The 144179-nt window shown below is 36.9% G+C and overlaps 1 protein-coding gene and 1 long non-coding RNA gene across 2 annotated transcripts; one reads left to right on the top strand and one right to left on the bottom strand.

Moving 5' to 3' along the window:
* Positions 1-43523: 43523 nt before the first annotated feature.
* On the bottom strand, positions 43524-85946 carry MMADHC (metabolism of cobalamin associated D). The gene is made up of 8 exons (XM_039244562.1): positions 85808-85946; positions 85280-85339; positions 80601-80745; positions 51002-51219; positions 48617-48722; positions 47931-48061; positions 44385-44471; positions 43524-43793 (listed from the first exon to the last, which is right to left on the bottom strand). The coding sequence occupies exons 2-8, from the start codon at positions 85286-85288 to the stop codon at positions 43599-43601; spliced, it is 891 nt and encodes a 296-aa protein (XP_039100493.1). The 5' UTR covers positions 85289-85339; positions 85808-85946; the 3' UTR covers positions 43524-43598.
* Positions 85947-86062: 116 nt separating this feature from the next.
* Positions 86063-91046, top strand: LOC120240002. Its single transcript, XR_005530555.1, has 3 exons — positions 86063-86108; positions 88378-88601; positions 90869-91046. It is a non-coding gene; the product is annotated as an uncharacterized LOC120240002 (long non-coding RNA).
* The last annotated feature ends 53133 nt before the right edge of the window (positions 91047-144179 follow it).

Here is a 144179-nt window from a genome sequence, read left to right as displayed (position 1 = left end):
CACGCATGTGCACCTCTGACCAGATTGCAAGCCAGCTTGAAGAGTAGGTAGTACTTAGATGACTGAGCTCTGTATCCTGAGCACTGTCACAAGGTCCTCAACATGGGGACATTAATACATGTGTGATGAATGAATGAATAAATAATTGATACTGACCCCGAAATCTTGACTGATCTCTGAGATGACAGTGTGCAAAATCCAGTGTGTGGCTCCATGTCTCTTTCCCATCTGAGATGCAGGCCAGGCCACGTGGCAAAATCAGTTACCCATCACGGATTGCCTTTAGACAGCCACCCAGCCAGCTTCACATAGGGCAGGTCTTGGCAGCAACCTTTGACCATGAGTTCATGCACCATCATTATAGCACTTTGGTCACCTTCAAGTCCTTGCTTGAATATCCCCTTCTCTACAAGGCCTTTGTCATTCTATTTATAGTTGCCCCTGTCACCAGGACTCCTGATTCCTCTTACCCTGCCCTCCATTTTCTTCTGTAGCTCTTATCTCCTCCTAATGTTGAGTTATTTATTTATTCGTTCTGTTTATTGTTCACTGTTGCTTTATTGTATTTATGTGACAGTAATATATTTATTTACAATAATATAAAAATTATTTTATCTGTATTACTATAATTATGTTACATTAGAATGTAACTCCCACTATGTGCCTCGCATATAGTAGGTACAAAATAAATGTGTGCTAAATGAAGGAATATTACCTTATGGTATTGGTTAGGAGATCTAAAAAGCAGCCTAAAGCAATGAGGTGTTTTTGTCTGTGTCCTTTGGAAAAATAGAGTTCCACCGAGATATTTGTGGCTGAGGAAAGCCGAAAGAGGCTAGGTGGGCAGGATTTAGGGGATGCCCCTTGATGCAACCACTTTTCTCTATTTTAGACATTGAAGTTTTATAAAATATTTCTTTTGACAAAGAAGATCTATTGCTTTTAAGAAAACGTGCTTTACTCTTTTCCCCTCAGCAGGAAGCTGAGAGCTGGGATTTTTTTTGTCCACTTGCTCTGTGCTGAGTAGGGACAGGATCAGTGGTATCTCCCAGCCCGAGGCACTGTCTCCATCTTCCTTCGGGCACATAGACTGTTGACCCCATCAGAGCTCTGGGGCTCGTGAGACAGGCCAGTCCTCTGGAGAGCCCCTCAGGAAAGCTGAAGCACTAGACACATGTATGGACATCTTCTTCCCACAGTGGGAGTGATATATACAAACAATGGGGTACTATTCAGTCTTTAAAAAGAAGGATTTTTTTTCCCCTTTAAAAAAAAAATGTATCTTACTGTGATAGGAACACTTAACATGAGAGCTACTCTCGTATCAAAATTTTAAGTGTACAATACAGTATTGTTGCTAGAGGCACAATGTGTCTGGCAGCTCTCTAGAACTTACTCATTATATTACTTAACCAAAACTTTATGCCCATTGGTTAGTGAGGGGTGCCCGGGTGGCTCAGTCGGTTAAGTGTCTGACTCTTGATTTCAGCTCAGGTCATGATCACAGTTTAGTGATTTCGAACCCCCATCAGGCTGTGTGCTGAGTGTGGAGCCTGCTTAGGATTCTCTCTCTCTGCCCCTCCCTCACTAACACTGTCTCTCTTTCCGTCTCAACATAAATAAACTTTAAAACAAAAAGACACATGTTTTAAACCCACTGATTTATACATATTTTTGTATTTAAATAAAAATGCACTGTGGAGGACTTTAATTACCTATATACCCTGAACCTTATGTAAAAGTAGAATGGGTTTTATTTATTGGTTATCAAGGTCTCCACCTATTTTTCTAAGCTTTTTCTGCTCAAAGTGTGTGGGACCCACAACAATAACACTGCACGGGAACTTGTTAGAAATGCACACTCTCAGGCCCCATCCCAGACCTACTAAGTCAAAGCCTGCATTTTAACAAGACTCCCAAGTGATTTGAGCCACCTCGAAGGACCGCGTTCAGCGCTGCATTTCCTCACTTTTCCCGGAGTGCTGTGAATGCAGTGGGCATCTACACTTGGCCTCTGTGGTCTTCAGGCGGAGTGGGTAATGCATTAGACTGATGACATAGCTGGGTAGATGGAACAGGCAAAGAGGTGGGGAGCAGGGCATGTGGACACCCCACACTTGAGATCATTAGACTCAACTAGCTAACTGCATGCCCAGGACTGGATTGTTTGGCTGAAGACAGAGTGAGGGCACAAGTAATTGAAATATACCATATTCCCTGAACTTCATTCCAGCCAATACCTTCAACCTCTTCCTGTAATAAATCTTCCACCATTGCTGCTAGCAAGAGGTAAAATGAATGGAATTAAGTTTCAGCTCCTTTCTCTGCTCCCTTGCTAGGTGGAATTAATAACAAGCAAGGACATATCTAGAAACTAGGCAACAGAAGAAAAAAAAAGAAGAAGAAGAAGAAGAAGAGAAATGAGAAAGAGAAGCAGAGGACCAGTATAATCCAAAAACTTGATAACCAAGTTATGGCTTCTGACAAAGGAAAAGCTGACTACACATTCATTTGAAACACGCACACCCTGAAAGTCAAGCTTTATTAATTACACTTGGTAAAAGAAGTTTAAAGGCAGCCAGCTTTTACCCACAGTATATTTTTAAGCTGCGTGCAAATAGGAAGATGCTTTCGTATTTCTTCAGCAATTGCAAGAGACCCCATAAATACCTTCCAGCTCCATTTTATCTTTCCTGTAACTTAGGGTTGTGGTTCTTAATGAATGATCTGTCACCTTCCTATAAGATTTTGATCATATCGTCTAGCAGTGCTGTAGGAGGCACTTCAGTGGTTTAGCTCTGAAACTAACCATTAAGAGATGAATAAAAAAATCAACAACATTATCCACATCATTAGCTTATGTAATAAAAAGTGATTAAATACAGCTAGCTTTCAAATACATGTAAAATAGATCTAGCTGAAAGTATAAATTTTTATAATGTTTATGTTCTGCCTGGGTTGAATTACCTTAAATAACAGAAAATCGCCATCCTACCTCACTTGGTAACTGTCAACCCTGAAGTCATCGGATTGTGAAAATTTTGCAAAAAAGATTGGACAATGCCATAGTTTACATTGCCAGCATCGTTACACATCTCTTTGGATAAAGCCCCCATAGCAGACCAGTTGTATCTTCATCCACCGGAAATTAGAGCATGTGCTTTTAGGCTACTGGAGCTGGAAGTAGAGTGTGTGAGAGAGGGAAAGATAGACTTATCATTTAAGAAACACATAGGTTTGGGGCGCCTGGGTGGCTTAGTTGGTTAAGCGTCCGACTTTCGCTTAGGTCATGATCTCGCGGTTCGCGGGTTCGAGCCCCGCGTCGGGCTCTGTGCTGACTGCCAGCTCAGAGCCTGGAGCCTGTTTCAGAGTCTCTGACTCCCTCTCTCTCTGACCCTCCCCTGCTCACGCTGTCTCTCTCTCTCTCCTAGAAATAAATAAAACATTAAAAAAAAAAAAAAAGAAACACATAGGTTTTTCGATTACCACAATATGCAGTGAGTCAGATGTGGCTGTTTTCCCTCTCTGATTTTAGTGACTATGAAAAATTGTGTGGAATTCTCATCTTTCTCCCATATTCCTGGCCTTCTTTGAGTGGAGGTTCTGGAGAGGGAGGGCCCAGAGGACTTTGGGTTTCGAAACCCCATGTCTGGAACCTCCTTCAGGTGGTTGAGTCATACGTCATTACTGAAGCCATTTGGAAGGCCACCAAATCTCAGTTCCCTAATCATCATCAGGAGCTCCTTTTAACATGTATGAACCATGTTCAAACAACAATCAACACTGGCCACACCTCCTCATTCAAAGGTTGTATCTAGATTTGAATTTTTCAAATTTATCCCAATTATGGTACATTTTCACCATGGAATTATATTAAATTCTCACAACCAACAGTTTTCAGTTTTTATCCTCATTGACTCCTTAGCATCATCCAAACCATCTATTCCTGCCAATCACCACTTCTTCTTTGAAACGCTCTCTTTCTTTGGTTTCCATGGCAGGGGATTATGCTGGTGTTCCTTTTGTCTCTCTGACCAAATGAACTTCTCACTCTTCTTCTCTTTTAGGGGCTCATTCTCCTCAATTTGACTGTTAAACATTGGTGTTCTACAGATTCACTGAGGTCATCAGTCTCATAGTCCTAGAATGGTTCTTAGTCTTTTTTGCTTCTTAGTTAATTCCTTAGCTTAGTTTGCTTCTTAGTCTGTTCTTTCTGCCTAATCAATCTCGTTCATTGCATGACTTCAATAACTGTCTACTGATAATGACCCCTAAGTTATTATGTCCGGCTCAGAGCTATTTAATGGGCCACACAGTCTTGTATATATGTACACTTGTCTTCTTATTTGCTTTGCTGGGATTTTGACAAACAACATTTCCCCCCGCTTCTAACCCACTTAAAGGCACCACAATTCAATAAAAGTGACCAGAAAATGAAGCATATCACTTGACACCTGCCTCTCTGTCACTACCCATTTTTGATCATCACCCAGTTATCACTTTATCACTAAAATCTCTCTCATATGTCTCCAACTACACTCTTACCATTCTAGTCCAAGTTTTTCTTTCCCACCAGGATTATTCTGATTGAACACTCTCCACATCATTTTCCATACTATAGCTAGAGTGATCTTTTAGAAATTCAAATCTTCATATTTGAAAATCAAATAGCTTCATATTATTCTTGGGTTAAGGACCAAGCATCCCAGCTGCACCTACAAGGTTTATTCAAACTCATCTCTTAGGACTCAGCCAGTCTTGTCCTTTCCTGGATTTAACCCAAAGTTCTGTCACCCTGGTCTCAGGTCCTCACCTGTTCCAGACTTCTTCTTTCCTCAGGACTTTTTCCAGTTTTTCTTTCTGGAATTCAGTTCTCTCCCTTACTGCCTTCCTGTGACATTTCTTAAGATTCTGTCTGAGACTTGGTCTCTTCTCTTTTCACTTTCTTACTCAGTATGTACTCACTCCTAAAGGGTTCCAGTAATCATTTCTATTCAGACAATACACAAATGTATGTCTTTTAAGGCTCCAAATGGGCATTTACAATATTGGATATTTATATTTAGATATTTTATTAGTGTCTTCACTTTAATATGTCCCAAATTCATCTTCTTCCTATATCTGTTCCTCATTATGTCCTCTATACCCCAGTAATAATATCATTGGTCTTAAAGCCACTCACTTTTTAAAATAACATCTTTATTGAGATGTAATTCACATATCATAAAATCCACCCTTTTGAAATGTGCAATTCAGTGATTTTTGGTACATTCACAGAGTTATGCAATCATCACTGCTATCTAATTTTAGAACAATGTCATCACCCCCAAAACAAACCCCAAACCTATTAACAGTCACTCCCCCACTCTGCGTTCCCCTCTACTCCACTTTCTGTATTAGTGGATTTGCCTATTCTAGACGGTCAAATAAGCAGAATTTTATGATTTGTAGTACTTTGTGTCTGGCTTCTTTCATTTAGCATAATATTTTCAAGGCTCATCCATGTTGTAGCATGAATTAGTACTTTGTTGTTTTTTACAGATGATTAATATTCCAATATATTTATATACTACATTTCTTTTCCTTTTTAAAAAATTTTTAAAGATGTTTATTTATTTTTGAGAGGGAAAGAGAAACAGAGTGTGAGCTGGGGAGGGGCAGAGAGAGAGGGAGGCACAGAAACTGAAGCAGGCTCCAGGCTCTGAGCTGTCAGCACAGAGCCTGACTTGGGGCTCAAACTCACAGACTTGAGATCATGACTTGAGCCAAAATTGGACACTTAGCCGACTGAGCCACTCAGGTGCCCCTGTACCACATTACTTTATCCATTCATCAACTGATGGATATTTGCATTGCTTCCACTCTGGGCTATTATGAGTGATGCTACTGTAAACACTCTTGTACGGGTGTTTACACGCATATGTCGTTTTTTCAGTTGTTTTGAGTATATTCCTAGGAGTGGAATCGCTGAATCTTTCAAAACTTCTCCTTCTTTCCCTGTTTCTCCTAAATCTATCTCTGCCTGCATCAAATTAATAAAAACCAAATTTTTTAAAAAAGCCAAATTAAAACTCTGATTTTTGTCACTCAAGTGGTCAAAAATCCCTCAATGATTTTATAGTCCCAACTGAATTAAGCCAAACTCCTGGGATGGACATTAGATGCCCCTCATACCATGGTCCTTGTCTAATATTTTGGTTTCAATGCCAACTACTATATCATAAAATTAGACTTATTTGTAAAGTCTTTTCTGAACAATCTCAACCATAACCCAATTTAAAACTTTCCTGATCCTTTTCTAGAACTTCCATAAAAACATCTGTTTGTAGTAGGCTGTAAGTCCTAGTACAATGTGCAAGTCCTAGGATGATAAATGTATATTGAATGAATGAAAAAAATGTGTGAATGTAAAGTATTTGTTATCACACCTCTTTCCTACGTGTTCATTGAATTCATTTAACCCCACGTATTGGGCAGTAAACCTCCTGAGAGAAAGGGCTGTACCTCAGCCATCTTTGAGCCTCAGCTGGTATTAGTAGTTGGCATACACTAAGTTTTTAATAAATACTTGTTGAATAACTGAATCAATCAATCCACCAATCAGTCAAAAGCCTGTACTATTCCCTAGTTTTAGGACATGCTTTGAACTTCTCTACTCCCTTGTCTTTGAGAACACATTTCCTTCTGTCTGAAATGCCGCCTCTCTCCTAAAAGGTCCATGTCACATAAAGCTTCCTCATTATATCTTTTCTTCCCTTAGTCCAGTAAGAAATAATCCCACAACACTTGTGGAGCACTTTATTAGTAGCTCTGTCACAGAAAATCCTATCCTGTTTTTCCTCACAGAAGTCTTTGACCTCCTCTTATCTAATTCCTCTCAGCTAGCACTTCCCTCAGTTATAAGCTACATAAGAGAAGGGAATGTGTATTATTTCCAGAAGAATTCTTTATACATAAATAGATACTCAAGGATGGAATCAGGAAATAGTTTACTGTTTGGTTGAGCTTTAAAGGATACAGTAGAATTCCTGCTTCCCCCCCGCCCCCACCACCACCTTGAGCTTTCCCATTTCAGTATTTGATACCATTAAACCAAATCCTGAGAATAACCCTTGATTCCTCTCCATTTCTTTTCCAGATATGCAAACTATCAGCAAGTTCTGTTGTTTACATTTCCAGAGTAGATCCTGAACCCTTCCATTTTTCTTTATCACCTTGGCTACTATCCTCATTCATACTGCCACCATCCCCTAACTACTGCAGCAACGTTAAACTGGTCTCTTTTCTTTAACTCTTGTATCTCTGTAAGACTATATTTGCATATTCATATTATTCAGTGTATGTTAAATTTAAATTTTTAAAATATACATCAGGTGTATGGCTTTCTTTTATGGCACTTAAGATTAAATACAAACTTCTATGTGTGGCTGGACCCCAGCACCCTCTCAAGGTTTTTATGTCCTTATATTCTCCCCCTTGCTCACCATCCGCCAGTGACCCTGGCCTGCAGGACGAGGTGGGAATTGGATTTTACTTCCTATTCTGCTAAAAATGGTGCAATCTGGCCTAAGTCTCTTTACCTATGGGACTCAATCACTCAATCACTTATTTCTAGAGTGAAGGGAGTAAACTTCCTCTGGTCGTTAATGACTCTGGTCATTAATTATCATCAGAGTTCCTAAGTCACTTGTTTCTATAGCCAGGATAGGTTATTAATAGGAATCATTAAAAAATTATCTGTTGAATAAATATGATGTATAACATTGTGCAAATTTAAGGTGTACAGTGTGTTAATTGATTCATTTATATATTGCAATAGAATTTTCAATGTGGTGATATTTGTCACATTACATAATTATATCACATTATTGTCTATATTAATTATAATGTACATTAGCTCTCTATGGCTTATTTATTACTTGTTACAAGTTTGTATCCTTAAACACCATTATCTTATCACAAACCCCCCTACACCCTCCATTTCTTCATATTCACCATTGTACTCTGTTTTTCACATGTTTAACTTTTTTAGATTCCAGATGTAAATGACATCATACGGTACTTGTCTTTCTCTGACTTATCTTGCTTAGCATAATATGCTTAAGTCTACCAAATGGGAGGATATCTTCATTTCTCGTGCTGATTAATATTGCACTGTGTATATGTATTGCATCTTTTTTCTCCTATCATCCATTGATGGGCATTTGGGTTGTTGCCATAGTTTGGTAATTATTAATAATGTTGAAATAATACGGGAGGGCAGATATATGGTCGAAATTTCCTTCAGGTAAATACCCAGAAGTGGGATTGCTGGGCCATATGGTAAATCTATTTTTTAAGTTTATTTATTTATGTTGACAGAGACAGCATGAGTAGGGGAGAGGCAGAGAGAGGGAGAGAAAGAGAAGCCCAATTTTTACTAATACGGGGTTTGAACGCACAAAGCTGTGAAATCATGACCTGAGCCAAAACCCAAGAGCTGGACACTTAAACCACGGAACCACCCAGGTGCCCAATGGTAAATCTATTTTTAATTTTTTGAGGAATTTCTACATTGTTTTCCAGAGAGGTTGCAACACTTTACATTCCCACCAACAATGTATAAGGGCTCCTTTCCCACCACATCCTTGCCAGCAGCTGTCACCTCTAGTCTTCCTGAGAATAACCATTCTAACAGGTGGGAGGTGATTTCTCATTGCAGTTCTGATTTACATTTCCCTAAGGATTAGTAATATTGAATATTTTTTCATGTGCCTATTCATCATTTTTCTAAATTAGGAAAATGCAGTTTTTATATTTTTAACATGTATTAGTGAAGTGTAGTTGAAAAACAGTGTTCTATTAGTTTCATGTGTACAACATACTGATTCAACAATTCTATACATTACACAATGATCACCACTATAAATGTAGTTACATCTGTCACCATACAACCTTATTACCGTATTATTGACCATGTGCCCCATGCTATACTTTTAAAAAAATGTTTATTTATGTTTGAGAGAAAGAGAGGGTGCGGTGGGGCAGGGAGGGAGGGAGGCAGGCTCTACGCTGACAGCAGAGAGCCCAATGAGGGGCTCAAACTCACAAACCATGAGATCATGACCTGAGCCAAAGTCAGACTTTAACTGACTGAGCCACCCAGGGTACCCCCACCCCCCGCCTGTGTTGTAATTTTAATCCCTGTTATTTATTTTATAACTGAAAGTTTGTACCTTTTAAACCACTTCACTCTTTAGCCCATCTCTCCACTCCCCTTCCTTCTGGCAACTACCAGTTTGTTCTTTGTATTTATGAATCTGTTTTGGCTTTTTGCTTGGATATTTGTTTGTTCATTTGTTTGTATGTACATACAAGTGAAATTATTTGGTATTTGTTCTTTATTGTCTGACATATTTCACTAAGCATGATATCCTCCAGATCCATCTATGATATCAGAAATGGCAAGATTCATTCTTTTTTATGGTTGAGTAATTTTCCATTGTATGTGTACATATACATGCACACACATGCTTTTTATTCATTCTTCTATAGATAGACACTTAGGTCACTTCCATATCTTGACGATTGGAAATAATATTGCAATAAGCATGGGGTACTTTTTGATTATGTCTTTCAGTTTCTTTGAGTAAATACCCAGCAGTGAAATCTCTGTAGTGTCTGATATTTATATTTATAATTTTTTGAGAAACTTAGATACTGTTTTTCACAGTGGCTGTGCCAATTTATATTCACAACTAACAGAGCACAAGGGTTCACTTTTCTTTCCATCCTCGCCAACACTTATTTCTTATCTTTTTGATTCTAGTCATTTTGACTGACGTGACAATGCTGTAGTATCAATATCAGAGCTAAGGAATGCTTGCTTCGTCATTTTTGTGATGATTTTAAATTTTTCTCCAGCAAAAGTAAAATATTTTGCAATGAGAAAATTAAAAAGGATCCTGACTTGACAAAATCACATACACAAATGCAAGCACAGAGGTGAAACTATATATTATTTAACCAACACCAAAATTGAAGTTGTACACTATTTATATATTTATCAAAGTATTCATATTGAGAAATGAAGATGGAGACAGTAGATACTGTATGCTTCAGGGAAGATTTTCTGAGAAAGCTCAACCCGTGCCTCCTCAGCTCATGACATCACTCTGGAGTCCTCCTTGGTATTGAATGTTGTACTCACAGCATGGAGATTGTTAGGGTCTGGAAAAATGATCTGCACGTAGTGATGATTTGTGACTATGAATATACCTGACAAAGTGGAGAAGCAGTCCAAGTAAAGGGGAGCTCATATGCCAAGGAAAAGCTTTGAGGTTATGAATAATTAAATTGGGAATGCTAGCATGCAGGGTGACCTGAAGGCTATTAGAAGATTAAATGGAAGAGGGAGGCACTAGGCAGATGATAGAGGGCCTTATGCACCACGGTGATGAGTTTGGATGTCATCCTTTATGATGGTGATGTCCAAAGGTCCTATGGTGCTCTGGACATTCCCCCGCGGAGGGGAAACTGCAGGGCACTGAGTGCATAGAAGGGGCTCCAACGCTCTGTCACTGTTCAGCCAAGGCTTACAATAAGAATCATAGTTAATTTGCTTTTGTCCATACATAAGTATGCGAATAAAAGTTGGCAAGGCTAAAAAGATTAAAAAACTACTGGAGATAAAAGTATGTGCACGTATGTGCGCGCGCGCGCGCGCACACACACACACACACACACACACACACACACATACACACACAAAAGCTTACTGGAGGCCAAAGGAAACTACAGAAGGATTTTGAGTAAGACAACATATGGTGTGTTTTAGAATAATCACTCTCCGTCCAGATTAGAGTATTTGTCTCCAACCTGAAGTGTCTGTATTCCAGGTATGTTGGTTGTAGTCCATTGGCACCATCGCGTCTCATCTGCCCTAAGGCTGGGAAGGAGATTTCCCCTTAATGCCTTTCCAGTAGGTGTGCATTAGCTATCTGATGAGAGGCCCTTGCCGAGATTTCACAGGCACAGGTGAAGCACATCCCGTTATACGCAGGAGGCTGTGGGAGTCACAGGGGGCGGTCCCACAGGGCTGTTGCCGGAGACCTGCAGAAGCTCCCACTTCACGGTCGTCCTTGGGGTCAGACCTGTTGCTTCTCAGACTCCTGTAAACCCCAATTCTCCCACTTCGAGTTGAGGCAGTGACTGTTTCTGAGACCCTCTGACTGGCCCTGGAGACGGACTTCACTTCCCAGCCGCTCCCTCCCTCAGGTAAACTGTAATTCTTGAGTTATCCCTTCAGTCCCGTAGTATTGTAGCTTCCCTTATCCTGACGGAACCCAGACTGATACTTGTGTGTGTGAAGTAACCCACTGGATGGAGAAGATCATGTTAAAACTCTTTATGTTTTGATCTCTCCATGTTACACCATTTTATGATCTACATAAGGGTAAAAGAATAAGCACACATAACTTATAAAGAAGTCAGAGTGCATGTGTAGGATGTGTGCTCAATTTGCTCCCTTAAGGAGGTGTGAAGTTTCCAAATTTGAGAATATTGATCGAGAAAATGGCCTGAGTAGAGGGACGAAGCTGCAGGCCGAATGTTTCGTCGGAAAGCTATTTTAGAAGTCACCTGGTAGAGAATTTATGAGGGTCTGAAGTGAGGCTGTGGCAGGGGCAGTCTGGATGTAAGTAGTACTTAGGAGGTAAAATAAATAGGAAGCAGTAGCTGATAGATCACCTTTGAGGAGGAAAGAGAAGGACACTTCAAAGATGACTTTGTAGCTCAGGTGCTTCCTTCACACCGCAGGAGCTGCCAGTTGGTTTTATTTGTTTTGTCTTTCCTCTCATCCATCTCAACAATTTAGAAAAACAACCATCCACCAAAACCCAGTAGAGTTTATTCAGGAATGTGAGGGATGGTACAATATTTAAGAAAACTCTCCCCCAATTCTACCATATGAAAGTTCTAAGAGAAAACTTGATTGTGGTAGATGCAGCTCACTGTCCAGCCAAATTTCATGTTTTTCATTCCATCATGTGAAGTTATTACCAGGAAGTGATGCCCAGATGGGGCCACATGACTGATTTTTGCCAAAGAAGTGTGGGAGCTGCTGTGTGCCAGCCCTGGGCCAAAGTTTGGTAAGAAGCTGGAGTGCTTTTTTCACACCCTCTTCCACTTCATCAGCAGAATTTAAGTAACAGCGAGGCCCTAGATGCTAACGCAGACACAGATGAAAGAAATCTGGGCCCTTGAATTACCTTATGGAAGAGAGCCACCTGCCTTAGTGTCCTGACTGAGAAATAAGCCTTCCATCATGTTAGACACCAAAATGTAGATCAGCTCATTTGTTTAAAAAAAAACAAATTAAGGCTACTTTAAATATTGCAAAGATACTGTAGTAGGAGCCCCAAAGCAGGCAATAACAGTAAATAACCATTGCTGATACAAAATTTTGGAAAACATATTACAGGCTTTCTGAATGTGGGGTCCATGCATAGAATAAATTTGGATGGAAAAATTATTTTTCTTTTCAGTAACATTCAACTGAAATTTAGCATTTCTTTTCATGAGAATGTAGGCAACACATCCAGTGTGATTAGTAGTTTCTGTGATTTGTTACCAACAGAAAACACAGATCTTTTTCTCTCTCAAAAGAGATCTTTCTTGACTTATGATGGCATATGTCCAGATAAGTCCATTGTAAGTTGGGCATATCATAAATGGAAAATTCACTTAATACACTAACCTGCCAAACTTCAGTTAGCCTTGTCTACTGTGAATCGTGCTCTGCACACTTATGTTATCTGACAATTGGGCAAAATCCTTTTAACACAAAGCCTGTTGTATAATGAAGTGTTCAAATTTCAGCTGTGGTCTTTACAGAATGTGTATTGCTCTTACATCATAGTAGTATCAAAAAATCCCAAACTGAGCCATCACGAGCTAAGGAGAGTCTGTAGTTGTCAATGATATCGCAATACCATTTATAGTTTCACTAATTCAGAATTATAAATCCTGCCATATAAGCATTCATAAAACATATAGTCTATCACAAATTTCAAAAATATTTTGATAAATGTATTTAAACATAATCAGCTTTTTAATATATGTACTTTATGCATTTCAAATATTATGAGGGCGCCTTGGTTGTTCTGTCAGTTGAGCATCCAACTTTGGCTCAGGACATGAAGTCACGGTTTGGGGGGTTCAAGCCCCATGTCGGACTTTGTACTGACAGTGCTGAGCCTGCTTCGAATTCTCTGTCTCTCTCTCTTCCTCCCTCTCCCCTGCTTGCTTACTCGCTCTCAAAAGTAAATAAATATTAGAAAAAATTAAAAACATTATTCTGAAAAGAGGGCCATGGCATGAAAAAGAAAAAAAAACACCTTAATGTATTTCCTCAATGTAGCAATGAATACTTAACTTATGACAACAAGGTTTCTGCTTCCAAACTTTAAATGTCTAGTTTGAGTACTAGCTAAGATATGACAAAGAAACACAGAAAAAATTGAAGATATTGAGATTGAAAAATATCTCATGGTAACTATAACCATCAAAATATTAGTAAGTAATATATAGAAAATATCAGATATTGTTCATATTGCATGTTTGGATAATATACCTAATGTCGGTAATCTTTTTTTATTTTTTGAGGGTAACCATAGACACATAGACCTATTAAGATACCATCAATATATCTCTTTCTAACATTAACATTATCAAGTTATAAATAGTAAAATTCTGGTTAAGGTATTATAATATTCATGATCTATAGTAGCTGCCTATGTTGAACAATATATGAATTGTATGTGATAAAGATTTTCCACTTTATTTATGAATCATGCTGGGGGTTATAATATTAAGAACTTTAATTTCATCTACATTTTATTAATGATTCTGAAAATAGTGCTCTTTTCTAAAACCAGAACTCCATGGCTTCTTAAATTTCAGTTTCCAAAGGCAGCAGAACATATTCTGAACAACTTGTCATAGAATCTTGTACCATCATGTCTTTCCATTTATGACCTAAAAATACCTAAAAATAATCTTCTTTCAAACCACTTTAAATCACTTCCCCTAGAGGCTCCTGGGTGGCTCAGTCCATTGAGTGTGTCTGACTTTGGCTCAGGTCATGATCTCACAGTTTATGGATTCCAGTCCTGCATTGGGCTCTGCGCTACCTGTGCACTACTCTGTCCCTCCCCCTGCATCTCCCCCCATCACTCTCTTTCCCTCAAAAATAAACACTTAAAAAAGTAATAAATCACCTCCCCATAATCAACAGCCCAATGAAATATACAACACCTATTTCCAAAGTGAGAAGCTTCACCAATGATTTTCTTTCTAAAAGTTTTTAAGTTTATTTTATTATTTTGAGAGAGACAGAGCAAGTGAGAGAGAGGGAGAGAGAGAGAGAGAAAGAGAGGGAGGTGTAGGGAGGGAGAGGGAAAGAACATGAGTGGGGGAGGGGCAGAGAGCAAGGAGGAGAGAGAGAATCCCATGCAGCCTCCGCACTGTCAGCACAGAGCCTGATGCAGGTTCGAACTCCTGAACTCAAGATCATGACCTGAGCCAAAATCAGGAGTCAGAGGCTTAACTGAGCTACCCAGGTGCTCCTTCACCAGTGATTTTCATGCTTGTGAATTCTAACTCACCTTGTGAATTAGAGATGCCATTTTTGTAAATATTAAATGAGATACTTATTAAATTTCAACAGAAAATGTGCAAAAAACTGTTAATTCTATCCCTTACGGACTTAAAAATAGAGTCATCACAATAGCTGTAAACAGTCTCACCTTTACAATGATTTAGCGAAATCTCCACAAAGGAAACTATTTTGTGTCAGGTATGACCTTTTAAGACATGGCTACCCAAACACACAGCATCTGTCATTATAAATGTGGATGCTTATCACTATTTTTCTTACAGTGTATGTATATATCTCTCTAAATATGTGAAGTGGAATTCTGTTGGATCCAGTGTTTGTTGTGTTGGGTTTTGAAGCACTGCCTACCTTACTAAACCTATTTAAATCTATTTAAAACCCCAATAAACAATACCTGATGAAAGTCTCTGGGCATGTAGTGGCTGAATAAACCTACAGCAGTGAATGCCATGATTACCTAAGCTAATGTGCTATCTGTGTATTCACAGCTAGTGGCAGTATTTTGCTTATTTTGGATGTTATGAATCATTTGTGATGGTATTATTTTTCTTTCTTCTAAGTTGTGGCTAGATTAAGTACTAAAATGTTCTGCCAAACACATCTCTTGGAGTGGTTGTATTATATTTTTAGGTGAATACATTTGGGGGATAATTTTTACTGTTTATATGTCCACAAAATTGTACATCTTCACAGAGCAGATAATAATAGCTAAAATTCACTGACCTTTTCCATAGGAAATGGCAACAAATGACTCATATATGTCATTTCCCCTAAACCTTACAGTCTTTATTAGATGGGTGTTACCAGAGACAGCTAGTAATGTATCCAAGTTGAAAAACTTGTAAAAGGCAAAACTAAGACCCAAACCCAGGTGTGTTCCAAAGCTCTGTTGCTCTTTCTCTCCATCTTTTTTTTTTTTTTTTAAAGCCATGACGCTACACAGCTCTTTGATTCCCTGATGAGTGTCTAGATACCTGAACTCACTATATCATGGCATGTTGTAATGTTGAGTTTTTCAGAAGTCTAGAACAGGTTGCAACTTTCAAAATGAAGATGAAAGGGGCACCTAGGTGGCTCAGTCGGTTGGGCATCCCACTTCAGCTCAGGTCATGATCTCATAGCTTGTGGGTTCGAGCCACATCAGGCTCTGTGCTGACAGCTAGCTCAGACCCTGGAGCCTGCTTCAGATTCTGTGTCTCCCTCTCTCTCTGACAATCCCCTGCTCATGTTGTCTCTCTCTGTCTCTCAAAAATAAGTAAAAACATTAAAAAAATTTTTAGATGAAGATGAAAATATTGTAAGCCTCCTGATTTCCTAGAGCCAAATGGAAATGAATATAGTATTTGATCAAAGGGCAGATTATTAGAATTACAGTATGAGAGAACAAAAGATAAGCAGAAGATTACTCCTGTGCACTCTGATAAAGAAGTCAGCACTATTTCCAATAGAGCCAAAAATCTTTATTGTCTCACTACCAACCCCGCCTCCGGAGTATGGAAAATCAGTGGGCTAGATTCTAATCTCAAATTCAGTAATGGAGAGTTTCAAGGATTTAGGTTATGAAGTACACCTAGTATTCAATTCTGTACCCTCAATACTGGCTATTCCCTGAATTCTAGATTCCCATCTCCCCTCCCATCTAGATGTTTCCATTTGGATATTCACCTCCATTTCAACTTCATCACATTTAAAGTTAAGATGGCTATAATCCACAAATTAGTACTTGTTAATGAGACCATTAGGAGAGGCAGTAGACTCAGATGCCAGAGTGCTAGTGTTCTAGTCCGGGCTGATATTCATTATCGTGTGAACATAAGACATCCTCTAACCTCTCTTTGCTTCAGGCTTCCTATCTGTGCAATGGAAACAGTAATACTTGTTTCATGGGGTTATCCTGATGACTAAATGAATTGTTACATGTAGAGCGTGCAGGTGCTGGGCACATAGTAAGCACCATGGAAATGTGGCTGCTATTCTGCTTTGGCACACATATCTCATTTTTAACAGCTACTACCCTCATTCAGGTCGCTATTACCTTTGATCTTCTCCATTACAGTAGTTCTCTTGTGCTTCTCTCCTACAGTTTATGCCCTGTGCCAGCAGGTCTGCCTTTTTAAAAATTGATTTATGGAATTATTCTCCTACTCAACAACTTTCAGTGTCTAGATCTATTGCATGTAGTGCAAATGTGCCATTCTGGGACAAAAAAATCTGTCCTTCCAGCCCCAACCTATTTTTCTATCCTCTTCTCCTTTGAATGTCAGGGATGCTCTAGGCAAAGTAGTCCACTCACTGCCGTATATTCTTCACACACCTTCCTAGGGTCTGGAATATTCTCTTCTCACTATTCAAATCCTATCTGCCCCTCCTGGGCCAGCTCAAATTTTGTCTTCTCCAAAGACTAGACCTGCAGTAAGCTCTATGAATTGGAACAGACATCAAGGGCATCAGAATAAATAGACTTTATTAATTCGTCAGTGCACATATATTGGGGATGATTATTTCAAAGCAAATGAAAGGTATGGGGTTTGAGAAATAGTCCCTGAATTACAAAATTTTGAAAGTATCCAATTATTTTAGTATTTATATAGTGATAGCAAGCAATGACTATAACTAGCAAAGGGCTTGCTATCACATATTTTAATAACTAGATCTCACTGTGTATAACAGAATGCTTGAGATTACTGTACAAGATCAAATTAATAGTCCTCATGATATCAGTTGTCCCTTTTGGTATAATGTGGTAGTTGCATTCCTAAGAAAGCTTGCATGCTCACAAAGAAATGTCAGTGGAAAAACTGGGAGTCAGATCATAACATTACTGAGTAAGGAATTTCAGCAATAAAGTGGCTTTATTACGGCACTAGATCTATAATTATAAAGCCTAAACATTATTGAGTAAATCCAATGTTTTATTACATCAGAAGTATTGGCCTTTCTTTCTCTGTTGCTTCTAGCACCACCATTAGTCAGAACTTCTTACCGTTTCTATCACCACTGATACAGTCAATGAAGCAGAGCTGCTCTGATAAAGTAGGGGTACTTAGCTTCTCTCTCAAGAGGGGGAGGGTTCCGAATTAAGATTGCACTAAAAATAGATGATCCTGCAATGAAAGTTGATTTTATAAAAGCTCCTATTGTGCTTGAAAATTCTTTTTTATAGAAAACAAAATGCTAGTTTCAAAACCATCTGGCTGAGTTATCAGAAATTGGCAGTTAGAGCAATCATTCTACAGACCAGGACTCAGCAAACCTGAATTCTAGTGCAACCTTGGGCAAATCACTTAAGACTCTGAAGACTTGAGTTTTCTCATCTGAAAAATAAAAGGTAGGACTAGATGATTGCAAAGGCCCAAGGCACATCAGTATTTCTATGATTTTTTTTTCTTACCTGCAAGGCTATAAATTATTTGTGTAAGGTTCTGTTACTTGCCATGACCTTAAAGTTCAATGATTGTGTCTGTTCCCACATACCTTACTTTTCAAAGGATGAGAATATAAATTCTTAATATTAAAATAATTACAAATTTTCAGTTTTCTTTTATGATTCATAGACACTTTGGATTTTCTTTTTTTTTCAAATATTATTTTGAGGAGAATGCAAATGGGGGAGGAGCAGAGAGATGGAGGGACAGAGGTTCCCAAGTGGGCTGCACTGAGAGGCTGACAGCAGTGAGCCCTTGCGGGGCTTGAACTCAGGAACCATGAGATCATGACCTGAGCTGGAGTCAGATGTTCAAGCAACTGAGCCACTCAGAGGTGGCTTTGGATATTTAGTGTCCTGTTCCAAACATTTTCGAGTAATATAAAAAATTTCCAGTCACTTCGTTTTTAAATTTTTTTTCTATATTTCACACAGTAGTGTATATTATTAATGACCTTAAAACCATAATCCATGACTACATTTCCAAAACCCAATAGTTACCCTTAGTAGCTTTTCGCTTTCAAAATATTTCAGAGACATGGAGACATGAGGCAACAAGTGAGCATTTAACAACTGGAAATTATTTGAAACCTGAGACCATACATATATCAGATATTTTGGCTAAACCCAGCATTCCCTGACAACTCTAGGATTCTTTGGTTGTTTGTTGGTGAGGATGAATTTGACCACTTATACCAGGTCTAATTGCTGCCCCTTCCTTTAAGTATTATAGCTAGGGGTCCTCTTCCATATCATAATTTAAACCATTAGACTGATACTTTCACAGAAACTCATAATTTAAAAAATGGAAAAAAAAGATATGTGTAACTATGCACTGGAGATTCATTTCCCATTGTAAGAGTTTCATAGACCAAATAATGGCATCTGGGTAATAGCATTAGGAAACCAAAAACAAAGTCATTATTAGTGTACAAAAACCTATTTCTGAACAGAAATGTCTAAATCTGAAACTGGCAGGATTGGTAAAGTGAGATATTCTTTACAGAATCAGATGCTCCAAATTCTTTGCAAAAACTGAAGTCCCAAATTTGAGGAATTTCTAGGCAATTAGATAGTGACATCTATTGGCCAAATGTATCACTGCATCCTATCATTTTAATTATTTTTAATTTTTTTAATGTTTTATTTATTTCTGAGAGAGAGAAACACAGCGTGAGCAGGGGACGATCAGAGAGAGAAGGAGACACAGAATCAGAAGCAGGCTCCAGGCTCTGAGCTATTCGTCAGCACAGAGACCGACACAGGGCTCAAACCCACAAACTGTGAGGTCATGACCTGAGCCAAAGTCGGATGCTTAGCTGACTGAGCCACCCAGGCGCCCCTCTATCATATTAAACATCTAGGAGCAGAGGGTTGGATAAAATTGGCAAAATCCCAAATGCAAATTAAGGGTTCTTTCCCATTTGAGTTCACATAGACACATTTGAATGTAATATTTTAAATTAAGATAAATATACTTCATATATATCTCTGGTTTGTTCGTAGACATTGTTTTGTTCCAGGGTATTCACAAGGTGTGTTTCTTTCCCCACTTTTCCCTGCCCCCCATTCTCTCTCTCTCTCTCTCTCTCTCACACACACACACACACTGTATATTTGTGCATATTTGTGAAAGACAGTCATTATTAGCATTAGGTGATTCTGTGCTATGAAATGGAGGGGCATTGTGGAAAGGTCCACAGCTAAAGCAATCTTCGACGTCCAATCTTTAACTTGCCAGTGAAAAGAAACTTAATTTTAAAATGGAAAACAGGAGTAATTTGAGAAGCAGGCCAGGAGCTCTGATAGCCCATATAGTAAGTATACCACATCTTTTTCACTGTGTTGCCATACCTCTAATTTACTTGGCAGAATTTGTGTTGTTATAAACAGAACTTCTATAACAAAATCCATAAAGCTTTCAATAGTCTCAATTTTAGTATTGTTTACCTCCATTACAGACTCCTTGACCAATGTTCAGGTGTTTTGTTTTGTTTTTTTTCCAATTTGCTAAAAACAGTTTTTACCTCCTGGAGATATTGTTGTCTTGAATCAGGGTAGAGCTTATCTGCATAAAACGTCATTGAATGTTGACCTATGTTTGACATAAGGGAATTATGAATAGAGAGCAATCTAAACACCAAGTGCTCATCCACTTGAGATTAATTGCTTCTTCCAGGTCACTAATTCATACCCCAGTGTCCCAGGAGAGTTAATTTACTTCCCATGAGTGACCACTTGACTCTGCTAAGGTTCTTTAACTCACCAGGGCTTAATATAGGACGAATCTTATTACTATAACTTAGTTACTGCAAAAACAGAAAAAACAACAACAAAAAAAACCTACCATGGTTTCCCTATACATTCCCAGCTTCTTTACTCAGTGAAAAAACAGAATATTCCTTTTGACTCTACTAGTTATTTAACTCTCTTTGAATAAACTTCAGTCTGGTCTTTTACAGTTAAGATTGTCTGACATGAGACATGGAATTTGTACTATTTAAAGTAACATAGTTGGGGGCGCCTGGGTGGCTCAGTCAGTTAAGCCTCCAACTTTGGCTCAGGTCATGATCTTCAGTTTATAAGTTCGAGCTCCATGTTGGGGTCTGATAGCTTGGAGACTGGCTTCAGATTCTGTGTCTTCCTCTATCTCTGTCCCTCCCAGCTCACGCTCTGTCTCTCAAAAATAATAAACATTAAAAAAATTTAAAGTAACTTTATTATTTATGCAAGTATAATTAACATACAGTGTTCTATTAGTGTCAAATGTACACTATAATGATTCAACAATTCTCTAAATTTCTCAGTGCTCCTCAAGATAAGTGTACCCTAAAGTCCTTTTTGTTTTTCACCCAATAGCCCACCAGCCTTCCCTCTGACAATCACCAGTTTGTTCTTTGTACTTAAGAGTAAGTTTTTTGGTCATTTGTGTTGTTTCTTAAATTCCACACTTGACTGAAATCATACAGCATTTATCTTTCTCTGGCTTGTTTTGCTTAGGATTATACCATCAAGGTCAATCCAATTTGTTACAAATATTAAAAATCTCATTCTTTTTTCTGGCTAATATTCCATACACCACACCTTCTTTTATCCATTCATCTATGAGTGGACACTTGGGCTGCTTCCATATCTTGGCTATTATAGTATTACTTTTCAAATTAGTGGGGTTTTGGAGGGTAGGAGTGTTGGTTAATGCCCAGTAGTATTACCGGATTATATGGTAATTCTATTCTTCTTTTTTGAGGGATGTTTGTGCGTTATTCTGATCTTAGGGGGAAAGCTCTGTTTTTCAGCATTGAGTATGAAGTTAGCTATACATTTGTCATGTATGGCTTTTATTATGTTGAGGATTATGTTATTAATCCTACTTTGTTGAGTGTTTTTATCAAAAGTGGATGTTCTCCTTTGTCAGAGGCTATTCTTGCATCTATTGAGGTGATCATATGATTTTTTTCCCTTTTACTGTTAATGTGATGTATTATCACTTTGATTGATTTTTCAAATAGTGAACCACCTTTGCTTTCCTGGAATGAATCCCTCTTTGTCATCATGAATGATTTTTTAAATGCATTTCTGGATTCAGTTTGCTAATATTTTGTTGAGGATTTTTGCATCTTTGTTCATCAGAGTTATTGGCCTCTAGTTGGTCATTTGTTTGTATTTTGTAATGTCTTTGGTTGATGTCAGGGTAGTGCTGGCCTCATGAAGAATAGGTATTAGCTTTTTAACTCTTTCGTAGAATTCACCTGCAAAGCTATCTGCTCCTGGACTTTTATTTATTGGGAATTTTTTTTTTTTGATTAGTGAGTCAATGTGATTGCTAATAATTTGTTCAAATTTTCTATATTTTTTCCTCATTCAGTTTTGGAAGGCTGTATGTTTATAGGAATTTATCCATTTCTACTAGGTTGTCCAATATGTTGGCAATAATTTTTCATATTATTCTCTCCTAATCCTTTGTATTTCTGTTATGTCAGTTATTATTTCTCCTACTTCTTTTCTGATTTTACTTGAGTCCTTTTTTCCCACCTGTGAGTCTGGGTAAATGTTTATTTTTATTTTTTCATCTTTTCAAAGAACCCGTTCCTGTTTTCATTGATCTATTCTCTTGTTTTCCTTAGTCTCTATTTCACTTACTTCTCTTCTTATCCTTATCATTTCTTCTACCAGTTTGAGTTTTCGTCATTCTTTTTCTAGTTCCTATAGGTATAAGCTTAGGTTATTTTATTTGTTATGTTTCTTGCTTCCTGAGGTAAGATTGTATTGCTATAATCTTCCCTCCTGTAACAGTTTTTGCTGCATCCTGAAATTTTTGGACTGTTGTTTTCATTTTCTTTTGTCTCCAAGTATTTTTTGGTTTTCTCTTTGATTTATTGGTTGATGCATTGATTGTTTAATAGCATGTTATTTAGCTTCTATAAAGTTCTTCCCAGATTTTCTCTTGTGACTGATTTCTAATTTCATACCATTGTGGAAGAAAAGATGCATGCTGTTTTTAATCTTTTTGAATTTGTTGAGATTTTTTGTGTGTGGACAAACATGATCTTTTCTGAAGAATGTTTCATATGAAATTGAAATCTGAAGAATAAATTTTTATCAAAATATTATTGATTCCAATAATAAAGATGTAACTTATTCATAGTATTTAAAGAAAAATAGGAGAAAGAAAAAAATAGCAATGAACTCTAGTAACCATGATCTTTCAAGGTAATTCCTGAAATAAAAAAATGATGAGTCATGGAAGCCTTAGTCAATTCTATACATGCTAATTATTCAGGGCCATTAAACCTTGTGCCCTTTTCAACTTTAGTAGGTATTTGTATGTTAAAAAAAAACCCTTCAGTTTGCTATTCTATTAAAGTCCCTCTATAATCATGCCATTATAAGTCATTCTTATTTGGCTATTGTAAATAATGCTGCAGTGAGAATAAAGATGCAGATATCTCTTTGAGATAGTGATTTAATTTCCTTTGGATATATACCCAGAAGTAGAATTCCTGGATCATATGAAAACCCTCTATACTGTTTTCCATAGTGGCTGCACAAATTTACATTCCCATAACAGTTATCAAGGGTTCCCTTTTCTTCGAATCCTTGCTAGTGTGTGTGTGTGTGTGTGTGTGTGTGTGTGTGTGTGTGTGTGTTTATTTATTTATTTAGGACAATGGCTCTTCTAACAGGTGTGAGGTGAGATCTCATTGTGGTTTTGATTTGCATTGTCCTGAATAGTGATATTGAGCAACTTTTCATGCCTGATGGCCATTTGAATCCCTTATTTGGAAAAATGACTACTCAGGCACTATGCCTTATTTCTAAATTAGATTGTCTGAGTTTTTTGAGACTTTTTTGTTTGTTTTTGCTACTGAGTTGCATGATTTCTTATGTATTTTGGATATTAACTCCATATCAGATATGTGGTTTGCAAACATTTTCTCCCATTCTATAGGTTGCCTTTTTTACTCCATTGATTTTTTTCTTTTTGTCACCTTTAAAAAAAAGTTTTTATTTAAATTCTAGTTAACATACCATGTGATACTAGTTTCAGGTGTACAATAGAATGATTCAACACTTCATACAGTATACAGTAGCCAAGACATGAAAACTTAAATGTTCATTGGCAGATATATGGATAAAGGAAATGTGGTCTGTATATATGGAATAATATTCAGCTAGAAAACAAGAAGATCTTAACCATTTGTGACAAAAATTAATCTTGAGGGTGTAATGCTAAGTGAAATGTCAGACAGGGAAAGACAAATTCTGTATGATCTCACTAATATGCAGAATTAGAAATACTGATCTTATAGAAACAGAGAACAAACTGGTAGCTGCCAGCATTGATGGATGGGGTGAGAAAAATGCGTGAAGGCGGTGAAAATGTATGAACTTCCAGTTATAAGTTATGAGAATGTATTATACAGCATGGTGACTATAACTAACAATACTGTGTTGTATATTTGAAAGTTTCTCAGAGAGTAGACCTTAAAAGTTCCTGTTGCAAGAAAAGGTAACTATGAGGTGATAGATGTTAACCAAAGTTATTATGATAATCATTTTGCAATATATTAATATATTAAATAATTATGGTATATACCTTAAACTTATGTGACGTTATATGTCAATGATATTTTAACAAAATGGGAGAAAAGAAAAAAATCAGTAGTTTGATAGCAATGTTGTCATTCACTTAGGATCACCAGGTTTTCCAATAAAAAACAGAGTACACTCAGATACATTTGAATTTCAGATAAAAAGTGATTTTTTTTTTTTTTAGCATAAGTATGTACCATGCAATATTTCGGATATTAGGCAGTGTATTTCATTAACTGTTCCAATTGTGCTGTAATGGTAAAACATGTTGAACTAATCTGAAACTAATTGGGGATCTTTCTACATAAGACTTTTAGATTAAAACAGGATGTTAGGACAAGTTTAAGCTTGACCCCATCAAAGCTGGATTGCTTTTCTGGACCATCATTAAATTAGCATCAATTTTACAGTATCTTTTAGTGAACCTCTATGTGACAGGCATCCTTCCAGCAGCAGAACTGGACCTTTGGCAGGCACTGGTCTGTGGAGTTGTGACAAGGATGGCTTTTTTTACTGTTCAAAACTACTAAAAATTCAACTTCTAGGAAAACAGCCTAAGCTAGGAGTACAAACCACTGTTGAAAAAGTTTAATGCTTATTTTTTGTGTCATTAAATTGCCACTCCTTTTTAATACAAGAATATTGCTCTTTATACTAGAATATATCAGAAATTTTAATTTAAATATAATCTTACACAGTGCAGAATTAAAGCATGTAGAGCCTCTATTTTTTTTTTTATAGGATAATAAGATCAAAGCAGACTACAACATCACAACCTTATCTGTTTTGCCTGTTTTCCTTTTAAGGAAATAAATTTAATAACCATAGCATTTCATGTAAATACACTGAAGTAAGATTGCAAGTATAACAAAAATGAAACATTTTGTGAAATAATTAAATATGATGAAACAACTGTTAAGTCAATTAATAATTAAAGAGAGAAAATCTATCAGGATGACTCAATGTTAGAAACTCTAAAAGAGAATGATTTAAGTATCCAAAGATTAAGAGGTTCTTGGAAAACTCTTTAAGCTCTTGGCAAAATTGATCATGATTATAAAAAAATGTAAAATATGTCTAATAAAATATTGTTTAAGAAAAACAAATTAGTTTGCAAACTTATTGCTTTGTTTGATCTAAGAATTAATGGATAGTTGAACTTATACCTATTTGGAAAGAAAAAACATAATTTTGTTTCATAAATTTTTCAGTTAACTATAAATTTCAATTTCTTTTTTTAAACAAAGGTTAAAGGTCTTTTTATGGTACAGGTTATCTTTGAATAGGTTCTCCCACTATTTTAAGAGTGGATTTGGTTGTATTTCTAAAAAGTTTCTATTGAAATATATCCATACAAAAAAGTGAATACAAATGTACCACTCCAGTTTTCACAGCTAAATTACCTCAGTCAATACTCAGATTCAGAAGAGACCATTACCAACACCCTAGGAGCCTTGTCCTTCTTTCCTGTCATTCCCCTTCCCCTCCTAAGGGCAAGCATCACCCTGACTTATAATAGCAGTTTTATTTCTATACTTTATATTCATGTAATTATATAGTATGTGCTCTTTTGCATCTGGCTTCTTTTACACAGCATTGTTTATTCGTGTCATCATTTGGCTGCACTTAGTGATAAAGCATTCCTTTTCATTATTATATACTATCCTATTATGTAACTATTTCCCAACTGATATATCCATTCTAGTATTGATGGACATTTAAGCAATGTCTTTCTTTTGGTTATCATATATTGTGGTGGTATAGACTTTTGTAGGAGTATTTGTCTTTTGTTGAACAGATGTGTACATTTCTGTTGGTCTATATCTCAGAGTGTATTTGCTAGGTCTTAGGGTATATTGTGCTTTAGAACTGCCAAATTCTTTCCTGAAGTGTTTATATTATTTTCCAACTCTGTAGTTGCTATACATCTGTCATCACTTGGTATCTTCTTTTTTCATTTTAGCCATTCTGGAGACATGTGGTGGCATGGTATTGGGGATTTAATTTGCATTTCTGATTAATAAAGTAGAGCACCTTTTTATGCTTACTTGCCATTTGGCTATCTTTCCTTGTAAATGTTTAGGTCTTTTGGTTTTCTTTTTTCACTGACTTTGGAGGTTTTTATATATTTTGGGTATAAGTTCTTTGCTGGATGTGTGCGTGTGCGTGTGTGTATGTGTGTAGCTGGACTGTTGTATATGCAGATCTTCAACATTGTTCATTGCCTTCTCCTTCATGATGTCTTTTTTTTTTAATTTTTTTTAAATGTTTTATTTATTTCTAGGAGAGAGAGAGAGAGAGACAGCGTGAGCAGGGGAGGGTCAGAGAGAGAGGGACAGAGAGGGTCACAGACTGAAACAGGCTCCAGGCTCTGAGCTGGCAGTCAGCACAGAGCCCGACGCGGGGCTCGAACCCACGAACCGCGAGATCATGACCTAAGTGAAGTCGGACGCCCAACCGACTAAGCCACCCAGGCGCCCCCATGATGTCTTTTGATGAATTAAAAGTTCTTAATTTGAGGGCACCTGGATGGCTCAGTTGGTTGAGCATCTGACCTTCAGCTCAGATCATGATCTCACAGTGTGTTGGTTCGAGCCTCGCGTCGGGCTCTGTGCTCCCATCTCAGAGCCTGGAGCCTGCTTCAGATTCTGTGTCTCCCTCTGCCTCTGCCTCTGCCCCTCCCCCACGCATGAACTGTCTCTCTCTGTCTCCCAAAAATAAATAAATGTAAAAAAAATTTTTTTAAAGAGTTCTTAATTTTAATATGACACAATTAATCAATTTCTATCCTGTATGGCTAGTGTTGTGTCCTATTTAAAAAAAATCCTTGCCTACTGCAAGGTCAAAGACCTTTTTTACTATCCTTCCAAAAGCTTTAATTTTTCACATGTATTTATTCAGTTTCTGTATATTTTAGTTTTTTTGAGTATAGTTGATACATGATGTTTCATTAGTTTCAGATATACAGCACAGAGATTCAACAACTCTATTATGTTCACTGTAAGTATAGCTACCATATATCCCCATGCAGTGCTATTACAATAGCAGTGACTATATTCTCTATGATTTAGATTTACAACTCACTTGGAAATGAATTTTGAATATGGTAGAAGGTAAAAGCAACAGTATATTCCTTTCCTATATGAATATTCAGCTGAGGCAGCTGCACAGCAATATCCTGTTGGTCATAAATTAAATGACTACTTACATATAGGTCTATTTCTTAGACTTTTTCTGTTCACTGGTTAGTCTCTCCTTGTGTCAGAATCACTCTGTCCCAATTACTACAGTTTTATAGTAGCAACATCGTTTTAAGTGCTTGGAAATCATATGTTCAAAGCATGAATTTTAATCTTCTGGATAATTAAGTTATAGCTTACATGTATTGTATCGCTACAAACTGAGGAGCGTAAAGAACATTTATAAAGCAATTTTAAATATACTGGATAGTAAGAAGATGAGAGTGAAGATTATTATGGCATGTTTAGTACTGTGTTTAAAGTTACTTGGCATATGGATTCCTACTTTCCAGGTATGAGAGAAACACTTGAAGACAACAATAAATAATTTTTAAAAATGTGTACAATTATATAATAAAGTGCAAAATGGTGTGGTGTAAACCAGGTGCTATACAGAGAAGGAAAAGAAAAGGTCAGTGAGGAATGGAATAGTTAGAAAAGGCTTCATAGAGGAAGTGGGGCTTGAACAAATCTTTGAATTGATTTGGACTTGACTATGTCACTCTTGTTTTTTAAAATAGTTTATTGTCAAGTTGGTTTCCACATAACACTCAGTGCTCATCCCAACAAGCGCCTTTCCCCATGCCTATCACCCCACTTCCCCTCTCCCCCACCCCCATCAGTCCCCAGTTTGTTCTCAGCATTCAAGAGTCTCTCATGTTTTGCCTCCCTCCCGCTCCCCAACTATGTTTCCCCTTCTTCTCCCTCATGGTCCTCCATTAGCTTCCTCCTAATCCACCTATATGTGCAAACATATGGTATCTGTCCTTCTCTGCCTGACTTATTTCACTCAGCATAACACCCTCAAGTTCCATCCATGTTGCTACACATGGCCAGATTTCATTCTTTCTCATTGCCATGTAGTATTCCATTGTATAAATATACCACATCTTCTTGATCAGTTGATGGACACTCAGGCTCTTTCCATGTTTTCGCTATTGTTGAGAGTGCTGCTATGAACATTGGGGTACATGTGCCCCTATGCATCAGCACTCCTGTATCCCTTGGATAAATTCCTAGCAGTGCTACTTCTGGGTCCTAGGGGAGTTCTATTGTTATTTTTTTGAGGAACCTCCATACTGTTTTCCGGAGGTACTGCACCAGCTTACATTCCCACCAACAGTGTAGGAGGGTGCACATTTCTCCACATCCTCGCCAGCATCTAGAGTCTCCTGATTTGTTCGTTTTAGCTACTCTGACCAGCGTGATGTGGTATCTCAGTGTGGGTTTGATTTGTATTTCCCTGATGATGAGGGTCACTGAGCATCATTTCATGTGTCTGTTGGCCATCTGAATGTCCTCTTTGGAGAAGTGTCTGTTCCTGTCTTCTGCCCATTTCTTCACTGGATTATTTGTTTTTCAGGTGTGGAGTTTGGTGAGTTCCTTATAGATTTTGGATACTGGCCCTTTATCTGCTTGTCATTTGCAACTATCTTTTCCCATTCTGTTGGTTGCCTATTCGTTTTATGGATTGTTTCCTTTGCTGTGCAGAAGCTTTTTATCATGATGAGGTCCCAGTAGTTCATTTTTGCTCTTGATTCCCTTGCCTTTGGGGATGTGTCAAGTAAGAAATTGCTGCGGTTGAGGTCAAGGAGTTTTATTTCCTGCCCTCTCTTCTAGGGTTTTGATGGTTTCGTCTCACATTCAGTCCTTGATCCATTTTGAGTTTATTTTTGTGTATGATGTGGGAAAATGATCTAGTTTCATTCTTCTGCATGTTGCTGTCCAGTTCTCCCAGCACCATCTGTTAAAGAGGCTGTCTTTTTTCCATTGGATACTCTTTCTTGCTTTGGCAAAGATTAGTTGGCCATATATTTGTGGGTCCAATTCTGAGTTCTCTATACTATTCCATTAGTCAATGTGTCTGTTTTTGTGCCAATACCATACTGTCTTGATGATTATAGCTTCATAGTAGAGGCTAAAGCCTGGGATTGTGATGCCTCCCTCTTTGATTTTCTTCTTCAATATTATTTTGGCTATTTGGGGTCTTTTGTGGTTCCATATAAATTTTAGGATTGTTTTTTTCTAGCTTTGAGAAGAATGCTGGTGCAAGTTGATTGGGATTGCATTGAATGTGTTGTCATTTGCTTTGGGTAGTATTGACATTTTAACAATGTTTATTCTTTCAATCCATGAGCATGGAATGTTTTCCCATTTCTTTGTGTCTTCAATTTCTTTCATGAGCTTTCTATAGTTTTCGGCATACAAATCTTTTATATCTTTGGTTAGGTTTATTCCTAGGTATTTCATAGTTCTTGGTGCAATTGTGAATGGGATCAGTTTTTTGATTTGTTTCTGTTGCATCATTATTGGTGTATAAAAATGCAGCCAATTTCTGTATGTTGATTTTGTACCCTGCGACTTTACTGAATTCATGATCAGTTCTAGCAGACTTTTGGTGGAGCCTGTCGGATTTTCCATATAAGAGTATCATACCATGAGCAAAAAGTGAAAGTTTGATTTCTTCTTTGCCAATTTTGATGCCTCTTATTTCCTTTTGTTGTCTGATGGCTGATGCTAGGACTTCCAGCACTATGTTAAACAACAGTGGTGAGAGTGGACATCCCTGTCGTGTTCCTGATCTCAGGGGGAAAGCGCTCAGTTTTTCCCATTGAGGATGATATTAGTTGTGGGCTTTTCATAATGGCTTTTATGATGTTTAAGTATGTTCCTTCTATCCTGACTTTCTTAAGGGTTTTTATTAAGAGATGATGCTGGATTTTGTCAAATGCTTTTTCCGCATCTATTGACAGGATCATGTGGTTCTTACCCTTTCTTTTATTAATGTGATGTATCACATTGATTTGTGAATATTGAACAAGCCCTGCTGCCCAGGAACGAATCCCTCTTAATCATGGTGAATAATTCCTTTTATATGCTGTAGAATTTTATTTGCTAGTATCTTGTTGAGAATTTTTGTATCTATATTCATCAGGGATATTGGCCTGTAGTTCTTTTTTTGCTGGATCTCTGTCAGGTTTGGGAATCAAAGTGATGCTGGCTTCATAAAATGAGTCCAGAAGTTTTCCTTCGATTTCTATTTTTTGGAACAGCTGGAGAAGTATAGGTATAAATCTGTTTTAAATGTCTGGTAGAATTCCTCAGGGAAGCCATCTAGTCCAGGAGTCTTATTTGTTGGGAGATTTTTGATAACTGATTCAGTTTCTTCATTAGTTACGGGTCTGTTCAAATGTTCTATTTCCTCCCATTTGAGTTATGGTAGTGTGTGGGTGTTTAGGAATTTGTCCATTTCTTTCAAGTTGTCCTGTTTGTTGCTGTATAATTTTTCATAGTATTCCCTGATAATTGCTTGTATTTCTAAGGGATTGGTTGTAAGAAATCCATTTTCATTCATGATTTTGTCTACTTGGGTGCTCTCTTTTCTTTTTGATAAGCCTGGCTAGAGGTTTATCAATTTTATTTATTTTTGGGGCACATGGGTGGCTCAGTCAGTTAAGCCTCTGGCTTTGGCTCAGTCATGATCTCCTGGTTTGTGGGCTTTGGCCCCATGTCGGACTCTGTGCTGATAGCTAGCTCAGACCTTGGAGCCTGTCTTTGGATTCTGTGTCTCCCCCTCTTTCTTTCCCTCTCCTGCTCACACTCACTCTCTCTCAAAAATAAATAAAACAAAAAAATTTTTTTAAAAAGTTTATTTTTTCAAAAAACCAACTCGGTTAGTTGATCTGTTCAACTGTTTGTTTGATTCTATATTGTATATTTCCGCTCTGCTATTTATTATTTCTCTCCTTCTGCTGCGTTTGGGGTGTCTTTGTTGTTTTGCTTCTAGTTCCTTTACGTGTGCTGTTAGATTTTGTATTTGGGATTTTTCTTGTTACTGGAGATAGGTCTGGATTGCAATGTATTTTCCTTTTATGACTGCCTTTGCTGCATCCCCGAAAGTTTTGGATTGTTGTTTTCATTTCATTTGTCTCCAAATATTTTTTAACTTCTTTAATTGCCTGCTTGACACATTTGCTCTTTAGTAGAAAGTTCTTTAACCTCCATACATTTGTAGGTTTTCCAGACTGTTTCTTGTTGATTTTAAGTTTCATAGCATTGTGATCTGAAAGTGTGCATGGTATGATCTAAATTCTTTTATATTATTGAGGGCTGTTCTGTGACCCTGTATGCGATCCATTTAGAGAATGTTCCATGTGCATTTGAGAAAAAAGCATATTCTGCTGCTTTAAAATGAAAAGTTCTAAACATATCTGTCAAGTCCATCTGGTCCAGTGTAGCATTCAGGGACATTGTTTCTTACTGATTTTCTGTCTAGATGATCTATCTGTTGCTGTAAGTGGAGTATTAAAGTTCCCTGAAATTACCACATGCTTACCAATAAGATATCTTAGTTTTGTGATTGTTTTATATATTTGGGTGTTCCGAATTTGGTGCATAGACATTTATAATTGTTAGCTCTTCCTGATGAATAGACCCCATAATTGTTATATAATGCCCCCTTCATCTGTTGTTACAGTCTTCACTTTAAAATCTAGTTTGTCTGATATAAGTATGACTACTTCAGCTTTCTTTTGATAGATAGTTCTCCATCCCCTCACTTTAAATCTAAAGGTGTCTTCAGCTCTAAAATGGGTCTCTTGGAGACAGCAAATAGGTGGGTCTTGTTTTTCTTGTCTATTTTTTTTTTAAATGTTTTATTTATTTCTAGGAGAGAGAGAGAGAGCGTGAGCAGGGGAGGGTCAGAGAGAGAGGGAGTCACAGACTGAAACAGGCTCCAGGCTCTGAGCTGGCAGTCAGCACAGAGCCTGACGCGGGGCCCGAACCCACGAACCGCGAGATCATGACCTAAGCTAACGTCAGACGCTCAACCGACTAAGCCACCCAGGCGCCCCGATTTCTTGTCTATTTTGATATCCTATGTCTTTTGATTGGAGCATTTAGTCCATTTACATTCAGTGCTATTATTGAAAGATATGGGTTTAGGGAGTGCCTGGGTGGCTTAGTCGGTTAAGTGTCCGACTTTCGCTTAGGTCATGATCTCGCGGTTCGTGGGTTCGAGCCCCGCGTCGGGCTCTGTGCTGACTGCCGGCTCAGAGCCTGGAGCCTGTTTCAATCTGTGACTCCCTCTCTCTCTGACACTCCCCTGCTCATGCTGTCTCTCTCTCTCCTAGAAATAAATAAAACATTAAAAAAAATTAAAAAAAAAAAAAAGAAAGATATGGGTTTAGAATCATTGTGTTATCTGTAGGTTTCATGCTTATAGTGGTGTCTCTGGTACTTTGTGTTCCTTGCAATAATTCCCTCACAAAGTATCCCTTAGGATTTCTTGTAGGGCTTGATTAGTGGTGATGAATTCCTTTAGTTTTTGTTTGTTTGGAAAAACCTTTATCTCTCCTTCTATTCTGAATGGCACGCTCGCAGGATAAAGGATTCTTGGCTGCATATTTTTCCTGTTCATCACATTGAAGATTTCCTATCTTTTCCTTTCTGGCCTGCCAAGTTTCAGTAGATAGGTCTGTTACTACCCTTATGTGTTTACCTTTGTATATTAAGGCCCGTTTATCCCTAGCTGCTTTCAGAATTCTCTCTTTATCCTTGTATTTTGCCAGTTTCACTATGATAATATGCAGAAGATTGATTCAAGTTATGTCTGAATGGAGTTCTCTGTGTCTCTTGGATTTCAGTGCCTGTTTCCTTTCCCATATTGGGGAAGTTCTCAGCTATGATTTGTTCAAGTACACCTTCAGGCCCTTTCTCTCTTTTTCTTCTGGAATTCGTATGAAAAGAATATTGTTCTGTTTGATTGCATCACTTAGTTCTCTAATTCTCCCCTTGTGATCCAGGATATTTTTTTATTGCTCTTTTTCTCAGCTTCCTCTTTTTCCATAATAATATCTTCTAATTCACCAATTTTCCCCTCTGCCTCCTCAGACCACGCTGTGGCCACCTCCATTTTATTTTGCACCTCATTTATATAATTTTTTTAAATTCATCATGACTATTTTTTAGTTCCTTGATCTCTACACCAATATATTTTCTGCTGTCTTCTGTGCTTTTTTTCAAGCCCACCGATTAATCTCATGACTATTATTCTATGTTCTTGTTCAGATATATTGTTTATATCTGTTTCAATCCTTTAGCAGAATTTCTTTTGAGAAAAATTGTTCTGTTTCTTCATTCTGGCTAGTTTTCTGGCCCTTATGTGTTTTTAAAGCTTGTTATGTTCTCTGCACCTCCAAGCACTGTTATATTAAAAGGGGCTATACACTATCCAGGGCCTGGCCCTTCAGGAGGTATTTTTTGGAGAATGTTACTACCTCTTCATTGTTGTGCCTTTGGTTACTTTATTTCCCTATTTGTAGTGATGTTTTGGACCCTCCACAAGGTGTGTTTTGATTTGTTCCTTGAAGTAGCCCTGGAAAGGAAAGCAGACAAAGAAACAGAAAACACAAACATGCAAACACACAAATAAAAAAAGAAAGAAAAAAACCGAAAGGAAAATAACCCAGAAACACCAATTACAAGTAAAGAGCAAGGTGGAGGCAGTTCTGATGGAAGAGCACATACAAAGAGAGAAATGACAGGGACAGGGAAAAGGAAAAAATAAACATTGACCAGGCAGAGAGACTAAATGGCTTAATCCAGAGAGAGAGAAAGGAAAATAAAGAAGGAGGTGGGGAAATAGAAAAGAAGATAAAATTACCCAGACAGAAACTACATGGCTTAATTATTCTAGAGAGAGAGAAAAGTAAGAAGGAGCTGTAGAACATGTATCAAGAGAATAGATTAAATATGTCTGCTTAAATAAATCAACAACCAGAGTAATCAGAGTAAAGAAGAGATAAGAAGGATAATAGGAAGAATATATCTATATTACAAGAATTGTCAGATTTATCCAGGCAACGCAGCAGTGTTGTTCTAGAAGAGGGGCTGTTTGGTTCCTCAGTGCCTATAGCTCCAGAAGATATGCAGTTACCCTGCATAGAGGGGCGTGGTTTGGTGTAGGTGGGTCCCACCCCCACTATGGGCCCTACCTTGGTGGTGGTCCGGAGAAAAAATGGCAATCCCCCAGTCTCTACTCCACTGACCCAGTGTTCCAAATCACTCCGTTTAAACTGTCCCGACTGTGCCACAGGCACAGATGAGGCAGTCTGAATTGCTCCACCAACTCCCTTGCCCTAGTGCTTGGCTGGGATTCAAACTCCTGCTCCATGTGCCCCAGTACTGGGGAAGCACAGCTCTGCGCCACCCAATATGTGGTCCCTGGACAGGCTTTGTCCTATACCACAGCACTCCAGGGTGTAGATTGCTTTCTCCTACTGTGGACTGCGCCCCTGACTAGCCATCGAGCCCAGGTCTGGTGGGTGCAGCCAGGCTTTGTCCTATCCTGCAGCACTCCAGGGAAAGGATAGGTTTCTCCTACTGGGGACTACACCCCTAATCTAGCCACAGAGTCTAGGGCTGACTCCCCTCCTCCCCAGGTGCAACAGGGAAGCTGGCCCCAGTCTGGAGAAAGCCTGCAGTTAGAGATGGGATCTTTCCCTATCCCAGTTGGAGGTTTTTCTCTTGTCCAGAAAAAGTCCTATGCTTCCCCAGCTGCTCTTTCTTTTCCGTTTGTCTCTCCGCAGAAGGGGATCTCTTCCCTGCATGCCTATGTGGCCCATTTTCTCTCTCCCAGTTCTCAGTCACATACCTATGGCCCGTCAGGTTGTCCTGGTGCATCCCTCGTAGGGACTCAGTCTCTTTTCCTCCCAGACTTGGGGTTCAAAGTCCTTTGGTTTCAACCCTTCTTTGTTTTTAGAGATGTGGGCAGTTCTGATCCCCCTACTTCTTCACCATGTTGGCTCTCTTCTGGTATGGATATTTTAACAATCTTTGTTCTTCCAATCTATGAGCATAGAATATCTTTCTACTTGTTTGTGTCATCTTTGATATCTTTCATCAGTGTTTTATACTTTTTAGAGTACAGGTCTTTCATCTCCTTGGTTAAGTTTACTACTAATTATTTTATTATCTTTGGTGCAATTGTAAATGGGATTGCTTTCTTAATTTCTTTTTTTTTTGCTTTATTATTTGTACATACAAATGTCATGTATTTCTATACATTAACTTTGTATCCTGTAACCTTACTGAATTCATTTATCAGTTCTAGTAGGATTTTGGTGGAGTCTTTAGGACTTTTTTTTTAAAAAATTTTTCAATGTTTTATTAGAGAGACAGAGAGCGCAAGAGTGAGAGCGTGAGCACTGGAAGGGTCAGAGAGAGAGGGAGATAAATCTGAAACAGACTCCAGGCTCTGAGCTAGCTGTCAGAACAGAGTCCAATGCAGGGCTCGAACCCACGAACCATGAGATCATGACCTGAGCCGAAGTCGAATGCTTAACCGACTAAGGCACCCAGGCGCCCCTCTTTAGGGCTTTTTATGTACAGTAGCAAGTCATCTGCAAATAGTGAAAGTTTTACTTCTTCCTTACCAATCTTGATACCTTTTATTCCTTCTTCTTGCCTAATTGCTATGTCTAGGACTTCTGGTACTATGTTAAATAATAGTGGTGAGAGTGGATATCCTTCTTGTTCCTGACCCTTGGGGAATGAAATACTTTCTGGTTTTCACCACTGAGTATGATATTAGCTGTGGGTTTTTTATATAAGGCCTTCATGATGTTGCTATGTTTCTTCTCAACATACTTTGTTGAGGGTTTTTATCATGTTTTACCATGTTGTATCATGTTATCATAGATGTTGTACTTTGTCAAATACTTTTCCTGCTTCTATTGAAATGATCACATGGCTTTTATCCCTTTTATTGATTGACTTGGGAATATTGAACCACCTTGCATCCCAGGGATAAATATCACTTGATTATAGTGAATGATTTTTTAAATGTAACATTGGATTTAGTTGCCAGTGTTTTTTTAAGATTGTTTGCATCTATGTTCATCAGAGAGATTGGCCTGTAGTTCTTTTTGTAGTGTCTTTATCTGGTTTTGGTGTCTGGGTAATGCTGGCTTCATAGAATGAATTAGGAAGTTTCTCCTTCCTCTTCTCTTTTTGGAATAGTTTGAGAATAGGTATTAACTCTTCTTTAAATGTTCGGTAGAATTCCCCCATGAAGCTATCCGGCCCTAGACTTTTGTTTGCTGGAAGTTTTTTGTTCAATTTCATTGCAGATAATCTGTTAAAAATTTCTATTTCTTCTTGGTTCAATTTTGGAGGTTATATGTTTCTAGAAAGCTATCTATTCTATGTTGTCCAATTTGTTGGCATGTGAGTTTTCGTAATATTCTTACAATCTTTTTATTTCTGTGGTGTAGTTATTTCTCTTTCATTTCTGATTTTGAGTCCTATTTTATTTTACCTTTTTTTTATTAGTCTGGCTAAGGTTTGTCAATTTTGTTCTTTTCAGAGTACCAGCTCCTGGTTTCATTGATCTCTTCTATTGTTTTATTAATTCGTATTTTATTTCTGCTCTAATTTTAATAATTTCCTTCCTTCTACTAGTTTTGGGTTTTATAGTTCTTTTTGTAGTTCCCTCAGAAGTAAGTTTAGGTTGTTTATTTGGGATTTTTCTAGCTTCTTTAGGTAGGCCTCTATTGTGTATTGTATACACTTCCCTTTTAGAAAAGCTTTTGCTGAATCCCAAAGATTTTAGATCATGGTGTTTTCATTTTCATTCATATCCATGTATTTTTAAAACTTTCTCTTTGATTTCTTGTTTTGCATTTTTCTTTTTATTTATTTCTAGGAGAGAGAGAGAGAGAGACAGCGTGAGCAGGGGAGGGTCAGAGAGAGAGGGAGATACAGACTCTGAAATAGGCTCCAGGCTCTCAGCTGGCAGTCAGCACAGAGCCCGACGCGGGGCTCGAACCCGTGAACCGCGAGATCATGACCCAAGCGAAAGTCGGACACTTAACCGACTAAGCCACCCAGGCGCCCCTCTTGTTTTGCCTTTCATTGCTTAGTGGTATGTTATTTAAAACTTCATGTATTTGTGTTCTTTCCAGATTTTCACTTGTGGTGGATTTGTAGTTTCATTAGCATTGTGGTCAGAAAAAATATGCATGGTATGATTTCAATCTTTTTGAAATTCTTGAGACTTGTTTTGTGGGCTAAATAAGTCATCTATTCCAGAGAATGTTCCACGTGCACTTGAAAGAAATGTGTATTCTGTTTTAAGATAAAATGTTCCTAATATATGTTAGATCATTCTGGTCTAGTTTCCTTATTGATTTTCTGTTTGGACTGTGTATCCATGGATATCAGTGGGGTGTTAAAGTCCCCCTACTGTTAGTGTATTACTATTGATTACTTCCTTTATATTTATAATTCGCTGCTTTATGTATTTGGGTGCATTCATGTTGAGTGCCTGAGTATTTACATTTTTAGAAAAATTTATAATTGTATCTTGTTAGATTGTACTGTTTATGTTTATATAGTGTCCTCCTTTGTCCCTTGTTACAGCCTGTGTTTTAAAGTCTGTTTGGTCTAAGTATTGCTATTCCAGTTTTCTTTTTATATCCATTTGATGTTTACCCCATTGCTTCACATGCAAAGAAATCTGCATGTTTCTTTAGGTCTGAAATGACTCTCTTGTAGGCAACATATAGATGGGTCTTTTTTTTTTTTTTTTTAATCCATTCTGTCACTCTCTGTCTTTTGATTGGAGCAGCTAGTCCATTTACATTCAAAGTAATTATTGATATGTGTGTATTTGTTGCCATTTTATTACTTGTTTTATGGTTGTTTTTTAGTTCCTCTCTGTTCCTTTCTTCTCTTGCTCTTTTCTCATGATTAGTTGTTTTAGTGAAATACTTGAATTTCTTACTCTTTTTATTTTTTATCTATTACTGTTTTTGATTTGTGGTTACTATTTGATTTATATACAGCATCTTCTGCATATAGCAGTCTATATTAAGCTGACGACTGCTTAAGTTTGAACTCATTCTTTATTCCTCTCTCCTCCATATTTCAGATATTTGGTATCATATTTTACATTTAAAACAATTATTTTAAATGTTTATTTTCGAGAGACTGTGTGCACATACATGAGAGTGCAAGCAGGAGAGGGGCAGAAAGAGAAGGGGTATAGAGGATTTGAAGTGGGGTCTGTGCTGACAGCAAAGAGCCCAATGCAGGGCTGAAACTCACAAACCATGAGATCATTACCTAAGCCCAAGTTGGATGCTTAACCAAACAAGCCACCCACGTGCCCCTACATCTTTTTATTTTGTGCTTCGCTTGACTGATTTTAGATATATTTCTGCATTTGTACTTCCTAGGTTCTTTTTTTTTTTACTCTTAAGGGTTTTGTTTTCCACTCATAGATTTCCTACTTCCCTTTCTTAAAGGCTTGTTTAGTGGTCATGAATTCATTTAACTTTTGCTTGGGAAACTGTCTCCCCTTCTATTCTGAATGATGACCTTGCTGGTTAGAATATTCTTGGCTGCAGGTTTTTCCCTTTTTGCACTTTGCATATATCTTGCCACTCCCTCTGGCCTACATTTCTCCTGAAAATTGGCCAATAGCCTTATGGGATTTCCTTTGCATGTAACTGTCTTTTCTCCTGCAACCTTTCAAATTCTTTATTACTCCCTCCTCCTCCTGCCCAATTTACTATCTATGTGTCTTGACATGGACTTCCTTGGGTTGATTTTGTTGGGGGCTCTCTATGCCTCCTGAATCTAAATCTCTGTCCCTCTCCAGACTGGGGAAGTTTCTAGCTTTTATTTCTTCAAATTTTCTGCCTCCTCTTTCTCTTCTGGGATTCCTATAATGTGAATGTTATTAGGCTTGATCGTGTCACTGAGTTCTCTAAGTCTATTCTCAATATGCAGTATTTGTCTTTCACCTGTTCAGCTTGATTGCTTTGCATTGCTTATACATTTCTCAGCTTCCTGTAGCCTACTGTTTATTCCGTCTATTGTATTTTTATGTATTGAATTTGTTATCTCTGATATGTTTTACCTCTTTGTCAAGGGTCTTAAAGATTTCCTTCACCCTTTTCAAAAGTCCAGCGAGTATCTTTATGACCATTACTTTAAATTCTGAATCAAACATTGCTTGTTTCACTTAGATCTCCTACTGTGATTTTGTCCTTTTGTTGGGGATATATTCTTGTCTCATTTTCTCAACTTTTTCTTTGTTAGAGAAGTTAGCTCTATCTTATGCTTTTCAAAGCGGTGACTTTATGAAGTAGAGGTCCTACAGTCCTCTGCATTAGTGTCCCCATTCACCAAAACCTGGAACTCAGGTGTGTTGCTTGCATCCTGCTATTTATTGTGTCTGGGTTGCTTTTTAATCCAGACGTCTGCACTAACTCTGCCTGTTGTGGGCTCTGCTTGCTCTGTGTGGTGTGACACCCAGGCAGCAGTGTTGTCTAAATTTGTGCCGAGCTGCTAGTCCTCAGTTAGATCCCCCAAAGGGTGGTGGTCATCTGGGGCATGTTGTGTGGTGGCCGGGGGCACAAAGCATTATGTGTGTGGTGTCAACAAAACTTGCACTGAGGCCAGCAGTCTTGGAGTGGGTAGGTCCCACTCCTAACTGGTTAGGTAGCAAGAATCTGTGCAGGGCCACCTCCTGCAGGTGGCTTTGTATTTATGCTTGGGGTATGGGGGGAGGAAAAAACTGAACCTGCAGGCTACTTTGTTCCTAGAGAAGGAACATGCTCCCTCCTTCCTGTCTGCTCCACACATTGTGTAAAGTGTGAATTCTGTGGTGCTTCTCCAGGAGCTGCTGTTTTTTTAAGGGCAGAGACCCAGCTATTAGTTGCCTTCCTTGGTCCAGGGCTGAGTCAGCTGACTTTTTAAGTTCTAGGCTCCAGGTCTTGCTTATTACACAAACTCATGGTATTCAGTGCCTTTGGTTTTCAAAACCAGTCATTATGGGGATTCTTCTTCCCCATGTGGGTTCCTAGGTGTTTTCCCTGGTCTGTACCTGCAGCTCCCTCTCCTAAGGCAGCTCCTGACCACCATCTTCCTTTCCTAACCTCTCAAATGTGTCTGCCTCTCTACATTTAGTTGTGGACTTTGTTCTTCCAGTCTTCCAGTTTGCTCTCTCGTTTATTTACTCAGATGTGAATGATCTCTAGTTGTAACATGGGACACAGTGAACCTAGGAACTTCCTACTCTACGGTCATTTCTACTTAGTGATTAGGTCACTCTATGCAGAACATTAGTGTCTTCATTTTTGCTTCCTCCATTTCCTAAATACATCAAGTCTACTACCAGGCCTGCTCTATTTCCTCGGATGCCTCTTTACTACTGTTTCAAAAACTAATGGTTTTAACCCTGAATGCACATCTGAAGCACCCTGTAAAATCTGTAAATCCATATTAATATGGATGCCCAAGCCTTAGCACTAGTAATATCAGTCTTTGGGTGTGGGGGCCATATCATCAGTATGCTTACATGTCTTCCCAGGTAATTCAAATGTACAAATTGAGTTGAGTAGCACAGAAGCAGAATGTGCATTCAGTGGTTCTCAACTGGGGACAGGCTTGTTGGGATAAATTTGGGGCATCTTGTTAAATTTTTTTTTCAGATAAACATTTTGTTCCTTCCCCCATCCTTCCCCTCAATCTGGCAATGTTTTCAGATATTTCTGTCATAACCAGGAGTTGCTACTGGCATCTAGAGAGTAGAGGTCAAGGATGGTGCTAAACATCTTACAATGCACAGGACAGCTCCCACAGCAATTACCGGGTTCAAAATGTCTATAGTGTAGAAGCAGATAAAACCTGCTTTGGAGCAACATGAGAACCAGTAGTAAGAAGAGGAAATAGATTTGGAACTAAAAGCAGCATTCTGTTCAATATAATCCTTACATTTAATGTTACAAGGGACAGAAGTCCAAAAAAGAAATGGAAAGTTTTACATTTGAAGCCAGAGAACTGTTTGAAGTATAGTACCTGTAATTGAAATTTTCAGATAGGTTTCAGTACATTTTCAAAGAAATTCAGAGCATGCAGAGTTCAATAGAATGAAATTCGAAGTTTCTTTATCTATGAAATGTGGCAACAGTGTTAACCTGAAAGTCTTTCAGTTTAAATTCTGCAACTCTTTGATATTTTTAATCACTTAATAAACTTCTTGACAATGACCAAGAAGAGCCAAAACAGAAACATATATATACACATACATATATATATGTAAAACACTGGAATCACTCCAAATTCCAGTGCTGGGTTTTAATAACTAGTTGTGTAACCTGATGCATGCTCCAACAGGTTCCCATTTTGTCTATTATAAAATGAAGGATGTAGGTCAGATGATTGGAATGACCCCTTGCTACAGTTAACTTCTGTAGAAAAATTCCTATTTTTCAGCGACACGTCTAAATTTCAATGGCTCAACTTTATCCATCTTAAACATAAATTTGCTATCTTATAAAATAATTTAATGGATTTCTTTATGGGGTCCTGAATAAGTAGAAATGATCAAACTGATACCTATGTTTCCTTATTGCAGTACATATTTACCGGTAAGTCTCATGGATTATAGTTCCCCAAACTGAATCTTACCATAACATTTCAGGAAAAATATTTTAACTAGCTGTCACTGCTCCTGATGTAGTTTCTGGAAATTCTGTTACAAAGCAAGATGATAAAAGGCTCCCTGGCACTGTGTATCCTAGCCCATATACAATACAGAACCACAGCCCGAGTATCCTTTTTAAGCAGCAGATGGCACTTCATTGTGAAAGCCTGTGTTATTTCAAGGGAACATGGCTCAAACAATGGTACAAGGTGGGAAATGCCTGAATAAGCAATATGCACATTAGAAACAGAGTGCTACAAGGCCATGGACCCAATAATTTTTTTTGTGTGGGAGCGGTCCTTTGCACTGAAGGATGTTTAACAACATCCCTGGCCTCTACCTACTAGATACCTAAAGTAGTACCCCTTCCATTTTGCTAAGTTTCCTATAAGGCAAAACTGCTCCAATTCAGAACCACTGAGAAGCCAAAAGCTATGCGAACAGATTTATAATTATACACGATAAGGATTAAATCTCCTATTGCTGAGTGAAAGAAGCTAGATGTGAAAGTGAACATACTATATATGGTTTCATACGAATAAAGCAACAAAACAGACAAAACTAATTTATGCAGCAGGCAATCCAGATAGTGGTTACCCTTGGAAGGAGCAGGTGAGGGGAAGAAGAGCCAGTAAGGTTGCCTTGATCAGGGTGCTGCTTACATAGATGAAAATTTATTGAGCACTTATGATAGGTGCATTTTTTTTTTTTTTGGTATATATACCTCAGTATTTTTCACAATGAATGAAAACTTTGCAGCCATTACTATTTGAATCATTAAGCAACACTTAGTTACATGTTAACTAAGCAGAGTTCTAAATCAAGGTGTGAACTAAAGTTTATCATATCCATGTGTTCCTTTTTAAATTGAAAAATACAGGAAAAAATCCATTAATTTATTTGGTAAAAGTTACTTGGTTCTTCTGAGATTGTCTCTATTCCTATAGGCAAAAAGCCCCACAAATCTAAGATGATGCTATGTTTAAAATGCTGTAAAAACAAACTCACAAATGAGGCATTTCTGTAAAGTACCGTAGTTTCTATCTCTTGCTAAAATGGAGAAATATATTTGATTTAGCTGCTGAGGTACAATTTTGTCAAAATACGTTTGTCTGCCTCAATCCAGAAGTCAGGGATTCTTTTTCTTTAGTATTTGAGATTCATATACTACTTTTATATATAAAGATATAGTATTATCCTTATTCTTTTCCTGTACAGACAGTACCTCATAGTAATACACTGGTACCCCAACCATTACAGGTAATAAATAAAATTTAAAGCTATACTGAATCTAGAATACTCAACTGCATTTATTTAAAAAACACATCTTTTAAAAGAACTAGATCTTAAAAATATTGCAGTGAAAAAACCAGATTATCATAACCAAATGTGTGATTTATTTTTAGAGAAAAAGTTTTTTTTCCAATAAAGGGAAGAAATAACAATATGAGATCATGTCCTGATAACATGTTAATTACCACATTCCATAGAACGTGGATGTGATCAACATGTATTCAATGATATGAACATTTGAGATTTAAAAATCACAGACCACTTGCCAATGCTGTAATTTCATAAATGCTGAAATAAATACCTAGAAATAAATTTTAAAAATTCAAGCCTTTGAGTGTTTATAGATCAAACCCAATGTTATGTACAAATAGTACACCCAGTAAGTTGACATTGCTGTTAGTTTCCACCTAATTTCTTCATAATATGGCTGTCTGGTGTTGCGTTAGTGAAAATACTTCCCACAAACACATGGGTACCCCAGAGACTATGACGAATCACTTTACAGCAGCCAAGATCATCCACAGAGAATCCTAAATGTCGATAGCGTTCATCTGTTTCAAAGAGAGTGTTGTTTGTATATGGTCCAAAAAACTGGAGGAAATAAAAATCACATTCATTAGCAAGAAAGACAGTGATGTAAGTTTTCATGCAAACACGAATACATACTTATTTTAACACTCCAAATATTAAAAAAAAAAAATCAAGAAATACAAAGGGTAGTTTAGGTATTGCATGTGACCACATAAAATTAAGTCTTTCATTTCTAGTCTACATTGCATGTTACTCGACTTTGAAAGTGGTTTTATTACCTGTAACTGAAAGATACAACCAGAATTTAAAATGTGACCACAATAGTGGTTCTTATTTTTTTTAAAGTATTATTTCAGAAAAGTAACTTTTTGGAAGTTAACATTTGTAAATATTTAGTAACACCCATATTTTAATTCTAAAAAATTTTCTTCCTTAAGCTATGTTAATCTGTAACTTCCAAACAGTAAACACACTAATTCATTAATGTAAATCAAATAGTATTCATTAGGGTAAAAAATAATAAATTGTGAGGTTTAAAAAGTCTTAATCTATTTTTACTAAAGTGATACACAATTTTATATTGTAAATAATTTTATAATAAAAAACATTCCTACTTCAAATTAATCTGGCTTTCAAAATGTAATTACTCACTGCCACACCAGATGATGGGTCAATAAAGTCAGCCCAATAGCCTTCAGCTCGAAGAGCATAGCAAATTTCCTTAGCACCATTAATGAACTGCATTAAAAAAGACACAAATATGCTGAAGATAGCATCTCTACAAGTTTTATTTTTTAACAAATTTTTAAATATTTTTTGCTTCAAAGAATTAGTCATAAGATTTTTACCAGCTCAAAAGATTAATGGTTCATTTAACACTTTCGTTTCCTTCAAAAAATCTAAATTGTGTATTTTTCTTCAAAATTATTTCCTGTTTCATGAACAACTTCTAATCTGTGCTATTAACTCCCAAATTTGTGATGAATTAGAAAAGGAAAACAAAATATTCATAATGAAAAGAACTATTCATTCATGTATTTAAAAACATGTGTCTTTCAAAAACACATCTATCCATACTCATGGTCATGATACACATCATGATATATCTTTCTGTATTTTTTGTACAGGACATAACTATTACAGACCATGTGTCTGTATCTCCTATTCAAAATCCTTATCTTCCATCCTCATTTTTAATTCCTATGATGTTGTTATTAGGTTTATCAGACTAAGCAGTGAAAAAGACAGTAATAAGTATTAGGATCAGATCAGAGTACTAAGAAAAAAAAGACAAACCATAAATGTTTAAAAAGCAAGGGCACAGTTCCACTTTTGGCCATAACAAATAATAGATATCAAACGTTATCTGCTGTTTGGTAAACACCTGCTGAAAACTGTAAAACTGACTGAAACATAAGATACGACAGTTTTAAATCCTGAACAATAGTTAAAACTGTAATCTTGTGGAGAAGACCAAGAAGTTAGGTGATCCTCATATTTGTTCTAGCTCTCTGTCTGGAACACTGTTCCAGGGCAAAGGAGAATATCCCAAGCAAGTGATGGTGTCACTAAGCTAAAGAGGTAGAAAGCCAAAGTTTTGGACTGCTGAAGCATCTGGAATTTGTGGTTTTGAGCACTGGAAGGTTCTAAAGCGGTCCACAGAGCAATTCACCCTGATTCAGTAGCCAGGGGTAGAGCTGTGTACTGACAAGGTGAGATTCCTTGAGGAGTCTGTCTCATAGAGAGTGCCAGCTGGGGCCTGAGAACTCAGTGGCGGTATCAGGGGTTGTGCAGTCCTAAGTAATATGGATTTCTGGCCCACGCAGGATGATTGGACCTTGCTGAGCACATCTGGCATTCAGCTGAGATGCCCAAAAGTCTAAGCCTTAGGAAGATGGGCCGTAAGAGGTTAGCAATTTAACAGCCTGAAGGACAAATCCAGCTGGGTGCCTGTATGTGTAAGTACAGTTTCACTGGAATATGTCCATATCTGTCTGTGGTTGCTTTAACGATACAAAGGTAGAGTTGAGTAGCTGAGACACTACGACCTATGAAGCCTGAAAATAAAATTTATATGTGGCTCTTTGCAAAAAGTTTACTGATCCATGCTACAGAGGAAACAACTTAAGCTAATTACTTTCTCCTAGCAGTTTCTTATAAAATAATGAAAAACATTAAGATAAAATTGTATTCCTTAGGTTATTTTCATACTTAATATTTACACATATTGCTGCATTTCATTAATCTTCATAATTCTTACAAATAGGAAAACTACTGAATATGGTAATTAGAAAGTACATCGATTTAATGAAAAGTCCATCAATTTAATGAACAGATCTGCCATATAGAAACCCACAAGAACAAAACAATTACAAATGTTTGTAAAAGTTAACTAAAAGAATCCCAACTTATCACAAAAAGAACCAGTTTAAGTACTTCTCTTAAGATTTCTGCTCATCAATAGGAAACATTGACATCTGGTGGAAAAAAAACTACAATAGATTTTAAAGAACATAAAATATCTACTGGTCAACTACATAGTGGTTCTAAAATAATCACTAATATGAATAAAATAGAAAAATCATTTTTTTCATAGTAAATAGTTTTAATTATTATAAAATTAAACATAATATGACATTTCAAAGCCCTGAAATTGGTTACAAAAAACTCAGAACTATAGTGGAGTCAGTATCAAATGAGCCTCAGAATCTTTAACTGATTAGAAATTAGGACCAATAATTCAATGCACATGTGAGAGCTCTCTAGTGACTAAATGATAGTAATGGTAAATGTATATATTAGTAAAAACTGCCTTAATATGTAAATAGAAAATGTCTGAGTTATTGCCTATTTAAATTTCAACTCTCTAAATTCAAATCTCTTTAAAATCCAATAATGTCTTAAGGCCTGGCTTCTCGGTAACTTCCTTGTTAATTAGCATATAACTTGCTCATGATTATTACTGCATAGAATTTAATTAGCAAAGCTATATGTGGGACATTTTAATATGAAGTCATTATCCTAAAACATTCTGTTGACTATGTAAATTATAATTTACTAATGAAGAGAACCATACATCCAGTCATAAGGAAAATATAATTACTAATTTCCATGTAAGATATTAGGAAAGGGAATTTTTTCAATTATAGTTAGCTAAGGTGCCTATGTGAGTTAATCTTGACTTGTCACTCAGGCAAAGAAATGTTTTCCTATCTTGCAGAAACGGATATGACCAAACATCAAATTCTTAAGAGAATTATATAATTTTTAAATATAAGACTTTAAGTTACCATTTACCATTTCTTAGGTTGGTGAAAATGAAAAGAAATGTTAACATCCAGGGTAAGCTAGCGTGACAGGATGTACAAGGACAATCTTTTTGGTGGGCAATTTGGCAGCATCTATGAAAACTTAAATCTATAGACTCCTACATAGGGAATTACTGAATCCGGGGGTAATTTAAGTGTGTGCATAAACATGTATGCACAAATATATTCACTGCCTATAACAGAAATAGTTTTTTAAATTTATAAATTACTAAGGGAATTTTTATAGTAATTAAAAAAACTTAGTTTGCCCATGCAATAATACTATGCAGATTTTACATAGTATGAAAGCTATGTGTAATACACTGGAATGGTGTCAAAACCTCTAATAGCAAAGGACAGGAAAAAATACAGGTATATAATGTTATCACTGTACTGTATGTGGTTACTGATCACTCCTGACATGCTTTAAGGAGAGATATGAAGAATTTTACGTTTTTGCCATTTTTACTGTATTTTTCAGTTTTCCTAAAACATACAGATTTTTAAAAAATGAAAAAAGTACTGGACAGAATTTAAGTTTTTCAAAGATACTACAAAAAAGTCATGGCATTTTTATTCTCAGAAAAGATGTAAAAGTCCTTTAGTACTGAAATACATTAGCAGAGAATTAATAAAGGCTAAATAAACAAAGGCTAAAAAGACACCCACCACCTTAAAATGGGGGTTCATTTGTACTTAAATAAGATTATAAAACTGTCAGCAATTGAGAGAATTGCCTTTTTAAAAAAATTTTTTTAATGTTTATTTTTTGAGAGAGAGAAATCCCAAGCAGGCTCCATGCTCATGAACTATGAGATCATGACCTGAGCTGAAACCAAGAGTCAAGACACTTAAACAGACTGAGCCACCCAGGAGCCCCAAGAATTACCTTTTCTAAAAGCATTTCTCTTTCATTTTCTACCTCTTCACTCCAAACAGTCATATCATTCTTAGTTTTCTGTGTTATAGTCAGAATCATTAGTTTGTTGGTGGCTACTTCTGGAAACAGTGACTCAAAATCTATAAATAAGAAAAATTTCAGGGAGATTTTTTTTTTTTTTTTTAAGAAGCAGTGTATAAAAGTACTTCTTTAGAAAAATGGTGATTAGGTTAAATTATTGTGACACCAAGTTAGGTTTATAAATGCATACTATTTTTGAAAAGGATACTGAAATGAAGTTTTAGTTAACTTCAGCTCTTGTTGGATGAGCTGAAATATTACTATCAACAATTCTGAAGAGCAAGTAAGGTCATTATTGACCTTATAACCTTCAAAAAGGTTTATTATGATTTTTCTCAATATTACATATTAGCTCATGAAATTATAGCTATAATAATCAGGAGAATTACTTCAGGGAAAAAGTTATTAAAAATTCTATTCCCATCTACTGGCAGCATGAGGTCAGGGACTTTTGGAAGACCTGCCTTGGCCATGTAATCTTTTCTGGCCAGACACATTAAAGTATTAAGTTACAAAGTATTACAATCCCTACAGAATACATTAGCTAACACATTAGAAAATTAGTGACATTACCTAGTACACAGGAGTGTAAAAATGTTTAAAGCACAATATACCTCTTCGCAGCAATTCTGGACATGTTTGGATTGCACACTCTACTTTGGCATTTTCAAAGTAAGTTTCTGCACTGTTGATTTCTTGTTCAACAGGTGCATTGTTACCCTAAGAAGAATAAGAAATAGAAATAAAATCTGGAGTTTAAATAAAATATCTGCTCTATTATAAACTTCTCTGGAAAGGTTTTTAGAAATAATCCTAGTTAACTGGCATTGGGGTAATAGTGTTATATACTCAAACTTTTCTCTGTGATGAATAAAGATTTGAAAATTTAAAAATGACCATATATTAATATTCTAAGACTCAATAGAGTAGAAGTTGGCTAAGAAACTAAAATGCCACGACTATGTCTTACAAGGTTACCTTTTCTGATATTTACTTATCCTTTCTTTTGTTCTATAATCTGTAAAATGGGGAAAAGAGCACTAACTCACAAAATCACATGATTAAACATATGGCTTCTCCTACAGGATGAGGCTTTTGTTCAAGTGAAATTTACTGGGCACCTACTATACATCAGATACTATGACAAGAGCAGCGCCACAATGGTAAAAAAAAAAAAAAAAAAAAAAAAAAAAATTTAAAATCCTACCTTCACTCTTAGCTATCAAAGAGCCAGGGGAGAAGAAAACCAGCACTTATAACCAGTCAGAAAGTCTTCTGGCAGGATAAATAGGGAAGAAACTTGCTTTGCTGGGGGAAATCAGGAAAAAGTTGAAATCCTCATATTTGAGCTACAGGTTAATTAATGTGTATATGTGGTTTGTGAAGATGAGAAACTCAGGAGGAAAAAACAGTCCAGCAAGAGCTAAACAGTGCAAGCATATGCAATGGTTAAAGACAATGGTGCTTAAATATTTACTGATCACTTAGTGTATTTAAGTGTTTTATGTATATTTTCACATTTAATCCTTATAGCAACTTTGTGGGCTAGGTATTATCCCCATTTTACATATAAAAAAGTATTAGTTTTCTCAAGGTCAAAAAATAAGTGAAAGGCAGAGCTACCTTTAAGTCGAATTTATCCTATCTCCACAGTCCATCTCATTATAATGCCTCTAAGAATTGAGGAGAGATAATGCCAGAGTTCAAGTCCTCCTTATTAGTGAGAATGAAAGGACGCAAATAATTAAAAAGCTACATCAGAGATGGAAGCAATGTAATTCTGTCACTCTGTATGGAGATATGACGGAGAGGGGAGCCCAGTTTGGCAGAATTCTAATCTTGGGACAGTGGGAAAATGACTAAGTCACTTATATTACTGATAACATGGGAGGGCAAGTTCTCAGAGACAGAAAACAACCCAGTCTTAGACATATAAAATCTAGGGAATTTTAAAACGATAATGATGTTGGCAGGCAGACAGAAAAAGTGTCAGGGGAGGTCAACTGTCTTTAAATGTTAGGTTACCTGATATAAACCATAGTAATTATGAGGGGCTATTCCTTAATATTATGGCTTTGATCAAAAAGTCAGACTGAAACTATGCAGAAATTCAAAAAATAATAAGGATGAGGAGTTTGGCAGAAACTCTGAATTGCATGTAACTTTCCATTTAGGTGAGCAACAATGTAATACCAGTTTATTGTTTTCATTTTTTTTTTTTCTTTTAAAGTAAGCTCTACACCAAACATGGGACTTGAGCTCACAGATCCCCAGATCAAGAATTGCATGCTTTACCGACCGAGTCAGCCGTGCCTGCAATACCATTTTAAAAACTCATTTAAAAAACAAAAAACTCAAGTTGGTTTTTCTAAAAAAAAAAAAAAAACCCACTGATAAGTCTTTCTTTTTCAGTTTACTGTATCTGAAGGATTTCAGAGTTCTCAAGTTTTAAATGCCTAGAGGAGTATAAATCTAGTTAGAATTTGCTCCACATAAAAATTATAATTACGATTTCTAAAAATGAAAAACAGGGAATCTACACTTCTAGTAATATAGAAATAACTATATTTGAAATAAGCAGTTATTAAACACTATTTCTGAAAATTTACCTAAGAGATTTAATCTAATTTTTCTTTTTTTTTTTTTTTTAAGAGAGAGTGAGCAGGGGAGGGGCAGAGAGGGAGAATCTTAAGCAGGCTCTACATTGAGAGTAGGGCTTGAGATCATAACCCGAAATGAAATCAAGAGTCAGATGCTCAACTGACTGAGCCACCCAAGCAACCCTAAAGAGACTAATAGAAAGTAAAAAAAAATTATATAGTAAACATTATGTATGGAATACTGCCAAGTTTTTAAAAGCTATATATGTTGTTTTTGAAATTGTTGGAATTAAGCAGGTATTTTTAAAAATTTTCTTAATTCAAGTAATATGGTCACACTTATCAGAAATTAATATACTATTAATTAGAAAAACAGAATAAACGATATTAACAATTTACCTGAAATTCATTCACATACTGTGCCATCACAAACTCATGTCTTTCACTTGATAAAGGTTCTGCTAGAACATCAGGTAGAGTTTTATGAACCTGGCTTTTCTTCTGTGTCATAGTCCCATTGAGGTGACAATCAAAACCTATGTTCCCAGGAAGCTGGAATCTCTGATCCTGAGGTCCAAATGGCCCCATAGTTTCATCTGGCCATACTGTTCGAGAGCCTGAAGAGGAACAACAAAATGAATCCATTTTCTTAAGCGCACTGGTGGACTGAAAGAATAATCTTCTTTCAATTATTTTTTATAAAACCGACAGATCTTTGGAATTTGCTTCCCTGTGTGATTATAAATTAGTTGTGTGTCATTTTCAAAAAAAGTAACCAGTTTTCAGCACATAGGCAAGTCAATTCTAAGGAGAAGGATTTAATAAAGAACAGTAATCCATACTATGTAATGCCTAATAGTCAATAAAAAGAATATAGTAAATCTTTTTTTTTTTAATTTTTAAATGTCTTTATTTTGAGAGACAGAGAGCGAGCAGGGGAGGGGCAGAGAGAGGGAGACACAGAATCTGAAGCAGGCTCCGGGTTCTGAGCTGTCAGCACAGAGCCTGACACGGGGCTCAAACTCAAGAACTGTGAGATAACGACCTGAGCTGAAGTTGGATGCTTAACCGACTGAGCCACCCAGGTGCCCCAAGAATATAGTAAATCTTGGAAGGAGTCTGGGAAGACAGCAGAGTAGGAGGATCCTAAGCTCACGCCCTAACACAGAAACACCTAGGTAACAGTCATGTTGGTACAACTAAACCATGAAATAACCCAAAGACTGGCAGAACAGGCTCTGCATAGTTAATCATAGAAAAGAGGCCAATCAGAAAGGTAGTAGGGGCAGAGACTAACCACTAAGAGGAGAGACAAACACAGAGAAGGGAGATGCCCAGACCCCATACCAGGTTCCCCAGACATGGGGAACCTACACTAAGAAGACAAGTCCCTGTAACATCTGGCTTTGAAACTCAGTGCGGCTTAATTTTAAGAGTTTTTATAGTTAGTGGGTTTAGTTCTGGGAGAGCCAGAGGGTGATAGGAAACTGAGTTCCCATTCTTAAATAGAAAACATAACAAACAATCCCACTTAGATACAGCATAGAACCAGCAGTCTAAAAAGTGCGTGAGGTATACATGAAGATTTTTTTTTTTTTTTTTTTTTAAACAAATCTCAACCTGTGTTGAGGTGCTGGAGAAGCAATGATCTGTAGGAAACTTCTCTGATGCACAAGAGTTGGCAGGAGCAATTTCTCTCTCACTTCAGCCTAGATACCCAGACACTTGTAGGAACCAATGTGAACACTCTCCACAGAGCTTGCTAACACCATACGCTCACCCCTGCATTCTGATTTATTCCATTCAACCAACTCCACTGGGCAGGAGTCCCTGCAATGCAGCTCTGGTAAGGTCTCATCCTGCAAGCACCCCTGACAGTGACTATCATACTCCAAAGTGACTCTTGCCATGGGGAGTCGAGAAGATAACTACACACAACAGTGTGACAGACATCTCATCTGTTGGGTCACACCAACCAAAATAGCCTCTCAAACAAAACACAGAGAGAGTCCCCATGCAAATGGACTGAAAGTAGGCATCTGGACTGATTACTGATGCTGCCAACTATAGCTCTTCTCTGCCCCAAACAGGCTCTGAACAGGACAAGGACCAAACTCTGCTCACAACAAGCAAAATGGAAATCTGCAACCAAATGGAATGAAGGCAAATGCAGCTGAACCACAAGAGTATGGTGCACAAAACCCACATAAAAGACAATCTTAAAGTACCCAGTTCTGGAGAAGAGGGGACATTGTGCTACAAGGCACCACAAGATCTCTTCTTTATAAGGACATTACTTTCAAGTTCGAGAGATGTATCTTACTTTCCAAATACACAGGAACAAGCACAGAAAAACAAAAAGAAACAGGAATAGGTCCCAAATGAAAGAACAAGATACCAAGCAAAGAACTAAATGAAACGGAGATAAGCAATATGCCTGATAAAGATTTCAAGTGCTCATAAATATACTTACTGGACTTGAGAAAGACTGGAGCATCTCATTGAGACCTTCAACAAAGAGGCAGAAACTATATAAAGAACCAGTCAGAGATGACCCTATAACTGAAATAAAAAATACAGTATAGGGAATGAACAGCATTGTTGAGAAGGTAGAAGAATGCATCAGTGACTGAAAAGACAGGGTAATAGAAAGCAACCAAGTTGAACAAGAGATTAAAAAAAATAATAATAAATGAAGAAAACTTAGGGAACTCAATGACACCATCAAATATAATAACAGTTGTATTAACAGAGATCCTAGAAGGAGAAGAGAAAAAGGAATGGAAAATTTATCTGAAGAAATAATGGCCGATAACTTCACATATCTAGGGAAGAAAACAGAAATCTAGATCCAGGAAGCACAGAAAATACCCACAGCAAAATCAACCAAAGGAGGTCCACAACATGACATATAGTAATTAAAATGGAAAAAGGAGTGATAGAATTATTTTTTTTTAATTTTTTAATTTTTTTAAAATTTTTAATGTTTTCTTTATTTCTAGGAGAGAGAGAGAGCGCGAGCAGGGGAGGGTCATAGAGAGAGGGAGTCACAGACTCTGAAACAGGCTCCAGGCTCTGAGGTGGCAGTCAGCACAGAGCCCGACGCGGGGCTCGAACCCACGAACCGCGAGATCGTGACCTAAGCGAAAGTCGGACGCTTAACTAAGCCACCCAGGCACTCCGAATTTTTAAAGCTCCAAAGAAAATGGTTACATAAAAAAGAAATCCCATAAGGCTATCTGATTTCCAAGCAGAAACACTGCAGGTCAGAAAGGAATGGAATGATATATAAAGGGAATTCTTTGAGTGGAAAGAAACGGCCATAACATAGTGTAAGGAAATTAGAAAATAATCTTATAGGTAAATACAAACAATAAAAGTAGTAGATTACTTATAAAACCAGTATGGAGGTTAAAACACAAAAGTAGTAATATCAATTGTATCTATAAAAATCAGTCACTAAAATAAAAAATAAGTATGACATCACATACATAAAATGTGGGGGTGGGTAAAAACTTCATGCTTTTAGAATGGGTTCAAACATAAGTGACTGTCAATTTAATTTAGGTTGCTGTGCATATATGATGTCCTGTGTGAACCTAATGGTAACCACAAATCAAACACCTGTAACAGATGTGCAAAAAACAAGGAAATCCAAGCATATCACTAAAGAAAGCCAAAAGCCACGAGAGAGAAAGAGAAGAAACAGTGAAGAACTACAAAAACAACCATAAAATAACAAAATGGTAATAAGTACATACTAATTATTACTTTGAATGTAAATGGACTAAATGCTCCAATCAAACCAGTAAGGTGAGTGACTGAATAGATGAAAAAGCAAGATCAACCTATATGCTGTGTGAAAAGAGTTGGTTCAGACCTAAAGACACAGGCAGATTGAAAGTGAAGGGGTGGAAAAACATTACCATGCAAATAGAAGTGAAAAGAAAGTGGAAGAAGCAATATTTCTATCAGAAAAAAATAGACTTTAAAAGAAAGACTGTAAAGAGACAAAGGATACCACAAAGGGAACAGTCCAACAAGATGTAATAATTGTAAATATTTCTGCACCCAACATGAAAGTACCTACATACATTAAAAAAGTATTAGTGACAAAAAGGTGACAGCAATTTTAGTAGAAGACTTTAATATCCCACTTACATCAATGGACAGATCATCCAGAAAAATCACCAAGGAAACAATGGCTTTGAGTGACACACTGGGAGAGATGGACCAAATCTACATTCAGAACATCTCATCAAAAATAACAGAATACACATTCTTTTCAGATGCACATGGAATATCCTCAAATCATGTTACACTACAAAACAAATCGCAAGTTCAAAATCACTGAAATCATATAATGCATCTTTTCTCACTGCAACACTGAAAACTAGAAGCCAAGGTTAAAAAAATCTGGAAAGAATACAAATACATGGAAGCCAAATAAAATGCTACTAAACAATGAATGAATATGTCAACCAAAAAGTCAAAGAGAAAATTTAAAAAAAAAAACAAAAATGTGGAAACAAATAAATATGAAAACACCATGGTCCAAAGTCTTAAGATTCTTTAAAACCTGTTCTCAGAGGGAAGATTATAGCAATCAGGCCCACCTAAAGCAGCAAGAAAAATCTCAAATAAACAGCCTAACCTTAAACCTTAGGGAGCTAGAAAAAGGAGAGCAAGCAAAACCGAGGAAAGGAAATAATGTAGAGCAAAAATAAATAAAATGGAGACTAAAAAAACAATACATCAATGAAACCAGTAACTGGTTCTTTGAAAAGATAAAACTGATAAACCTTCAGTCAGACTCATTAAAAAAAGAAGACTCAAATAAAATCAGAAATGAAGGAGAAATAACATCTGACACCATGAAACACAACGGATTATAAGAGAATATTAGGAAAAGTTATAACATGCCAACAATTTGGACAACCTACAAGAAAGGAATAAATTCCTAAAAACATAATACCCTTCCAAAATTGAATCAGAAAGAAATAGAAAACTTGAACAGACTGATTACTAGCAATGACCTTGAATCAGCAATCCAAAAATTCCCTTTGTTCATTTGTTTCTTACATTCCACAAATGAGTGAAATCACATGGGATTTTCACTTAGCATAATCTATCTCCATCCATATCACTGCAAATGGCAAGATTTCACTTTTTTTTTTTATGGCTGAGGAGTATTCCATTGCGTGTGTGCACACATATACACATAAACACTACATCTTCCTTATCCATTTATCAGTTGACAGGTTTTGGGTTGTTTCCATAATTTGGCTATTGTAGATAATGCTATAAACATTGGTGTGAATGTATCACTTTTGATTAGTGTTTTTGGATTCTTTAGGTAAATGCCTAGTTGTGCAATTGCTGGAACATATATACACATACACACATGTATGTGATCCAACAATTTGCTCTACATCATACACACACACACAAAGTATATATATGGTTTCTACACACACAGAGATCTGCTGCAGTTTTATATATTAATAAAAGCAGAGAGAGAAATTAAGAAAACAATCCCATTTACAATTGCACCAAAAAGAATAAAATACCTGGGAATAAACTTAACCAAGAGGTAAAAGAAATCAAAGATTCCACAAACAATTTGAAAGATATGTGATGCACATGGATTGGGAGAACTAATATTGTTAAAAATGTCCATATTATCCAAAGCAATCTACAGATTTAATGCACTCCTACCAAAATTACCAACAGAAGTTTCACAGAATTGTAAGAATCCTAAAATGTGTATGGGACCACAAAAAAAAAAAAAAAAAAAAAAACAACTCTAATAGCTAAAGCAATTGTGAAAAAGAAGAGTAAAGCTGAAGGCATTATAACCAGATTTTAAGATATACTACAAAGCTGTAGTAATTAAAACAGTACGGCACTGGTACAAAAATACACACATTGATCAATACAACAGGATAGAGTCCAGAAATAAACCCACATTTTCATGGTCAATTAATTTACAACAGAGGCAACAATATGTAATAGGAAAAAGACAGTCTTCAACAAATAGTGTTGGGAAGATTGGTTAGCTGCATGCAAAAGAAATGAAACTGGACCACTTTCTTATAACATACACAAAAATACTCTCAAAATGGGTTAAAGGTCTCAATGTGACAGATGAAACCATGAAACCATAAAACTTCTAGAAGAAAACAGGCAGGAAAAAAAAAGAACAGGCAGGAATCTCTTTGACATCAGCTATAGAAACATTTTTCTAGATATCCTTTGGCATAATTTAACATCAAACTCCTGCCCCCCAATCAAATTTAAAAAATGGAGAGAAGATATGAACATTTTATCCAAAGACAATGGTCAAAAGACACATGAAAAGATCTGAACATCACTAATCATCAAGGAAATGCAAATCAAAACCATAATGAGGTATCACATTGTACCTGTCAGAATGGCTAAAGTAAAAAACTGAAGAAATAATAAATGTGGTGAGGATGTGGAGAAAAAGGTACACTTGTGCATGATGCACTGTTGGTGGTGATGGTAGCTGGTGCAGCCACTGTGGAACAGTATGGAATTTCCTCAAAAAATAAAATTACCATATGATCTAGTAATTCCAGTACTGGGTATTTAACCAAAGAAAATAAAAACACTAATTTAAAAAAAATATATGCACCCCTATGCTTATTGAAGCATTAGTTACAATAGCCAAGATATGGAAGCAACTCAGTGTCCTTCAATAGATGAATGGATAAAGAGGATGTGGTGTATATATACACAATGGAATATTACTTCACAATAAAAAGAATGAGATCTCACCATCTGCAACATATGGATGGATCTAGAGAGTATAATAATAAGCAACATAAGTCAAAGACAACCAATGTGACATAATGTTCTGTTTACCGCCAAAGGAGTTAATATGGATTAAATTCTTACAGACAATCAGACCAGATTGCTTTAATTTTGACAAATACCTTACCTTGTGAAAAATTTAAAAAGATCCAGAAAATAACACAGTAGAAAATAAAAAGAGCAGTTTTGTTTAAAGGAATAATTACTGCAGAATTAGTTGGCAATAAAAATATTTTTTAATACTTTGCTAGAACTAAATGACTAGAAATGGGTATGACAGAATGGTTGCCCCACCACTAGATCTAAGGTGCCACCATATCCCTTTTGTAGACCTATGACAGACAGCACCCATCAATCATGAAATTCTTTCATGATGAACAGACCATCTCATGATTCTCAGCCCAAATTAGTCTAATACTTCCCAAAGTTTTAAGTATTTAAGAATCACGTCAGATCTCTGTTAATATGCAGAATCTGATTCATAATGTTTGGAGTAGAGCTCAAGCTTCCTCCCTTCTAACACATTCCCAGATGATGCTGATGCTACTGGTCTGCAAATCACACTAAGCCAATTAAGGCTAGATCTAGATAGCCACCAATGACTGACTGGAGTCCGTTCACAAAGTAAAACACTGCAGGAGTGTTGACAATATGGACTCCATCTCGGGTCTTCCATTTTGTTTATGTTTGCTGAATCGCCTCTCTTAGGATTACATGTTCCAGATTCTTCGGAGATTAAAATACATATAGTAGAAATGCCTGCCAAGGCTGGGATGAGGGAAGGCTTGTTCTGGCCTCCCACAAATCTGTTAGAGATAACACAGTATTTCCTCTTTCTGGAGCACAGTGATGCCCCAAGATCTAATTAAAGGTTAGCTGTCAATTAGGTGCATGCATGCCCTTTGAGGTACATGTAAACCCTCTCATTTTACTATAATGACCTAAGGCATTGCCTCCTTGCTCTATGAAATCAATGGACTAAGGTATGGATTTTACAAAGAATAACCATTTAGCTGCTGTGCATTGTCCTCTGCCTGATCCCACCTGTAAATTACCCTGAATAAAACTCTGTAAACTGTATGAACTGGCTTGCTTTGATTTCTGGTCTCAAAGTGCCTTCTCAGATTGGGGGATATTTTAATCTCTCCCCCCCACCTTCTAACAAAGATTTTAGGTATGGTGAAGATGAGTTTTAAAGACTGAAGATCTAAGTTTTTTTTAAAGAAATATCCCATATTAATAAATGTGAGCATATGTTTATGTGTGGGCTGGTTATTTAGGTTTTCTCTTCTAGGAATACCTGTTCATGTCCATTTCTAAAAAGAATTCTGTAGGGCACCTAGTTGAATCAGTAGGTGGAGAATACAACTCTTCATCTCAGTACTGTGAGTTCAAGCTCCATGTTGGGTATGGAGCCTACTTAAAAATTTTGTCTTCTATTAGTTGTCTTTTTTCCAATTGATCTCTATAAAAATTCTTTACTTAAAAAATTTTTTTATAGTTTTTTAATTTATTTTTGAGACAGAGAGAGATAGAGCATGAGTGGGGGAGGGGCAGAGAGAGAGGGAGACACGAATCTGAAACAGGCTCCAGTCTCTGAGCTGCCAGCACAGAACCCGATGCAGGGCTCAAACCCACGATCCGTGAGATCATGACCTGAGCCGAAGTTGGACACTTAACCTACTGAGCCACCCAGACACCCCTATAAAAATCCTTTATATATTCAGAAGACTCTTTATACATTTTGAACGACACATTTTTCATCTATGGTATATTACATGATTATCCTTGAGAATACATAAACTGGGGATTAGTAAGAGATGAATTGTACAAGAAAAACAGGGCAAGAAAATCAGGGAAGGCTATGCACACCTGGTCATCTTACATGACACTGTGAGTAATGTATTGCAAGTAAAAAGATTTCTGTGTGGAATCCTTTCAAGATATATTAGGTTAAGTTTCTATTAGTCCTCCCTTAATATTTTATTATGCATTATAAATCTCTATGATAGGAATATGGCCTATAGCATTTCTTAAATCTACTCACAGAACTGAAAAAAAAATATTTTAGAACTTGAACAATGATGCATAGTTTGAGGACAGTTTGCGAAATGCTACTGAAAACAGTGGGAAATAACCAAGGTTTACTAAGGAAGTAACATGATGAAAATGTTTTAGAATTAATATGATAGTGATGTGCAAAATGGATAAAAGAAGCAGACTTTGTAGATGTGGGTAAGTTATTGATTCAATAAGAATTCCTATATTGAGGACTTCTGGGAAGATGATGCAGCAGGAGGATCCTGAGCTCACTCTGCCCCATGGACACAACAAGGTTAACAGCCACATCAGAACAACTAACTCTGAAAACATCCTGAAGACTGGCAGAATATACTTCTCACAGTTAAATCAGAGAAGGCCATATCACAAAAAGGGTAACAGGGGCAAAGATGCAGTCAGGAACCAACCCCCCAGAGAGACTAACTACAAATTAGAGGGTCCCCACACTAGGCACCAGAGGCTTGGGGTGGGGGGAGAACCTGTACTGGGAAGATGAGTCTGCATAACATTTGGCTTTCAAAAGCGGAGGGTTTTTTTTTTTTTTTTTTTTTTTTTTTTACAATCAGACTTAACCCTAGGTACCTTAAAAATCAGCAGACTTAGGTCTAAGAGAGGCAGAAAGAGATATGAAACTGAGTCACTGCCCGAAACGAAGCATAACCACCCAGTTGAAAATACAATATAAAAGTAACATTTTGAGAAGAGCTTGGAATCTTAGGGGACTTCCCCATGAATCCCGACCTCAGTCTAGATAGCAGGCCCTCTGCAGGAACTAGCAGGAGCACCCTCCCACCTGTCTTACCAGCATCATGTGCCCTGCTACAGTACTCCCTTTCAGATCTGCCCTATCCAATCTGCCACTCTTAGCAGCCATCCTGACAAAGGAGCTTCTGCCATGAAATATCTTGCAAGCAGACTTGGCAAAAACCAGTGTCACTCTACAGAGACTCCTGCCCTAGGAAGAGGGGAAGATAATCACAAACACCTGTGCACACTCAGTCCCAGCGGCTGAACCTCACAGCTGGTGTTGCAAAGACAGTGCTCCGAAAATCAGTGCAACTGCAGCCCCAGCAGATGGACTGAGGGCAGGCATCTGCTTGACTATTGATGCTGCCAACATCAACACACAACAAGCACACACAACTTTGCACACAACAAGCAAAGTGGGCCATTGCAGCTTACTAGACAAAAGGCAAACGAGGCTCAGCCACAACAGTAGGGAGCAAGTAATCTGCACTGGAGACAGACCTGAAGTTCCTGGCTCTGGAGAACAGGTGAGGTGATACACAGGTACCACAGTACCTCTTCTTCATAAGGCTATTATTTTCAAGATCAGGAGACAAAGCTGACTTTCCAAATACACAGAAACACACACACAGAGTTAGACAAAATGAGGAGACAGAGGAATACGTCCCAAATGAAAGAAAACAAAACCACAGTCAAGACCTAAATGAAACACAGATAAGCAATAGGCATAATAAAGAATTCAAAATAGTGGTCACCTTAAACCTGTCGAAATGGCTAAAATCATAAACACAAGAAATAACAAATGTTGGCAAGGATGTTGAAAAAAATGAATCTTTCTGCACTGTTGGTGGGAATGCAAACTGGTGCAGCCACTAGGGAAAATACTACAGATGCTCCTCAAAAAATAAAAATAAAATTACCATATGATCCAGTAATTCTACTACTGGGTATTTACCCCCTCAAAAAACCAAAAACACGAATTTGAAAAGATATATGCACTGGTATGTTTACTACAACATTATTTATAATAACCCAGATATGGAAGCAACCCAAGTGTCCACTCACAGATGAATGGATAAAAGGTGTGGTGGATATAAACAACGGAGTCTTACTTAGCTCTAAAAAAGAATGAGATGTTACCATGTACATGTTCCATGTAACAACATGGATTAACCTAGAGAGTATAATCCAAAGTGAAACAAGCCAGGCAGAGAAAGATAGATACCACATGATTTTACTCAGGTGTGATTTTTAAGAAAAAACCCAGACTCTTATGTACAGAGAATAAACTGGTGGTTGCCAGAGGGGAAGCTGGTGGGTGTTTGGGTGAAAAAGATAAAGGGTTTAAGGGTACACTTATCCTGAGGAGCACTAATATAGAGAATTGTTCAATTGTTCCAGTGTACATCTGAAACTAGTAAAATACTTTGTGTTAATTATGCTTGAGTAAAAACAAAATTATTTTAAACAGTACAAATCCTATGTCTAATGCCATACAATCTTAACTGTAAATGACCAGATTGAAGCTGTTCAGAATTAAATCATTGGTAGGGTCAAAAAGAAGACTGTTTTGGCAATGAGTAAACAAGGTGTGAAGGAAACGGGAACTATGTTTCTTTTTGTATAAGTTATACAGTGTAAGATTTGTTATATTATTAGGCCCAAGTAAATTAAAATACCTTAGCAGAGTCAAGTGGTCACTCATGGGAAATAAATTACTCCTCCTGGACACTGGGGTATGAATTAATGACTTGGAAGACGCAATTAATATCAAAAGGATGAGCATGTAACTTTTAGACTACTCTCTATCTACAGTTCCCTTACAATCAAACATAGGTCACCATGCAGTGTAGTTTTAAGCAGATAAACCCAAAGTTCTACACTGATTTAATAATGTCTCCATGTGGCAAAAAATTGTTTTAGCATGTTGGAAGAAACCTGAACATTGGTCAAGGAATCTACAACAGAGATACAACAAATACTAAAATCGAAACTAACAAAGGGGCTTGGGTTGAGTGTCTGACTCCTGATTTCAGCTCAGGTCATGATCCCAGGGTGGTAGGATTAAGGCCACAGTGGGCTCTGTGCTGAACATGGAGCCTGCTCAGGATTTGCTCTCTCTGCCTCTCTCCCCTGCTCATGTCTGCACACTCTACCTGAAATAAATAGGAGATAAAGTAAAATACAATAGAATAGAAAAATAAAATAAAATTGAGACTATTGAAAGCTTTATGGATTTTGTTATGAAGTTTTGTAATAGTTAACACAAATTCCTCCAAGCAAATTAGGGATGTGGCAGTGAAGTGAAAAAGATGTTATATATTATTTAGGGTTATCCGGATCTCCCAGACTGCTTCTCAAATTACTCCTGTTTCCCATTTTTTAAAAATTAGTTTTGGGGCACCTGGGTGGCTTAGTCGGTTAAGCGTCCGACTTTCGCTTAGGTCATGATCTCGCGGTTCGTGGGTTTGAGCCCCACGTCGGGCTCTGTGCTGACTGCCAGCTCAGAGCCTGGAGCCTGTTTCAGTCTGTGACTCCCTCTCTCTCTGACCCTCCCCTGCTTACGCTGTCTCTCTCTCTCTCTCTCCTAGAAATAAATAAAACATTAAAAAAAATTTAAAAAAAAAATAAAAATTAGTTTTTATTTACTTATTTAGAGAATGTGTGAGTGGGGGGAAAGAGGCAAAGGAGGAGGGGAAAAAGGGAGGGAGGGACAGAAGGGGGAGAGAAGAATGAATGAATGAATGAATCTTAAGCAGGCTCCACTCAGCATGAAGACTGACATGGTGCTCAATCTCACGACCTGGGATCATGACCTGAGCAGAAATCAAGAGTCTGATACTCAATGGATTGAGCCACCCAGGCGCCCCAATTCTGTTTTCCATTTTAAAATTAAGTTTCTTGATCAAGGAGGGGCCAACATGGTGGATCTGTAGGGGGAAGTAGGGGGATCCATGGAAGTTGGGAGATCTGTACTTCCCACATCTCTCAAAGAAGAGCTTAAGCCAAAGGACTCTGAACCCCAAGAGTCTGGGAGGAAAGGAGACAGAGCCTACTAGGAAGAAATAAAGGAAAACTGGACAGCTCCATAGGTGCATGACTGCAAACTAGGGGAGATAAAATGGGCTGTGGAGGCATGGAGGGGAGGGATCCCATTGTGTGGAGAGACAAAGGGAAGTGCAGCTGGGGAAGCGTAGAACTGTATCTGGACAAGAGAAAAACCTTGGACCGGGAAGGAGAGGGATCCTATCATCCCATCTCTAATTGCAGGGCTTTCTTCGGATTGAGGCCAGCTTCCTTGTTCCCATAGCTGGGAATGAGGGGAATCTCTTCTGGGTTCCATGTAGGCTGCAGAAGGAGAATCCAGTCCCCTGCCCTGAGGTGCTGCTGCTCACGGGATTATATTTTGGGTGGCATCATAAATGGGCACGGAGTGGAACTTTAAAACACAGCTAAACATGGGACATAGGAGACGGCTGAGCGACACAGCACACCTCATCTGTGCCCACAGCACAGTGAGGACAGATCCAAAGGAGTGATCTGGGATACCAGGTCCGTGAAGAAGGGATTTGAGGGGTCGCCATTTTTCTCCCCACATCTACCAAGGTGGGGCCTCTGGGATTGTCTGCAGGGCCCACAGTGAAGGTGGGACCTACCTACACCAAACCACAATCCCTCCGCCTCCTCCACCCCACCGCCAGTAGCTTCTGGATAGATGATGTGAATCGGTTGGCTCCCTCCTCCAGACCAGCACTGCAACATTGCTTGATTAACTCTAGGTCAATTCTTGTTATTCAGATATATTCTCCCTTATCTCCTTCTTCTCTCTTTCCTCCTCTAGGCTGGTTATTCTGGTTATTGGTTTGCTTAAACAGACATATTTATTCCATTTTCTTGATGCATGTTCTACACCTCCTTCTTTCCTCTCTCTCTCTCTCTGGAATAATCAGGCCATATAGTTTCTCTGGGTAACATTTATCTTTGTTTCTTTTTCCTCGACTCCTTTCTTATTCTCCTTTTTCTCTGGATTAAGCCTTTTAGTCTCTCTGCCTAGTCAATGTTCATTTTCTCTTTCTCCTCGCCCCTGTCATTTCTCTCTTTGTATATGCTCTTACATCAGCACTGACTCCACCCTGCTCTTTACTTGTAGATGGTGTTTCTGGTTTTATGTTTTTAGACTGTCTTTTGTTTTTTGGGTTTTTTGTTTTTGTCTGTGCCTGTTTATTTGTTTGTGCATTTTAGTGTTTTTGTTTCCTGTTTGTCTGTCTGTTTTCCTTTCCAGGACTACTTCAAGGAACAAAAGCACACATGGTGCAAAGTCCAAAACATCACTACGAGTAGGGAAATAAAATAACCAACTCACAACAAAAGAGAGCAAGCAACACTCTCCAAAAAACACCTCCTGAACGGTCAGGCCTTAAACGGTGTATGAGCACCATTTAATATAGCAGTACTCGCAGGTGCAAAGCACAGAATAAGCCTTTAAAACTTACAAGAGACAGAAACCTAGCCAAAATGAAGAAACGGAAGAATTTTCCTCAAAAGAAATTCCTGGAAGAAATGATAGCTAAAGAATTATTCAAAAGATACATAAGCAACATAACTGAAAAAGAATTTAGAATACGATTAATTACGGCTTGAAAAGGGGATAGAAGACAGCAAAGACTCCATTGCTGCAGAGATCAAGGATCTTAAAAATAGTCTTAACGAATTAAAAAATGCTATAAATGAGGTGCAAAGTAAAATGGAGGTGGCTACAGCACAGATTGAAGAGGCAGAGGGGAGAATACGTGAATTAGAAGATATAATTATGGAAAAAGAGGAAGCTGAGAAAGAGAGATATAAAATGATCCAGGAGCATTAAAGGAAAATTTGAAAACTGAGTGATGCAATCAAATGGGAAAAATATCCATATCATAAGAATTCCAGAGAAGAGAGAAAGGGGTTGAAGGTGTACCTGAACAAATCATAGATGAGAACTTCCCCAATGTGGGAAAGGAAACAGACACTGAAATCCAAGAGGCACAGAGAACTCTCTTCAGCTGTAACTTGAATCAATCTTCTGTATGACATTATAACAGTGAAACTGACAAAATATGAGGATAGAGAGAGAATTCTGAAAGCAGCTAGGGATAAACGGGCCTTAATACACAAAGGTAAACACATAAGGGTAGGAGCAGACCTACTGAAACTTGGCAGGCCAGAAAGGAATGGCAGGAAATCTTCAAGGTGATGCACAGGAAAAATATGCAGCCAAGAATCCTTTATCCAGCAAGCCTGTCATTCAGAATAGAAGGAGAGATAAAGGTTTTCCCAAACAAACAAAAACTGAAGGAATTCATCACCACTAATCCAGTCCTACAAGAGATCCTAAGGGGAACTCTGTGAGGGAAATAAAAGTACCAGAAACACCACTACAAGGATGAAACCGATAGATAACACAATGACTCTAAACCCATACCTTTCAATAATAGCACTGAATGTAAATGGACTAAATGCTCCAATCAAAAGACACAGGGTATTAGAATGTATAAAAAAACAAGACTCCTCTATTTGCTGTCTACAAGAGACTCATTTTAGACCTGAGGACCCCTTCAGATGGAAAGTGAGAGGATGGAGAACTATCTATCATGCTACTGGAAGTCAAAAGAAAGCTGAAGTAGCCATACTTATATCAGACAAACTAGACATTAACATAAAGGCAGTAACAATAGATGAAGAAGGTATTATATAATAATTATAGGGTCTATTCATCAGTAAAGCTAACAATTATAAATGTCTATACACCTAATTTGGTGAATTAATGAATGAATGAAACTAGACCACTTTCCTACACCATACACAAAAATAAACTCAAAATGGATGAAGGACCTAAATGTGAGACAGGAAACCATAAGAACCCTAGAGGAGAAAGCAGGTAACAACCTCTTTGACCTCAAACGCAGCAATTTCTTACTCAACACATCTCCAAAGGCAAGGGAATTAAAAGCAAAAATGAACTACTGGAACCTCATCAAGATAAAAAGCTTCTGTTTCAGCAAAGGAAACAATTAACAGAAACAATAGGCAACCGATGGAATGGGAAAAATTATTTGCAAATGACATACCAGATAAAGGGCCAGTATCCAAAATCTATAAGGAACTCACCAAACTCCACACCCAAAAAACAAATAATCCAGTGAAGAAATGGGCAGAAGACAGGAACAGACATTGTCCAAAGAAGACATCCAGATGGCCAACAAGACACATGAAACAATGCTCAAAATCACTCATCATCAGGGAAATACAAATTAAAACCACACTGAGATACCACCTCACTCTGGTCAGAGTAGCTAAAATGAACAAATCAGGAGACTACAGATGCTGGAGACGATGTGGAGAAATTGGCACCCTCTTACACTGTTGGTGGGAACGCAAACTGTTGTAGCCACTCTGGAAAAGAGTGTGAAGGTTCCTCAAAAAATTAAAAATAGAACTCACCTATCCCAGCAACAGCACTGCTAGGAATTTATCCAAGGGATAGAGGAGTGTTGATGCATATGGGCACATGTACCCCAATGTTTATAGCAGCACTTTCAGCAATAGCCAAATTGTGGAAAGAGCCTAAATGTCCATCAACTGACGAATGGATCAAGATGTGGTTTATATATACAATGGAACACTACTTGGCAATGAAAAAGAATGAAATCCTGCCATCTGAAGCAACGTGGAACTGGAGGGTATTATGCCAAGTGAAATAAGTCAGGCAGAGAAACACAGATATCCTATGTTTTCACTCATATTACATCAGGAGAAATTTCACTCATATTACATCAGGAGAAACTTAACAGAAGACCATGGGGTAGGGGAAGGGGGAAAAAGTTACAGAGAGGGAGGAATGCAAACTAATAGAGACTCTTAAATATTGAGAACTGAGGATCGATGAGGGGTAGGGGAGAGGGGAAAGTGGGTGATGGGCACTGAGGAAGGCAATTGCTGGGATGAGCACTGGGTGTTGTATGGAAACCAACTGGACAATAAAATATATTATTAAAAAAAGGAAAAAAAAGAAAATAGAGCATGCAAGAAAAAAAATAAAGTTTCTTTTCATTGACAAGTTAAAGACTCTTGAAGTTAAGGATTGCCTTCAGCTGTTGGCCTTTCTACTAAGCCTCTCCATTTCATAGTGCAAAATCACCTAATGCTAATAACGACTGTCCTTTTACATACACACAAACAAATATACATTGTGCGTGTGTATGTGTGTGTGAGAGAGAGGGAGAGGGAGAAACCTTGTGAATACTTTTGGAAGAAAACAGATTTCTAAGAACAAAACAGCTATAAAAAGAGGTATGTTTAGTTAAATAGAAAATATTACATTCAAATGTATCCATTTGAACATCTCAAATGGGAAAGAACCCCTAATTTTGCACTTGAGATTTTGCCAACTTTCTCTAATCCTTTGTTCCTAGATGTTTCAAATGATAAAATGCAGTGATACATTTGGCCAACTAATGTCACTATCTAATTGCCTAGAAATTCCTCAAATTTGGGACTTCTAAGTGCCTAGAAATTCCTCAAATTTACAAATAATTTGGGGCTTCTGATTTCAAAAAAAAATATCCTACATTATTAATCCTGCGAATTTCAAATTTAAACTATTCTGTTGAGGAGAGAGATTTCTGTACATTGATAATAACATTGTTTGTTTCCTGATGCTACTACCCAGATGCCATTATTTGGTTTATGAAACTAAATTATCTTATAATAGACAAGGCAACTTTAGTGCACTAAGTCAAATTGTTCAAGAGTTATACATCTTTTCATTTCCATTTTTTAAACTGTGAGTTTCTGTGAAAGTATTAAGTTGTCTAATGCAGTCTAATGGCTTGAATTATGATAGGGTAAAGGACTCCTAACTATAAGAAAGGGACAGGGATGAAACCTGGTGAAGGTGGTCAAATTCATCTTCACCAGCAAAAGACACAAAGAATCCTGGAGTTGTCAGGAAATGCTGGGTTTAGCCAAAATATCTGATATATGTATGATCTAGGTTTCAAATTAATTTCTAGTTGTTAAGCTCTTACTTGTAGTCTCCCGTCCCCATTAAAGGAGTCTTTGTATCTTAAATATTATGAAAGCAGGAAGTTAATAAGATTAACTATTGGGTGTTGGAAATACCAATTATTGGGCAGTAATATATTATGGCTTTAGGGTCAATTAAAGTAGAAAAAAAATGTATTTAAAAAAATGAACTGATTAGATTGTTTCATATTACTCTGCAGTATTTGGAATAAAGCACTGACAATCCAAAGTGCATATGAATCATTCATAAAATGATAAAATGATAAAATTAAAAAAACTAAAAATTTGTAATTATTTTAGTATTAAGAATTTAAATTCTAATCCTTTGAAAAGAAGGTATATGGGAATTGACACATTCATCAAACTTTAAGGTCATGGTAAGTAACAGAACCTTACACAAATATTTATAACCTTGTAGGTAAGGAAAAAAAGGCATAGAAATACTGATGTGCCTTGGGCCTTTGCAATCATCTAGTCCTACCTTTTATTTTTCAGATGAGAAAACTCAAGTCTTCAGAGTCTTAAGTGATTTGCCCAAGGTTGCACTAGAATTCAGGTTTGCTGAGTCCTAGTCTGTAGAACAACTGCTCTAACTGCCAATTTCTGATAACTCAGCCAGATGGTTTTGAAATTAGCATTTTGTTTTCTATAAAAAAGAATTTTCAAGCACAGTAGGAGCTTTTATAAAATCAACTTTCATTGCAGGATCATCTATTTTCAGTGCAATCTTAATTCGGAACCCTCCCCCTCTTGAGAGAGGAAGCTAAGTTGCTCCCAGTACTCCTACTTTATCAGAGCAGCTCTGCTTCATTGACCATATCAGTGGTGATAGAAATGGTAAGTTCTGACTAATGGTGGTGCTAGAAGCAACAGAGAAAGAAAGGCCAATACTTCTGATGTAATAAAACATTGAATTTACTCAATAATGTTTAGGCTTTATAATTATAGATCTAGTGCAATAAGATCCCTTTATTGCTGAAATTCCTTACTCAACAATATTGCTATGATCTGACTCCTGGTTTTTCCACTCATGTTTCTTTTTGAGCATGCAAGCTTTCTTAGGAATGTAACTATCATGTTATACCAAAAGAGACAACTGAAATCATGAGGACTATTAATTTGATCTTGTACAGTAATCTCAAGCATTCTGTTATATACAGTGAGATCTATTTATTAAAATAAATAAGTGACAGCAAGCCCTTTGCTAGTTACAGTCATTGTCTGCTATCACTATATAAATACAAAAACTGGATAGTGTCAAAAGTTTGTAATTCATACCTTTTCTTTGCTTTTAAATAATCATCCTTATATATATATATAATGGACTACTACTTGGCAACAACCAAGAATGAAATCCTGCCATTTGCAACAACATGGATGGAACTGAAGGGTATTATGCTAAGTGAAATAAGTCAGTAAGAGAAAGACAAATATCATATGTTGTCACTCATATGTAGAACTTGGAAAAATTAACAGAATACCATGAAGGAAGGGAAGGGGAAAAAATAGTTTCAATCAGAGAGGCAAACCATAAGAGACTCTTAAATACAGAGAAATAACTGAGGATTGATGGGAGCGCGGGGGAGAGGGGAAAATGGGTGATGGACATTGAGAAGGGCACTTGTTGGGATGAGCACTGGGTATTGTATGTAAGTGATGAATCACAGGAATTTATCCCCCAAACCAAGAGCACACTGTATATACTGTATATTAGCTAACCTAACAATAAATATTAAAAAAAATCCCCAATATATGTGCACTCTGACTGAATTAATAAAGTCTGACTTTTTAAAAAATTTTTTAATAAATTTTTTAAAAATGTTTTATTTCTGAGAGAGAAAGACAGTGTGAGCAGGGGAGGGTCAGAGAGAGAGGGAGACACAGAATCTGAAACAGGCTCCAGGCTCTGAGCTGTCAGCACAAGAGCCCAATGCGGGGCTCGAACCCACAAACTGTGAAATCATGACCTGAGCCTAAGTCGGATGCTTAACCGACTGAACCACCCAGGCGCCCCTATAAAGTCTTTTTATTCTGACTCGAATTCATAAAGGTTACTGAATGTCTAGTCTTTGGAGAAGACAAAATTTGAGCTGGCCCATGAGGAGCAGATAAGATTTGAATTGTGAGAAGAGAATATTCCAGACCCTAGGAATGTGTTGTGAAGAACGTATGGCAGTGAGTGGACTGCTTTGCCTAGAGCATCCCCAACATGTAAAGGAAGGAAAGGAGGCTAGAAAAATAGGCTGGGGCTGGAAGGACAGATTTTCTGTCCCAGGATCACAAATTTGTACTATATGCGATAGTTCTAGACATTTAAAGTTGTTGAGTAGGAAAATAATTCCATAAAATCAACTTTTGAGAAGACAGACCTGCTGGCACAGGGCATAAACTGTAGGAGAGAAGTACAAGAGAATTACTATAATGGAGAAGATCAAAGGTAATAGAGACCTGAATGAAGGTAGTAGCTGTTAAAAATGAGGTAAGTGTGCCAAAGAGAAGGAAAAGAAGTTGGTGGCCGATTGCTCCCTTGCTTTGCTCCCTCTACATCCTTCCAACACCTAGCAATCCAAACAAATGACTGTAATTTTCAGCCTGGATGATTTATAATAATAATATTAATAAGAATAGCAGCCACATTTCCATGGTGCTGCTATTTCCATATGTGCCCAGCACCTACGTGCTTTATGTGTAATAACTCATTTAGTTGTCAGGATAACCCCATGAAATAAGTATCACTGTTTCCATTGCACAGATAGGAAGCCTGAAGCAAAGAGAGGTCAAAGGATGTGTTCAGTCACACGATAATGAGTATCAGCCAGGACTAGAACTCTAGCACTGTGGCCAAAGTGTAGTAACCGCCAAAGGAGAGTAACGACTCTCCTGATGGTCTCATTAACAAGTACTAATTTGTGTGGATTATAGCCATCTTAACTCTAAAGGTGTTGAATCCGAAATGGTGGTAAATATCCAAATGGAAATATCTGGATGGGAGGGGGGAGGGAAATCTAGAATTCATGGGATAGCCAATATTGAGGACACAAATTGAATGCTAGGTGTGCCTCATAACCTAAATCTTTGAAACTCTTCATTACTGAAGTTGAGATTAGAATTTAGTCCACTGATTTCCCATTCTCCAGGTAGCGAGACAATAGATTTCAGCCCCAATGGAAATAGTGCTGACTTCCTCACCGAGCTCACAGGAGTAAGTTTCTGCTTATTTTTTGTTCTCTCATACAGTAATTCTAATAATTTGCTATTATATCATGTACTATATTCATTTCCATTTGGTTCTATGAAGTCAGGTGAGTTACAATATTTCCATGCTCATTTTAAGTTGCAACCTGTTTTAGGCTTCTGAAAATCTCAACATTATATCATGCCATGATATAGTGAGTTCAGATATCTAGATATTCATCAGAAAATCAAAGGGCTGTGTGGCATCATGGCTTTAAAAAAAAAAAAAAAAAAAGAGAGAGAGCTTTGGAAAACACCTGGGTTTGAATCTTGCAGCATCATGGCTTAAAAAAAAGAGAGAGCTCTGGAAAGTATCTGGGTTTGCAGTTCTGCCATTCAAAAGTTTTCCAACTTGGATACATTACCTTCTGTTTCTGATAACGTTCATCTAATGAAAACTATAAAGTTTAGGGGAAATGATAGGAGTCATTTGTTGCCATTTCCTATGGAAAAGGTCAGAAATTTTAGCTGCTATTATCTGATCTGTGAAGATGCACAATATTGTGAATATATAAAAAGTAAAAATTATCCTCAAAATGTATTCTCCTAAAAATATAATACAACCACTTCAGGAGATGTGTTTGGCAGAACATTTCAGTACTTAATCTAGCCACAACTTTGGAGAAGGAAAAATACTATCATAAAATGATTAGTAACATCCCAAATATCGAAATACTTCCACTAGCAGTTAATACACAGATAGCTCATTAACTTAGTAAACATGGCATTCACTGCTGTAGACTTATTCAGCTATTACATGCCCAGAGACATTTGTCAGAAATTGTTTATTGGTACTTAGTTTTCTTTTAGTTAGGTTGGCAGTACTTCAAAACCCAACATACAAACACTGGATCCAACAGAACTCTACTTCAAGAATTTAGAGAAATACATATATATACTGTAAGAAACATAGTGATTTGATAAGTATCCACATTTATAATGACAGATGATTTGTGTTTGCATAGCCATGTCTTAAAAAGTCATACCTGATGCAAAATAGTCCCCTTTGTGGGGGTTTAGCTAAGTCATGGTAAAGGTTAGATTGTTTACAGCTATTGTAATCACTCTATTTTTAGAAATCAGTAACAGAATTAACAGTTTGGTGCACAGATTATTTTTTGTTGAGATTTATATAAGTATCTCATTTAATATTCACAAAAATGGTATGGGGTAAGTAAGCCTATCTTTAATTCATGATGAGGAAATTAAAACTCTGTGGCATTAAGGCCACAAAGGTTTTAAGTAATGGACTAGGAACCCTAACCTTGGTTTTTTCATATTAAAGTTCCCATAGTTCATACTGCATTGCCTTATGAAAATCTCTGGTTAAGTTTCCCCACTTTGGAAATAGCTTTTGTGTATTTTTTGTTGGAAGGAAGTGCTATTGATTAAGGAGAAGTGATTGATTACTTTTTAAGTCTTTGTTTATTTTTGAGAGAAAGAGAGTGAACGGGGGAGGTGCAGAGATCGATGTAGGACTGTAACCCACGAACTGTGAAATCATAACCTAGGCCAAAGTTGGACACTATATCGACTGAACCACCTAAGTGCCCCTGGGGAAGTGATTTAAAGTCATTTGAAAGAATATTATTTTTAGATCATAATGGAAAGTGTGATGGTACAAGATTCTACGACGAGTGGTTCAGAGTAAGTTCTGCTGCCTTTGGAAATTCAAGTTTAAGAAGCCATTGAGTTTTGGTTTTAGAAAATGGGGACTATTTTCAAACTCATTAATAAATGGTATTTCAAACTCATTAATAAAATGTAGATTAAAGTTTTTAATATAACTCCTAGCATGATTCATAAAGTGGAAAATCTTTATCATATACAATTCATATATTTTCTAACACAGGCAACTACTTAGATGGTTTAGTGAAGATCAAGAATATTGTAAATACCTTAACCAGAATTTTACTATTTATAAATTGATAACATGAATGAGTTAGAAAGAAACATATTGATGGTGGTCTTAATAGGTCTAAATGACAATGGTATTCCTTAAAAAAAAAACAAAAAAAACCCCACACCAACAACAACGAAAGATTACTGACATTAGGTGTATGTATCCAAACATATGCAAGAGGAACAAGTTTGGTTTATTCCTGATATTTTATACATACTATTTAATAATATTTTGAGTGTTATAATTACTATGAGATTTTTTTCTCAATCTGGTAGAATTCTGTGTTTCTTTTTCATATCTTAGCTAGTATTTAAATTAGATATTTAAAGTTTGGAAGCAGAGGGGCACCTGGGTGGCTCAGTCGGTTAAGCGTCCTATTTTGGCTGAGGTCATGATATCACAGCTTGTGAGTTGGAGCCCTGCGTCCGGCTCTGTGCTGACAGTTCAGAGACTGGAGCCTGCCTTACATTTTGTCTCTCTTTCTCTCTCTCAACAATAAATAAGTAAAAAAAATTTAAAGTTTGGAAGCAGAAACCCTGTTGTCGTAAGTTAGATATTCACTGCTACGTTGATGAAATATATTTCAAGGTGTTTTTTTTTTTTCCCCCATGCCATGGGCCTCTTTTCAGAATGTTTTTAATTTTTTAAAATATTTATTCATTTTTAGAAAGAGTGCGAGCAGGGGAAGGGAGAGGGAGAGGGAGAGAGGGAGAGAGGGAGAGAGGGAGAGAGGGAGAGAGGGAGAGAGGGAGAGAGGGAGAGAGGGAGAATGAGAATCCCAAGCAGCTTGGCACTGTCAGTACAAAGCCTGACATGGGGCCTGAACCCACAAACCGTGACTTCATGACCGGAGCCAAAGTTGGATGCTTGACTGACAGAACCACCAAGGTGTCCCCATAATGTTTGAAATGCATAAAATACATATATTAAAGAGCTGATTATGTTTAAATACATTTATCAAAATATTTTTGAAATTTGTGATAGAATGTTTTATGAATGCTTAACATGGCAGGATTTGTAATTCTGATTTAGTGAAAAGATAAAACGGTATTGAGATATCATCAACAACTACACAGACTCACCTCACCTCAGGATTTTTCAATACTACTATGGTGTTAGAACAATACACATTCAGTAAAGACCACAAATGAAATTTGAACACTTCATTATACAACAGGCTTTGTGTTAAAAGGATTTTGTCCAATTGTCAGATAATGTAAGTGTGCAGAGCACATTTACAGTAGGCGAGGCGAAACTATGAAGTCTGGCAGGTTAGTGTATTAAGTGCTTTTTCCATTTATGATATGCTCAACTTACAATGGACTTACCTGGACATAATGCCACTGTTAAGACAAGAAAGATCTCTAATGAGAGAGGAAAAGATCTGTTTTTTCTGTTGATGACAAGTCAGAGGAACTGCTAATCACACTGGATGTGTTGTCTATATTCACAATGAAAAGAAATGCTAAATTTCAGCTGAATGTTACTGAAAAAAAAAATAATTTTTCCATCCAAATTTATCCTATGCATGGACCCCACATTCAGAAAGCCTGTAATATGTTTTCCAAAATTTTGTATCAGCAATTATTATTTACTATTATTGCCTGCTTTGGGGCTCCTACTATAGTATCCTTGCAATAGTTAAAGTAGCCTGAATTTTTTTTTTTTTTTTAAGCGAATGAGCTGATCTACATTTTGGTGTCTAACATGATGGAAGGCTTATTTCTCAGTCAGGACACTAAGGCAGGTAGCTCTCTTCCATAAGGTAATTCAAGGGCCCAGACTTCTTTCATCTGTGTCTGCGTTAGCATCTAGGGCCTCACTGTTACCTAAATTCTGCCGATGGAAGGGGAAGAGGATGTGAAAGAAGTACTTCAGTTTCTTAGGAAACTTTGGCCCAGGGTTGGCACACGGCAGCACCTACACTTCTTTGGCAAGAAACAGTCACGTGGCTCCACCTAGGCATCACTTCCTGGTAATGACTTCACGTGATGGGATGAAAAACATGAAATTTGGCTGGACAGTTAGCTGCGTCTACCACAATTAAGTTTTCTCTTAGAACTTTATTACAGTAGAATTGGGGGAGAGTTTTCCTAAGTAACCGTTTAATTTTGTTTAATTCATTCTGTTTAAAATGAACTGTACTTGGGTTTGGTGGATGTTTGTTTTCCTAAAAAAAATTTTTTTTTATTCCTTATTTTTGAGAGAGAGACAGAGTGTAAGTGAATCCTAAGTGGGATCCAGGCTCTGAGCTGTCAGCACAGAGCCTAAAGCGGGGCTTGAACTCACGAACTGCAAGATCATAACCTGAGCCAAGTAGGACACTTAACGGACTAAACCACCCAGGTGCCCTGGATGATTGTTTTTCTAAATTGTTGAGCTGGATGAGAGGAATGACAAACAAAACCAACCGGCAGCTCCTGCGGTGTGAAGGAAGCACCTGAGCTACAAAGTCATCTTTGAAGTGTCCTTCTCTTTCCTCCTCAAAGGTGATCTATCAGCTACTGCTTCCTATTTATTTTACCTCCTAAGTACTACTTACATCCAGACTGCCCCTGCCACAGCCTCACTTCAGACCCTCATAAATTCTCTTCCAGGTGACTTCTACAATAGCTTTCCGACGAAACATTCGGCCTGCAGCTTCGTCCCTCTACTCAGGCCATTTTCTCGATCAATATTCTCAAATTTGGAAACTTCACACCTCCTTAAGGGAGCAAATTGAGCACACATCCTACACATGCACTCTGACTTCTTTATAAGTTATGTGTGCTTATTCTTTTACCCTTATGTAGATCATAAAATGGTGTAACATGGAGAGATCAAAACATAAAGAGTTTTAACATGATCTTCTCCATCCAGTGGGTTACTTCACACACACAAGTATCAGTCTGGGTTCCGTCAGGATAAGGGAAGCTACAATACTACGGGACTGAAGGGATAACTCAAGAATTACAGTTTACCTGAGGGAGGGAGCGGCTGGGAAGTGAAGTCCGTCTCCAGGGCCAGTCAGAGGGTCTCAGAAACAGTCACTGCCTCAACTCGAAGTGGGAGAATTGGGGTTTACAGGAGTCTGAGAAGCAACAGGTCTGACCCCAAGGACGACCGTGAAGTGGGAGCTTCTGCAGGTCTCCGGCAACAGCCCTGTGGGACCGCCCCCTGTGACTCCCACAGCCTCCTGCGTATAACGGGATGTGCTTCACCTGTGCCTGTGAAATCTCGGCAAGGGCCTCTCATCAGATAGCTAATGCACACCTACTGGAAAGGCATTAAGGGGAAATCTCCTTCCCAGCCTTAGGGCAGATGAGACGCGATGGTGCCAATGGACTACAACCAACATACCTGGAATACAGACACTTCAGGTTGGAGACAAATACTCTAATCTGGACGGAGAGTGATTATTCTAAAACACACCATATGTTGTCTTACTCAAAATCCTTCTGTAGTTTCCTTTGGCCTCCAGTAAGCTTTTGTGTGTGTATGTGTGTGTGTGTGTGTGTGTGTGTGTGTGTGTGCGCGCGCGCGCGCGCACATACGTGCACATACTTTTATCTCCAGTAGTTTTTTAATCTTTTTAGCCTTGCCAACTTTTATTCGCATACTTATGTATGGACAAAAGCAAATTAACTATGATTCTTATTGTAAGCCTTGGCTGAACAGTGACAGAGCGTTGGAGCCCCTTCTATGCACTCAGTGCCCTGCAGTTTCCCCTCCGCGGGGGAATGTCCAGAGCACCATAGGACCTTTGGACATCACCATCATAAAGGATGACATCCAAACTCATCACCGTGGTGCATAAGGCCCTCTATCGTCTGCCTCATGCCTCCCTCTTCCATTTAATCTTCTAAATAGCCTTCAGGCCACCCTGCATGCTAGCATTCCCAATTTATTTATTCATAATCTCAAAGCTTTTCCTTGGCATATGAGCTCCCCTTTACTTGGACTGCTTCTCCACTTTGTCAGGTATATTCATAGTCACAAATCATCACTACGTGCAGATCATTTTTCCCGACCCTAACAATCTCCATGCTGTGAGTACAACATTTAATACCAAGAAGGACTCCAGAGTGATGTCATAAGCTGAGGAGGCACGGGTTGAGCTTTCTCAGAAAATCTTCCCTGAAGCATACAGTATCTACTAACTCCATCTTCATTTCTTAATATGTACTTTGAAAAATACATAGCGTACAACTTCAATTTTGGTGTTGTTTTAATAACAGACAGTTTCACTTGTGTGTGTGTGTACATGATTTTAGGAAAATCAAGACCCTTTTTGAAATTTCTCATTGTAAGGTATTTTGCCTTTGCTGGAGAAAACCTGATAATCATTACAAAAATGGCAAAACAAGCATTCCTTTACTCTGATACTTATAAATTCATACAACAGCATTCTCACACCAGTTATAATGCCTATAATCAAAACAGTATTGAAATAATTGAAAGAAATAAGTATTGGCAAGGATGTAAAGAAAAGAGAACTCTTGTGCTCTGATGGTAGGAATGCAAACTGGAGCAGCCATTGTGAAAAACAGTGTGGAGGTTCCTTAAAAAAATTAAAATTGGATTACCAGACAATCTAGAAATTCCACTTTGGATATCTGCCCAAAGCAAGTGAAAGTGGTAATTAAATAAGATATATGCACTCTTATACTCATTGCAGCATTTATAATAGACAAGATACTGAACAACTTAAGTGTATACTGATAGATGAATGAATAAAGAACATGTGGGTGCATTGTATAAAAACACATGATGTAATAAATCATAAAGAAAAGAATGAAATCTTGCCATTTGTAGCACAGATAGATGGACCTGGATGATACAATGCTCAGTGAAATGAGTCAAAGAAGGGCAAATACCACATGATTTGCATGTGGAATATAACAAAAAACCAAATGAACAAATGAAATGCAGAAACATACTGAAATCCAGGAAAGTGGTTGTTTCCAGAGGGAGAGAGGGTAGTAGTATGGGCACAATAGGTGAAAGAGACTAAGAGGTACAAACTTTGTTATAAAATAAATTAAGTCACAAGGATGAAAAGCAGGACAGGTCAGTAGTACTGTAATAACATCATATGGTGATCGATGGTATCTATATTTATGGTAAGCACTGTATAATGTGCAGAACTGCTGAATTACTATGTTGTACACCTGACACTGACAATACTATATGTCATTACACTTCAGCAACAAAGGCAATAATTTCCTGTTATCAGCTACAGAAACTTTTTTCTAGATATAACTCCTTGGACAAGGGAAACAAAAGCAAAATTAAACTATCAAGACTATACCAAAATGAAATATTTTTGCACAGTGAAGAAAACCAATAGCAAGAAAACAAAAACAAAACAAAACAAAAAAACCCCTACTGAATGGGAAAAGATATTTTCAAATGATATATCTGTTAAGGGGTTAATATCCAAAATATATAAAAATACTTCGACAACACCAAAAAAAACATCCTATTAAAACATGGGCAGATGGCCTGAACAGACATGTCTAAGACATATAGATGGTGGACAGATGAAAAAAATGCTTAACATCGATAATCATCAGGGAAAGGCAAATCCAAACCAGAATGTGATCTCACCTTATACCTGTCAGAACAGCTAAAATTAATAATGCAAGAAATAATAAGGGTTGGCAAGGATGTGGAGAAAAAGGAGCTCTCATGCACTGCTGGTGGGAATGCAAATTTCATTCCTTTATTGCAGCCATTGTGCAAAACAGAATGGTAACTCTTTAAAAAATTAAAAACCGAGAGGCGCCTGGGTGGCTCAGTAGGTTAAGCATCCAACTTCAGCTCAGGTTATGATCTCAGTTTGTGAGTTTGAGCCCTGTGTCAGGCTCTGTGCTGACAGCTCAGAGCCTGGAGTGTCAGGCTCTGTGCTGACAGCTCAGAGCCTGGAGCTTGCTTCAGATTCTGTATCTCTTTCTCTCTCTGCCCCTTTCCTGCTCGCACTCTGTCTCTGTCACTCTCAAAAATAAATAAATGTTAAAAAAAATTTTTTTCAATTAAAAACCAAGTTATCAAATGATCCAGTAACTGCAATACTGGGTACTTACCCAAAGAAAATGAAAACGCAAAAGAAAATGATACATGGACCCCTATATTTAATGCAGCATTACTTAGAATAGCCAAGATATGGAAATAATCCAAACATCCACTCATAGATGAATCTATAAAGATATATATATACAGAACAGAATATTATTTAGCCATAAAATAATGAAATCTTGCCATCTGTAGCAACATGGACGGATGTAGAAGGTATAATGGTAAAAGAAATAATTCAGTCATTAAAAGACAAATGCTATATGATTACACTCATGCAGAATTAAGGAAAAAAAAAGGGACAAAATAAGATAGTTTTTAATAGAGAACTGGTGATTTCCAGATGGATAGTATGTATGGGGAATGGGTAAAATAGAGGAGATCAAGAGTACACTTATCTTGAGGAGTACTGAGAAATGTACAAAACTGATGAATCATTTTACTGTATACTTGAAACTAACACACTGTTAATTATACTCCCCCAAAAATCCTTCCTATTTTCTACATTAAAGATAACTAGTTTGAAGGATAAATTTTTGTGAGATGACTGTAAAATATAAAAGAACAAAACCCGGACTCAAAATAAAGAGAATAAACTGGTGTTCCCAGAGGGGAAGAGGCCAGGGCCATAGGTGAAGGAGATAAGGGGGATTAGGAGTACATTTACCTGAAGATGATGTTGTATATAACTGCTAAATCATTATACTGTACTTCTGAATCTAATGCAAGTATGCTAATCATATTTCAATAATATATGTGTGTGTATATATATACACAAAGTACCAGCTAAATTTGAGAAATTCAGCAAATAATTGGAAGTAGTTTATGGGATCAGAAGAAGATTTGTTTCAGGTAGGACTAATTGTGTTTACAATATATAGAAACTAAAGTTCAAGAAAGTAAGCTTCTAAAACTAAATGTATTCTTTTTTTCATTGTAGCTTTCCAATATAAATATGTATACAGAGCTCTGATTTTATTTTTTATGCCATAAATTCAACCTTTTAAGATTTGTAAAACCTCAAGAAACATTACAGACAGCATAACTCAAAATGTTTTTGCAATAATTGTAAGTAAATCAATAATAAATTTTACTTACATATATCTGGAGGTGCAGTGGCCACATGAGGCTCATCGGAACCTGAAGATCCTGCAGTTGAAAAGGCTTTGGGATTGACAACCCTTTTAACTAAAGAGCAAAATCCTGGGAGATAGGAAACCAGTCTGGCTCTATTACACAGCACCTAAGAATAACACAAAATTAAAATTACTTGTTAATAACATACATTTTATACTTACATAGACAATCCCTGGCAAATCCTCACACTGCAATATATCTTTTAAAACCAAATTTTATTCTATTACTGAGCCACTACCATTTGGCAGGCATTATGTATATAATTTTTAAAACAAGTCTATTAAAAAAAATAAGTTACTTTGTATAAAAGTATATGGCTTTACCAATAAATGCCAGAATTGAGAGTGCCTCAGCAGAGAGAATAGGAACCTCTAAAAGTTGCCCTATTTTGGAACAATACTGAAAAGGTAGTACAAAGAAGATTCTTCAATTCTTAAGGAACTTTCAAAACCTTTAGTACATAGCTTTGTGGTTCATTTTTTGCTATATTCATTTTTACTGGTCTCTGAGGTTAGTTACAACGGGTGAACGTGTAAACATCTTTCATGCATAAACTTCTAGCAAAATACCTGGGTCAGAGTAATTTAATACAGGAGTTGGCAAACTATAGCTGAATATAGATTGCTGTTTTGGTAAATAAAGTTTTATTCTATCAAAGTCACTCCCATTTATTTATGTATTGTCTATTGCTATTTTCATGCCATAATGGCAGTAAGTTGTTGCACAGGGACCATAGGGTGCAGAAAGCCTAACATATTTACTTATTTGTCCCTTTGCATTAAAAAAACTAAAATGCCAACTCATAGTTTAGTAAGCAATATTTAAAAACAAACACCATATTATCTATGAAATGGTATTAAAAGATTTGAACAATTAAGAGATCCTTAAGGGGAGTAGGAAAAGTTTCAAAGGATACACTAGGTTTTGAAAAAACAGCAGTTAAGTTGAGGAGGGAAGGGGCATTTTAGTGCGTAATTTTTAGGAAAAGATGCATAGTCATAAAAGGTATTTTCAAAACAGTGAAAAGTTCAGTGAGGGTATATATATATATATATATATACACACACACACACATACATATGTGAGTACAGTAAAAAACAGGCTTGAAAATTAAGTTATGGGCAATTACAAAACGCTATATATTTGACACAGCAAAGGGCTTGTTGCATCAAGAAAATAAACCAGAATTTTAATCTGGAGGCAGGGAAATATAGTGTAAACTGATAAAAATAAGTAATGTTTTTAGGAATGTACCACTTAGGGCAGCAGGGATTGGAGTGGGATTAAAGAGGTGGCATGAAAACTAGTTGCCAGGATGTTGAAATAGTCTAGCCATTTGATACTTTAGAATACTATCCCTATCACATAGTATTCTGAAATTTAACCCATGTACCTGGTCTTTTTCTCACCATAAATAGAAGAGAACATCCTAACTGGTCTTTCTACTTCTCTGGCAGAATTTCTTACTAACTCTACCGTCCCTTCCCTTTTCTATTCTTCAGCCACATAAAAATATCTGCCTAACAGTTCCCATTTTTCTCTGCCTTCTTTTATACTACCATAACATTTCTTCCCTTTTCCCTCTCCTAGGTCTAGCAAGTTTCAAAACCTGGATAAACAGAACCTCCTTTATGTGTCTCCAAAGTACAAGACCTGTCTCCAGAGTATTCTGCCACCTGAAAATTTAAGCATGCTCCCTTGGGTTAGCATCCAACCTGCCCCCCAAAACAAATGTTATAGGTATTAGATTTTAACCAACCAGACAGACTCAGACTTTTGGGTGTTTCTATAACTGAAATTTACCTTTACAATTGAAGACATTTACATTTAACAGAATATGGTTCAGGATCTAAAGGCAATATAAATGTCAAATTCCAAAAATATTTTAGGCAAGGCCTCAAAATAATAAGAGGCTCAATAAAATATTAATCTGAAGGGGGCATTAAATAGTAAATAATCAATGGATGTTAGCTACTGTTGGCTAGGTTCTGTGCTAAGTGCTTATATGTACTGTTTTACTTATTTCCACAACACTTCCATATACCATAAACATTAAAGTATTATATATTAAATTTAATTTTAAGATTAAAATATTATGTGTGATAATAAATTGCTTTGCAAGTAAAAAAGGAAAAGAAAGATTATCCAAATTATTTTAGCAACTGCCTAACATTATCAAGGATTATTTTAGCCTCTGAGTATCAAGGCCACTAATTCTACTTTGGTATTTTTCCTTGATGGTAAAGCTTTTAACAAAAGTTATAATAAAATGTGAGTTTTGTTCCCAATCTAAGAAAATCTACTCACCAAGTTTCACTTTATTTATTTAACCAAGTTTCATTTTAATGGCAGAATAAGCCATTAGATATCTAATTTGTCCACTGAAAGGAATAGCTGACGACAGTGGTAATGTGTTTCAAATTTTATCTTAACTTGTTTTGATCCTCAAATTCTTTACTTGGCAGGTTTTATGCAAACGTGGCAGATTTTATGGCATTGGGTCAGCTAGTAAATATAAGAACTTAAAGTGACAGCCAATAAATAACTCAAAAACTAGAATAGCTACTTTATTTTAGTAAGGACAAGTAAGCATTTTACATATGATTGCTTCAAAGCTAGGATCCTAGACTTGGGAAGATGACAGGCTATTAAGATTGAATTCTAAAATCTTTATGAGTATAAAAAGAGAAACAGCCTTTTAGGTACTGTTTCAGGACTAAATCCTGCTTTTGGTCATGTGAGCAGAAAATATGGTCTATACCAACGACTGAAAACTCGTCATCTGGGAAGTTCATTCATATGCATCTATAGACATTTTTGTGGGATCCCCATTGTTAGAAGGAACTTGAACTGAATATCAACATTGAGAAATTATAGATTCCCACAAAAAAATCCAGATTTAGTACTGTTCATGAAAACTCAGAAGAGCTGGCAGCCCTGGATTCATATTCTCACACGGCACTGCTTAGCAACAAATCACCCACCTCATCAAAGGAAGGCTCCTCCCATTACATCAGAAGTGAACATTGCAGTTTGTCAAGTTCCCTCCAAGGCATCCTGACTTGCCTGTCCAGCTTCCGAAGCATGGACATTTACAACTCTTACTATGTATGCTAACTGAATTGTTGAAGACACACATACTTGCAGGTTTCATTACTGACATCCATTCAGTATTTACAATGCACACAGACACAAAGTTTTAAAAGTATATGTGAATATCAAAATTAAAATTTATTTTATATGAACGTCTAACAATAGATTATAAAATCTATAGATTTGTGAAAGCATCTTTCAAAATATTCACACTGCTGAACTAATTCAATCAAAATAAAGCCAGGTTAAACATTAATATTCTATTCTAATTAAAGTTTCTCCTTTGAGAGTATCACATGCTTCTTTTACAACTTTCCCTTGACTAGGTAAAAATTCATCTTAAAATGGGGTTGAGACTAGTGGTCTACTTTTATGACTTGTCCCTGCAGTCACATCATTAGACTCTTAATGTATCATGCTCCATTACACAAATCTTATCCTGGCTAATCACTGCCATATTAATATTCCTAATACAGCTCCGATAAGATGAACACGATTTAAAGAATCAAATCCAAATACTGTGTGTGACACTCAAGGCTATTACTTGATTCCAACTCCACAATCCAACGTTATTTCCCACTAATCTCTTTCACATATCTTACATTCCTTCCAAAAGGCAGAAATGACTTCTTGGTTTCTGAAAGGGAGGGGGGTCATTGAATATACCTCCTGTTTCTTCATTCAAATCTCCGATTATTCAAGTCTCACTCTTTCACACCTCAGGCTAAATGCTTTTCTAAGTGAACCCCCTAGCTTCTCCTCTCTACAAAGCTTTGAATCGTCACTGCATCTTTGTGTAGCTTTTAAGAAATAGTTACTTAATATGGTCACATAGTTTTTAAGTTTATTTACTTCTTTTGAGAGAGAACAAGCGTGGGAGGGGCAGAGGGAGAAAGAAAGAATCCCAAGCAGGTTTTATGCTCAGCGCAGAGCCTGATGCATGGCTTCTGAACTTCAAGATCACGACCTGAGCCAAAATCAGACGCTTAACCAACTGAACCACCCAGGCGCACCGATTACTTTATACTTTTTAATGCAGCTATTTCATGTATGCCCAATGTCCCCCTATATCAATTCCTATGGTAAGAGATGTCTGATTAATTACTTAAGAGTTACAATCAATATTTCTGGTCTATGTGAATCCTATCTCTTGTTCTCATTTTGTAGGGTTTAAAAAGTTACTTCCTATACTGAAACCGCCGCGAAACTTTCAGTTTAGCTAACCCCCCAAATTAAAAAAAAAGTGGCTTAAAAATAGATTCTAAATATTTCCTGAAATAATGTCTTTTAAAAATACTGGAAGGATGCTGGCGCTGAATTTATTTCCAAAAATTAATTTGTAGAAACAAGTACATATGTACCGAATAGAACGTTTTTGTTGAAACTATCTTCAAAACAGACAGAATTTCACACCCTTTGACATTTTTTCACACACCAGTCTAAACACAAGAAACACTATGTCACCAATGCCATCATAATTAAACCAATCCCTCCATTTCCTAAAAGTCCCCAAACCACTATACGGCTTAAGAGACTAATTTACTCACAGTGGCCATTTCCAGCGGGGAGAGAGGACGCAAATTATCTTTCCTTTCGTGAAGTGATTCCTGAGGAAGGACAAAACAGGCTAGTGACAAATTAAGCTGTAACAACACACAACTTGGGTAGCGCCGACTGTTTCTCTCCACCACCACCACCAAAACTAAAGCCCACGCTCTCTTCGTAACCCAGAAATGCCGGAATTGGTACCCCCCGTCCCCCCCAAAGGGCACAGAGCCCTGCCCAGAGGAGGCCGTGCGGCACTCAGCCCTCTCGGTTTGTGTCCCCCACCCCCAAAAGCAACTCAGATCAGATAAGGGCGGGGAACGAGGAGTCTGTGACCTAGCCTGAGTCCCGAGCGTCAAGGCGGGTATATTAACACAGGCCCGGGGCGGGGCGGATGATTGGGGGTGGTTGATAACAGCTCCAAACGAGGGTTCGAGCGCAGCTGACAGTGAGGAAGCGAAAAACAGCCTAAAGACAGAGTGACAGGACTGGGGAGGGACACAGAGACCCTGTGGGAATAAAAACAATACCGAGTGCTGTGGCCCCAAGACCGGCGAATTTGGAGGGGCTAACGCGAGCGGAAACCACCCTTACCCATCACCACCGCCTCTTCCAGGTGTCCCAGACCCTCACTCTTTCCGCCGTCAAAATGGCGGCGGCGACGGCGGCAGAAGTTGCGTCGACGCTGGCAGTGACCAGGCTGAAGAAGTTGCTTCCGAAAGCATCGATAGGAAGGATCGTCGAATCCATGATGCGCACGCGCACAATAGGTATGTAGAGCCTACCTTCCATTGGATAGTCTTGGGTAAAAGCGGTGTAGGAGGAGAAAAGGTGAGGCTGGGTGACGTAGGTTTAAGGCGCAGGGCTCTTGGTCTCGGTTAAGCGGCTGATTTACTTTCGTTCGTCAACTCGTTGAGTGTTTGGTAGATTCCGCTACCATAAGGCGTTCTTACTGCCCTCAAGAGATACATCATAGTTGTTAATTTCGCACAAATCACTGTTTTCGAGTATAGGGCGCTTAGGTTTTTCTATTTGTGTACCAGGCCTAAATAGGCCTAATAAATGTATATCAAATTACTTCTTTATAAACAGTACAGAATTTTCATTTATCAATGTGTGTGTTTTTAATTACCTGAAATCCATACTTTTTTCATGTCAATATTTCTCGTTAGGTAATGTTAGACGAGTTACTCAGTCTCTTTTTGCTTTAGTTTCCTCACCAGTAAAACGGGAATAATAATAGTGCTCACCCATACACTGTAAAGAGTAAATGAGATTATATATAGCTAACACTTATAGCTATAACATGCACACACACAGCTCAGAGCTTGGAGTCACAGAAAGGCTTCGAAGAAGCGGCCCCTGAGCTGAGTGTTGAAGTTATTTACAACTCAATTTTTCATGCCTCATACTTTTTGGCTTACTTGTACAGGTTATATAAGAGGATTTCTGGTTGAATGATGATTGTAAGCTTTTTGAAACCAGGAACCATATGCTATTTATCTTTACCAAGATATAAATCATCTGTCAGGTACAGGTAGGAGATAAAGGAGTCAGTGATCAACAGTATGGCAGGAAGCTGTCAAGAGTAACTTCATAGCAGAGGTGATGCTTGAACTGTATTTTGAACGATGAATGGGTGTTTTCCTAAATACCAAGAAATGATGTGGAGGGTTGAGGACATTTCAGGCAAAGGGAGCAGTGTGTACAGAGCTATGGAATCCAAAGCACTCTTTGGGGGAAATATACAAGTAATCCAGAAAATGAGTTTGACACAGACAGGGTCTAGATGATAGTCAGCTTTCAGTGCAATACAGAGATGGATGTAATCCTGGGAGCAGCGAGAAACAATTGGGAAAATTGAAGCAGAGTCATGGCAATACCAGATTTGTGTCTTGGGGAGACCTTGGGCTGCCATTTAGAAGATAAGTTGGAAGGGTGTGTGAAGATAACACCTCAACTTTTGACTTAGGGTACTTGGTGAAATGTGTTACTTTTGCTGTATTGGGAATTCAGTAGTATTAATATCTGTGGAATGTATACTTGTAGTGGCACTTAGGTAGGGATTTTCCCATGATCTGTTTTAATTCTCACAAAAATAAAGAAAATGGAGGTATTATTCTCATGGTAAATATGAAGAAATTAAAGCAGAAACGGGTTAGGTATATTTCTGAAACTTCCAGGGCTGGACTTAAATCTAGGTCTGTTAGCTTCAAAAATAGTGTTTCTTTCCCAGAGGTATTGTCATCCAGGAGAACAGGTTTTTGGAGAGGGATGAAGAGTTTGATTTGGGATAGCTTGTGTTTTAGGATTCCTAAAGGGACATTCATGTGGAGTTGTCAATAAGTCATTTAAAAGTAGGCCCATTGCTCAGGAAAGTGGTTTACGTGGGAGACAGATATTTGAGGGTCATTGACATGTGGGTGATAGTTAAAGTCATGAGAACCCCTTAACATGAAGTTGAACAATGGGCTTTATGGGAAGAGAGATAGGTCATGAAACTCCTGAAAATGTATGCAAAGTTTTGTATGTTTGTTTGTAGATTCCTGCCCGCCTTCCCCAAAGAGGGTGCGTAGCTTCTGCAGATTTATAAAGGAGTTCATGACTCTTAAAGTTCGAGAACTACTAGTGTAGAGTGTAAAAGATAAAGGGCAAAGCCAGCATACTAAGAAATATTAAAGGGGTAAGAGAAGAAAAACTAGCAACAGAAACTCCAAGTTTCAATCAGAAAGTAGAAGGAAATCAGGAGAGAGTATTCTAGATATCAAGAATTATAGTTATTAGTACTCAATATTATTAGATGCTACAAAAAGTTCTTGTTGAGGTCCATCTCATTTGGTAAATCCAGCCATAGTGACTTTGCCAGAGGAATTTCAGAGGAGTAGGGTATGGGAGGGTGGAATTTTGATAACTTGGTATTCAGAGAATAAAACAGAAACTTCTTAAGGGCAGAGACTTTATCTGTTTATTTACTGTATTCCTGGGACTTTCCTGTATTCCTGCCCCAGAGAGAGGTGATCAATAAATATTTGTTGAAAGTTGAACAGATGAAGAAGTAGTGATCATTAACAACAGCCACTTTTTGTTGTTCTATTTCCAGGCTCCATACCTCCATACCCTCTTTCTACCTCTATCTACCCAACAACTGGGCTGGGAGAGTAATAGTGTCTACACTGCTGAAGTGAAGAAACTGAGACTTAGGCTAAGCAAACTGCCTGATGCCATATAACTACATGTAGTGGTGAATGTGAGATTAAGACTTGGATTTGTCTGGCTCTGAAATCTCTGTGCCTTGCCCAACAATAAGAGTCAGAAGAGAAAGAGGTGAGTAACTGTCTTTCAACTTATTTCAATGTTCTTTTCTCTATTTGCCTTCTCCCTTTCACTCTCTTGGATGGTTCTTATTCTTCAGAATTTCACAGAACTGTAAAAATTGACCCATTCACCAGATCATGAAATTATTCAGAGGTCAATGTATAATGCATCTCGCTCTTACTGCTGCCTGTATTGATGGCTTTTGATAAATATATTCTTCCTTTTTATTCTAGAAAACACTAACTCTTAGTAACAAAGATGCATACTTATGAAAACTAAGAAATATATAGTAATAAGTGCTCGACCTGGAAAGACCATTGTATTGCAGCTAGTTCTTTCTGTAAAGACAGTAGGATTATAAAACCAAAAGACAAGATGAACTATTTTCTGCTCAACCAAACATATCTAAAGGACATTAGAAGTTTGAAGACAATAAGGGTGCCTGGGTGGTTCAGTCAGTTAAGTGTCCAACTTTGGCTCAGGTCACAATCTCACAGTTTGTGAGTTCGAGCCCTGCATTGGGATCTCTCGTCGCAGCGCAGAGCCCGCTTTGAATTCTCTGTCTCCCCGTCTCTCTGCTCATCCCCAGTTCACAGTCTCTCTCTCTCAAAAATAAACATTAAAAAATAAAAAAAAAGAAGTTTGAAGACAGTATGTTGAGAACACGTCTTTTTAAATTGTCCACATCAGTGACACAATATTTGATACATTAAGATAGGCATATATTTTAGCCATTTCTAGAAAACTCAAGCTTTTCCTGGAAACAGCTTGGCTGTTCTAGCCATCTATTCCTAGATGGCAACACATAAGTGTTGTAGGGAATGAATGTTGTGTCTCTGTAGGACAAAATGGAAGAAAAGACTTCTATTTAATATTTTGATTTTTAATATGAATGTGATTCACATAATCACTGGACTTTGTGATATTAGATACAATGATTACCTACCTGCTTGTCTCTCTGTCTCTGTCATTAGCAATGGACACCATGATATTACCTATTTTGTAGATATATTTAGATTATATGAGATAATTCATGTAAAGGATTTAGCACAGTGCACAGCACTTAGTGTGCAATAAATGTGAGCTGACATCATCTTTATCATCATTGTCATCAGTATCATCATCATTGAAGTCCTCTGAACTTTATATTTGTAGCTTTGCTTTCCATATATGTGCACAGTGCTTGTCGGGGTGATACTGCCCTGGGCCTTCCTGTCTCTGGTAACAGGAAATAATTTGGCCTAGGAAAGAACAGGCATGAGTTTAGGCAGGCCTTCCATCAGGATGTTGTCCTGCTTTGTTTTGAGCTACTTCTCCTTGAGGTGACTATGGCTACGTTTTAGGACTCAAAGCATGTAGGCAGAACAGAGAACAGGGTGAGGAGAAGATGTAACCAAAATCTGTTTAACACTGAGTGAAAGTCATCCATTAAGTGACATTTGTAATCTCAGGATCTGGGCTTTGTTGATCTGGCTACATATAGAAGTGGAATTGCTTAGGTTTCAAATAGGCGTATAAAAGTACATGGGAACTTGTTAGAAAGGCAGACTCTGTGGCTTAATTCCAATACTGCTGCCCCAGAATCTATATTTTTCACAAGATCTGTAGTGATTCTTATCCACAATACTGTTCTCTTGCAGGAGATTGACCAGGAGGAAAGGTATGGTAGCCCTGGGGCTTGTAGAATATATGTTACTCCAGATGTATATAGTCAGAATCTATGAGGTTTAGGAAGCTGCATTTAAAAAACTCTTCAGGGAATTTTTATGAGAACTAGATTGGAGAATCATGACTAAAAGCTAAAAAAGTGTGCTAGGGAGAAGTGCAATACACACTGTGAACACCAGCTGTCACTACTCTACAATTTAAAAACAAACCTGATTCTTAACAGCCAAAGGAATGATTACAAGAGCGTTTCCTAAATTTCAAATGTAAAGATCTAAGGAAAACAAACTCTGAGTTGAACAGATTTGGATTATAGTGTGATTTTATTAAAGGTCTCTAGGACCATACAAATGGCTTACAAAGAGTAGTAGTTGGAGTTTTAGAAATTTTGGATATGTGTGAATAAACCGACATCAGAAGAATAATGTCTCATGTACTTGGGGAAATTAAGCGAATGTTTTGTGATTAAAAAAAAATCAAAACTAGACTCTGTAGCCTGAATGTATATATAAGACAGCTCAGTGACTCTGAGAATATCTTCATTTTCCTGGCCTTATTTCACAATGGAAAGTCTTAGGTAGTGTCCACATGAACATCTTCTTTATTTGCAGATATTGTACCATCTGGGGAGATTTGAATTCAAGTTCTGGCGTTTTCATACAGCTTCACGTGGATCACCATGGCAATCCCTTAACATCCATGAGCCTTGAAACGGGCATAAAAATACTCACATAAGGATTGTCATTAGAAGAATCCAGATGATGTAATAAATGTGCAATATTTCACAAATTTTAAGGATTAAGTAAATGCAGGATATTATTTGAATGCTTACAGCGATTGGCCTTTGCATAATATTGGTCTCTGCCACAAATGCACCATTTTTATAAAAATGACTCCAGTTCTGCTAGGAACTCATTTTCTTCAATGAGTTCTTTTCTCCCATACCAAGTAGAATTGCCCGATAAAATGCAGGACATGCAGTTGAATTTGAGTTTCAGATAAACAAGGAGTAATTTTTTTAGTATAAGCATGCCCTAAATTTTACATGGCAATGTGGCATATCTAACTCCAAGACAAACCAAGAAAGCTGTCCCTTGTTCATAGTTCTACGTCCAAACCTCATCTAATTGCCCACATCTTCTATTTTGCCTGGTCAGAAAAAATCTGACTAAGAAACAGTAATGTAGGTCTAAAAATGTTTTGAGAGAATTTACTGCCATGGGATAACTTGCATCTTCAAAAATTGTCACACTTCCTGTCTAGAAATGGTTTGCTTGGGCTTGTCCTCTAAATATTGCTTAGAAGGAAGTAGGGTCTCTGAAGTAATTAATCCTTGGGGTTATTTTTATTTTTGTTATATTCTGTTATTCTGTTGATTTTTGATTATTCATTGACATCCTTTTCTCTTTCCCACTGTATGGTTACAGAAGTAGACAGAGGGAAAGGGTGAATCCACAAAATGAAACAATTCTAAAGCCTCTCAAATGTTTATATTATTACAATTTGGTTGCATTTCTGATACAGCCCTCTCTTCTCAGTTATATCTCATGTGGCAAATTATGCTATCAAAATGTATGCATTCTATAGACAGAGTTGACACAACAATAATAAAGAATAGTGAGAAGAAAAGGTGGAGAGACAGATGTATGATAAGTGTCAAGAAAAAGAGTTCTCCTGGGGAACAGTTTGCAGTTTCAGAGTACTTGAGAGTAATCCACTAAATGGGAGTGAAGCTTCATTTTCATTTTGTATCTATTTGTGTGTACAATAAAATAATTATTACACTTTCATGGGTATGCCCTGAAGTAGAATGAAGAAATCACAACTAGGCATCCTGATGTGGTGAATAGCCAAGTCTAACAGGAAGTCCTTGGAAAGTGACTTCAGAAAAATGTCACCTTTTGGACTCAGCTAAGGTTAACATATGCCTGCCTGTGGCCACTAGGTGGCAATATACGACAATGTGCCAACTTTAGAATTCGTGGTGGATATGCTGAATTAGTGGGGGATGAGTTGTGAGATGAGTTTTTGTTTCCTACTGTTAATGCAGAACCTTTCAATTTATGGTAGAATGTTCTTTCAGCTGTGATCTTATGAAACTTCAACAGGCACAGGAACCATGTCAGATCTACCTCTGGGGATTTCCTTCTTTTCTTTCCTTCCATCCTAGGACTGATTACTTCACACTTCTGCAAAGTATTTAATTAGTCTCATCAGGTATTTAAACTTGATACCTACATCCAAATTTAGAAACAGAGATGGTAAAGCTGTTTAATTGGTATTTGGGACCATTAGAGGGAGCCAGGAGAGCTGGCTGAGGAGCTTTGAGCCATGAATGAGGGTAAGGCTGTATTCCTGGGCTTTGTGTTCCTGTCACTAAGTATATTTGCTGGTCTGCTGACAAATTGCAATGGGAATATCCCTTGTTATTCTGAAGACCCAATGCTCTGTTATTTGAGCAGAGCAGGCACTTTACCAGCCCATAGGGGTATCGATGCTTCTATTACTCTTTGGTGTAAAACTTCCTGTTTTATATAGCTTGATGATATTTGGGGGGCATCACTGATATATGTTAAGTAAATGCTTAAAGAAACTTGTGTCCTTAAAAATCAATAAGATCTTGGATTAGGTATATTTTTTCTCTATTTTAATTTTTATCATTATACCTGAGTTCCCAGGAAATTATATGGATATCAAATGATCACTGAAACATATTTTTCTGTGTTTTTGGGGGAATTCCCTGCACTCTCTCTTGTATTTAGGCCCTTTCTCCTGCGTGTGTAAAATAGAATAATTTAGTTAGAAGTTAGGAATAAAACTTACCAAGCCTATATTCTCAACAAAAATCTGGAATTCAAATTAATTTTTATGCCCTAACTTAATTGCTGCTTCCCTCTTTTCACTTTCAGCTTCATTTTCAGCTATCTTGATGGCATTATCTACCTGGCTAAGTAGACTGCTTATTTCCACCTGAGTTTTCCTTGTCTTATCAACAGCTGGTATTGTCACTTTCTCTCTCTCCCTCTCTCTCTCTTTCTCTGTACATATATATGTATATGACTAGCTTTTCAGTATTCAGCTCCAGAGCATCTGCTTTATAAAGCTAGGTCAGGATAATTCACACTAATCTTCTGTTTTCCTGAACTCATTTAATATTACTCAGGTTAGTTTATAATTATAACCTAGTCTCAGTTGCTTTCTAATTTGTTTACATACATGCACACACACATATACATGCAACTAACTAGGTTATGAGCTTTTTGAGAATGAGGACTGTATCTCAATGACTTCTTTTTTTTTAATTTTTAAAAAAATGTTTTATTTATTTCTGAGAGAGCAAGAGGTAGCGTGAGCAGGGGAGGGTGAGAGAGAGAGGGAGATACAGAATCCGAAGCAGGTTCCAGGCTCTGAGCCAGCTGTCAGTCCGACGCAGGGCTCGAACTCACTAACCGTGAGATCATGACTTGAGCTGAAGTCGGATGCTTAACCGACTGAGCCACCCAGGTACCCCACAATGACTTTTACTAGTATGGTGCATATTATATATATATACATATATATGTATATGTGTATATGTATATATAGTTTCTATATTTCCCATCTTTTGTCCATCTCTGTGATCCCAGAGCCTAAATCATAAGTGTTCAGTAAGTGTGAAACAACTGAAACATTGATTTAAACTACTCTGTTAAAATACTAGATCTCTGATAATACTAGATTGTGACACCTAGTATAAAAAACTTGATAGATATCAAGCTAGATCTTACAAGAGCTAGCCTAAGCCTTATCTCTTCCATGTCAAATTTCCAAGAACTGTGCAGTCCTCTTTTCCTTGTCCTTATTTCTCCTCCTGAATCTGAATTATTAAATTATCTTTTTAAAAAATGTTTATTTATTTTGAGAGAGCATATGTGAATAGGGGAGGGGAAGGGAGAGAGGAAGTAAGAGAATTCCAAGGAGGCTCTATGCTGTCAGCACAGAAGCAGATGCAGGGCTCAATTCCATGAATTCGTGAGACCATGACCAGATACTTAACTGACTGAGCCATGCCATGCCGGTGACCCTGAATTACTAAATTATCTCATATTTACTATTATATCTACATTGGGCAAGTGCCTAAGATGCTGCACATCTGTAGAATGGGGTTAATAATGGTGTTTACCTATTAAGGTTGTGATGATTCAATGATTTAATGTATATAAAGTACTTAGAACTTTTCCTGGCATATAACGGGTAATGGATCGGTGTTATTTATTATTATTATTGATATGAGTATAAGATTGTTCATTGTTTTCTGTGCTTAAGCCTGTGCTACCAACTAGATTATAAACTCTTCAGGGGCAGTCATCTTTCTTTTAATATTTTAGGATTTTAATGTTGTCAAATTCCAGCTATTAATAATTTGTGTGTCTCTTTTTTTTTCTGGATCAATTTGACTAGAGATTTATCAATTTAATTGTTTTTCTCCTAGTAATAGTTTTTGATTTCACTGTTTTAGTACTGTTTTTATGTTTTGATATCTGCTCTTTATTATTTTATTTTCTTTGCTTGCTTTTGGTTTAATTTTCCATTCTTTTTCTGATTTCTTAAGGTAGAAGCATAGTAATTGAGACCCTTTTTTCTAATATAAGCATTTGCCAAAGTTTTTCCTCTAACCTCTGCTTTAGCTAAATTCCATAAATTTTGTTATGTTGTATTTTAATTTTTATTCAATTAAAACATTTTTTATTTTTCCTTGTCATTTCTTTTTTATCTATGAGTTATTTATAATTCTGTTTTTAAATTTTGGAATAATTTGGGATTTCCCAAACATCTCTTGTTGGTTTTTATTTTAACTCTTTTGTATACATGAAATATACTATATAAGACTTCAATTCTCTAAATTTATTGAGACATTTTATGGACCTGAATATGGTAAAATTTAGTGAATTTTCAATGTGTGCTTAAAGAGTTTGTATATTCTGCTGTAGAGTATAGTATTTTATAAATGTCTTTTGGGTGAAGTTAGTTGATAGCCTTGTTCAAATTTTCTATGTCTTCAGACTTTCTGACTACATATTCTATTAATTAGAAAGAGAGGAGTCAATTTCCAAATATAAATAAGATTTGTCTTTGTCTCCTTTAAGATCTGTCAGTTTATATTTTGCATTTTGAAGTTCTTATAGTAAGTACATACCCATTTAGGATTATTATGTCTTGTTGATGAATTAATCCCTATATCATTATAAAACATTCTTTATGACAACAGTCCTTGTTCTAAAGTATACTTTGTCTAATATTAATATTGCTGCTCAAATTTTCTTTAGATTAGTGTTAGTAGGGTTAGTAGGGCATATATTTTTCCATCCTTTTACTTTTTTTTTTTTAGCTTTTTTTTTTTCAGTGTTTGCTTATTTTTGAGAGACAGAGAGACAGAGCATGAGCAGAGAAAGGGCAGAAAGAGAAGGAGACACAGAATCCAAAGCAGGCTGCAGGCTCTGGGCTGTCAGCACAGAGCCTGATGGGGAGCTCAAACTCATGAACTGTGAAATCATGACCTGAGCAGAAGTCGGCTGCCCAACTGACTCAGCCACCCAGGCACCCCATCCATCCTTTTACTTTTAAGCCGTTGTGTCTTTATATTTAAAGAGTATTTCTTGTCATTTTTAAAAATTTGGTTCAGTATGACCATCTTTGCCTTTTAATTAAAATGTTTAGACTATTTATATTTAATGTCATTATTCATATTGTTGGATTTAAATCTACCTATCTCTTTGTGTTCTATTTGCCTCACCCCTGTTTATATTTTTCTTGTTCCTCTTCCTTTTATGGAAATTAATTGACTATTTTTTTATAATTACATTTTATTTCCATTGTTGCATTTTACCTCTTTGTTTTACTTTTTCCTATTTTCTCTGGGGTTGGCAATATGTAACTTTAACTTACAGGTTAACTTCAAATAATATTGTACCTTTCCATGTGTAGTATAAGAACGTTACAACAGTATACTTTCATTTCTTTACCCTTTGTGCTGTTATTGTCATATATTTTACTCCACATACACTATAAATTGCAAGCTACACTGTTCCCATTTTTTTTTTTTTTACTGAAATCAATTATATTTGGAAGGTAGTTTAAAAAATGAGAAAACTGTCATTGATATTTCTCCACATATATATTATTTCTGGCTTTCTTCCATCCTTTGTAAAAGTTTAACTTTCTATCTGGTGTTATTTTTGTTCTCCTAAGAAACTTCCTTTAACATTGTTGGAGTGTAGTTTTGTTGGTGATGAATTCTCTTAGTTTTATTCATCTGGAAATGCATATTTATCATCATTCTTGAGAGATACTTTCCCTTTGTAAAAAACTGTAGGTAGAAAGTTTTATTTTATTATTTTTTCTTTCAATATATTTGCTTGCATAGTTTCTGATAAAGAGTCTGTGGTCATTTTTCTCCTTATTGTTTTGTATGTAATATGTTGCAATTTTTCTTATTTTCTTGGATGATTTTAAGATTTTTTTTTTATCCTTAGTTTTCAGCAATTTGATTATGTTGTGTCTCGGCATGCAGTATCCTTCTGAGGATTCTATTTGATGCTTTTTGTATTTTTTTCCCCATTCTGGCTTATGAGAAAACAAATTATTCCTAGTCTCATGTGAGCCACAGCGTTTTTCTGACTACTCTCTTGTGGTTCTCTTCCCAGCCTTGGGCCATTTCTTGTATGCACACAGAGATAAGTAGTGAAAGTCTCAAGTGGGTCCCATTACAGATCTCTGGAGTTTTTTTTTTTTTTTTTAATATTTATTTATTTTTGACACACACACACACACACACACAGACACACAGACACACATACACACACAAAGTGTGAGTAGGAGAGGAGCAGAGAGAGAGGGAAACAGAATCCGAAGCAACCTTCAGGCTCTGAGCTGTCAGCACAGAATCCAATGTGGGGCTCAAACTAACGAACCATGAGATCATGACCCGAGCCAAGTCGGATGCTTAACCAACTGAGCCACCCAGGCGCCCCTCTGGGGTTTTTTTTCTACAAGTTCCACTATGTTTCTCAAGTTCTGCCTTTCTGGTTTATGGTGAATTCTGATCTGTGCTCCTTTAGGTTGTGAAACTGCTTAACTGTGTTATTACCTTGAAACTGCCTCCAGGAAGTAAGCTGGTGAATGTTGAGATGCCATTGCCTGTTTTTTTCTTCTCTCAGAGGTCAGAATCTTATAATGCCTCTAATCTAATGTCTGTAAGCCATTATTTCCTGTATTTTGTGTGATTTTCCAGTTATTTATAACACAGGGTGTTGATGGTGCTAAATCCATCCTTTTTACTCCATTTTGGCTTGAAACAAAAGTGTTTGGACATACTGATGGAGCTTGAAGGTCATTCTTACTTCTTGATGTATTGCTATTAAAGACCAAATGACCCCTAAAGAGTTTATGATAGAAGAGAATAGCCATTAAATTAATGATAAGATCTGCTTATGTGTATGTGGTCCAGTAGTTCACCCAAGCAATGTAAATAAAAGAATCAGAGAGCTCCTCTGAATTAGAAAGTCCTTTGAACTATTCATCGACTATATTGGAAAAATATCATGAAATGCAGAGTCCTTTTCTTAAACAATCTCTGCAAGATCTTAGAATTTTAGAGGATTGCTTTCCTTATTTCAGGTGGAGTAATTGAAATCCAAAGAGGTCATTACCTTTCTCTCTGGCAGACAATTGGCAGGAAGGGCCAAAGTACAACTAATATGCCAACTACTTTAATAGTTTGTGTACTGGTATAGGTAAGTGAAAGGCAGCTTTAGTCTTCTGACTTCAAATTAGATTATATGTTTAACTTTCTACTGGGTAAACACTGTATTGCCTTTCCATTTATTTTGTTTAAAAATTGCTCTTCCCTGAATTTTGCTTTGGTATATTGCTTTAACTTTGGCATAAATCCCTAAAGATTCAGTGTAAAATTTAGTATCTAAATCTCCCTTAAAAAAAAGAGCACAGCATTTTTATGAACATAATAATACCATTCAGAAATGATATAAATGTACACATATGAATATATCTACATAGCTTCAGACTCTATAAAGGAGTATAATTTTAACATTTTCTTTTTATTAGTCTTTTAAAGTGCCTTGAATTATCAAATAAAATTACTCTCTATTATTGTGCACTTAGAGATATTTTTCCAGACAATAATATGTAAATTCTTTGCTTCTTCAGAGTTTGCTATGGTTTTCCAATATTATGTGGAATAATACATTGGGGAGATTTTGTGTTTTGTGGCAGTTTTAGCTATCTTTAAAAAATGGTTCAAATCCCCTGTTACAATATCTTGGTGTTAAATAATTTTCTAATGTTATGCAAAACCATCTCAGGATTAATAGAAAACTTTTTTTATGTTGGCTAATTGCAGATTTTAACCATGATTCTTAATAAATTTCTCTTTGACATGGATTTATAAATACTAATTGCTTGACTGTCAACATATAATCCCTCTGTAAATAAACATTTAGGTAGCTGATTTATCATAAATTGTTTTCTTTAGCAGCATCTCTTATTTGCTCAACATAGTGCTATAAGGATAGGAATACAGATTGTTAGCATTTACAAAGTCAGTGAAAAGCATATAAATGGAGAATATTTCTGGCACTATGTTTGACTTACTACTCTGGCGGATGTTGATTTAATGCTTTTCCACCACCTGCATTAACTATGCTCAGCCCATTTCTGGTCCCACCCACCTCCTGCAATGGCTGTTTGAATAGGTGAGTAGTCAAGGCTTGTATTTTTGTGACTATGTGATTGTTAATTGTGGATGAGCTAAGTAGTGTACCATGATTAGTTTTTTTTTTTTTTCCTAGACAACATTTTGTTCTCCCTGAAGTCTGGTTTTATTGTTTTTGTTCATTTAGTGTTCTATGATTTTATCCCTATCCTAAACCAAACTCTTCCCTAATTGTGGAAATACCATCTCTAAACTTTCAGGTTTCTATCAGATTCAGCTTCTTGAAGGAATCTCTCCTGTTACCTTTCACTCATTCTGATCTTAGACCAGTTGCTCTCTAGCTCTGTTGCACAGCTATCATCCTGGGATTTTTCCTTCACATGCCTCCTCTTTCCTATAGTCTTTGCTTCCTGAAGTCTGTATCTCCTCCTTATTAGTTTACTGTCTTGTTTCAGAGGAACAAGTTCTCCAGTAGCTTTTTGAGAAGGCTTGCATGGCAATTAAAATTTTTCATGTTTTACTACTTTTAGAAACGTCTTTATTCTGCCTTCACATATTGTCACATTTAATGCATGTGGAGTTCTAGGATGTAGATATTTCCCCCTCAAAATGTAGAAGACATCCATTGTTCTTTTTTAAAAAATTTATTTACTTATTTTGAGAGAGAGAGAGCGAGTGAGCAACCACATGCATCTGTGCATGTGCATGTGGGCAGAGGAGGGGCAGAGAGAGAGGAGAATGAGAATCCCAAGCAAGCTCAGCACCCTCAGTGCCCAGCCCGATGGATGGCTGCAGGGGTGGAAGTGGGGCTTGAACTCATGAACTATGAGATCATGACCTGATCCAAAAGCAAGAGTCAGATGCTAACTGCTTAACCAATTGAGCCACCCAGGCATCTACTTCCATTGCTCTTTTATTTCAGTGTTGGAATTGAAAAGATCTTACTCATTGTGATTCTCAAAACTTTGTATGCAATTTGTTTCTTCCTCTCTGGGCCCTTACTGTATTCCCCCCCCCCCCACCCCCTAACTGTGCTCTAAGATTTCACAGCGATGGTGTTTGTAGTGTGGCTTTATTTCATTCAGTATACTTAGTACTCACTGGACTCTTTCAGTCTGGAAAATCAAGTCCTTTAACTTGGGAAAATTTTCCTGAATTCTCAATGAATACCTAATGTTCAAATGTTTGAGTCCTCATGTTCTTCTAATTTTATTTTTCTTTTGTACTTCTATTTTTTATCATTTGTCCTATTTTTGAAATATGTCCTCAATTTTTCTTCCACCCCTTTATTAAGTTGTTTTTTTTTTATAGGCATGGCATTGAATAAATAAGAAAATAAAATTTAGGAAGCTGACAAATTATTTTTTGCCATAGTTTGCAATAATATTTGTAGGTTGAAATAATGGACTGAAATAATAAAGATCACAAAGAGAAGTCAAATATATTATTTTTTTGTCATTAATTATCAATCCTAGTAGTCACTTTATTGTCCTGTTACTCAGCTGATTAGCAGCATTTGACATAGTTGACCATTTCCTACTCTATAGATGACAGTACAGCATACTAAAGCCGATGGGATTCACCAAAAGCAGTACTAAGGGAAACTACTAGTGATAAGACTACATTAAACAAAAAGAAAGATCTCAGATAAACAACTTAACCTTACATCTGAAGAAGTAGAAAAAGAAGAACAAACTAATCCCAAACAGAAGAAGGAAGGAAATAATAAAGATTCAAGCAGAAATAAATTAAATAGAGAATAGAAAGTAGAAATAGAAAAAGTTAATGAAAATTAGAGTCAGTTTTTTGAAAAGATAGACAAAATTGACAAAGCTTTGGCTAGACTAAGAAAAAAGAGAAAATTCAAGTAAGTAAAATCATACTTGAAAGAGCAGGCATTACAACTGTTGCTACAGAAATCAAAGAATCTTAAGAGATTGTTATGAACAATTATATGCCAACAGATTGGATAATCTAGAAGAAATGAATGCATTCCTAGAAACGTAACCTATCCAGGCTGAATCATGAAGAAACAGGAAATCTGAACAGATCAATAACAGGTATGGATTTGAATCAGTAGTCAGAAACCTTGTAACAGAGAAAAGCCCAGGAGCTGGAGGCTTCACTGGTGAATTCTACCAAACTGTTAAAGAAGAATTAACACCAGTCCTTCTCAAACTATTATAAAAAAATTAAAGAGGAAGGAATACTTCTAATTTATTTTAGGAGACCAATATTACAACAAACCACCAGAAACTATAGGCCAATATCCCTAATGGATAGATGCAAAAATAATCAACAAAATACTGCCAAAATGAATTCAGCAGCAAATTACAATAATTACATGCCATGATCATGTGGATTTATTCCTGCATTTCTTTCTTTTCTTTTTATTTATTTCTTCTTTCTTTTTTTTCTTTTCTTTTTAATACTTATTTATTTTTGAGACAGAGACAGAGCTCAAGTAGGGGGCGGGGCAGATAGAGGGGGAGACACAGAATCTGAAGCAGGCTCCAGGCCCTGAGCTGTCAGCACAGAGCTCAATCTATCAATCAATCAGAACATAAACTCAGAAGCTGTGAGATCATGACCTGAGCCAAAGTCAGACTGAGCCACCCAGGTGCCCCAAGAATCACTTGCATTTCTATACACTAACAACAAACTATTTGAAATGGAAATTAGGAAAACAATCCGTTTATAATAGAAATAAAAAGAGTAAAATACATAGGAATAAACTTAATCAGGGAGATGTGAAAGACTTGTATGCTGAGAACTAAAAAAATTTGATGAATGAAATTAAAATAGTCACAAACATATGGAAAAACATCCAATGTTCATGGAGTGGAAAACTTAATATTGTTAGAATGTTCATACTAACCAAAGTGGTCTGCAGATTCATTCTAATCCCTATAAAATCCTGAATGGTATTTTTTACAGATACATAAAAAAAAAATGGAAATTTTTCATGGAATCATGTATAACCCTAAATAACCAAATCAAACTTGAGAAAGAGGAACAAAGCTGTAGACATTATACTTCTTGATTTCATAGTAGAACACAAAGTATAGTACTGGCATAAAGAAAGACATGTAGACCAATGGAATAGAACAGAGAGTTTAGAAATGAATCCATGCATGTATCATCAACTAATTTGCAACAAATTTGTCAAGAATACACAATGATGAAAGGACGGTCTCTCAACAAATGGTGTTGGAAAACTGCATATGCATATGTAAAAGAATGAAATGGGACCTTTATCTTACACCATACACAAAAATCAACTCAAAATGAATTAGACTTAAAAGTAGGACCTGAAACTGTATTAACTCCTAGAAGAATATATATGTATGGGGGAAGCTTCATGACCTTGGTCTTGGCAATGATTTTTTTTTTTTTTTTTTGGATATTACACAAGAAACACAGCAAAAACAAGATAGACAAGTTGGACTGCAAAAAAACTAAAAAGCTTCTGCACAGCAAAAGAAAAAATCAACAGAGTGAAAAGGCAACTTATGGAATAAGAGAAAATATTAGCGATACATATATATCAGATAAGTAGTTAGTTTCTAAAATATGTAAGGAATTCCTACAACTCAACATCCAGCCCCCCCCCCCCATAACCTGATTTAAAAATGTGCTAAAAACCTGAATAGGTGTTTCTCCAAAGAAGAAGTACAAATGGCCAGCAAGTCATCAGGAAAATGTAAATCCAAAGCATGAGGCATCACGTCATACATGTTAGGATGCTGTCATCAAATAAACAAGACAAGTATTGGTGAGGCTGTAGAGAATTTAGAACCCTTTACCCTGTTGGTGGGAATGCAAGTTGGTGAAGTTTCTATGGAAAACAATATGAAAGTTCTTTTAAGAAAGTAAAATTAGAAATACTATATGATCCAGCAGTTCCACTTCTGAGCCTTTATCCAAAAAAATCACGACCTCGAGGAGATGTTAGCACACCCATGTTCATAGAAGCACTATTCTCAATAGTCAAGATGTAGCTACCTAAACGTCCATTGATGGATCAAGAAAGTGTGGTGTATACATACAGTGGAATATTAGGTTTAAAAAAGGAAATTCTGTAGTATGTGACAACATGGGTAAACCTTGGACACTATGCTAAATGATATAACCCAGTCAGTCACAGAAGGACAACTACTACATGATTCTACTTATGACAGGCATCTAATAGTAAGAATCATAGGATCAGAGAGAATTATTGTCAGGGGCTGGACGGCGGGGGAAATTATGAATCAGTGGGTATAAAGCTTCAGTTATGCAAGATGCTTAAGTTCTGGAGAGCTGCTATACAACATTGTGCCTATAGTTAACAATAACAGATTGTATTCTTAAAACCTTAAGAAGGTGAACCTCAAGCAAAGCCTGCTTAGGGTTCTCTCTCTCTCCCTCTCTCTCTGCCCCTCCCATGCTCTCTCTCTCAAAATAAATAAATAAATATTTTTTAAAAAAAGTCCTTTTGCAGGTATAAAGAGAGTGGAGACAGGCAGAAAGGATTGTTGGCTGATTTTGAAAACCGTCGCAAACATCTGATTTGGGCGTCTGTCTCTTAAGAACCACCAGGTTCCTCCTAGTTGGAACACCTAATGAGGAGAGGAGAGGAAAAGGAGGAGAACTCAGCACCAGAACTGCTATGTCACAGGTCTCAGATTATTCTTTGAAATCCCAGGATTAGAAGATACTTTTTTAGATTGTCCAATGTATCAGAGTCCAGCTAGAAAAGCACAAGTTACTCTGGGCATCTCAGTAGATGAAATGCAGCCCAGGAGACAGATGACACAGAAGACACAGGGGCCGCAGCTGGGACTTTCTCGTGGGAACTAGAACTGTGGACCGAGGGGCTCCTTGGCAAGACTGAAGCTTCTGGAGACACCATGGAGACAGAGAAAGAAGAAGAAGACTACCTAGTTATTGCCTTCCTCCTGTCCTTCGTCTTCCAGGGTTGTCTCCCATATGCCAAAGCTAGAGGGCAAAAGAGTCTGGAAGAGTAGCTCCCTGAGGTTGAGAGTAGGACAGGGCAGAGTAGTGCATAAACTGGCAGGAGAGGGGCACACTTACTAAGGTTTATAAAATTGAGATTGTGTAAAATAATTTATTTCCCCATCCCTCTGACATGTCCCATAGCACACAGGACCGCTCACTAGCATTTTCAGCACATGTGCTTGCGTATGCGTATCTTTAGATCTTTGTTGAGTTTATGTCCTAGTTATGGGAAGGGGGCAGGGTGGATCGTTTCAAGATTACATGTAAAGTGACAGCCAACTCTCCTGTTTTCAACTGGCACTGAGCATGTCCATAATGCCAAAGCATCTGGTTTTTTCCATCATTTCAGGCCTGTCGTTAGTCCAATTGATTGCTTGGTGTCATGTACAGAAAACAGCTGGCTGGTTAACTAGAGTTTTGACTACGGCTGAATTGGCTGGATGTTGGTGTCACATAGACTGATGTTATGACTGGCTAAAGATGGAACAGAGCCAGTTACAGTGAAGACCAGTAACAAATATAAAGCTTTAATGTGGAATTTCATTGGAAAAGATAATTATTTATTTCTAAGTCTGATTCTCAGAAACACAGAGCCCAGATTTAGTTTTTCTTTGGTGTCACTCCATTCCCATCTTAGTTCCTTGCATCCAGATGTCCTTTGCTGTGTGCCCGGTATCCTCAGGCTGCCCGTAGCCATTCAGCTTGGCAGTGGCACCAGCTAAGGCACTGGCTCCTGGGACTTTTCTTCCCTGGAAAGGAAGGCCAGCTTCTTAATTTTTTAGCCTTAATGTCCCTGTCACCTTTTGCTTCTCTCATCAAATGTCATTTGTCGTATCATTCAGAGATCTAATCTTTGCTAAATGGTCAACTGGTCTCAGAATCCGGAGAACACTATGCTAAGTGAAGTAAACTAGACACAGAAAGACAAATACTGTATAATCTCACTTATATTTAGAATCCAAAATGCCAAACTCATAGAATAGAGAATAGGGTTAGAGAATTGGAGAATTCCATTGCTAGAATAAAAGCAGAGAATAAAATGGTGGCTGCCAGGGGCTAGAGAGTGAGGGGAATGGGGGAGGTTTTGGTCAAAGCGTACAACTTTCAGTTATAAGGTGGATACGTTTTGGGAATCTAATGTACAGCATGGTAACTATGGTAAATAATACCATATTATGTAATTGAAAGTTTCGGAGAGTAGCTCTTAAGTTGTTTTCACCACACACACACACACACACACACACACACACACACACACTAACTATGTGAGGTGTTGGACGTGTTAATTAGCTTGATTGTAGTAATCATTTCACAATGTATACATATATCAAATCATCACATATACCTTAAATATGTACAATTTTTATTAATTGTATCTTAGTAAAGCTGGAAAAAAAAGAATCTAATTGTCATGAAGATGTAATGCTATTGTATTAATATTTATCTCTTCATCTTTTCATATGTGAATTCTCAACTGAGACTGAAATTCAGGCGTACCTGGCAAATTTTTATCTTGTACTTGCCAGAAGCACATTTGCACAAACACTGAAGAATGTCTTGGGAGAAGAAGGAGCCAGGCTGGATGAACTCTCATGAGAGAGCTTGGCTGTCGGGGGCTGGGCTGGGTCAGTGTGCACTGTGGTCTCAGTCACTTAGAGCTGTCCCCAGCCTTGCTGGAACATAGCTGAGCTCTGTGGGGAGCAGAAGAACTCTTACTAAAATTTAAAAGGAAGTTAAAGAGGGAGAGAGGCGACAGAAAAAGAGAGGGAGGAAGGGAAGAAAGAGAGATGGAAAGGGTAAAAGAGAGAAAAAGAGAGAAAGAAGAGAAACAGACACTGTACAAGCCCTGGGAAGTGAGGTGTTTTTTTGCTATGACACAGTTCCTTGCATAGATTTGATTTCTGGAGGGCTCTATTAGGGACTGGAGTACTTACGAATGGTGGCTGATCCCCATCTGAGGTCACTTGAGGAGCCAGCAGGAATACAGTTATTTAGGGGCAAGTTTCAGGGGCTCTCTGAATATTCAAGAAACACTGGAAATGAGTTTGCAGAGGGTGGGGAGTTGAGCAGTGAGTGGGAGGTGCCGGAAGCCTGAGGACCTCACATAAGTGGATGTATAAATGAAGAACGTTTAAAGTATTATTTTAAATAGAACTGCATTTTAACACATCCGTGTTAAGGGGTAAGCAAATTCAGGTTAAGCGTATAACATTTGCTTATTAACAGAGCCTTTGAATGTTTTGAATCTAGTAAGTAGATGGGTAGTGGTATTTTCAGATCATACCAATGGTAAATTGATGAAAGAAAATACTTTCAATCTTTTAAATATTCTTCAAATAATATTTAATAGGTTTGCTTGTTAGCCTGCTGGTTTTATTTGTTAGCTTGAGACATGAGGATTTGAAATGTCACTATACAATTATTGATTGAGGCTTGGCTGCCGCTGGGGAAGAAACTGGTGTGAAATCCTAACGCATATATGAAATCTAAGCAGATTTTTTTATTTTCTCACAACTAGCAATAGTAAGATGGAAATATTATTTTAGTTTATAGAAATGCTTACAGTCAAACTTCAGTTAGATGGGTTTGATGATTGGTCTCACTATATTAATGAACACATTGAACAAAAATTTTCTCAGTGCCTATATATCGTTCACTCTACTGGGCTAGGGTAAACTTTGGTGAATTCAGTAGATTTTAAAATTTAGCTCATGCAAATCATGCTTAATGTCCCTTGTCTAGCTGCGATACCAACTGAAAAATATAAGACATCTGATAAAACTGTGTCATGTTTATAAACCAAAAAAATCCGTAAGGATTATATACTTTCTGTCATCAGAGAGTATGTCCCCTCTCCCAAGATCTGGATATATGAGTGTATATCAATGTTTAGTGTGTAGTAGTAGTAGTAGTAGTACTTGTATCCATGGTTACCAGGGCCTTATAGGGCTAAAGAAAGATTTCAGAAATGCAAATAGCAAATATATAGGTTTCATTTGTAGGAAAAAAAAAATCTTGCCCTTAAACCACAAAAATTGCAGTCAGCTTCTGGGGGAAAAAAAGGGAAAGATCCTGTTTACAAGGCATCTAGAGTTCAGCCATCAGATGGTTTTGGTTAACACATAGTTTTATCTTCATTCTGATGTTTCTATAAGACATTTTCTGTGATTACCCAATTGCCTAGTGTCTTCTCTTTACCTTTACAGTGATACTTTTGATTTTTGACAACCTTTACAAAAAAACTTACTTTTTGGGTACCTGGGTGGCTCAGTGGATTAGGTGTACAACTTCTGCTCAGGTCATGATCTCATGGTTCCTTAGTTCGAGCCCCGATTTGGGCGACACTGACAGCTCTGTGCCTGGAGCCTGTTTCTGCTTAGAATTCTGTTTCCCTCTCTCTCTGCCCCTATCCAACTCATGCTCTGTCTCTGTCTCTCAAAAAAATGAATAAACATTAATGAATTAGAAAATAAAAATAAAAACTTACTGCTTTGCAGTCTTTCTACCACTCAGAGAGTGTGTGTGTGTGTGTGTGTGTGTGTGTGTCTATGGTTTTCCCATTGCTTCTTTGGAGCTCTTTCTGCTTTTCTCTTACTTCTGTTGGCAAGGGCCTAGTGTTAAATCTTATTAAGTATTTAAGCTTACAATGGACTTACCCTCTCTACCTTTTCTATGCTTTCCTGGAGTGAGAGTGCATTAGAATATTTACTACTTGTAGCTACCCTGCCATGCCTGCAATAACTAGGTGATAAATCATCTCATGCCAAGTTAATATTTTGCTTGATGAGAAGTATGCTACAGGGCTAGGTGGGCCCCACCACACCAAAGGTGGGGGAGTCAAGCTGTCTGTTTACAGAGGGGTCAGAGCTTTCCCATATATGTGTGCCAGGACTTGCAGACAGGGAAACCAGGCTTGATGAGCTGCACTGTATTCTCTGTGCCTCTTGTGCGAAAACCTACAATGACAATCTCTTTGGCTGCTTCTACAGTGGCAGGTTTTGATTTCTCAGTTGCTTTGGATTTAAATCCATTGTCTTCATTGTCTAAAAATAAGAACTCCTAGGCTCTCATTGTCATAAGGAACCCAGTAAACCCATTTATGAGTTACTTTTTCCACACGTTCTTTTAAAAACAATACATTTTTTTTTTTTACCAGAGGTAAAGCCACTCAAAATTTTTGATTTATCTATGTTTTAGATGTAGGAAGAAAACCCTCTTTGTGACTACAGCTGTACATCCACTATATATTGACTTGCTTTTAATTATCTTTTTTGAACTAAAAGTGATCATTCTGGATTATAGCTAAAGAAGTTTCCCTTCCATGGGGGAAGAGAACAGGAAAAAAATAGTTACAAACAGAGAGGGAGGCAAACCATAAGAGACTCTTAAATACAGAGAACAAACTGAGGGTTGATGGGGGGAGGAGGTGGAGACGGGGAAAATGGGGGTTGGGCATTGAGGAGGGCAATTATATGGATGAGCATTGGGTGTTGTATGTAAGCGGCAAATCATGGGAATCTACCCCCAAAACCAGGAGCACACTGTATACACTGTATGTTAGCCAATTTGACAATAAATTATATTAAAAAAAAAAAAGAAGAAGTTTCCCTTTTCAGTGGGAAAAACTATTTCTGAATTATGGAAGAATGAAAATGCAGCCCCCAACTCATAATTCTTCGCTCCTTTCCTTTGATGGAGAGATGGGGAAGAACAGGGGAAAAAACTCTTCCAAAACCAAAAAAACAAAGTTCATGGACTATTCCTCTACATTCTTTCCCTGGAGTCATTGAATATTAACTGAAATAAATATATTTGTATCTTAAAACTGTTTTCATCCATAGAAAACCTATTGTTCTTATTTCTCTTATTTTTAAAAAATTCTGGATGGCGGGGCGCCTAGGTGGCTTAGTCGGTTAAGCGACAGACTTTCGCTTAGGTCATGATCTCGTGGTTCGTGGGTTCGAGCCCCGCGTCGGGCTCTGTGCTGACTGCCAGCTCAGAGCCTGGAGCCTGTTTCGATCTGTGACTCCCTCTGTCTCTGACCCTCCCCTGCTCACGCTGTCTCTCTCTCTCTCTCCTAGAAATAAATAAAACATTTAAAAAAAAATTAAAAAAAAATTCTGGATGGCATTAGATGGTAAGTATGCATATTCTTTTTCTTACGTAGTTTGTGAGTAATTTAAATAAAACTCTGTGAAAAACATTGCTGTATTCTACTTGTGACCTTATGCAGAACTTAGTATTATATTCTTCAGGAGGCATTGTGTAGATGTTTATTTACAACTACCACTTAGTTCCTTCTTTTGGCTCTCATCTCTGGCAGAAGGTATTTTTTGTTAGACTTGAATTAGGTAACAAGTAGAATGCCATCTCTTAACAAGTATTTTTGCTGACAATGTTTTCTAATATTTGTGATTTAGATATTTATGCAGTGCTTTATAAAACTTTATTTTCTTAGACTTTAACTCCATAGACAGTAAGTGTAAAATAGGTGTCATTGTCTCATGGCAATGATGGCAAATTGTGGGCCAGAAAGTTGAGTTGTTTGAGACCACAAATTAGGTTAGTGGTAAAGCAAAGAATTCTTGCTTTCTATAAAGATTGGCTGCCTTGACTAAAGTACATCAGAGGGTAGTCCCTGGACTTGGGGTCAGCTAGCTCTTGACTAAAGTATGTCAGAGGGGGTACTCCCTGGATTTTGGGTCAGCTAATACTTGTCTCTTGCCCAGAGTACAACTGGCCTCTCATCTGCCTCTCCATGAAGACAGGAGTCTTGTCTATCTTGTTCACAGTTTCAATCCCAGCAGCTTGCCCAGTACCTGGACTGTAATAGTTAATACATACTTGTGAATGAAACGGATAGTTGAATGCAGTGAATGAATGAAATACTGAATGATGCTGGACTCTACCTTGAATAAGAATGCAAAATGCCTCTTGTCCCTTTACCCTATGTTTCTCTTCTTTTGCCTAGAAACAATAATAAAATTTGAAATAATGGAATTTGACAGTGACTTATTTAAGCATTTGGTATGGTTGTGAGGCAAAAAGAATTTCATTTAAAACCTCTATTTCTTGACTTACTCTGTTTTACTAGAAAATGAAATCTCTGGGTCTTGATATCCATCTAGAGCTTGGCTGTAATTTGAGCATGTTTTGTGATCTGGTTCCTTTTTGCATCCAGGGTCTGCTTTAGATGGCTGGGAATGTATTTTCACTACATTTTTTCAGTTAAACACATTGTGAGTCTTCACAGAGTTAGATTCTTACCCTGGAAAAGTTACCCTTGGGAAGGTGTTGGGCACCTTTGGATCTTCCTTTTCCTTTTACAGGGCCCCTAGGGAACCATTTAGTGGATGTGCACCATCACACTCAAATCCCTACGCAGCCACTATAAATGCCTTCGGCAATGACATCCTACAAAAGCACCCTCTATGATGAGGTCTTTGTCTGAAGTGTTCTCTATTCCAATCCCATGTCTTTGGGATATTTCAGGCAGGCAGGATAATTGTTTGGAGGTTTTACTTGAATGATTAGTATGTGCCTAAGAGAGAGGAAACAGCCAAGGACGTGGTCTGCTGGCCCCTGAGCACCATGGAGACAAGTAAACAGTGGATTATTAATCATTTCTTTCTACCACTCTGAATGTGGTAGATCTTGTAATAAATAAGACCTCTTAAGGAAGGGAGGACAATTATTTTTTTTTCTCCTACCCTACCTTTCTAAAAGTTTCACAGACTCAAAACAAACTTGTTGGCTTGGAGCCTAGAGGAATGCCTCATCATGTGGCAGGCTGTTGTAGCATTTTTATGATAGCTAGTGTTTCTTTTGGTCTGAAACCCAGATATGTGAAATATAGGTCAGGAGTTGAAAATTAATGCCTGCTTGTCATGTGAAAGGAAATAATTGGCATGAAATGTAGTAAAGAATGCCTGCCATCCTGGCAGCATTCGGTCATCTTTTTTGCTATTGGTTTTGGCTGCTATTCTAGAAAAATAATGGGCAGGTTCATAAGTCTTAGAATATATCTTTATTAAGTCTGTCAATATGGTTTCTCGAGCCCCCGAGAGACAGTCACCCTGGAAGCCTTTGCTCATGCCATTTCTGTCCTGGGTACATCATTGTAAGCACCATGACAAATTAATACAGATGGAATAATGAGTTTCTCTTATCCCTGTGCCAGACCTGCTGGGGAAAACATTTACATCCTTTGAGAGATTTGAGATCCATATACAAATTCTATACAGAGATTATCATTTTGAATAAAGATTTTTATTTTAGTCTTACCTGGACGGTCCCCACCAGAGTACACACACTGCAGGAAAACTCACTCTCCAGATTTGTTGAGTCCCAACCATTGATTTGTGGAATTATGCACATATTTCCTTTTTAAAGAATAAGTACCTGAGGTCTTAAGACAGGCTTGCTTAAATTCTATAAGAGAGTAGGAATACATTGTATATTTTCAATGAAAGCCAATAGAAAAATAAACCACAGTCTTAATACTGGTAATTAGGCAAAATAGGGGAATAATAGAATTGAAGAACTCATAACTTTTTAAGTTACTCTGTGATAATTAATAGTTCTCCAGCTTCAAAGAACACACAGTTCGATATAATAATCTAAACCTATTGTCCTCTTTAAATTTTCTTCCATCCTAAGCCAGGGTCTGACCGAGGACTGAAAGCCTGGAGAGTGTGTGTGTGTGTGTGTGCGCGCGCGCGTGTGCATGCAGATGGAGATGGCATCTCCTCTTCCATTCCCTAGCCATGCTTTCTAGCCCCTCCAGCATTGGAGTGGGATGAAGGAAGATTGATAAGGAGGCAGTGGAGATCTTACTGATGTGATTTGGATTTGACTTCATAGATGTTCAAAGCAGACTCTTTCATGCAGTGTTTTTGGAGTGATTTCCATTCTGGAACCCTCAACTGTAACTCTAATTCCTGTGAAATAGATGATGCCCTATGCAGTTGGTTGTTTTGACATTGTCCTCAGTTCCTGGACTTTTGGTGGCTGTCCATCTCTTGAGTCACTTTGTCTTTCTAGACAGTTCTTTCAAGATGAGTCTAGATCTTTTCCCTCTTGTGTATTCCCTCTTCTGTTCTACAGAAAACCCGAGTCTTAAATTTCTCTCTTCTTTGCTTCAGTCTAGCCACAGCCTCTTATTCTAGCACTTAAATTCTGGAAGGTACTTGTCAGACTCTCTAAGTTTTCCTTTGAATTTGCTCTTACTTAACTTAAAATAAAGAAGTAGTCTTTCTCCCTTGGGGCAACAATACCTCCGATAACTCTCTCCAAAGGATTCTTCTCCAATTTTTCCAACTCAGGAATTTTATTGCTTGGAGATTATTAGTGCTGGCAGAGTGGTTTTACAATCTTAGCAGTTCTGCACTGGCCTCTTCTTACCTCAGTGTTAAATAATACCTAGGCCTTTGGCACCTTGGCTAAAGCTGAGATAGAAAGGATCCCATTTATCATTCTGTTGAGTGTCCAGTTTCACCTCAATACATATACTCTGCTCCAATCTGCAATATGAGTATCAACAGTATTGCCCCAATTGAAGTTCTATATAATCGCAAGTAGCACTATGAGAAAAATGGAAAGAAAGAAACTGTCAAAAAATATATTCTTCTCTGAGATAAATCAGGTAGAGATATATGAAGGGTGAAATACAAATGACCAAAAAAAAAAAAAAATGCTACAAACAGTGTAGTGTGATCTTGAGAGTAGAAAGATGATGGCGAGGAAGGGATGTTTCTACTGGGAGACACTGTCAAAAGAGGACACCTTGGCTGGTGCCTGTTCAGAGCGGCCCCTGAAAAGGAGGGAGAGAGGGAGGTACATGGTGTGCAACTAAATATGGTTACTCCTATGTATCTGTAACCAACCTAAAAATATCTATATTCACAGGGAAATTTATTTTTCAAATTAATCTCTTGACCTTATCTCCTTGTGCTGATACAATCCCATACTCTATTGTCTTCCATGAACCCATCATATACCCAAGCTACCTCCAGTGTCACCCTGGCAAATCATTTACTGAAAAACTATTTGTGGAGCACCTGCTATATGTAAGTCACTGTGCGTGATGTATTGACATAATATGTTATCACACAGCCTACTCTAAAGGAGTTCAGTTGAGGTAGGTGATAAAAGACATGATCATATGAAGGATTACATAGAGTCACAGACCTGCTAATGTTAGAAAGTTATTTAGTATATTCCTGTTATTTTATAGGTGAGGAAACTGAGATCGAGGGGTTATGTGGAGTCACCTAGTTAGGTCATTGCAGAACTAGAGCTAAAGCCCAGTTCTTTTTACTTCTGCTCCAGTCTGGTTGCTTTGACTATAGCATCTCACCTCTCTTAAAAATACAATACCTTGATACAACATTTCAAAGTATTGAGCCACTTAGTCTGATAATTGTACGCTGGAGCTGGCTCTCATCAACTTTCAAGAGCAGATTGTGAGCACATTTACAACTGTAAGTTTTGAAACTGGCCATACCATCATAGGAATATTTATACCACAGAAATTGGCAAACTCTACAAATAAATGATTTCCCTTTTTCCAGGGAGAGCTAGTTATTAAACTTATATCAATATACTCTGCTTATAAATAAGTAATTATGGTAACCCTTTTATGAAGGGTTGTCATATGAATGGATTTTATGGAGGAATGGAATTTAGACAGGAAAAGAGGAAATGAGGGAGCCTACTTGAGAGTGGAATTATGGAGTGAACAGTTTCCTGGCATAGTTAATAGAACAGTTTGGCTGGGTGGGAGAAATATTGGACTGGAGTCCCAAATCACATGTCTGCGGAGACCAGGCTGAATCAATAACGGCTTAAGTCAGGATGGGGTTATTAGTAATAGGGGATGATGGAGTCTGTGGTAAAGTGGAAAGCAAAGGTCTACCTAAATGTAGTATTCAAAAAAAAGCTTTCTGAATTCTATCCACTTTGAATTTTCCATAAGGAACTAACAGGGGTCAACTTACCAGTTAAAATCAAATAGGGCCCTGAGAAGGGACTATCATTTACCTTCTTAAAACAGCACTAGTTTCCTTGACATAGTGAAGGCAAAATTGGGCATCCTAATTTGTTTCCCTTTTCCTTCTTACCTTGTTTCATGTCCTCACTTGGAGGTTATCTGTAAATTATTATATTTTGTTTGCATGCTTAAAAAATTATTCAGTGCTTTTCTTTATTAGTGTGAATAACATATAGTTGATTTTTTTTAAAAGAAAACCATTCTCAGCTTTATCATCATATTTCAAGGGTAATGATACCCCCAAAGAGATAAAGATTCAATTGTGTTTCCAAATATATTCATTTATATGTTTAGTTTTCTTAAAAAAAAAATCCCAGTATACAAGATGGGAGATTTGTTTTAGGGAAGGATCAAGAAACACATTATTTAATTATTTTCCTTTTAGAATGTCCCCACAGTAATTTTAAGTAGCCTTTAAACATTTCTATCTTTTACATTAATCTGTAAGGACAACTCTACATCAACAGACATTTTTCTTATTTTGAAGTGAGAATTGCCTGCTTCAGAGATAATCTTTATTCCAACACATCAAGTCCACAGGGGTTTATAAAAAATGGAAAATCAATGCAGTAAACAATCATGACTCCCACAGAAAGTTTCTCTGTATAAAGAAACTCCCATAATTCTTCTATGAAAAAGTACTAAGAAGTTCTTAAAATTTCCTAAGTGTAATCATATTTCAAAGAAGCCCAACAAACATTATTAGATAGCTCACTGTAAGTGTTTCACAGACCCCTCTAATGATAATGACATCCATTGTGTCTGAGAAGGACCCACTAATGTCTCTTGTCTCTGAGATGGATTTGACTGGGATCCCTTCTGTGATAAGCTCATCAGGAATGGGGCAGGGATGAGGTGGAGGTGGATTGTGGCATTCAGACAATGGAAAATAAGTGACAGTCTAATCATAAGTCTAATGTCCTTAGCACAGATGGACTAAATGACAGCTCTTATAGGAGGGAATTTCAGCTCCAGGTTTACTTTGCACTGTTAACTCCGCCACATATATAGGTGAGAGAAAAGTAGGTGCTTAATAAATGTTTGCTGAATGAGTGAGGGAAGCAGAAGTCATATATTCTAAGTGTCTCGGGTTTTCTCATAATTTCAGGTCTACTTCCATCTAGATTCTGGGCCTCAGCCCATAGTCCTAAACTTCTCTCTGGATCTCTGCTGCAGAGGACAGCACCCAACAAATTCTGTGCAGCAGGCCGGGAAAATGCAGAAAATGTCATGCCAGCAAGCTAAGTGTCAGTCACAAAGTCAAAAGATGCCTGAATTTTCCTCTGAGAGGATACATCAGGTCTGAGAAGTTCTGAAATGGATTCCTCTTTAAAAGCTCTGAAAAGTGTGACTTACATGTTTTGAGAAGTACCATGTGCTCTAAACAATGGTTAGCCAAATAAAAAAGGTGTGCCCAAAGACCTAGGTGTGCCCATGTAGCTAGGGGAAGGACTTGTAGCATCATGAATTTCTTGCTAGAATACACCGAAAGGAAATACTTTGGGCTGAGAGGTGTACCACACCCCCAAAACCATAATTCCAACTTTCTTTTGAATTGCCAGCATTTTCATTCTGATCCTTGAACTTCCTCCCCTCAGATTCCTTTCTTGGTGGTATTTTTACTTCAGGAATTTTTTTCTGTCACAGGACATTACTTGGATTTAGCTCCTGTTACTCTAGCTTGATTTGGTGCTTGGTGTCCTAACACACATACCATCAGTGCCCCCTTCCTCCTATCCTGATCATTCAGTGGGCTTCTCCTGGTTTTCATGCCCCAGTATTTGCATCTCAGTGGCTGGTTTCTTTTTCCTCAGAAGCACAGAAAACATATATACCTATGATCTATGATCAGTAGGCGAGAAGTACCAGGGAATTAACAATCCCTGGGAGCAGACCTCAACTAATGATCTCAGGAATTGGGATATAAATACCTCAGCTCCCTTGCCCTTGGGGTGCTATAATTTGAAGGTGTGTGTTTTGCACTTGTTTCTAGAGTTTCTTCAGTGCGATTAAGCTCAAGTCACCTACAGTGATAGTTGGATTGGTAAGGAACCCTTCTTTGTATCTCTTCCTTACTTCCCTACCATTGTTCTCAACATTTTTTCAAAAAGCAACATGCACTTGAATCCTTGTCTCTGGGTATCCTCTTGCAGGAACACAAACTTAGGCATACCTGTAATGTTAGGAGGCTCTATCTCTACTCCCTTACTAGTTCTGTCTTTTTAAAACCTCTTGCCAAACCACATAGATTCTATTTGTACAAAAGTATGGGCAATGATTCAGAGATTAAAAATAAAGTTGTTTAAATATGAAAATAATTTATACTCATGCCAGATATTCCATGATTTTGAATCATTCCACCAAATAAAAAGAAAGAATTTGAGAAAACCAGTGTAGTACAAAAAAGGTAGTATGGTTGAAGTCAAAGGGCTATGAAAGACCTGTCCAAATGACTAACATTAACAACTCAGGCAACAACGGATGTTGGCGAGGATGCAGAGAAAGAAGATAAAGAAGATCTCTTTTGCACTGCTGGTGGGAATGCAAACTGGTGCAGCCACTCTGAAAAACAGTATGGAGCACTTTTCTAGAAATGGTAATAGCTAACCATTAACACTTATGGGCTAGTGACAATGCTAAGCCATATATATGTGTGTGTGTAGCTTTTACACATTCACACACACACACACACACACACACACGGATCTTAAGTTATCCCCATGCTAAACCTATGAAGTGGGTATAATTATTCTCTTGTTACTGATGATAAAGGCACATGGGGTTAAATAATTTGTCCCATATCATCAGTCAGTTCATAAGGGTCAAAATCCAAATTCAAACTCAGACCTTACTTTTGCCAAAGTTCTTTCTGTTAACTACTTTTCTCTCTCCCTTAGAAGTTTTCTTTGAAACAGATGGAAGATATGATTGATCCTGCTGACTGATTCAGAAAAGCAAGTGATATATACAAATTCTATAATGATACAATGATAGTTTTTCTTAAAAAGGATAGAGTTGGGTAAAAATTATGAGGAGAAATTTAGATTTACCTTGATGTATTTTTTAATTACTACAAGAGACTACTTATATTAATTCTTTTATAGCATTATTGGTGATAATGCATTAAATAAAGCTAGAAAAATAGGTCAAAGTTTTGGACATATTACTGGGGGAGGCATTTTGCTGTTAATCTAAAAAGTAGATCAGTATCTGTAAATCACATTGCAACTTGAGAGACTCACATTTGTTGATCCTGGGAAAGCTGAAATTCCATACTTCTTTTTGAGATTAGGCTGTGGCAGCAAGTAATTTGCAGAAAACTGACATTCTGATAGGTTTGGGAAAAAAAAAAGAAAAACAAATCGGAAAATTCTATCAGGTTTCTCAAGGTTTAGAAATCTTAATTTAATGTGAATTTGGAGAGGAAGTAAGAGGAAAAGAAAAAAAAGATAAAAAAAGAGAAGAAATTGACCAGGAACAATGAATAAATTGCTTCAATGGTCTTCCATCAGAATTCCAAGGTCTCTAACTTCCATTTACTAGGGTGTAGCCTACCTAATAATTTTAAATTGTCACAATATTATAATGTATTCTAGATTGTTGACATTTGAAGGTGAGAATATATCTAAATCTGGCTATGTATACCAGTTTATTGAAGTATTTTTTTCTCTGTTAAGGATATGAGGTGTTATCAAGTGAAATAAATATTTGATCTTCTAATGTGACTATGTGTTAAATAGGCATGTCTTCAGGTGCAAGCATCACAAACCCTTAGTTAAAATCTCTCAGGATTGATGGGGCTTACTTTTTTTACTTAACAAAAAGTCTAGTTAAGTGGTTGCTGGGGTGCCTTTGTGGCTCGGTTAAGCATCTGATTCTTGATTTCAGCTCAGGTCATGATCTCACGGTTAATAAAATCAAGCCCTGTGTGGGCTTCTTGCTGACAACACAGTCCTCTCTCGTGACCTCTCTTTCTGCCTCTCTCCCACTTGCACATGTGCATGTGTATGTGCACTCTCTCTCCCTCAAAATAAATTAATAAGAGAAGTAATAAAGTTAGGTGGTTTCTAGTGTTCAGTGGTTCAGGAATGTAAGGGCCAATGTCCAATTCCTAGTTGCAAACAGCAATTATACCCTTATCATATTTATGCTCAAGGCAGAAAACGGAATGGATGGAAAAAAAAAAAAACCTTTTCCAGACCCCCCACCCCCATTTAAACTCCTTTTTAAATGTACCATTAGTCATAAACTGAGTTCCCTTGGCAACCTTTAGCTGCAATGGAGACCAGAAAAAGTATTTACTTTTTCTGCTTGTATGAGGGAAAGTGAAAGAAAGAAGCAGTTGGGAATGGATATAGAATTAGCCAACCAAGAGTTCTCTTGTAATTCCAGTGTATAAGTAAAATCCATAAACATTAGGTATAAGAAAACAGATTTCAGCAGCATATACCAAGAACGACTTTTAGCCCATGGCTAAATGGGCTGCTCCAGAGTTATATGCGCTACCTCAAAAGGTAACGCATTTCCTATCATTGCACATATTTAAACATTAAGTGAGTGAACATTTGACCAATCTCCCATGGAGAAGATTTAAGCATTAGATGAATAAAGGGTTGAATCAGATCCCTTTTAAAGTTGCCTTCAAATCCTCAAGACTTGATGATATTCTATAGCACTCTAATTTCTTGCAAGCTGAAAATTGTTTTCTCTTTGTAGCTCACTTCCCTGTCATGTCCACTGCACAAATCTGTTTTACTTTTATCTTAACATTAATATCCAACAGTGAGATATCTAGATAGTCTCTATAAAGAAAATATCTTTATCCCCAACTGTGTTTCATATCTTTAAAAAAGCCATTTTCTTCCCCACCAGAAATGTGGACAGAATTGATGCCAGAAGAGCTTTTTATTTAAATGGATATGGTTTTTAATTTGATGCATTTTAAATCTTCAAAGACTTCACTAAAGCTCTCACATGTTGTCCTAAGATGCACAGTAGGAATGTCAATTTCCATGGCAATCTTGAAACACTTCTCTTATTTTTTGTTTGTTTCCTTTTGAAGTATAAATTTACAAAAAAGGATTTCCTTTGGGTTTGAATCTCTTCATGAAAGACAAATTGTTTGAAGAGAAAATCATATAAAATAGTTGAAATTTTAAATTGGATAATATTGAAAGTTGTTAATTTTTGATGGATGCAGGCCAAATTGAAATGTTCCCTATTCCTAGAGAACATTATATTGAATAAGACTGATTTCTGTTTCATTTGCTGAAAAGCTAAACTAAAGATGTTAGAAAAAATTCTGGAATTCATACTATATCCAGCACTGAATTGTATTTGCCAATCCCTGAAATCAGATAGCTATCTTAAATATACTCCGTCAGTCTCTAGACAGAGAACTTTTATAATTGTTATGCTTTTTTACATAGATGGACCAGGAAAGACCAGTTGAACAAGAGAGGAGAAAATAAAAGGTAAACTTAAAAAAAAAAATAACAAAAACCCTCTCAATTTTGATTTGTCCAAAAAATCCAACTGGATTAAAAATTGAGATATGTTCTTCTCCTGCACAGTATGGTTAAAACAAGTTTTAATACTCATCATTGGTGAGGGTATGGGAAAACAGGCCCTCTTATTTATTTCTGCTGGGAACGTTGATTGGCCCAAGTGATTTGGAGAGTAACTTTTGCAATATGTGCCCAAAGCCCAAAAATGTAATAATTGTTGACTTAGAAGTTGCACATCTAGGAATTTATTCTTCTGAAATTCTTATATAAGCCAAAGAATAGTACTTAATGTTGTTTGTAAGAGTGAAAAATTGTTTATAACCTAAATACTAAATAGACACTATGCAGTGGAAGTTGAGAAAACTGGGGGCATTTGTAGAGTGGCAAACTATTGAGACTCCAAAAAAAAAAAAAAAAAAACCTAAAAAGGAGATGTCTATGATATACTAAAAAAGAAAACTTTAGTAAATTATGTATTGCCCCATCCCATTTTGATTTTTAAAAAGTGTATGATCATATACATTTTATACAATGTTTTGAGGAGTTTATCATCAACTAACAGCAGCCAGCGTTTAGGGAAGAGTTTAGCATGATTTAAAACTGAAGTTGATTCAGGGACTATTTTAATAGTGAACTCTCTGTTAAGATTATTTTCTTTCATGTTATGAGATTTTGCCATTTGCAACAACATGAGTATAGCTAGAGGGTTTAATGGTAAGTGAAATAAGTCAAATCTTAGTAAGTCATATGGTATCAAAGACAAACACCATATGATTTCACTCATATGTAGAATTTAAGAAACAAAACAAGTAAAGAAAAAAGAGGCAAGCAAAAAACCACACTCTTAAGTACAGAGAGTAAACTGGTAGTTACCAGAGGAGAGGTGGGTGCGGGGTGGGTGAAATAAAGGCGATCAACAGTACACTTACCCTGATGAGCACTGAGTCATGTATAGAATTGTTGAATTATTATATTCTGCACCCGAAGCTAACGGTATATGTTAATTATACTTCAATTTAAAAAGGAAAAAAAGATTATTTCCTTCATGTTAGATCACATAAAACTCATTCATATTGCCTTAAGAATAGTGGTTTTAGAGTGAAAGTGTGGATAGAAAGAACTCCCTGAAAAATTAATAAAATCTATTGGAAGTTAATTTACTTCTAGTTCTGGTCCTTCTACAGGCTGTTTCCTATTTTAGACATTTACTAAATTCAGTGCTTCGGTCTGTCTGTCTGGAAAATTGGGAGCTTAAAGATGAACAAAAATAGAATCATACTAAGTGCTTCAATAGACAAATACTGAGCGGTCTTTAGTTATCTCTTCATTGCCTTTCTGAGTTTTTTGTTGTTGTTTTGTTTTTTGTTAATATGGGTATCTTTAAGATAACATTATAAACTATTTCAGTATGGTGTTCAGGAGTTGAGGTATCTCATGGTTTGCCTCCCTCCCTCTCCCCGGCTATTTTTCCCCTTCTTCTCCCTCATGGTCCTCCGTTGGCTTCCTCCTGGTCCACCTATATGTGCAGACATGTGGTATCTGTCCTTCTCTTCCTGACTTATTTCGCTCAGCTCTTGAATGCTGAGAACAAATTGAGGGCTGATGAGGGTAGGGGAGAGGGGAAGGGGTGATGGGCATGGGGGAGGCACTTGTTGGGATGAGCACTGGATGTTATATGTAAACCAACTTGACAATAACGTATTTAAGAAAAGAAATAAATTTTTAAAAAGTTTAGGTAAAAAAAAAGATTACATTATTCTAAGTATATATCTTTGCATTAATAAATCTGTTTATTTCTTGTCATTAAATTTCTTGTTATTAGAAGCTAGTGTTAGAGAAAAATAATTTTCTCCCTTTTTGATTATCCTGTTACAGCTATAGAGTGTACTTCTTTAGTGAAGGGTAGGAAGATTATACAGAACAGTTTTCCTAATACAACTATTCTTTTTTTTAGTCTTTATCAGCTCACAATGCTATATGTGATTTTGCAGGCTTCTATTTCTTTTGCACAAATGACTCATCTTAGGCCTGTATTTCCTTTGAATTCAGTGATATTTAATAAAGCCATTGTTGTATATTCCAGATCAGAAGGATATTGCTATTTTCTCATGGTTGGGCTGTTTTCTTATGATTTGTGCTTTTTCAATTCAGTGGATAAAACCAGTGGCATAGAGGAGTGGTTGGTAGCTTTTTTTTTTTTTTTTTTTTTTAATGCTAGGACTTTTCATCTCTCATTATTTCTTAGTTTCCTTAAGAAGATTTTCATTTTTTCTCATAGGTCACAAATACAGTTCTCACTCATTTTTAAAAAAAAATCTCTGATGTGTGAATACGTGATCATTCATTTATGTATACATTATACTATATACATATTGAAAGCTGATTTTGAAAATAAATCACCAGTGCTAGAAACAGATCTACTTTTCTAATTTCTTATATTCTATTTCATGACATTGTTTTGGAAAAAAGGGACATTTTCCAACACATGTTATCAGTGCTTGGACTATTATGTGTCACTCACTGCTTATTATGCTTAGTGGAGCTCCAGGCAGAGGCAGTCACCTAAGGCAAGAACAACATTAGAATATTTCTGGTTCAGCACTCGGTATCACTTGGCATGACACAAAGCCATTAATGCAGGTGTTTAAAGGACTTCCCAACTCTTGGAAGATCAAGGTCAGTGCCAGTTTAACATGATTAATGGTCGTTAATTAGTTTTACTTAATTTATCTTTTATATTCTTGTCAACTCTAGAGGATAATAAACAAATTTTAAACAAGCCTGTAAGAAAAGAGTGATTTTAAATTAATTAAATTAGTAAAACTATTTAGTCACTAAGAATGAAAATCTCTAGAATGACTCTGAGCATCTAGATCAGTGCTGTCTACTAGAAATAGAATGTAAGCCACATATATAATTGAAAATTTGTAGTCACCATGTTAAAAAATTAAAAAGCAGTTGGCATTAGTTTTAAGAAAATATTTTATTTTACCCAGTATAATCAAAATATTGTCATTTCAACACAAATAATCAACTTAAAATTTATTGAGAAATTTACGTTCTTTTTTTTGTACTAAATCTTTGAAATCTGATGTGTGTTTTATACTAAAGCACATTTCAAATTCAGATGAGTTATATTTCAAATGTTCAATAGATGAATGTATCTAGAGGCTATACCATGTTAGTGCAGGTCTAGATTTTTAAAGTTGAGGCTAGAGCACTGTTCATTTTCACTTCATCTTGATGAAAGACATAGAATGGCTAGTAACTATAATTAGAGGAATAATAAATGTTTAGAATGATAACCAGGTCTAAGGACATATAGTGAACCACCATTTATAAAAAAAAAATACAACAGATACATTGCTGACTCAATGCCAATGGGTAAAGAAAAATAGAAGCTGTCAGTGCCTGCTGTTATGCAACAAATAAAACTTTAACCCACAAATCTAAAGGGAAAAGTAAAACTAAAGAGCTTTGGTTGGAATGAGACCAATGGTGGAACCAGTTTGGCCAGACAGACATTACCTTCAGTCTTTTGGGGAGATGAATTTAAAGGCCACACTCTGGCCTGAGGTCAGGGAGCCAAAGGGCAAAGACCAGGATCTTCTAAATGTCAGTTTTTTTATGTTGCCCATCTGCTGGTTTCTTAATGAATCTTGGGGAATCGACAGGCAGACTGCCTGGTGGGATGTACAGTAGGACAGTAAGACTGTTACAGTATCCTTTTCCAATTAATAGTAGGAATATCTCACATTATTTATTTGACTTTTTGAAGGGCATTTTCATTTACTCTTCCACAAATTCTTAAAGCAGCTTTTACTAATTATGGCATACTAACCAAACTAAGAACAAAACATTTTACTTCAACAAGTGATTATTGAGAAATTAATAAATTAGCAATTATGTTGGCCTTCAATAGATAATGGTAAGAGTTAATTGAGAACTTAGATATAAGACCTCACATATCCAGTTCTTAAAAATAACCATTGGAATCATTTGATTTTAGGGTAATATATTCAGATCTGCTCCAGGCAGATGTTTAAATCTTCCTGCAAGTCCAGTCTATCTGCTTCTTTATTATGGTAAACAGGATGTAACCTTGTAAGGACTCTCAAGGAATCATTCCCTCAGACTGAAGTAGAGCTTTATTCTTCTTTATTTATACTTTTTCTTCTTTTTATGGTTTCCTTTCAGTTTTCCAACTCAGTTTTCTAAGGAGGAGAGAAAAGATTTGAGGAAGAATTACTTTTACTATCTTAATTCTCCAGCCTAAGACTTAGCCAAAGACTTACTTGATCCTCAACAGTTTTGTACCCATGTAGAGATCTACTTGCTGGAAGTGAAATTGTCAATGTGGGTGTTCAGTTTGATGTTGACAGTGATGGTAGAAGGGGGGTAATATCTTAAATGTCTTCCTAGGTGCCAGCATGAGATAGGACAGAGTATTAAAACTTTCCTAATCTTGTATTTTTCTTTTCTTAAGTCAATTTAACTTTGAAGTCTAGTGAACCAGAAATATTGCTACCTCTTTCAAAAGGGATGAATGGATTTTTTTGTGAGATCCGTCCTCTAGTCCTTGACATTGTTCCTATTTACTTTTAGCCAATATGATGGACATTTTCCCCATATGGCTATTTATAAGTGTGTTGTTTTTCTTTCCCTTAGAAACTACTAAAATGTAGTTACTTTCATTACCAGCACATTTATTCTAAAGTCATATTAAACAATAGCCAATGATTCAAGTCTTATCTTATTTACTGTCTCAATTGTACCTAGCTGTTGTTGAACCAAATTTACAAGCTTGGACTATATATTTTGCACCACAATTATTGCAATGAGTTTGACAACATAATACAATATTAGTGGTATAAAAATGCCTGGAATTTGCTCTCCCACCTTTCATAGTTTAGTATTGTAAGAATTTTCTTCTTTTCAGATTAACTCTTTGTCCTTATATAAATACACACAAATCTCTCCTTTTGTACAAGAATGCTGAATTTCCTTCTCTGACTTTGGTCGGTAGAGGGCCTTTCTTCCATGGCCTGACTAGAGTTTCTAGAACAGAATACTTCTCTTTATATTTTTCCGCTTTTCAAAGATATTAGAAATCATCAGGAATCACTATACCAATCCTCATAAGGAGACCTTATTATCAAAGAAGTTTGGCTTGAAGGGAAGGAAAGAAATGGAGAGATGCCTCAAGAGTTAACAAAGTTTTTGAAAGCTCATTTTGTTTTCTATTTTGTTTGTATTTTTAATGTAAGAAAGACTTCTCATAGTTGTGATAAGAAAGAGAAGATCCACTGGAAAAGGGAGTTTGGCTGATTATCTTTACCTTCAGTGGTAGCCAGCTCTGAGAATCATGGCACTAGGGCATCAAGATTAGAGCTTGATAGCAGCACTCTCAACAATAGCTAAAACATGGAAAGAGCCTAAGTGTCCATCAGCAGACGAATGGATCAAGAAGATGTGGTTTATCTATACAATGGAATACTACATGGCAATGAGAAATAATGAAATCTGGCCATGTGTAGCAACATGGATGGAGCTTGAGGGTGTTATGCTGAGCGAAATAAGTCAGGCAGAGAAGGACAAATATCATATGTTTGCACGTATAGGAGGATTAGGAGGAACTTAACTGAGGACCATGGGGGAGAAGAAGGGGGGAATGGTGGGGGAAAGGGAGAGAGGCAAACCATGAGAGACTCTTGAATGCTGAGAACAAACTGAGGACTCATGGATGTGGGGGGGGAGGGGAGAGATGGACATGGAGGAGGGCACTTGTGGGGATGTGCACTGGGTGTTATATGGAAACCAATTTGACAGTAAACTATTTGTAAAAAAAACCCAAAAAACAAAATAAATAAATACACTTAAAAAAACTCTTAAAAAAAAAAAGATTAGAGCTTGAAAAAGCATGAATAGTGGGAGATAAAAGGATTTGTCTCCCAAACTCAGGATGTTTCTTTACATTCTTTGGGCTTTTCTCTTACTTGTTCTCTGTTTCCTTGGTGTTGATGCTCAACCTCTTGCCTGGATTCCCATCATGGATACCCACGTCTGGACTCAGACAAATATATTCTGTGTTATCACACATATTACAGATCTACATCATCTCCGTGCAGTCCCATATCCAAGTCTGCCTTCAAAACCCAGATTGGACCAGTCTTTGTTTCCCCTGGTCTCCCACTACCTTGAGAAGGGATATTAGACCATTATTATCTATGATTCTTGTTTTTTTTTCTTGATTGTGATGATTGATTTTTTAAAATGTATTTGGTTTGCTATGTGATTCTCGGTTCTTAATTAACCTATTCATTTGGGGCTCATATTGGAGAAGGAAGCTCCAGTTTATTTTGACTATGATTTGACCCCATTTGCAAGTGACTCTCAGTTTAAAATGAAATCAGATACCACTTGATGAACCAAATGCAGCTCAAGATCAACATACCCTCAACTGATCAAGTTTCATTCTTCAACCTGTATTTCTTATCTCAGTGAGTGGCATCACTGTCCAGCCATATGCCTAAGTGTAAGCCTACCAGTTTCATCCTTACATTATAAAATTTGTTACAAGATATTGAGCATACTTGGTTAAACTGAATATGAATTCACTAGCGTTGTGTAATTTTAAACTCTTTGGAGTTTCTCTTGATGGCTAGAAAGCCATCACATCTAAGCAGTCACCAAATTCTATTAATTCCACTTCTTAATATTTGTTTCATTCTCTTTCCTCCATTCTGACCATCACTGACACAATCCAAGGCACCATGTCAGTTAATGACTAATTTGTATACTTGTTCACCAGTTTTTACTCTCATTCCATTTATTCCTTCCACTTCCCTTTCCTTAGTCAGTCAGACTCATTGCTTCCCAGTTGGCCTATCCCATGTGGAAATGTGATCATTTTAATTCTCTACTCAAATTCTTTTAATGACCCCCTCATAGCCTGCAAAATAAAAGTTTTCTGTGATATGCAAAGCCATCGCTATGTTGTTTCTATCTACTTCTCCTATTTTATTCCTGCTGCTGTACGTCTACACTCCAGAAATACTGAGCTAGCTGGTAGCTTTCTGAATAAGCTGTTACTCTTCTATTTCATGTTTTTGCCCATGTGGTACCCTACCCCCATTAATCCACCTGCCACACCATTCATTCTTCAGGTCTCAGCTCAGCCTCTACTCTCTGAAGCCTGCCCTCTCTTTCGCAGGTAGCCTGAGATAGTTTTTTTGTTACTGACACTGCTGTTCACTAGACTTTCCTTCCATTAAGACATTTTCTTCATGCTAATTGCATTTGTCTCTAACCCCACTAGACTACATGCTTCTTGAGGGTATGGAAGAGTGAGGCTTTGAACTATGCTTGGGTTTTATTCTTTAGATGAACTCATTATATAACTTGAGTCTATCAGGAGAAAACTAGTATTTTTATTAATAACAGAATCTCCACAATACATTTGTACTGAATTAACACCAGGTTAGTGAGTACATTATAAGTGGTAAATCTAATTTTGTATGATAAGTACCTTTTATAACTTAAGTTTAACTATTATATGACTTTTTTTTTTAACAATAAAATGATTTTGTAACTAAATGAGTGTGCACATTTTAATCTGGAAAGTGCTCTCCTGTGTCAGTATTCTTTGAGACCGAACTCATGATCCTATAGGTCATCCATTTCAAAGTGACCTTCATCATTTCCTAAAGCCTTTGACTCATTTATTAATTCATTTATTTAACATATTTTTTGACTATGGAGTATATATGGGACACTGTGTGAACGATGAAGAATAGAAGGATTTTAAAAGAATAGTTTTCTTTTGTGGGATTAGAAAATTAAGGTTTTATGTATATTTATTGCAGTTAACCTTCATTAACAGTCTAGAGGGGCAGGTATCATCATCTACATCATATAAATGAAGACATTCTAGAACAGTATTTATCATCTCTAAAGTCTCTTAAAAACTCGGTGTTTTTATTTTGATTTTTTTTGTTTGTTTTATTTATTTTTGAGACAGAGAGAGGCAGAGCACGAGTGGTATAGGGGCAGAGAGAGAGGGAGACACAGAATCTGAAACAGGCTCCAGGCTCTGAGCTGTCAACACAGAACCCAATGTAGGGCTCGATCCCACGAACTGTGAGATCATGACCTGAGCTGAAGTCAGATGCTTAACTGACTAAGCCACTCAGGTGCCCCCCAAAAACTGGTGTTTTAAAAAATATAAAACATGTAAGCTTCATTGTTTTGGAGCTTTTCTTGTGGTTTGCAACTGTGTTTAAACTTTAATGCACATACAAATCACCCTGGGATCTTGTTAAAATACAGATTCTGATTCAGAAGATCTGTGAGAGGATCCAAGAATCTGTATATCCAATAGACTCTGAATGCAATTGGTCTATGAACCAACTTTGAATAGCAAACTTTTAAAGCACATCACATTTAGAATTCCATTGTGCCAAGCTTTGTTCCTTTATTTATTGTGTCTTTTGTTTTGAAGATGGAGTCACCATTGTCTCTTAAAGTTTGTTTAAAAATGGGAGTAGATAATTGAGTTGTCGTATCCTTGATCTTTCTCAGCCTTCTTGGCCCAGTCAACATATGTGTCCACCATGAACCTCCTCAAGTATTCTACCCCACAACAATCTATTCCTTCTTCCAAATACTACTGTGCTTATCAATAGTTATATTCTCATATTTGCTAGCTTTATTGCCTAATCTAGATTGTACACTCTTTAAGGGCAAGAATCTTGTGGTCTTCATTTATTAACCCCCCACACTGCTGGCATACTGCTGCACACCTAATACTAGTGACTAATATGAGTTTCTATTTACAGAGGAATCTAATGTGTCTTTAGGACTAGAATTGTCTTTTAAATACATTTTCTTACCTAATCTTTCACAAACCTGTGTTCTTACCATTTTGCAAGTACACAGACCAAGACCCAGAGAGTTTATAAATCAATTTGCCCAGTAGTGGTGTTGGGATTTGAACTCAGATTTAATTCCACAGTCTATATTTCTTTTCTTCCTGGCATACCACTATGCTCCTCATAACAGCGGACACTTAATAATACTCTGACAGACTAATTATGTGAGCTAATTATTGTTTGAAATGGAATTGAATGGAGACTGTATTTTAACTTTGATTTATAGTTTTTGTGGTGGGAATTTCTGAAGAATCAACAATCAACCAGGAGATTTCAGGGAAGAATTCTGACCCAATTATAGTCAATCTTCCAGTTATTTTCCAGTCAAACCAGTTTCCTGCACTAGGCACCCTATCGTATATCAATTAACTCATAAGAAGAAATATCTAGCTACAGTGCAATACAGTCTGTTTCCTGATTTTTTTAGCCCATTATTTTCAAGTAAAATATAGAAATGGATAATGTAAGTAAAATTTTAGGGAAAAAAAATACTTGCCTCTGTCTTCTCACTTTGTTTTTCTGGAGGGTCATAAATAATTTATTGGGTGTATGAAGAGTGGCTCAGGCTTCCTATAAGCTCTTTCTCCAGCATCTTCCATTCCTGTAGGCCTCTTATTATGTGCCTTTTTTAGTGAAGACAAACAGTAAGCATTTTCTATGCCCAGTGGGACTTTATCAAAACAAAACCCCTCAGGCTTCATTTGATCTCTTTTGATAAATCTTAATCTTACAATCCCCAAACCAGAATGTTTCTTAAAATAGCTGTTATTTTTGAAGAATAGTATAGAATGAAGCTACTCCTAAGGGTGGCAGTCAAGGATAATGGTTCTGAGCATGGGCTCTGGAGAAGGTAGATGGTGTCCACAGCCTTCTGTTTGAATAAACATAGATAGCTCACTTAAATATCCCAAACCTTTTTGCTCTCATCAGCAATATGTATATGATAATAGCTCTTATGAGGATAAAATTAGATAACTCAGGAAAAGCACTTAGCATTTAGCAAAATCTCAATAAATGTTAGCTTTTATTATTTCAGTTTTTTCTTGACTCCTTTCCAAAAGTGAAGTTCTGGAAGGGCGTGATACTGAGGTGATAATTTATTTGCTTGATTATTACAGTTCTTTAAAAGAGATTATTTGGAAAACATGGTTGATATTTTGGAGCTAGGATATGATTTATGAATATATCTGCATTTTCTTATTTGATTTTGGTGTCTGTTTTTAATATGAGTCACATCGTGGTTTGGCTATATTTTCCCCTCATGAACAGTTATTTAATTATGGCCACAGAACCAAATTTATTGTATTCTGACTTTTGGAATGTTTTAGGGTTTAATGTTCTCACTGGGGAGAGAATTTTGAATTACTTAACCACTTTCTTTTTGAGCTTCCCATCCACAGATGGGCATAGTTAAAATGAACTAGGAATACACTAAGAAGAAAGGGGCTGGAATCATGACACGGTGCGTAAGAAACTAGCGATAATGCTTGGCAGTCTTTTATAGGTTTCTTCCAAATAGATTTGGAGTGTCTTATGCTACAATATATTTGCTTGGTCACTTAATAAGTAACCATCACCTCAAGTAATTTCTATGTTTTCAGCATATATATTTTTCCTTGTGCCGAAGATTACATATATAGCACTTAAGTTAAGTTCTATTCTCTTTATGTGAATACTTAGACATTGAAGCATAGACCATTTATTCTTATGGGTCAAGACCCTGTAAAAATTAATGACTGTGTCAGAATGGTGCATTTGTGGATGACAAAACCAGAAGACATGGCAGGTCTGCCAGTGGGGGGCATTACCTGCTTGGTTCATTCAGTAGGAGAAACTCAGCTCTGGAGAGGTCTTGTTATGGCCTGTCTGTAAGAACAACAGTACAGTTTTACCTATAAGCTGGGATAGTTGAAGATACAAGATTATGTAAAAAAAATACTTTTAGACCCTTCCTATATTTTTCTAAGCCCTGGGTTCTGCTTTTAAGACTATCAAACTACAGAATTTAAATATAGAGAATGAGCGATTTGCTTTATTGAAAGTTTTTTCCCCCCCACTGAAATATTTTACATAGGAATCTTTCAAATCGAGACTCAGACCCAAGTGCTTATAGGGGTTAGGTGGGATATATAGGAGAATAAAGTGGGCTGGTTAGAAAACCAGGGAGTTAAATCCACTGGCTAGAACTAGTCTCTTAAATTAATTCACCCAAGACTTTAGCTTGTGTGATGAGGAACAATGGGCTCAGAGACTGCAAATTTGAGTTTTAGTGTGGGCTTCTCCATTTATTTGGTTCTATAACCTTGGGCATCAGTTTCTTCAACAAAACAGAGCATTAAAATAAATGGTCTCTAAAGTGAGTTCCAGCTTTGAGTGGTAGAAACTTGTGGATACCAATCACTTCAGCCCTCCATCCCATAAAGTTCTAAGTCATAAAGAAGAGTACAAGGAGCCAAATGGAAACATAATATCAGTTTTATTCAGAACTCTGATAATGATTAAGCTGGGGAGCACTGAAGGGTTTTCTACCTCTCTCTCCTAATAAAGATCTCAAGAACCGTTCCCTTAGATTTACTCTTTCCCTTCTTTCCCCACTTCAAAAAAACACAAAACAAAAATAAAAAATCAGGCTAAGGGTGGTAAGAAGAGGAAGCTCTGCATGGAGACTGTAAGGGCAAACTCTGTGAAACTTAAATAGAGCCAGGGGGAAGAAAAAGCCAGAGAAAACCCTTTATGCTGTGCTTGAAGACCAATCTTGTACCCTTACCCGGAAGTGCAACATCAATCACCCAAGCAGACGTGATGGAATAGAGTGCTTTCCAATACTAAATTGCAGCATTTGACTCCATCTCATGCCCATTCATACACATGTACTGGTTGCAGAAAATGGAATCCAGTCTGCCTTAAACACAAGTGATTTAAGTGTGAATATCGCCTAGTGAATACTTGGGAAGGGTGGTTCAGCTCCCAGGAATGATTTCTAAAGCCCCTGGATGCGCAGGGAGCTGTTGCTCCTCCTCCATTAGGAAGCTGTCAACAGCCCAGCTGCCTGCCCCCAGAACCTTACCACTTCTGGTAATTTACCCTCAAGAAGTTACCAAATCAGAGAGCTGCTTCAATGACTGCCGTTTCCAGAGCATGCTTTCTTTACCATGGTTCCTAGGCCTCTTTCCCTACGTAGCTCAGTGTGAAACAACATTGTGTATCAGTGCATTAGATGGGCAAAACCCAGATCTCACTCAGAACCCTAACTGCAAAGGAAGCCTGGGAAATGTAGATTTTAGTTTTTCAACACCCAATGAGGGATGCATGAATTGATCCATCCTCTAGTTAGTCATGTTGCCTTATAGCCTTCTGCCTCAGAAGGATACAAGAAGCTTAACATCACAGACGGGACACTGGTACTTGATGTGTTTAGGAAAGCAATGGGCTTAAAGCCAGCCTTAGAAGTTCTTTAAAATTTTAACATATTAAGAACCAAGATGAAAACACATGATCTGGTTTCTTTTAAAGTCTGGAGAAGATTAAACTCTATTAAAGCTTGGCCAAAATGCTTGTTGCTCAATAAAGAAGACTGGGGGAGAAGAATTAAGACAGAGAGTAGAAGAAGGCAGATGCCAGAATTCTTTTTTTCCCCTTCTAGCATTAGAACCATCTGATAACCAGGAGGAAACATAAGGACAGAAGGGGTCTTTGCCCCCTTCTTGATTAGGAGTCTAATATGCATTTCCCTGGCAGGTTCCTCTGTCACCCAGTAAACTCTGGGGAACACCATGCATAAATAGAAGGACTGGTAGAGTTAAGTGTTTTCAAGACACTGAGTTTCTGTGTATTTTGTGTGTAAGAACCAGAAATTCCTATGTGACCTTGAGTGGAGAGGATATGGAAGGGAGGTGAGTTGAGTATCAGCAGACATGCCATATTAACCACGGTTATAGGATGAGTGACCCTTTAGCAGAGCTGAGGGCTGATGGCCCAGGTCATGGGACAGGATAGAAAATGTAAAGACATTCAGAGGAGTCCAGGTCATATAGGCCTTCCTCCATGAATATTTTCTAACCACCTCCTCCTCCCCCATCATCACCTGGCACCTCACATGGAACTAATTTCTATGTCAGGTTCCCATAGCCCATTGCACACATTTCTATTATGCCATCTTGTATGATATTGCAATCTGTGTATCTGTCCTTTTCACTAGATTGTGAACTCTCCAAGAAATGGGAGAGTTTTAATAGCAATATCTCTAGTTCTTTGCCTATTACCTTCTGCATAGTAGGGCTCAATTAACATCTATTTAATGAATTAAGACATATTCTTTTTTTTTAAGTTTATTTATTTTGAGAGAGAGAGAGTTCAAGGGGGGGAGGGCCAGAGAGAGAGAGAGACAGAGAGACAGAGATTGAGAATCCCAAACAGACTCACACTGTCATCATGGGGCCCGATGTGGGACTTGGTCTCATGGACTATGAAATCAAGGGTTGGATGTGTAACCAACTGAGCTATCCAGGTGCCCTAAGACATGTTCTTGATCCTGTGTGTAGTTATACTTGGCCTAATTGTGCCACGGTTCAGATCGGGTAATATTTTTAGGGGAGGATATGAAATATCATGAACCTTGTAATATGGGTATGGAATCTTGTAATGTAGGCACAGAACCAGGAGATAGGATATAGAAGAGAAAAGAATAGGAATTTAGAGGGGCAAGGAACAGTAAAGAGAAGAATTAAATATCTGGAGTAGGTTTGACTTTTTTCTTCTAACTACCTCAAACATTTTTAAAAGTGAGAAATGAAAATATCTTTCCTCTTTATTTTAAATTAGGCGAATTACCCAACTTATAAATACAATGTAATTGTACAATTTTAAGCTCATACAAAAAACCTAAAATTCTTCCTGGCCTCTGTGGCTTCTTCAGTGGGCTGACTAATGGCTTCCCCAGACATCTCCAACATCCTGATTCCTGGGTCCTGTGGATAGTCAGCTTTCATGGTAAAAAGAACTTGGCTAACATCTTGAGATGAGAGATAATCTTGGATTATACAGGTGGGCCCCAGGTAATCACAAGGATCCTTATGGGATTGAGGCTGGAGGATCAAAGTCAGTAGTAGATGTGATGGTGGAAGCAAGAGGTTGAATTGATTCAAGGAAGGGGCTACAAGCCAAGAAGTGCAGGTAGCTTCTAAAAGCTGAACAATGTGAGAAAATAGATTCTCCCCTCAGAGGCTCCAGAAAGAACCAACCTGCTAACACCTTTAAGTCCAATGAGACTGGTTTGGGACTTCTAACCTCTAGACTGTAAGGTAATAGATTCATGGTTTTTTTTTTTTTTTTTTTTTTAACCATTAAGTTTGTGATTATTTGTTACAGTGTTAATAGGAAACTAATATAGCCTCAATCTCACTCCCTCTACCAGAGGTAATCCATGTTATCAATATGCTGTGTGTCCTTTAAGACTTCCTTTTACATATGCATCAATATACATAATTATGCGTGTTTAAATAGTATGGTTTTGAGTGTTTTTAAAATTGCACTGCATATGCTATCCTACAACTTGCTTATCATTATATCTTGGAACTTGTTTTTTGTTAGTGTATATAAATGTATGTCCTTTCAACTAGTCTTTGACTTTTCCATTCTATGGATATTTCCTAATTTATATTACCATTCTACTAAATTATTTTATACATTAAAATTGAAATTTACTTTTATGGCATATAGAGAGAGGATGTATGGGTGCCTAACAAGCATGTCAAGTTCCTACTCCAATATATTTAAAGACTCTCAAACTTAACTATATATGATTGTCATTAGAAATATATTACTTTTTTCAAGTAAATAATTATAGTCAAATGAACCTTAGAGAAATGATATTGATAAATTCTGTCTGATTGGAAATTCTTGTGATTTTTTTTCTTTTTAAGTTTTGGCAGTTTTGTGAACAAGTGGATGTTTCATTCTCTAATAGATTATAGCTTAAACAGATTAAAAAATGATAGTGAAAAAATATCCACCTTGTAAAGCAGTCTTTTTTGATGCAGATTTGTCAGAGCAGGTTACAACACATAATGAGATGTCATAGTCTGGTAAGACATGCATAGCAGGTTTAAAAAACTGCCAAAACTGCATGGTGACTTTAATACTAAGAATGGTAAATATGTGGAAGAAGAAATCCATTTGCTCCCATTCTATTTAAATGTCTGGAAATATGTAGTTATCAGAGCACCAATAAATCTCCTCTGTAGGTCATGTTCTTAAAAAAAAGCAAGCAAGGAAGCAAGCAAGCAAGCACTGTGTTTTTATGGAATATCTTTGGAAACTGAATGTAATTTGCTACCCAAAACTTGTTCAAAGCACTTGTTGTTGATCAGTAGAAAAGATTTGGCTACCACCTTGGTGTTAAATATAAATGTAGTCTAAAGGTTTAATGGATTAAAACTGGGCTATTTAATTCGACATGGAATTTCCCACCCTCGTAGTCTAGGTAGTTAGGATTCTCTGGGTTTGCTTTTTCATTCTAGCCTGGTTTATAGGCATACTAAAGAAAAGGCAGCTATGGATTCAGAATGCAAGTGTATCAAATTGAGAAGACAGGCTGCCTTTTGGTTGAAGAAGAGGGGGATAAACACGCCATTAGCTCCAACTTATTAAAATTTACCAAGTCTGTGTAGCCTCTACAGTTCCCCCCCTCTTTACACCAGAAGAGTAGATAAAAGGTAAGCAGCAACAATGAGAGACATTATATGCAGAGGTGAACACGATATGACAAGGTCTTCTTTTAATAACAAACAGTGTTAGCTCTCTAGGAGGTAGACAGTATGAAGTGCAACAAAAACTGTAATTATGCTCTCAGCAGGAAACCTGTATTTAGAGTGACAGTAAGAGTGTCTCTAAAAACCTGTTAGGTTAAGGCTGCTAGTCTTAATTATATGTATTGGGGGTTTGTGTCTTCACTTTTTTCCTTTTAAAATTCAAAGAGGGAACCTAATTATAACTTGGACCCTAGTAAATCGGGCCATATTTAAACAATGAACACTTGGCAATCTCTTGTTCTGTGACGTGTCTGACTGGCGCAGCTGCTATGGAAGCCAAACTGGCTCCTCCAAATAATTTGTTTTTGCTGCCTCCATGACAGAAGAAAAACAAACAAAAGCTAAACAAGGGAAATAATGAAATTATGCTTTTTTCTTTCAGTTAGTGACACTCAAGCCTTCTATAGAGGGAGATCTTTCCTTGGGTAGATTCTAACATATAGAATTACAGGTTGTATGTTGTTAGGAAGTACTTTAGCTAGACCATGGTTGCATGAATCTTGGTCTGATTTTAACCTCTATTTTGGACCTCTATTATGGATCACTTATCATTATGATGACACTTTACAGTTTTGCTAGCGTTACAAAGTTATGGGGTAAACTGGACAAAATTAATTTTAATGGGCAGAAGTCATGCTGATATGAATCAAGTGGTATAAAAATGAACTTAGTTTATGTGATACTTTCCTTCTCTGTGGCTCTGTTCCTTGAAGTTCTCATGGGTTTTGTGGCCCAAGCAATTTTAAGATGATATGTACAAAATAATGATGACTGCATGATTTGATTCTGTATCATTTGTTTCTCTCTACAGTCCCAGGCAGAGGTGGAACTCAGAGCTAATACATTTTCTTGTCTTTGGAATTTTTATCTAACTAAATTGAATTTCTATCATCTACCTTCAAATAACCACTGAAATAAAATAAGTGATTCTTAAAAGATTTAAATGAATGTTGAAAATTTTGGAAACAATTTGCATATTTATTGGTACCCCCATTAAAGTTTATGTTAGGCAACTCAACTTTCAATCTTATTGAAATATTAATTTAGTCTTCATTATTGTTAGCTTGAGGAAAATAATCACTGAGTCTAAAATTAACAGTACTTTTATAGTAGGGTCTCATGGATTTCACAGTGATAGGGATCTGTAGTCTAAATAATGGCATTTTTCTAATTAAGCAGCAATTGAATAAACACAATAAAAATCAAGGATGAACTATTCATTAATTTTGATGTGTTTAGTTCAATTTAGATTATACTTCACAGAGTTTTTGTTATTTCTCTGTTGAATAATTTATAAATGTAATGAGTAGCATGAATCATTGGGACAGTTTTCTATATTTTTTCAAAATAAATTGATGAAAAATGGAGTAAGGTTTATAGAGAAGGCATGAAACATTGAATGTTATGAAGAACAAACATTAGAGGGGATGTTGGATGGGGGATGGGTGAAATTGGTGATGGAAATTAAAGAATACACTTACCATGATGAGCACTGAATAATGTATAGAACTATTGAATCACTGTAGTGTACACCTGAAACTAGTATAACACTGTATATTAACTGTACTGGGATTAGAATAAAAAGCTTAATAAAAATCAAAAGGAACAAACTTTAGATAGCAAGGAGTAACCTTTCATATGTTTCATCTTTAAAGTATGATCAGTTCAATAAAAAACAGTAAAAGTGAGCGTCATTAGCTGACCAGCTGCCATAACAGGAGAGATGGTAGCAAAAATACAAGAGAAGATTCCACTGCATTAAACAAGACTTTTTCAAATGTCATTAAAAGGAGTTAGAATCTTTGACACATAGATTAGCTATACAAAGTAATAAATATATCTTAAATGTTCCAAAATTAGGCCACGCAATGATGAAAGTAAATCCTCAGATCTGGATAGCAGGTTTCTCTTTTTTCATATAAGTGAAATGGTAGAAAAGATAGTATCTGGAAAACCCAAATAGACAATTTGCATAGGAGCATCAGGGAGAATCTTAGAACTGAAATTCAATGCATTTGTTTTCCACTTTCTTTGCATATCAATTCTTGGAAGAGCCCAATGACCAGTCATTCTGTGCATTCTTAAAGAATATGTTTCTATATACTTTCAGAGTTAAAAGGAAACCTGAGTAATTGTCTTATCAATTTCCTATTCTCAAAGCAGAGTCAAGTATGTTAGTTCATATCAGAGAGAGGTTAACCAATTTTGAATTTTCTCTAGCAAAACCCTTCTTTTCTCATTATTCTGCTAGGGAGTTTAGCAAATCTCTGAGTCAGGAAAACCTTCACAAGTAACTTGCATTTCATTCAGCCCTATTTTTGTTCTGCCCTCTATAGGAATGGATGATAGCTTGTCTAAGTTTGTTTAGAGATTTTTGGCTTTCTTTTGACCACTTTAACATCTACATCCATTTGGCAGATTTTGTTCTACTCTCCTTTTTTCTTTCTGTCAAAAGCATTAAGTGTCATCTGGTTTTTAATTTTTCATTAAGCTAAATGCATTTATCTTTGTCAGATTTGAGAGCTTTTGGACAGTGAGATAAGTTGAGACCTTCTAGAATGTTTTATATTTGAGCTTGGGAATCATGCTCTTATGTGCAGTAATATTTTGAGTTCTTGAAAGTTGTCAGTGATAATTATACCTTACTCTTAGTCAAATAATGTGATCTTTCCTAATATTTTCATAAATACGTAATATATACATAGTTATGACATTATGTATACTATCAGTGTATGTAGAATATGTATCATCAGTATGAGTAAAAATAAACTGATATTTATCCCCAAAGAACTGTCTGAACTAAATACGTTTGTACATTCACAGATTCAAGTGATTAAGTGAAAAAATATTGATCTTTAATAACTAAATAGATTATATTTTACAGCACAAAAATAATAAGCACATTATTACTTTATATAATTTTGTACTCAGTTTTAGAGTGTAAAGGATGCTATGGAATTTAATCTTAAAATCTTGTAGTTCATCATTTGAGGAAAAGTGCACATTTTTATTAACATTGTTATACTGTGTCCCACATTTAATTGAATTTTGTTTATTTTTTATTTTTTATTTATAAGAGAAGTTTGGATAACATTCTGCTATAAACCAGAATTGTTTAGACTGGTATTCTGGTTTAGAGTGATAAGTAATATAGAGCCTTTCTCTCTTTACTATAGGAAAGTCGATATCTGGTATTTTATGTTTTATCTTGCTATAGAGAGAATTAATCTATTCAATTGTTGATATTTTGAAGACTGGGTATGGCAGCCCCTCATGTGAATCTTACCATATGGTTCAAGCAAGTGATTCAGTTTGCATGGGAAAGGCACAGAGGCAGAAAAGTATTAGGAAAATTCTCACTGAACAAGACTAGTAAAACTAGAATCATCATTTGTTCTGATTTATTTCAGTCTCCTTTATGGGGAATATTAATGTTCTTTTTCTCTGTTCACTCCAAAATCATATTTTAAGCATAAATCTAAATGTAGATGTAGGATGATTTCTTAAAGAGCAGGTCTGCATTTTCCATCTCAGACGTCATGTTTATAAGAAATCTGGACAGTGCCACTTGAATAGAGGAATTTCTTAACTCCAGAATTTATGAGACTTCTGTCTATTAGAGGAAATATATGGAATTTTCTTTCCTTAAGACATGTTTTTATTGGGATAGCCTGTTTGCCATTGTTGCTTAAAACTGATCCCCAAAGAGTAACATCTCAATGAATCATTGGATTGCTTGCCTTGGAGCAAGGCCAGGAGCAGTAAGTTTTCAAGATAAACAGTGCTCAGGCTAAAAGAATGGCACAGAAGATTTCTCAGGTGGAGTGTTCTCACTTCCCTCCTGGCATGTACTGTATTACACAGTGTCTTACAGATAAGGCTTGAGAGAAAGCCATTGTGAAATAGCTTTATTTCATACTTATTTCCTAGCTCTTTTATCAAAGAACATGGCTTTGAATTCATTACCACTCATTGAATAAAGCCTGTTTTCATGTTCATCCTTATATTTTTAGAAGGAGCCCTAATACCTCTTCTGTTCACTGCTGTATTCTAATTCCTAGCACAGAGCCTTGACCAGACGAGGTGCTCAGTAAATATTGATTGAATATTTGTTAAGTGAATGAATTCCGATTCATATCCATTGAAATTTGATTATAAATAAAAGTCTAGGATACTGTAAATGTGTAGCCGAATTATACCAGGCTGGAACTTTTGGTCTTTACAATTGGCCATGTTGATGTCCTCTGAATAACTGAGCTGTGCAGTTGATTCATTCTTGTTCCTATGCTCATTCATTCATCCAAAAGATCTTTACTGACTCCTCTGTTCAGGTTTGCATTTTGTTAGGAGTGAGAGGTATTGGGCCTTGGGGATATATCAAAATACATGAGGCACTGGCCTTGTCCTCCATGGTCTTGCCATTCTGTATTTAGTTTGAGGCAAGCCAAAAATATTTACAAAGTAAGGTCAATAATGTAGAGATTAAAATGGACAAAGTGGAGAGAAATTCTGCATTGCTATGGGTTAATAGAAATTTTATAAAGGCAGCTAGGACTCAATAATAGGTAGGATTTCAGAAGTGGAATGCTCCCCCTAAACCCTTGCAAAAAAAAAAAAAAAAAGAAAAGAAAAAAAGAAAGAAAGAAAAGAAAAGAAAAAGAAAAAGAAAGGAAGGAAATGTGGGCCTTGAGAAATTTTTCTTTCTTTCTTATTTATTTTTTTTGCCTATGTCTGCACTCCCTATTACTTTTTGCCATATCTGCTGAGATTAGAGACCCCTTGGATGAGTGATTTCATCTTTTCATTCTACATTGTCTTTTGTCAGTATGTGCTCATGATCAGGTTTCTGGAACTTATAATGGCAAACTTGTTCTAGTAGAGAGTGCAGCTTACTGGTATAATAATGCATTGTTTGGGAGACCAAAGTTAAAGGCTTTCAGTTATTTCTACTTTCTCCTATCACCAAAATTAACTTTAATGAGAATCTAGTTCAGTTTCTCTAAGTAAGATTATTTTCTTTAGCACAAAAGTGTCTTTTAAAGCATAGAGCAGAAATTAACAAGGTAATGGTGATTTTAAAGAGTTAATATAGTAGGTAGCAAACATCATACATTCCTTGAACTTCCAAATAATAGTAAAGTTTTATCTATTTGTTTAATTAAAAACAATCAGTTTTACTAATGTGTATTCATGGGTCACTTATTTCAGGAATCTTGTTGACATTTTCTTTATTATTCAAAAGTATAGCTTATTTTTATGGTCCAGTGTTCCCAATATTCAGGAACCTATGTACAAAGTGAGTTGACCTAGTTCACACATTAAAGGAGACAATGAGTGGATCTGGTACAGTCTGTATAACTATGGACTTCTAGGAAGTCTAGGAATACACACATTCAGTACTTACTGTCCATGGGTTCTGTATGTGTGAATTTGCCTGCTCAGTAAAAGTTTTTGTAAGCCCCAAATCAGTTTTTGCAGTGCTTCTGTTGTCATTCATAGACATGTACAGAGCAGCAAAAAATTCAAAATTGCCCAACACACACTCCCAGCTGTGGTCCGGCCAGGTGATATTGTAGTGTCTTGCTTGAACTCTCAAATACCGTAAACAGGTGTCCTTTTCACAGTCTGTATGGTGCCACATTTCCCTCATTTTTGTGCTTTTTATTGATGATTGTGCCTTTTGAAATGCCTTTGAAGCATAGTTCTTTTTTTTTTTATTTTTATTTATTTCTAGGATAGAGAGAGACAGCGTGAGCAAGGGAGGGTCAGAGAGAGAGGGAGACACAGACTCTGAAACAGGCTCCAGGTTCTGAGCTGGCAGTCAGCACAGAGCCCGATGCGGGCCTCGAACCCACGAACCGCGAGATCATGACCTAAGCGAAAGTCGGACGCTCAACCGACTAAGCCACCCAGGCGCCCCATTGAAGCATAGTTCTAAAGTGTTGTCTAGTGTTCCTAAGCACAAGAAGGCTGTGATGCTCCTTACAAAGAAAAAAATTTATATATGTTAGTTAGACAAGCTTCATTCTGGCCTGAGTTATAGGGCTGGTGGCTGGGTTTAATGTTAATGAATCAACAATATATATTTAAATAAGCTTTCTTTAAACAGAAACACACATAAAGCATAGTTAGGTATAATTAGTTGTTGAAAATATAGTGTCTAGAGGCTCACGGCACCTAACCTTGCATTTCCCCTAGGCATAATGGTTCAGTGCACAGCAGTTCAGTTTCTCTGGTGACTTTATAGAACACAGCTATGGTGAATAACAAGGGTTGATCTCTTTCTCCAGGGCAGAGGACCATAATACTGTATGGTTATTTTAAAAACTAAAATAAGATGATGAGTTTAAAAACCATGTAAAGTACCCAGGAATAGTCAAAATCACTTTTATAAATGATACTTATAATTGATAATGATATATAAGTATGTATATAATGATACAGATGATATATAAATGATAATTATTATTATTATAAATATTATTATAGTACATACTTGATAATTGTTAATTCCTTTCTTTTTTCTCCTTCCCTTTGGAAATTGTGTAAGATTCATTTTCTAATACCTGGACGAGTTAGTGAATTCACTATGGAATTGCCTTTTTCCTGCAGTAACTAGTGGAGAAAGTAGGACATGCTGTCAGGGCCTCTGGTTTTCTTCCTACTGATTCTCTGGTCTAGAGCTCTATGGCAGTGATGACGGATGACTGGAGCTCTGTGTGGCACTGGTGACTGGAGCAGTCAGCTGTGTTTTGGTTCTGAGGGAAATCACCTGTCTTCAGCTCCTGACTGGGGGAGAAGGGCTCATGCCTCAGCGCTCTCCCAGGTGCCTGTCTTCCTTAGGGAGGATCGGGTTGACTCCAGTAGTTCAGAGGTTCTGTGAATGACACCCAAATGCCCTCTTCACATCCACCTTAAGGGGACTCTTAGGATTTAACCTTTCTAATTTGAAAACCTGAACCCTATTTCTTCTCAAGAATTTCTTAGACTAATCATTTCCCTTAGCCTTTCAGAATTCCCCTGACTTATCTTAAATATGTGAAATAATGTAAGTATGATGACACATCGCTGAAGAATGAGGAGTTCTACATTAATGGATTTTCCAGGTGAAATTGGCCCCTTGCTGTGTTTTGCTTTAGTAATTTCATAGAAATGGCCATAAGTTGTATTAGACCATTCTTTTGACTTCTTAGTTGTGTTTATATTAAGGGAATAATTTAAACTTTTCTTGATTACTTATGAATCAACTGCTATGCTGTGTTAGAGGAACTAGCAACTCCCTCAGAGACTGCTAACGCAAATAGATGAATTGTCCACATATATTAATAATCCCAGTTTGTTTTCTTTGTGTTTTTTAATGTTGTTTGATTTTTGTTACTAAGTGACAGAAGTAGATGAGAAATGAGTTCATATTCTAGAATGAGTTATGGTATAAATGATAACTAACTTCTGATATTTGCATAGCAGCACAATCCAAATTGTTTGTATCCATATTTGTTTACTAAATATATTGACATCATTATATCATAATTATAGGGAATTATCATACATTATTGTAGTACACATGATATTTATATTTAGTATAGTAACATAACATATTTGAATGGATATAAAACATATTCAGCACTTCTGTATGTATTTTCCTCTTTCTTCTATGAATTCTTGCTCTAGATGAGACAATGACGTAGACCTGGGATATTTTGTGGCCCAGGATAAAGCTGATTATAGAGAAGTTTGAAACCCCAGGATAGCCCCACATTACTGAAAATTGGATTTTTGGTCACAGTTATGTCTCTTTGGAGTATAGTGTTTAAATAGGAATTCATGTCTAGTTCTAGACCTTTGAAGTTGACTCTTAGGCACTGCATATCCTGTCCAGAGGTCACATTGTACCCAAGGGCTCATAGAATAACCTTACTCCTTTTAGCTCTGGCAAAATTAATCTACTGTCTGCAACATAATCTCATTCAATTAAAAAAAGAAAAGCAACCAGAATGTAAAGAAAAACAATGTCAGGGTTTACTCTCCAGTGTCTCTATTTTGCCCTGGATGGAAATGATCCAACTCAAAGCCCCTGTGCTTATTTATTTACTTCGATACTACTTGAGGGGGTTAATGAAGCTGGACCCTGCAGTTGGCTTCTCAGTTTCTCTCTGTTCACAACACCTAAAGTGGCCATCCCTGCATAATTTGAAAACTACACATTTCACTAAAATAGAGACAAAGAAATTTAGTCGCTATGAAATAAATGACTGTCACAAAAGGAGAGATCAAATGTGAGAGAAGGCACATTTAATGTAAAAACACAACTGGGGTGCCATTCTTTTTCAAAGCAACCTAAGTAGAGAGTGCAGATGTAATGCATGATAATGAGGGTGCCCAAGTTTGGAAAGTGGTTTTTAAAATGCTGCAGCAGAATGCTATCTAGAATCTCTTAGGAAAAAGCCAAATCTCATCAGGGACCTTTTCAAGCATCATTTTCTCCTTTTAAATGATATCATATGAACTTGCTGTTAGTTGAGTTGGCATAGCATTGTATTATTCATTATTTTTGACCACTTGCAAAAGGAACAAAAGAACTATTATTAGTGATTTTTCAGTTGTTGCAAGACTTAGTCTAGGTACTTACAGAGCTCTTTGCCTCATGTTTATTTTGTTGCGTGAAGTTGTGTGATCTAAAAGGATTTCATAGCCCTGATCTCAACTTAGACAATCTCATCTCAAGTGATTAGTTTGGAAGAAATGATTGACTCCAGATACCAAGCCTCTCATCATATTGAAGTTTATCTGAAAAAAATCCTTTCTTTTCACATGGGAGATTTGGCTTTGGGGTAAAGAAAGCTTTTCTCTTTAATTTTTCATGTATAGATTCTTTGATCAGGTGAAAATACAACCTTCTAGGGATACAGTTAAG

Source organism: Hyaena hyaena, unplaced genomic scaffold (genome assembly GCF_003009895.1).
Source record: "Hyaena hyaena isolate Hyena2069 unplaced genomic scaffold, ASM300989v1 scaffold_246, whole genome shotgun sequence".
In the NCBI taxonomy this organism is placed as follows: domain Eukaryota; kingdom Metazoa; phylum Chordata; class Mammalia; order Carnivora; family Hyaenidae; genus Hyaena; species Hyaena hyaena.
This window is presented reverse-complemented; position numbering and strand designations above follow the sequence as displayed.

Excerpts from the sequence above, each read along its gene's own strand:
- MMADHC (XM_039244562.1), bottom strand. Across the intron at positions 51,220-80,600 it reads CACTGCACCTCCAGATATAT|GCTCTCGAACAGTATGGCCA; the intron begins GTAAGTAAAATT and ends GTTCCTCTTCAG. Across the intron at positions 48,062-48,616 it reads TCCAGAATTGCTGCGAAGAG|ATTTTGAGTCACTGTTTCCA; the intron begins GTATATTGTGCT and ends TCTTATTTATAG.